The sequence below is a fragment of the Nyctereutes procyonoides genome, unplaced genomic scaffold, assembly GCF_905146905.1.
Source record: "Nyctereutes procyonoides isolate TBG_1078 unplaced genomic scaffold, NYPRO_anot_genome, whole genome shotgun sequence".
Taxonomy (NCBI): Eukaryota; Metazoa; Chordata; class Mammalia; order Carnivora; family Canidae; genus Nyctereutes; species Nyctereutes procyonoides.
The window spans coordinates 212,925-353,272 of NW_026575124.1; the positions used below are offsets into that span (position 1 = coordinate 212,925).

The 140,348-nt window shown below is 47.4% G+C and overlaps 6 protein-coding genes across 15 annotated transcripts in view; 2 read left to right on the forward strand and 4 right to left on the reverse strand.

Moving 5' to 3' along the window:
* Window positions 1-2,879: 2,879 nt before the first annotated feature.
* Window positions 2,880-32,289, reverse strand: CCNT1 (cyclin T1). Its single transcript, XM_055337227.1, has 9 exons — window positions 31,978-32,289; window positions 29,749-29,830; window positions 22,693-22,821; window positions 20,126-20,186; window positions 18,634-18,696; window positions 17,065-17,110; window positions 15,308-15,471; window positions 15,077-15,147; window positions 2,880-4,818 (listed from the first exon to the last, which is right to left on the reverse strand). The coding sequence occupies exons 1-9, from the start codon at window positions 32,136-32,138 to the stop codon at window positions 3,415-3,417; spliced, it is 2,181 nt and encodes a 726-aa protein (XP_055193202.1). The 5' UTR covers window positions 32,139-32,289; the 3' UTR covers window positions 2,880-3,414.
* Window positions 32,290-32,501: 212 nt separating this feature from the next.
* Window positions 32,502-66,280, forward strand: TEX49 (testis expressed 49). Its single transcript, XM_055336911.1, has 5 exons — window positions 32,502-32,631; window positions 41,040-41,226; window positions 62,529-62,651; window positions 65,204-65,348; window positions 65,776-66,280. The coding sequence occupies exons 2-5, from the start codon at window positions 41,082-41,084 to the stop codon at window positions 65,822-65,824; spliced, it is 462 nt and encodes a 153-aa protein (XP_055192886.1). The 5' UTR covers window positions 32,502-32,631; window positions 41,040-41,081; the 3' UTR covers window positions 65,825-66,280.
* A 73-nt stretch (window positions 66,281-66,353) lies between these two features.
* ADCY6 (adenylate cyclase 6) lies at window positions 66,354-87,403 on the reverse strand. Of its 8 annotated transcripts, none has more exons than XM_055336903.1 (22): window positions 87,273-87,403; window positions 80,730-81,588; window positions 77,045-77,194; window positions 76,581-76,702; window positions 76,374-76,485; window positions 76,107-76,234; window positions 75,442-75,600; window positions 75,223-75,364; window positions 74,978-75,106; window positions 74,734-74,759; window positions 74,348-74,495; window positions 74,019-74,116; window positions 73,754-73,841; window positions 73,462-73,578; window positions 73,031-73,189; window positions 72,587-72,765; window positions 71,635-71,670; window positions 71,422-71,551; window positions 70,886-71,149; window positions 69,876-70,080; window positions 68,979-69,103; window positions 66,354-68,791 (listed from the first exon to the last, which is right to left on the reverse strand). In XM_055336903.1, the coding sequence occupies exons 2-22, from the start codon at window positions 81,585-81,587 to the stop codon at window positions 68,666-68,668; spliced, it is 3,501 nt and encodes a 1,166-aa protein (XP_055192878.1). In that variant the 5' UTR covers window position 81,588; window positions 87,273-87,403; the 3' UTR covers window positions 66,354-68,665. The 8 variants fall into 8 exon arrangements, with proteins under 8 accessions (XP_055192878.1, XP_055192879.1, XP_055192885.1 ...); XM_055336904.1 differs by having other exon boundaries at window positions 80,730-81,591; window positions 87,273-87,388; XM_055336910.1 differs by lacking the exon at window positions 87,273-87,403 and adding an exon at window positions 86,197-86,219.
* Window positions 87,404-104,198: 16,795 nt separating this feature from the next.
* CACNB3 (calcium voltage-gated channel auxiliary subunit beta 3) lies at window positions 104,199-116,698 on the forward strand. Of its 3 annotated transcripts, none has more exons than XM_055337193.1 (13): window positions 104,199-104,364; window positions 111,445-111,567; window positions 111,787-111,909; window positions 112,360-112,475; window positions 112,738-112,802; window positions 113,018-113,037; window positions 113,239-113,319; window positions 113,521-113,579; window positions 113,748-113,857; window positions 114,156-114,307; window positions 114,506-114,601; window positions 114,729-114,878; window positions 115,322-116,698. In XM_055337193.1, the coding sequence occupies exons 1-13, from the start codon at window positions 104,323-104,325 to the stop codon at window positions 115,634-115,636; spliced, it is 1,452 nt and encodes a 483-aa protein (XP_055193168.1). In that variant the 5' UTR covers window positions 104,199-104,322; the 3' UTR covers window positions 115,637-116,698. The 3 variants fall into 3 exon arrangements, with proteins under 3 accessions (XP_055193168.1, XP_055193167.1, XP_055193169.1); XM_055337192.1 differs by lacking the exon at window positions 104,199-104,364 and adding an exon at window positions 107,467-107,846; XM_055337194.1 differs by lacking the exon at window positions 104,199-104,364 and adding an exon at window positions 107,467-107,846 and having other exon boundaries at window positions 112,363-112,475.
* Window positions 116,699-117,530: 832 nt separating this feature from the next.
* Window positions 117,531-132,602, reverse strand: DDX23 (DEAD-box helicase 23). Its single transcript, XM_055337228.1, has 17 exons — window positions 132,519-132,602; window positions 127,324-127,532; window positions 126,634-126,744; window positions 125,609-125,702; window positions 125,253-125,318; window positions 124,600-124,738; window positions 124,195-124,328; window positions 123,952-124,064; window positions 123,559-123,702; window positions 123,236-123,461; window positions 122,788-122,933; window positions 121,726-121,903; window positions 120,611-120,853; window positions 120,040-120,191; window positions 119,715-119,823; window positions 118,806-118,980; window positions 117,531-118,456 (listed from the first exon to the last, which is right to left on the reverse strand). The coding sequence occupies exons 2-17, from the start codon at window positions 127,530-127,532 to the stop codon at window positions 118,233-118,235; spliced, it is 2,463 nt and encodes an 820-aa protein (XP_055193203.1). The 5' UTR covers window positions 132,519-132,602; the 3' UTR covers window positions 117,531-118,232.
* A 3,767-nt stretch (window positions 132,603-136,369) lies between these two features.
* Window positions 136,370-140,348, reverse strand: part of RND1 (Rho family GTPase 1) — a 6,875-nt gene continuing 2,896 nt past the window's right edge. Inside the window, exons 3-5 of the mRNA XM_055336874.1 lie at window positions 139,401-139,510; window positions 138,394-138,528; window positions 136,370-137,289 (exon numbers count right to left, since the gene is read on the reverse strand). Coding sequence (XP_055192849.1) covers window positions 137,044-137,289; window positions 138,394-138,528; window positions 139,401-139,510 — 491 coding nt within the window. The 3' untranslated portion in view covers window positions 136,370-137,043. The remainder of the gene's footprint in view (window positions 137,290-138,393; window positions 138,529-139,400; window positions 139,511-140,348) is intronic.

The window sequence follows — 140,348 nt, forward strand, 5'->3', positions numbered from 1 at the left end:
AAAAAAACTCATCTGTCCCCATGTTCCCAGAATTCCTGTGTTTCTGTTGGGAAAGATCTTTAAAATCCTATCATACTGGGCTAAGACTCCTCTAATTGCCTTTGTCCAGAAGCAAAATATGAGGAGTATGCACTTTCAACATGGGGAATTAGGTAGCAGAAGCTTAAGGAAATCCAGCACTGATGTTACCATGATTTTATTTCTATACCCTAATCCATTGCTGTTTCCAACTCAAGATTTGATTTTTTTTCTATCAACACTGGTGAAGCCAATAATACAGAACTATGAAAAAGGATACATTGAATCAAAACACAAAAAAAATCATTTAAAGAAAAAAAAAGAGGAAGCTGAGAGTCTCGCAAACACATTGATTCATGAGTGAGAAGCTTAGACTAATTCCTACATATTTTCTAAACCCAAAAAGCATAACTGATATTCCAGAAGACCAATTTAGCTTTAAATTAATGCTTCACTAGAGTTCAGCCAACAGCAACACAGGTATCTGATTAAAAGCCTTCAGGACATTCCACAGGTGTTTGTTTTTGCCAACGTAAGAGTCAAGCAAGGTTTTAGTAATGAGATTTACAGAACTTGAGGCTCCAGGCCTGCTTACCACCACTTATCCTTAATAGTCTAGGTTAAAAGAAGAAAAAAAGCCATGTTTAACTAGACTAACTTCGGATGTATAAATCCCATTTCTCACCCTTTGAAGGTGTGAGCTTAGAGAAAACACAGAGTTTAGAAACCACACAATCCTTTGAAGCCTAAGTTTATGTAATTTGAACAATAGGCATGCTAGCTGACAGGCACATCTGCTAACCCAAATGCAGCAGCTTCATGCAGAGCACACAGGACGTTCATGACATACACAGAAATCTAAAAAGAGACACTGTAAATATCTTAAAACAGTATCAGGAGGCAATAATATAGAAGTCTTTAAATTGACCTACATCAGCAATGAACTACTAGTGCAAAGGCCAGACTGCAGAGCATAAAGCAGCTCTTAGGCTCTAGTAAGCACTGTCTAGTTCACTCCAGACAGGAGGTCTAAGGAACTAACTATACAGATGCCACGGAGAATTGCTTGAGGCCAGGTGGGTATGTCTGCCTCTGTGGTGAAGGAGTGCATATGATTAGAAAAAATGTGACACTTGATGAGAAAAACTGAATGCTGGAAAAGACATTTTCATAATCATATCAGTGATTGATTCCACAAAGATACAGATCCAAACTAAATAAACTTTTGGTAAGGTCAGGAAGGAAAGTAGACTCCACCAAACAAAATCTAAACAAATAGAAAACCTAGATTTAGTAAACACATCACACATCTACCAATTACCTAGCACAACACAGAAAATATCAGGGAGATAGAGGAAAATGTCGTCTATAAAAATGAAGTAACACTCTAAGTAATACTGGTTTATAAGTCGGCAGAGAGCTCATTTTACACAGCAATGGCAGGCACTCTAGAGAGTTCAAATATGCAGAGATGCAGGACATTAATTCACCTTAAGGTTTACTGTACAAATTCCTTCCTATATTAGGCCAGTGCATCAACAATTCCAACTGCCTCAGTTTTCTCCCCAACCTACTCCTGGCAAGCAGCAGCACATGTACAACTCCTGTCTCCCCATGCCTTCCAATGAAAAATATTCAATTTTTCTATACAGACTATTTGGCGTAAAGGAAGCTGCATTAAAAATAAGGACAAATTCAAACTGCATCATCTTTTCCATAGCCAAAAAGACCATGAAGACCAAAGAATATCACATCAAATGATCTGTGGCTTGGTGGCATTTTCAGTTACACAACCTGGTTTAGAATTCTTTCTAGCCCCTTGACAGATTTCTTGCCTCAACAAAAGTGATGAGTTTTGAGTGCTAGGATCTTGAACACCAATTATCCTGAAATCTGCACCATAATCAAGCACCCATAAGAATAGAACTTCTGATCCATTTTTTTAAAGGACTCTTAGAGTCCTTTCTGAAAAACCTCTGCCTAGAAACTAAAGCCACCAAAGATGGACAATCTGGATCTGTGGACTAGGCTTGCTCACCCTCATGACACCAGTACTGTTAGATTCACAAGCTCCAATCTCTGAATCGTATAGGTTGCAAAAATTAAGGATGCAGCTGTTTCCCTTCAAATATACAGATAAAAAGCAAGTCTTACATTCATAATGCAATTTAAAATACAATATCCTAAAAACACCCAATCACAATTTCATTGTTTTCAGTATCCTCTAGCTCCATGGTTTCTCCCAGAGCTATTCTCATATATGGTCTGGGCTTTCATAGGCAGGATATACAGCACATCCCCCTTCCCTTCAGAGACCCTGAGACTGCTCTCACTTGAACACTTTCCCAAAGCCCAACTTGAAAAAAAGACACACCCAATTCTGTAGGGCAGAAGCCAGCCTTGCTCTCCAATCCTTCTTCCTCAACCCCACCTTTGTTCTGTATCAAAAGGAAAAGGGAGGGTAAAGGGGAAGTTTTTATAATGGAGTCTAGAATCAGGCTATTGGCTGCACTTGCCCAAACTAGAATTTAGAAGGCTACCACTCAATTAAAACATAAAGAAATGGGAAAATACCATGTTAAACACACGCCTCTTCCTTCCTTTATGTTCTAAAGGCCACACTGTGTTCTCTCTAGTAGACTGTTGGGAAGTGAAGATGGTGAGGGACAGGGAGGGAAAGATAAAACATGATTTTTAAACACACACACTTAAAAACACACACCCACACTTACATACACACTTTAAGGTCTCAACACTTCAAGTGGCCGAGCCTATCAGAACTCAAGGCCAAAAGCCTACCCCATCCCCCCTACATACCCCCCACCCTTCAATCCCACCCCCCAGGAATCACTGCTATGTATCTCATACACACAGCAAAATCCCTATCCCCTCCCCGATGATATAAAAAAAACTAAACAGATAACTTACTTTCTTTAAATTATTTTTTTAAAAGTCTCTTAAAAGATTTGACGTTTAAATACTTCCTCTCTTCTGATATATTAAACACCAAAAGGATCCACAACTGTTTGATAAAACAAACCCTCCATATTTCAGTCTTGGCAAGAAGAGGGAAGACATCAACTCTAATCAACCTAATTAGGAGGTGGAGAGGCCAAGAACAGAGAAAGTATTCTTAATCCTTCACAGCTTCAACACATTCTCACCTCTCTAATACCAGTAAAAATTATAATAAAATAGTTAAATTTCTGAGGCAGTAGCTATAATAACCAAGCCCCTCTACCACCCTCCCACTTGAATGTCGACATTAATTTATTCCCTAGTCCAAGAAGGGTGACATATTTCATAAGGGAAGTAAGTTCCTTAGTTCAGAATCAGTAGTTACCAAAAAAAAAAAAAAAGTTGTTTTAAGGAATTTTTTTTCCTCCTCTGTCTCTTTTACTTAGGAAGGGGTGGAAGTGGTGGAGGAGGTTCTGATGGTAGAGGTGGTAGCCGGGGTTTGTCTGTATTGCCAGATCTGGAGGACATTCCCCCAGCCCGTGGATTCAGATATTCACCATAATGAACAAATTCAAATGCAGGGGGCTGAGTGGGCTGAACACCCTGGGCACTGAGAAGGGAGTGAAGCATATTCACAGTATCTTGATAGTCTATTGTCTGGCTTACATTGTGACCATTGGCTCCAGTGGGCCCTTTATCCAGTTTCATATGAGGAACTCGAGTTTTACAGCTAGGCTGTGAAAAGGAAAGGCCACTTGTGTCTGAGCTATGCCCAGGCAACTGGGCCATTGTAGGAAGAGGAGGAAAGGTGAAATTTACAGAAGAGGATTTAGTACTCTTGGCAATCTTGGCTGGATGATCAAACATTGGGCCTCCAGTCTCTTCAGGAGGGCCCCTTTTACGAGTAGAACTGGAAGAGGAGAAAGAACTTGACAAGCTATAGGTTTTGTGTGCTAAGGTGCTTGTCTGGCTACTATGTTTTGGATCACCTGGACGTTTGTTCCCAGTACCAGCTGGAAGCTGTGAGTGAGAGTGCTTGTGTGAGTGATGATTATGATGATGATGATGATTAGATGGGTGAGTCTTGTGCTTTTCTTTGTGCTCTCGGCTCTTTGTGACACTGTCCTCTACAGAATTGTGCTTGTCAGCTGCAGCATGGACTTTAATGCGCATTTTTATCTCCTCTGGTTTTGAAGAGGCAGCTTTATCTCCACTTGCCACTGGGATTCTCATTTTGAGAGCTGCTTTGTCAGTCTTTTCCAGAAAAGGCCGCTCGGGGTTTTCTGAGCCCTCTATGGGCATTTTCAGAATGACTGAAGAATGGCTATCATGGTGAGACAGGAGATTCTGGGCAGCATATGCATATTGTGACTTCACATTGGCCTCCATGTTCTCCAATTGCCTCTTCTGAGCAGCCAACTCTTCTGCATGCTTTGCACGGTATTCTTTCAGTGACACTTTAGCTGATGGCACACTCTTACTACTATTCTGCTTCTGGGAAATAAATGCATTAGAACCATCCTGTTGCAAAGAATGATCAACTCCTATAAGTGCTAAATTCTCACTAGTCCGATGACCCTGAGCAGGTTCCAGTTTAAAAGGAGGTTGGGAGGAAAGCCAACGCTCGCCCTGCAGCATCTCCACATTGCTTAGGTTGCTGGATGACTCTTCAGTAGCTGGAAGGGAAGGCACTGCACTTGTAGAAGAAGTTGACATGCTCATTAAACCTGCAATAGTTGTGTCTGAAGAGCTCTGGGAAATCATATTGAGAATAGTCTGCTCCGAAGTGTTTTCATCTGCTCCTCGATCATCTGCTTTTGTTTTCTTGGCAGCCTGGCATGCCTAGAATGAAGCAAATGACATCTCTTCACCACAGGTAATTTATAAAATGGAAAAAAAAAAAAAAAAAAACAACCCTGGATTGAGGAGACTGTGGTTGCCGCAACACTGGAAGACCTGGATAGCCCACAGGCAGGAGGCTACTCTGGGATCATAACATTAGAAGTAAGATTTTAAAAACCTTAATTCGAAAAAAAAAAATAAAAAATAAAAAATAAAAATAAAAACCTTAAGTCAAGAGTAACACAAACAAGATCTCAAGGAGATCCCTGCACTTGCATGTTCACTGCAGCATTATTCATGCCAAGAGATGGAAGCAACTTATATGTCCATCAATGGGTAAATGGATAAGCAAATGTGGCATATATGTACAATGAAATCATACCTTGCCTTAAAAAAGGATTCTGGGGAAAAGTCAGAGAAGGAAGCACCAGAAATCTGTCTCCCCACCTAGACAATAACTTCACTGGCAGAATTTGTCTGATGTAACTATTTTGGAACTCTGGAGTCTGTTAAAGGCTTGCAACTTGGGCAGCCCAGGTGGCTCCGTAGTTTAGCGCCGCCCTCAGCCCAGGGCCTAACCCTGGGGACCCAGGATCGAGTCCCACATCGGGCTCCCTGCATGGAGCCTGTTTCTCCCTCTGCCTGTGTCTCTGCCTCTCTCTCTGTCTCTCACAAATAAATAAAAAAAAATTTAAATCTTAAAAAAAGGCTTGCAACTTTTGGGTTAAGCCTTGGACAGTAAACTGGAGTTAACTTACATCAACTCTTGCATCTCTCAGCACATTAGTAACTACCCATCTCCTACCCCAGCCACAATGGAGGCAGCTGTGCACCTGTTCCTAGAATAGCTTACACACCCTGGGGGAGCAAGTACTAGCAAAAAGGACTCTATCCTGCAAATATCAGGCTCTGTGCTCTGATCCCTGATTGCAGCTTCTGATCACAGAGGTACAGACCCAAAAGCAGGCAGCCACTGTTGCTGCACTTACCTCTACTGTTACAACCTCCTGCCCCTCTGACTAAAGTGACTTCCAGGGGACTTAAAAGATGGCACCCTTTCTCCCCTTCATTTTTTGTTTTTTTTTTTTTTTCCCCTTTTGGGAGCCAGACATTAAAGAGCAGGATATTAAAAAAAACAACTGCAGGGATGCCTGGGTGGCTCAGCGGCTGAGAATCCGCCTTGGGCTCAGGGTGTCATCCCTTTTTTTTTTTTTTTAATAAATTTATTTTTTATTGGTGTTCAATTTGCCAACATATAGAATAACACCCAGTGCTCATCCTGTCAAGTGCCCACCTCAGTGCCCGTCACCCAGTCACCCCCACCCCCCACCCCTTCCACCACCCCTAGTTCGTTTCCCAGAGTTAGGAGTCTTTCATGTTCTGTCTCCCTTTCTGATATTTCCCACTCATTTTTTCTCCTTTCCTCAGGGTATCATCCTAATCGGGGGATTGAGTCCCACGATGGGCTCCCTGCAAGGAGTCTGCTTCTCCCTCTATGTCTCTGCTTCTCTCTGTGTCTCTCAGGAATAAATAAAATCTTTTTTAAAATAAATAAAAATAAAAACTACATATACAGAGAGAACTAGAAAATTTTGATCACATATTCTCAGGGAAAGGATCAGAAAAGAAGTGAGAATATCTTAGTTTATACCTCAGGGTGATCTTCAGCAAAGACACCACACAAAATCAAATCCACCCCTCCATCCAAAAACAGTAATAAAAAATAGAAAAGCCTGGGAATCTGATGTCCAGAATTACATTATCAGATTCAAATGTCCAGTGTTTAACAAAAAAATCACAAAGCATTTAAAAAAACAAGAAAGTACGACCCATTCAAAAGAAAAAAAATAAACAGAAACTGCCTCTGAAATGGCAGTACTACAACACAAAGGCTTTAAAATAACTCCCTTAAAGATACTCAAATAACTATATAAGGGGAATTGTGGACAAAGCTAATAAAACAATATATGAACAAAATGGAAATATCAATAAAGAGACAGAAAACCTAAAAGAAACCAAAAAGAAATCCTGGAGCTGAGAAATACAATAACTGCAATGAAAAATCCAGAAGGATTCAAAGGCAGATTTGAACAGGCAGAAGAAAGAATCAGCAAACGTTAGGACAGGACAATGAAAATTATAATGAAAAAAGATTGAAGCAAGTGAACAGAGTCTAAGAGACCTATGAGACACCATCGAGTGGACCAACACATGCATCATGAAAATTCCAGAAGGAGAAAAGACAAAAAGGGGCGGAGAGAATATATGGAAAAATAATGGCTGCTAACTTCCCAACTTTGATAAAGACATGAATAGAAACAAAAGCTCAACAAATTCCAAGTGAGATGAACTCAAAGAGGCTCACACAAGACATACTAAACTTCAAAAGCCAAAGACAGAGAATCTTGAAAGCAACAAGAGAGAAGTCAATCAGCAGGTACAAGGGATCCTCAATAAGATCATGAACAAGTATCTCATCAGCAACTTTGGAGGCCAGAAGACAGTGGGCCAATACACTGCAAGTGCTAAAAGAAAAAAACCCTGTGAACCAAGAATCCTATATGCAGCAAAAATGTCCTTTAAAAATGAAGAAGAAATTAAGATCTTTCAAATAGGTAAAAGCTGAGGGAGTTCATGACTACTAGACCAGTCATCCAAGAAGTGCTCAAGGGAGTCCTGCAAAGTATAATGAAAGGAAAACCTAGTATTACTGTAACTTTGGTTTGTAACTCAAATCTTATTTTCTATTTAAGAGCCTACTGCATTTAAAAGGACTATTAGAAAAATAAATAAATAAATAAATAAATAAATAAACTATTAGTTAATGTTCTGGGACATACAGTATATAAAAGATACAACTTTGTGACATCAACAAATAAAAGATATGGAGATGCAGGTAGCAAGAAGAAAAGTTCTGTATGTACTGAAGTTAAACTAGTATAAATTCAAACTATTATATCTTTTATGATGTAATGTAATCTTCAGGGTAACCAAAAAGAAAACAGCAATAGAATATACATAAAATGAGAAAAGAATTTAAAATTTTCACTATGAAAAAATCAACTAAAAGACAGTAATGCAGGAAATGAGGGACAAAAAAAGACAAGGCATATAGAAAACAAACTGCTTAAGCATAATGACATTTTCTATAATTATTTTAAATGTAAATAGGGGGGAGCCCCGGTGGCCAGCAGTTAGCGCCGCCTTCAGCCCAGGGTATGATCCTGGAGACCCGGGATCGGGTCTCACATCAGGCTCCCTGCATGGAGCCTGCTTCTCCCTCTGCCTATGTCTCTGCCCCTCTCTCTCTCTCTCTCTCTCTCTCTCTCTCTATCATGAATAAATAAAATCTTTAAAAAAATGTAAATAGGTTAAACTCTCCAATAATGACTGACTGGGATTGTCAAAATGCATAAAAATATATGATCCAGCTATATGCCATCTACAAGCAACTGAGATCCTAAGACCCAAACAGGCTGAAAATGGAAGGAGGGAAAAACATAAATCATGCAAACAGTAATCAAGAGAGAGCAAGGATGGCTAGACAGATATGCGACAAAATATACTTTAAAACAAAAAAGGTGGGATGCCTGGGTGGCTCAGCGGTTGAGCATTTGACTTCGGCTCAGGGCATGTTCCTGGGGTTCCAGGATTGAGTCCCACATCGGGCTCCTAGTATGGAGCCTGCTTCTCCCTCTGCCTATGTCTCTGCTTCTCTCTGTGTGTCCCTCATGAATAAATAAAAATCTTCTTTAAAAAATTTTTAAAAAAATAAAAAAACAAAAAAGGTTTCAAAAGATACAAAAGGACATTATATATTAATAAAAGACTCAATATAGCAATTATAACAATTATAAACATTTATATACCAATAAAAGACCATCAAAACTGACAGAAGACTTCACTTGGAGACTTCAATACCCACCCACAACACTGGACAGAAAAAACAGACAAAAGATAAGGAAACAGAACTTAAAATATAAACCAACCAGATGTAAAAGACATAAACAGAACATACCCAACAACAGTATAAACCATTCTTCTCAAGTACACATGGGACCTTTACCAGGAGACACCATATATGAAGCCACAAATTGAGTCTAGATTTTTATTTTTTTTATTTTTTTAATGACTTTTATTTTTAAAGATGTTATTTATTTAGTCATAGACACAGAGAGAGAGAGGCAGAGACTCAGGCAGAGGGAGAAGCAGGCTCTACACAGGGAGCCCGATGTGGGACTCGATCCCGGGTCTCCAGGATCACACCCCAGGCTGCAGGCCAAACCACTGTGCCACCAGGGCTGCCCAGTCTAATTTTTAAAAGACAGATATGGGGACGCCTGGGTGGCTCAGAGGTTGAGAATCTGCCTTTGGCTCAGGGTGTGATCCCAGTTCAGGGATGATCAAGGCCCACACTGGGCTCCCTGTGAGGAGCCTGCCTCTCTGTCTCTCATGAATAAATAAAATCTTTAAAAAAAAAAAAAAAGACAAATATGATACAATTAGCTTTTTTGACAAGACAAAGTTAGAAATCAGCAACAAGGTGATTGCTGGGTGGCTCAGTCAGTTAAGCGTCTGCCTTTGGCTCAGGTCATGATCTCTGGGTCCTGGGATCCAGCCAGGGTCAGGCTCCATGTTCAGTGGGAAATCTACTTCTCCCTCTGTCCCTCCCCCTGCTCCCATGTGTGAGCACTCACTCTCAAGGGCTCACACTCTCTTTCCCCCCTCCCCAAAATAAATAAATAAAATCTTTTTTTAAAAAAAATCAGTAACAGGGGCACCTGGGTGGCTCAGTGGTTGAGCATCTCCCTTTGGCTCAGGTTGTGATCCGGGGTTGTGGGATCAACACCCTCATCAGGCTCCCCGTGGGGAGCCTGCTTCTCCCTGGGCCTTTGTCTCTGCCTCTCTCTGTGTGTCTCTTGAATAAATAAAATCTTAAAAAAAAAAAAATCATAAAATCTTAAAAAAAAAAAAAAAAACGGGAATCCCTGGGTGGCTCACCGGTTTAGCGCCTGCCTTTGGCCCAGGGCGCGATCCTGGAGTCCCGGGATCGAGTCCCGCATCAGGCTCCTGGCATGGAGCCTGCTTCTCCCTCTGCCTGTGTCTCTGCCTCTCTCTCTCTCTCTCTCTCTCTCTCTCTATGTCTATCATGAATAAATAAAATCTTTTTAAAAAAATCAGTAACAAAAGGAAAACTGGAAAATTCACAAAACTGTAGAAACTAAACACTTTTATTTATTCATTCATGAAAGACAGAGAGAGAGAGAGAGAGAGAGAGAGAGAGAGGCAGAGACACAGGCAGAGGGAGAAGCAGGCTCCATGCCAGGAGCCTGATGTGGAACTCAATTCTCAGTCTCCAGGATCACGCCCCAGGCCGAAGGCCGCGCTAAGCTGCTGAGCCAAGCTGCTGAGCCACCAGGGCTGCCCCTAAACAACACTATTAAACAACCCTTGGATTAAAGAAATCAAAACGGAAACTAGAAAATACTTAGAAATGAATGAAAACAAAAATGCAACATATCAAAACTTATGGGATACAGAAAAAACAGCACTAAGGGAGAAATTTATAGCTATGAACACTAACATTAAAAAACAATAGAGATCTCAACAAACGCTTGAGGAACTACAAAAAGAACAGCTGGCCAGGGATCCCTGGGTGGCGCAGCGGTTTGGCGCCTGCCTTTGGCCCAGGGCGCGATCCTGGAGACCCGGATCGAATCCCACATCGGGCTCCCTGCATGGAGCCTGCTTCTCCCTCTGCCTGTGTGTCTGCCTCTCTGTGTGTGTGTCTCTCTCATGAATAAATAAATAAAATCTTTAAAAAAAAAAAAAGAACGAAAGCCAAAGCAAGTAGAAGGAAGGAAATAACAATTAGAGCAGAAATAAAATAGAAAATAGAATAGAGAAAAATTAATAAAACTAGAAATTGGCTTTTTGAGAACAAAATTAAGCCTTTAGCTAGATGGGCTAGGAAAAAAACAAGATTCAAACTACTAAAATCAGAAATAAAAGTGGAGACATTGCTATCAATTCTACAGAATAAAAAGGATTATAAAAGTACTCTCAACAATTATATGCCAATAAATTAGATAATGTAGATGAAATGGACAAATTAAATTCCTAGAAATACAAAACCTACTGAGAATAACCCATAAAGAAATAGAAAATCTGAGTAGATTTATAACTAGCAAGGAGATTGAATTAATAATAAAATAATCTCCTAACAAAGAACAGCCCTGGACCTGATGCCTTCATTGGTGAATCTTTTAAAGAAGTAACACCAATCTTTTTAAGCAGCGTATTAAAAGGATTATACACTATGACCAAGTGGGATTTATTCCTGGAATACAAGAATGGTTCAACATACAAAGATCATCCATATAATATGCCATATAAACACAATAAAGGGAAAAAAACCACGATTTTCTAGATATAGAAAGCATTTGACAAAATCCAACACCTTCTCATGATAAAAAAAAAACACGCAACAAACTAGGAATAGAAGGAAACTACCTCAACATAATAAAACCCATATATGAAATACTCATAGCAAATATCACACTCAACAGTGAAAAACAGAAAGGTTTTCTGCTAAGATCTAGAACAAGGGAAGGATGCCCCCTTTCACTTCACATCAGAACAACCAGGCAACAAAAAGCATTCAGGGACACCCAGGTGACTCAGTCAATTAAGCATCTGACTCTTGATTTTTACTCAGGTCATGATGTCAGAGTTGTGAGATGGAGCCCCACACTGGGCTCAGTGTTGAGCATGGAGTCTGCTTAAGATTCTCTCTCTCTCCCTCTGCCCCTCCCCACTCACGTTTTCCCTCTCTCTCCCTCTCTCAAGAAAAGAAAGAACATTCAAATTGGCAAATAAGTAAAATATTTGTCTGCAGATGATATAACCTTATATAGAAATGTCTACATACACAAAAAGTTAGAATTAATACATGAATCCAACAAAGTAATTGGATACAAAGTCAACACATAAAATTCAGCTGCATTTCTATATATGAACAATCTATGAAGTAAATTATGAAAACTATCCTATTTACAACAGTATTAAAAAAAAAAAAAACCACCAAACCTTATAAATTAAATTAACCACGGAGATGAAAGACTTGTACAATTAAAACTGCAAAACACTGCTAAAAGAAATTACATAAGACCTAAATGGAGGGACGCCTGGGTGGCTTAGCAGTTGGGCATCTGCCTTTGGCTCAGGGCGTGATCCCGGATCCCCGGGATCCTTATATGGAGCCTGCTTCTCCCTCTATTTGTGTCTCTGCCTTCCTCTCTCTGTAGCTCTCATGAATAAATAAATAAAATCTTTAAAAAAAAAAAAAAAAAAGACCTAAATGGAAAACTTATGTTCTAGATTCAAAGGCTTAAAATTGTTGAAATGTGAATATTATTACCCTAAGCTTCTACAAAGTCAATGCAGTCCCTATCAAAATCCCAATGATGTTTTTTGCAGAAATAGAAAAGACCACCCTAAAATTCATATGGGATCTCAGAGGACCCCAAATAGCCAAATCAAAGTGAAAATGAAAAACAAAACTGGAGAATTTGTACTTCCTGATTTTAACACTTACTGCAAAGCTAAAATAATCACTGTAAAGTGTGGTACTGGCATAAAGACATACAGATGAATGAAACAGAAGAGAAAACTCAGAAATAAGCCCTTGCATACATGGTCAAATGATTTTCACCAAAGATGCCAAACAGTCAACAGGGAAAGGATAATCTTTTCAATAAATGGTGCTGGGAAAACTGGATATCCACATACAAAAGAATGAAGTTGGACCCTTATCTAGTACTATATACAAAATTAACTCAAAAATGGATAAAGGGCTTAATAAAACTCTTAGAAAAGGAAAAAAGCTTCATAACAGTGGATATGAAATCAACGATACAGGTAACAAAAGGAATGAATTTCTGGATATGATATCAATGGTATAGGTAACAAAAGAAAATGAACAATCTGGACTTCAAAAATTTGTTTTATTTCTCTAGTTAAAAAGTTTTAAAACCACTTCAAAAATTAATATTAAAAACAGAACTACCATATAATCCAGCAATTCCAATTCTGGATATATAACCAGAATAAAAAGCAAGGTCTTAAAGAGATACTTATACACCCATGTTCACAGCAGCTAAAATATGGAAGCAACCTAATTGTTCATTAACAGATGAATGGATAGGCAAAATGTGGTAGATGCATACAATGGAGTATCACTCAGCTTTTAAAATAAACAAAATTTGGGGCAGCCCGGTGGCTCAGTGGTTTAGCGCCGCCTTCAGCCCGGGGTGTGATCCTGGAGACCCGAGATCGAGTCCCATGTGGGGCTCCGGGCATGGAGCCTGCTTCTCCCTCTGCCTGTGTCTCTGCCTCTCTGTGTCTCTCATGAATAAATAAATAAAATCTTTAAAATAAATAAATAAAAATAAACAAAATTCTACAATATGCTACAACATGGATGAAACTTTAGGACATTATGCTAAGTGAAATAAGCCACAAAAAGACAAATACTTAATGATTCCACTTATATGAGGTACTTAAAAGTAGTAAAATCATAAAGTAGAAAGTATAATTGTGGTTGCCAAGGGTTGAGAGGGAGGGAGAGTGGGGACTTATATAATGGGTATAGTTTCAATTTTACAAGATGAAATGAGAGGCACATGGGTGGCACAGTTGACTAAGCATCCAATTCTTGGTGTCAGCTCTTGGGTCATGATCTCAGGGTTATGGGATCAAGCCCCACACTGAACTCAGAACTCAGCAAAAACAAGATGAAATGTATTATGGAGATGAACGGTAATAACGGTTAAACAATATGAATATATTTAATACTACTAAACATTTAAAAATGATTAAGATGGTATCTTTATGCTATATGCATTTTACCATGATTAAAAAAAAGAAAAGAAAAGGATGGAAATCCTGCCACTTGCCACAACATGAATGAAGGCCTTTTGTTGTGAAATAAGCCGGACACAGAAAGACAAAGTATGATCTCACTTATATGAAGAACCTAAGAGAATTAAATTCATTCAGAGTAAAATAGAGAACTGGGGAGTAGGGAAAAACAAGAACCTGTTAGTCAAAGGATACAAAGTCAGTTACAAGGTAAGTCCTAGAGACCTACCGTATAATGCCTATAGTTAACAACACAGTACTGTATACTAAAAAATTGGCTAAAAGAATAAATCTTGTATTAAGTATTCTATCACACCACCAAAAAGTTATAGTAATCTATACCAATGCTACAAGCCAACTAAAAAAATAATTTGTGCATATCTAAAATTTATCCATGTCTTATGACTTATGACAGCAGTTAGTCCAAAAGCAAATTTCAGAAATTTTGGTGAAGTGTCATATGATCACAGTGATGACCTATGTACTGTCATTTCTTTAAAATCTAGGTAAACTCATTTTCTACAACTCACAAACTCGGAAGAATGAGATTAAATTTATCAATCTGAATTTCTGAGATTGCAGGAACATTTTTATCTTTTTATTTTTTTAAGATTTTGTTTATTTATTCATAAAGACACAGAGAGAGAGAGGCAGAGACACAGGCAGAGGGAGAAGCAGGCTCCATACAGGAAGCCCGACGTGGGACTCGATCCTGGGTCTCCAGGATCACACCCCAGGCTGCAGGTGGCGCTAAACCGCTGTACCACCGGGGCTGCCCTGCAGGAATATTTTTTTTTTTTTTTGCAGGAATATATATTTTTTTTGCAGGAATATTTTTAAACAAACTTTCTATCTGATGCCAAGGAAAAAAAAGAATCATCTCATTATAAGTTTTGAAAAATATTTGAAATACAACTTTTGCCTTCCATCTATAAAAACAAAATTCTACAATCCATTTAAAAGCAAATAATGTCAAAGACAGAATGATACCAGCTCTAACCTTGTAACTCTACCTTTCCTCTACCAGAACCCAACACATTAGGACTCAGAGAAGTTACATTTTTTCCCCTAACAGTCTCTACATAGAAAACACTCAACCAATGTTGCTGACTATTATCACAAGAGTTGCACAACACAAAACAAATCCTGCTATCACCTATTACCATTAACTTCCGGGCCAGTATCCAAGCTATGAAGCTGAAGTCATGATTATGACATAACTAAGAAAAAGGGAAATTCCAAACCTGGGTTACATATCCAATTTTGGTATATTTACTGTGCAGTTAAAAGAAAAAAAACTGGTTTTGTACCACAAGCTGACAGCAATAATTCTTACCCTCCAATTCCGAATTCGTTTGAGCCGGTTAGGAGTTTTCTCCAGAATCTGTAGAAATTCATGTGTCAGTTCTACAAATGAAATAGAACATTTAAGAAAAACTCAGAGAAACAGAGTAAAAAACAAGAATAACCTCAACTAACTATTTTCATCTGAATCAAGTCACTTTGGGCCAGATATGTGACAGATGAAGAGCAAGTGCTTTCCAAGGTCCCTTACTCTAAAACTTACCATCTAAAAGTTCCAAGGTCACAGTGGCGTCAACATACTCCCACCAGTGCTTCCCATCAGTTGAGACTGGGATCTCCCAGTTGGACCACTTGCAAGCCAGATGAATGCAGACACAGGCCACCACAGGAGGTGTGTACTGCAGGCTAAATGTGGTCAAATGCAGGCTGACATCAGAGGGAAGGAAACAAGAGAGTGTCATGAGCTCTCAATTCTGAACCCAAAGTTAAAACTCTCCATTATTTAAAAAGAAAAAAAAAAATTAAAACACTGGAGAGTAAGAAGGGTAAGAAATATCCAGTGCTCTGATCCAGCACTCAACATGATTTTCCATTAACCCACCTGCTCAGGTAACATTTCTGAATTTTTTTAGCTAGATTTCATTCAATCTCACCCACTGACGAAAGACCAGGACCAAATAGGGTACTCAGTTTTTTAAAATAAGGATCTATTATCCTGAGAATAACTTAGAACTTAAGGAAAATTATAATATTTTTGGTTGATATATAATCCCTAAATCAAATACTTTAAACTGTCTTAAAATCATCTTATCTTGTGCCAATCACAGGTCTGGTCTATTTAAAATAATGTACAGAGGGGAAATTGGGTGATGGGCATTTAGAAGGGCACTTGATGTAATAAGCACTGTATGTTATATCCAACTGATGAATCACTAAATTCTACCCCTAAAACTAATAATACAGTACATATTAACTAAATTGAATTTAAATAAAAAATAAAAATATAATAAAATAAAATAAAATAATGAACACTCTCTCAATTGTGAATGTGTTTAATTGATGGTTTACTTCAAAACTTTCTTCTATCGGGGTATAAAAATGAACTTCTTAGTCCTGACAGTCAGTAGGAATATCTTTGGTTTTCCATGATTAATCAATTAGAGATGAGACTGAGCAAATAATTTGGCAATACAAGTCATATATTAATAATTTTTGTTTTAAAAAGGTTAGAAGGAAGAAAAAATATTATAACTCTTTACACATATACATGCACATTTATCTAGCAATGGGGGAAGAAAAAGGAAGTCTTTTAATTATTGGGGCACCTGGGTGGCTCATTTGGTTAAGCATCTGACTTTGGCTCAGGTAATGATCTCAGGGTCCTGAGATCAACCTGGGTGTTGGACTCCCCACCCAGGAGGGGGTCTGTTTGTCCCTCTCCCTCTGCCAGTCCCTCTGCTTGTGCTAATAAGTAGATAAAATCTTGAAAATAAGTAAATACCGTAATTATTGCAGAATCCTCCAAATTAGATTCTCAGTCACTATCAACTACAAGTTTACCTAAACTTACAGAATTATGCTCTTGGATTATTTATTTCTTTAGATTTTATTTTTAAGTAATCTCCACACCCAACATGGAACTCAAACTCATGACCCTGAGATCAACAGCCACTCGCTCTTCCAACTGAGCAGCCAGGTGCCCATGCTCTTGGATATTTTAAAGCAATGTAAGACATGCAGAATCAAGTAGGCTTTCAAACAATCAGTACTACATAATTACATCACCTTAGCAAATTAAAAAGCCCCATGGAAATTTAATTTACAATATGAAAACTGTACAGAAAAATCAACATTTACCAGAGAATTGTCTGTAATACACTGTATCAAATATCCATCCTGGGTCTTTGGGTTCTAGTTGACTAAATACTAGACCTGATATATACCCCTCAAAAAGTAAAAATTCTAACCCCAGTAAAGTCCTATCCCAAAAATAGAGGGGAAAAATATTAAAATATAAACCTGTTAGTTGCCATGAAGTAAGAAGTCTGTGCTAAGTCCTTGCTTGCTAAAAAAAAAGGGGGGGGGGGGAGGAAAAAAGTATTAGTTCCATTCATTCTCAACAATTATTTAGTGAGCATTTAATATATCCAAGTAGAGAAACATAATAATGAATAAAGCAGACATGGTCCCTGACCACCCGATGTTTAGTATTCTACCAAAGGAGATAAATTAGCAACTTTTAATTATAATAACTATGCTGCTTCCAGACCTAGGGACTCAAGCTTTACTCTGCACACCAAGTATTTGGGGTACTTGCTTAAAATGCAATTCCTAGATATCCTCTCTACAGTGTGACTCTATTATGTTTGGAGGACACAAACATTTCTAACAAGTAACCCAGAAATTCTGAAGCAAGAGTTCGCTGAAAAGTACTGAACTAAAAGATGAACTAATTTGGACGCAAGATCAGAACCTAGAAGACCCTGATATATTTGAGAAAAGTGATTTGTGCTTAAAATTTTTTTAATTGAGTAGCCTGTCATTCAAACCCCAAATCATCAAATAACAATTATTTGATATAACACAATGAAGGGAAAAACAAAATACAAAACACATTCACCCTTCCCCAAAAAACTGCTCTGAGTAATAAAGTAAACTTTAATTTTCCTTAAAACTTAAGTCTTTTCAATATGGGCATATATCCACCTTTATTTAACCTTATCCTTGCTCAATATAAACTTTCTAATGCTTTGTAAATATAAACAACTTGGGAAAACATTGGGAATTTACAGACAAAGCACACATTAGCAAAATATAAAATGAGGCCAATTATCAGTTTCATCTACAAAATTAAAAGGAACTTCATTGCACCAGTGTCTAGATATTGATATTAACACTTAAAGAAGAAGAACAAGGTTTCATACAATTACAGTTATTAAGGTTAAATTAGGTTAAATTAGAATTTAAAAAATGGGGCAGCCCAGGTGGCTCAGGGGTTTATAGCGCCGCCTTCAGCCTAGGGCGTGATCCTGGAGACCCGGGATCAAGTCCCATGTCAGGCTCCCTGCATGGAGCCTGCTTCTCCCTCTGCCTGTGTCTCTGCCTCTCTCTCTGTGAATAAATAAATAAAATCTTAAATAATAATAATAATAATAATAATAATAATAATAATAATAAATATGTCCTACCAAGGCTTTGTCAATCATGGAAATAAGTCAAATAAATTCTAGATGATCCTCTGAGTGGCCTATAAAAGGCTGCCTAGGACAATCAACCCTAGAATCACATTAAGATCACCACTCCCAAAATATCCTTAAATTGTCATTACATACTAATCATTTGACTTTATAAAATCTGCTCCAGACTCTGACAAATATTCTCAAGAGACTAATTTTCTTTAACTGGAGATCACCTAAAAACTTTAAGAACCCTGCAGAAAAATCCCAAATTAGAAATAATCATTTTGATTTAAGCCAAGTAAATCCTTTCAATTTAACTTCTGGGCAAAGCATCAATGTTATATATTTGTCACAGTAAATAAATCATGGCTATTAAATGGTAAAACAATTTCAAGTTGGGATTCCTTACCTCGAACCAATTGAGTGCACTTTACCACATGTGTATGTGGGTGATCAATTGTTAGTTCAAAGCCTTAAAAAAAAAAAAAAAAAGCTTTAGTTAAAAAGCTAAAGATACTGGAGACATTTTATATTTCTTTTATGTGAGTCATCATCACAGGTCTCCCTCATTGCCCTCTCCCAACACTGCTGTTCAGGGGGTCACACAACACATACAGCATATTCTTCTCTAACACAAATTATCTTCAAAGACAATTATGTTTTTAACTAAATGATAAAGCTAATGCAGTCTCAAGACCCCTGAGGAACCAATAATCTATAAACAGAAAATTATTCTAAGTGGATAAATGATTTATGCAACTTAGATCTTACTGGCTTCCACATTAAAATATTAATAAAAATTTATTTCACCAGAAAAATATCATTGTCCCCTAAAATAGTTACTTTGAAGATAATTTAAAGTAAAAAGCTAATTAACAGAAATTAACTTGAAATAACCTTTTAGTGCTCACTTTGGCAGCACATATGCTAAAAAAAAAAAAAAAAAAAGAGATAAGCCTTGAAGAATTGTGTGTACAGACATGCATTAAAATATAGCCATACCAGTAACTTTCCAACACAACTCACAAACTCCTCCCTTACCCAGAGAAGAGAAAAAGAGGCCAAAAGAACTAGGAAAATCTCTTTTATTTTCCTTATTTGCTAAGCTTTTAAAGGTAGTGTCTCTGATAAAAATAATAATGGAACATCTGGGTTCCCAGCCATTCAACTGCTGGAGCTTGAATTACTCCACCTCCACTCTGCTGTTTTAAAAACTGATTAGAGAGGCATCTGGGGCAGAGTCTGAAAATTCTCTCCCTCTGCCCCTCCCGTCCACATAGGCACACACACATGCACGTTCTTTCTCTCAAATAAATAATCTAAAAACCAAAACTCTATGTGCCCTCTTTAAAAAACATTAGAGAGAGTGACAAAACATGAGAGACTCCTAACTCTGGGAAACGAACAAGGGGTAGTGGAAGTGGAGGTGGGTGGGGGGATGGGGTGACTGGGTGACGAGCACTAAGAAGGGCACTTGACAGGATGAGCACTGGGTTGTTATACTATATGTTGGCAAATTGAACCTTAATAAAAAACAAACCACTGATTACCAATTTTAAAAATAAATACTGTTATCTAAATATAATAAAAAACAGAATAAAAAAAATCCATGAAAGGAGAAAAGTTTTTTAGTGTCTGCATTTATCATAAAGTTAGAAAGTGCCAAACCTTCCAAAGCAAATCATGATCCTAGAATTAAAAAAAACCTGCTAACTGCTATTCCAAAGGACAGCTATATCTACCTTCTCTCTATGGTATAGGTCAGGATTAAACTCTGTACTCCACAACCTCTATAATTTGCAAGAACCTTCACTAGAGATTTTCTTCCTGTTTCCTATTTTGCAAATTTATAACTCTACATTATATACATTTCTTAATGTTTTAAAGAAAAATAAATTTACCTAAAGTCTGCAGAATTATGCTTTCTAGTATCACCAGATCTTGAACTTGTTGCAGGTAAGCCTGCAGATGAGAAGACATAAATTATTCCCCTAGAAGGCACAATATATAAAGTATAAACAATGCTAACAACTCCTTCCAGGGAAACCAAACCAACAAAAGGCAGGGATGTAGAATTAGCAGGCAGCCTAGGAACTGAAATACAATCTTTATCTCTATTTAGCACAAATTCTCCTCTTAGAAGAAGGAAAAAATGGCACATTGAAGTAACACTTTATCCATAATTAGCTACAGAAAAGGCACCAGAGATTTGGTTCATTTTCAAGACTGACATTTTAGGTTTTAAAGTCATGTAATGTAGACAAAGACAACTAAAAATATATATACTTTTTTTTTCAACACCATCAAAATACATTTGTAGACCCTTCCTATAGTACTATAGGCAACCTCAAACATTTGACTCCTGACAAACCTTCACATTTGAGGTAATGCTATATTTCTAAGAATTAGAAGAGTTCAAAGGAAAAGGGAACAAACCAACAAATTCTCTCAGATTTGTACCAGCCAATACTGTAGCCACTATCCACACATGGCTTCTGATCACCTAAAATGTAGCTAGTCTAAACTGAAATGTGCAATATACACCAAATTTTGAGGACTTTTAATTAAAAACTAATAATGTAAATGACCTCATTAATAATGTTTTAATTCTAAAAAAAATAATGTTTTAATATCGATTTATGCTAAAATGATATTTGAGGTTATATAAAAATAATATAAAATATAACAGTTCTTTCACTTCTTTTAAATGAAGATTTTATTTCTAATGAAGATTTTAAATGAAGTTCAATGAAAGTTAAAAATTTTTAATTACACGTGACTCCCTTTGTATTTCTAGTGGGACTGCACTAGTCTAGAACTCTAAGAGAATGAGACTTAGGGCAGGAGTTAGAGCCACATTGCAGTGACCTTTCCACCTAACTTTATGATCTTCAGTGAGTCCAATAAGAACTTAAGCTATGCTAGTACTTCTCTCCATATAATGAAGAAAATATTTTACCGTAAGATTCCCCATCTCACAAGGAATAAAAATTCAGATGAGAAATTTGATAAATATACTTTAGAGGGGAAAAAAGTGAGAATTATTTTTTTGTTTTACTTTGTTAAAACAAATTTTTTTTTCATTTGGTCAGTTCTATGGACCAATGGCATTCGCTAGTCTAATACCTAAATAAAAGTCCAAGGCAGTAATTTTGAACAAGACCTACTGCTATACCCACAACAGAAAAATAAAGCAAGTCAAGACACTGCTATGTGAAACAATTCACATAACTAAGGGCTATTATCGAAGTAAAGGGGTGTCTGGATGGCTCAGTTAAGCATCCAACTTGTGATTTCAGCTCAGGTCAGGATCTCAGGGTTGTGGGAAATCACGCACAGCAGGGAGTCTGCTTGAGATTCCATCCCTCTGCCCCTCCCTGTGCTTTCTCTCCCTCTCAAATAGATAAGAACTGCTTTCTCCAGCATGATCAAAACATGCAAATTTATCTATCTATTTGTTAAAGGATGATGCACGCATCCATCATAAGAGACTTAAATAATCTTAGTAATAGGAATCCACAGTTTATTTTTTGTTTATTTTTTTTTAGGAATCCACAGTTTAAACATTTAAAACATCAGATCTCCAAATTTCTCACAACTCATCACTCCCCAACAACAGACTTCCAAAGCCAGGACAGAGTTTCCCCTCATTAAGAAAGTCAAAGAAGGATGGAAGGAAAAAAGCCTATGTGTACATGCTTAGGATAAAGGTCTGATGGAACATATAGTGGAATTATAATCAGCAGGATCCTACTAGGGAGAGGGGAGAGGAGCTTTAATTTTAAATGATTCTTAAATGTTCAGGTTCCTTTATAACTAACATATATAACTTTTGTAATTTCTTTAAAAGTCAAAAAAAAATGACAGGATCTTTTTTTTTTTTAGAGTCCATAATAAAAATTTATTTATAAAAATATTACTCACGGGGTTCCTGGGTGGGTGGCTCAATCAAAATCTGACTTTGAAAAAAAAAAAAAGAATCTGACTTTGGCTCAGGTCACGATCTCAGGGTCCTGGGGTCAAGCCCCAGTGAGGGCTCCCTGCTCAGCAGGGAGTTTGTCCCCGTGTCCTGCAACCTACTTGTGGGCTCTCTCTTTCTCTCTTTAATAAACAAAATCTTAAAAAATAAAGAAAATGGGAAAATATTTGCAATATAATAGGTGGAAAAGACATACAAGGTACACACGTGTGTAGCTATTCAAAGAAAAGAAGCTAGAAATAATAATGATTCACTTATATAACTGTGGTCCAAATTATATCTAAGTAATACATTTTCTTCTTTTTCTGTATTTTCCAATTTTACTATAATGAATAAACTTTTGCCATAAAGTTTCTGACATTTTTGTAAAGGAAAAAACAAAACCCAAAAGCTTAACTCCCCATTCAGACCTCAGTAAATCAAAGTTACAAAACTAAGTTATCATCAAAATAAATAAAGAAAAATGGATATGTGTAATTAATCCCCTACCTCACTTCTAGTATCAGGAAGTGATTCCTGCGGATGGAGACAAGCATGTGCTACTTTGATGACATGTTCCAATTTTTTTGGTTGCTCCTCTACTTTAGCTGCTAGAAATAAGGCTGCTGGAGCCACAGACTGGAAGGAAAGAAAATAAACCATATTTATTATTTATTCCTAGATCAAGACAGACCTTTAAAAAAATCTAAGTCTCAAACCAAGTTCTTCGCTTGCCTCAACTTCACTTCTTGTTAATGCCTTTTCTTCTCCTTAAAATGTCTTCCCTTCTCTCACCCATTCATTTACATCCACTCCCAAAAACCAATCCTTCAATGAACTCTCATTAAAAGCTATCTTGGAGATAAACTACTAGATGTAAATAGTTGGCTATTTAAAATGAGATTCTTTCTTAAGTTTATATCATAACCCTCTATATACTTTTTTTTTTTTAAAGGAGTAAAATGAAAGTAGATTAGTAGTTGCCAGGGGCTGGAAGAAAATGAAAATGGAAGAGACCACTAATGCATAAGAAGTTTCTTTCTGGGGGAATGTAAATGTTGAGTGATCGTGGCAATGGTTGCACAACCTTATGAATACACTAAAAACCAGTGAATTGGGGCACTTGGATGGCTCACTCAGTTAAGCGTCCAACTCTTGGTTTCTGCTCAGGTCATGATCTCGAGGTCATGGGATGGAGTCCCTTGTCTGGCTCCACACTCAGCACAGAGTCGGCTTGATATTCTTTCCCTCTCCTTCCCCCTCCCCCTCTGCTCCTCCACCTGCTCAAGCACAGCACTCACTCTCTAAAATAAATAAAATCTTAAAAAAAAACAACAACCCAGTGAGTTGTATACTTTAAAAGGATTTTATTGTATGTGAATTATCTCAATTATATCTGAGGGGAACACAAATCTTAAAGAGAATTCAAAAATTATTATATTCAAGATGTTATACAAAGGCATTTTGGGGAAAAAAAATCTCAAGCCAACACACCAGTAAACAACAAATTCAGTCATTAAACAATATAAGAGATTAAAGCAATATGACATAAATGTAGCCTGGTAATGACCTGGGAAACCTCAAGAATTTCTACTGAATCTTAAGAAGAATATTTCAGTGAATCAAAGACAGCAATGGCAAGAACCAGGAGTCAAAAAATATATAATAATTTTATACAATGTAATATGTATTTCACTTTAATAAGTAGAACTAACAAGCATTCTAATATTTATTTGTATCCCTGACACTATCTGCTACTTTGCTGAAACAGATTTTTGTCCACAAATCCAATTCACAGTAACAATTCTCTTCCTTCATATCTATTGCAGTTGTATGCAGCAAGCTCCATATACATTCCTAGACCTTAGGATAAGCAAAGCAGAACCAGAAGATGGGGCATGAAGAAGATGTAAGGAATCAGAGCATGATGCACACTAAATTGAGTAGGTGATATAAATAATGGGATGTGGAACACAAAAGAGCTTTAACAAGAGAGTGACAGTGAAGATTTTAGAAAAAAAAAAAGTTTAAGAAATATTTAGAAAGAAATATCTAGGGGCACCTGGGTGGCTCATTTGGTTGAACATCTGCCTTTGGCTGGGTCATGGTCCAGGAGTCCAGAGACTCACAGCTCAGTGGGGAGTCTGCTTTTCCCTCTGCCCCTCCTCCCAATCATAAATCCACTTTCTCAAATAAATAAAAGGAAAGAATGAAACACATTAAAAGTTAATTTTTAAAAAGAAAAAAAATTAGTAATCCAGGCATTAAGAAATAAAGTTTAGAGTAGGCACTAGCAGTAGAAATAAAGGGGAAAAAAGCCCACAGGCGGGCAGCCCAGGGGGCTCAGTGGTTTAGCGCTGCCTTCGGCCCAGTGTGTGATCCTGGAGACCCGGGATCAAGTCCCACGTGGGGTTCCCAGCATGGAGCCTGCTTCTCCCTCTGCCTGTGTCTCTGCCTCCCTCTCTCTCTCTCTCTCTCTCTCTCTCTCTCTCTCTGTACCTCTCATGAATAAATAAAATCTTAAAAGAAAAAAAAGAAACCCACAGCATGATTTTAGAAAATTAATAGGGCTTCACTAAATGTGTTATGTATTTGCACGTGGAGAAAAAAAAATTCTAAAATGTCAATAGGATTATCTCTGAGCAGTTAGGAACAGGAATATCATCATTTCCTCCTTTATTCTCTGTCTTCTTTTAGTTTTTTTTTTCTTCTTTTAGTTTTATGACAACTACATACAGAAAAAAGTTAACACTCTAAAAATTAACAGGATTTTATAATTAGAAAAAAACAGAAAAGGAAAAGAACTAGCTAAAGACAACACTAAAATTTTAAGCCTACTACTTTGCCTTCAAGGAGCTAAAGATTTATTCAAAAGGCACAAACTAAAATACAGTATACACAAACAATGGCTAAGAAAAGGCAAGCTGGTAACTCATTAAATGAAAGACTGCAAGAGATAAATTTCAGTCTAAATTTTGCAGTCAACCATGTAAATACTCATTGGTCCTTATGGAATCACTTACCAAGCCGGTTTACAACAGCATTTTCCTATCAAAGGCAATTTCTTTTTTTTTTTTTAAAGATTTTATTTATTTATTCATAGAGATGCAGAGAGAGAGAGAGAGAGAGAAGCAGACACAGGCAGAGGGAGAAGCAGGCTCCATGCAGAGAGCCTTAGGTGGGACTCGATCCAGGGTCTCCAGATCATGCCCTGGGCTGCAGGCGGCGCTAAACCGCTGTGCCACGGGGGCTGCCCTCAAAGGCAATTTCTAAGAGGAATTCTTATACCAGATAAGAATATAAGATTTCCTCCATTATTTTAAAAGAATAAAAATGCTACCTGTTACTTGTTACATACAGGCACTCTGTAAATTAATTCATTTAAATCTTATTAACTGGGATCCCTGGGTGGCACAGCAGTTTGGCGCCTGCCTTTGGCCCAGGGCGTGATCCTGGAGATCCGGGATCGAATCCCACGTCGGGCTCCCGGTGCATGGAGCCTGCTTCTCCCTCTGCCTGTGTCTCTGCCTCTCTCTCTATCATAAATAAAAATTTAAAAAATCTTTAAAAAAAAAAATAAATAAATCTTATTAACTACTGGGGCACCCTAGGTGGGTCAGTTGGTTAAGTGTCCAACTCTTGATTTAAGCTCAGGTCATGATCTCAGCATTTCGGGATCTAACCCCGTTTTGGACTCCATGCTGCTTAATGGGGAGTCTGCCTGAGAATCTCTCTCCCTCTGCCCCTCCCTCCACTCACACTCCCTCTCTAATAAATAAACTTATTAACTGCACTGTGAGATAGGCACTATTATTACTGACCCCAAAGAGATGAAAAAACCTAGGCCTATGGTAACTTACCCAGGACATATAACTAGTAAGTAGTGCAAAAAAATCCAAACTTAGACATGTCTGACTCCAGATCTCATCCTCTTAACCACTAAGCTTGACTCCTTAAGGATAATCAGAATATAATACACCCAATCAAATCTGTTAGGCATTAAAATACAACACCTACATTTTATAACATATGAAATATGACATAAATCCACACACCAGGCTGCTCACCATAATTTTACACTCCCTCATTTGAAAATATTTGACAGTACATACAGAAATTCAATTCGCAAGGTTAAATTTCTTCTCAGAGTACTGCAATGCCAGAATTTAAGTGAAAATAAATCAGTCGTTTAATCATGTCCACGAAAGAAATAAAATTTATTTCCATCAAAAGGCAAATTCTTTATCTTCCAGGGTGTAGGAAATATACTTATCTTGATCTGAGTGATGGTTACGTATACATGTGATAATAATAATGCAAAAAGTAATCAAGTTGCACACTTTAAATTTTTATGCTTTACTGTTAAACCTCAACAATAAAAAAAAATTTTAGGACACCTAAGTGGCTCAGTCAGTTAAGCATCTGTCTTCGGCTCAGGTCAAGTCCCACATTGGGCTCCCTGATCAATGGGGAGTCTGCTTCTCTCTCTCCTTCAACCCTTCCCCCTTGCTCATGCTCTCTGTCTCTCTCATGCTTGCTCTCTCGCTCTAATAAACAAAATCTTTTTTTTAAGTTTTAAAAAATAATTTTTTTTTAATTTTAAAAGGCAAAACTTTTTTAGGCTCCAAAACACTATGAACAAAGAGATAAAACAAAATGAGAAAAGTATTCACAACATTTGACACACAGCTCTAATACATGAGAGCTCGTATACATAAGAAAATCAGAAAAGAGGGGCAAAGAGAATCAACAGTCAATTTTTAAGCCAGTTCTTCAATTTCATGAGAACAATGACCAATAATAGGTATAAGGTCAACTTCACTAACTGAAAAAATGTAAATTAATAATTCAGGACACCCTCTATCTTGCTCCCCACTGTATCCCAATATTAGTTAAAACTTAATATTTCCTGATGTAATGTTATTTGTGAGGATACAGAGGACTTTCTCTTATTACAGTGCTGGAAACAATGTATGCTGATATAATCTTTCAGTAAGGCAAACTGACACAATGAAACAATGTATACTGATATAATCTTTCAGAAGGGCAAATTAACACAACAAACCAATGTATACTGATATAATCTTTCAGAAGGGCAAATTGACACAACAAAATTTTTTAAATGCAGCCCTGCGGACATAGTAATTTTACCTACATAGTAATTTTACCTACAGGAATTTATATTAGAAAGGTCATGTAAGTCATACATTATATATGTACCAATTTTATGTAACATTATTTATAGTTACTAAACTAGAAAAACTCAAATATGCACCAATAGGTAGCTAAAATAAATAGGTGAAATAAATTATGGTAACTACACAAAAAAAATATCATGTGGCCAATTAAAATACAGCTGACCCTTTAACAACACTGGTTTGAACTGTGTCAGTCCATGTATGCGCAGATTTTTCCTATAAATACAGTACAGTACTGCAATTGTATTTTCACTTCCTTATGATTTTCATAATATTTTTTTCTCCAGCATACTTTTTTGTGAGGATATGGTATATGATACATATATAAAATATGTGTTAGTTGTATTATTGGTAAGGCTTCTGGTCAAAGTAGGCTATTAGTAGTTAACTTTCTGGGGAGTCAAGAGTTATATGTAGTTTTTCAATGATGTGAAGGTAGGCACCCCTAACCCCACCCTGTTCAAAGGTCAAGATATCCAATATATATTCAACTGATAAAGGCAACTCACATAACAGTAGTATGGTAAGAAGAGATTTTTTATTAGAAATAAATACTAGTATATGCACACAAAAATGTCCAAGGAACTATATGAAAAAAACATTTATTAATGGTTACCTCTGAAGGGTAGGATTACAGAACAGCTTTCACTTTCTACATTATACATTTCTGTATTAATTTTTGCCATACATATTACCCTTGTAATGAGAAAAAAAATAACATGAAAAAATGCGTGGGAGCTTGACAGGATAAATATCAATGCTACAACAATGTATTAAATATTTTCCAATTTGAACTTGGATTTATCATAAGTTAACTCTTTAAGATATTAAAGGGTGATGCTTCTGATCTGTTAATTCCAGATGCCTAAAATTGATTCTCTAGAGAGATCAACAGTCTCAAAATTAAAAAGTCATTGGATTTTGGCAAAGGTCATGTTATCCACTAGAATCTCTCCATATTAAATAATCACTAGATCGTTCATTCATTCAAGTTTACTGACGGTGCTTTGGAGGATACACAGAAAAGTGAGTCTCTGCCCTTGCTAAGCTTAAAACACAGGAAATAAGGAAAAATATAATTTAAAAGATAAAAATAGAAATATATACTATAAACATGCATAAAGTGGACAAGTTGATTTGAGATGTATTACATCCTGGATTTCAAATCTTTACAATAATAAAAGGTAAGACGTAGAAGACATTCAGAACTGGAAAGATGATTATGGACTTCCTCTTCAAATTTCATTCTTTATCTACTACCTTCTATTCTAGAACTATCAGCCTCATTAAATGCTTTTTTCTATCTTAATAAAATTGCTCTTGCAATCAGAGGTAGAACATGGCTGGAGGTAAGAGGTCTACTGGTAAGAGAAAGCCAAGCTGACTGGATAATCAGTAAAAAGTGGGAATACTTAATCCACAGATGCAAATGGTTTCCTATGCAGTTATTCCCAACAGTGAATACACCAATTCCTTACATTACAAGAGCAATATCTAGCTTCATAGATTCTCTTTCCATGGCATTAAAAAAAGAGCTCAAAGTCTAAAAAAAAAAAAAAAAAACAACAACAACAACAAAAAAAGAGCTCAAAGTCTATCATCCTAGGGGTAAGTCTTAAACACTTTTTCTCAAAACATAACCTTTCTCTTAAAAAAAAATTTTTTTTCACTCACAAATCCATATGAAGTATTCATCAGGTTTAGTCCTATTACCTTGTCATTTTATTAAATAAATAAATCTTACCTGCAACTGGGATATCACTATGCACTTGCTTCCAAGTCATTTATAATAATGTTAAATAGGACCATTTCAGGTATCAAAACTGAAAATAGCACTATTTACAATTCTGTCCAGAAAAAAAAAAATCCCTTTATTACTATTATTTTCTTTTTCCTATCTTAAAAGTCACCTCCCAGTCATCACATAATGTGCCTTCCCTCTCCAACCATTGATTGCAATTATATCAAAGGCTTTTAGAAAATCTAAATCACTTACATTCACTTGTCTTCCTCTAGCTATCTTATTATTTACCACTTCAAAAACTACACTTAAATTAAGCAATATCTCCCCTTTAATGCTCCTCTCCCAAACCGAAAATGCCAAGTTTAAGTGTTCAACAATCTATTTCTTTATCAGAGAAGCCATCTATTCTAAGGATGTACTAAATCTACTAAATAACTGCCTGGACAGTTTACAGGAAAACTGGATCCAGTGTGACACATAATGAAAGTGATCAATCCTAAATTCTAAACTTCAAATCCCAGTTCAGCAACAAAGATCAACTCCACCCTCGCCACCCACCCCACACACACAAGAAGTTGTTGCAATTGATCACAAAAAGATTATACCATACAAAAAAATACTTACGTTTCGATGGAACTGTGTAAAGGACTGAATCATGTAGAATCGATGCATGTATACTATAGCAGTGTTGATAGTCAATTGTGAGCTAAAATCCCAAAGTTAAGGCTCCAAAACAGACAGGCAGTACAACCCCCAAATATATAACCTCCCTATCCTCCCAAAAGGACCAAGCAAGACAAACATAGTATGTGCTTCCTTTTTTTTTTGTTTTTTAAGATTTTATTTATTTATTCATGAGACTGGGGGGGGGGGGTGCAGAGACACAGGCAGAGGGAGAAGCAGGCTCCGTGCAAGGAGCCCGACGTAGGACTCGATCCGGGATCTCCAGGATCAGGCCCTGGGCTGAAGGCGGCGCTAAACCGCCGAGCCACCCGGGCTGCCCTAGTATGTGCTTCTAAATGAAAATCATACTTAATTTTCCAAATTAAAGGGCAAATCTGTTTTCTCTCATCAATTATTAAACACCAATTGACACAATATAATGCCCTACACACAACCAGGTTTCAATATGTAAATCTGCTGAATTGATAAGCAAGCTTCTTAACACGTGTGGATCAAGGAATATAAGAAAATTATGTAGACCTAAACCTGTCATTTGCCTCCTGAAAGTCCTGCAGTGGTGATCCATTAGCTCAGGGTTATCTCTTCACATGACTTACAATGCCCTCCCCAATCCAGCCCCTAGGTATGTCTCCACTATCTCCTCACTTTCTAAGCTCCAGAAATGAGCTTTTTCAGTCCCACTTGTCTGTGGCGACTAAGCCTTCCCAGTCGGTGATCCCTGGGAACAGGAACACTGCGGAAAGATTTGATATACTCATTCACTAACAAGAAAAAACTTTAAATGTCTTACTTCTAAAAACCTCAGAAGAGAACGTGGGTTATCAGAAGAGGCCGTGGTCCCCAGATGTCAACAACCTTAATAACAACACACATAGAAAAAAGGGCTAGACATACTGAAGCAATTTCAAACAAAAGCTCAACTCAGTACTAACCGGATGCTTAGGAAACAAACTGGATATCCACAATTAGGAGAACACTTCTTTTGAAGCAAGCAAACACTTTAAGACACAACAAACATTACAGCCAGCGACACACTTAAATAGCTGCACTCAGAAATAATTCCCCACTTCCAGAGCGCAAAGAAGTTTAGAACCATTTAGAACCACATAAGCTTCCTCTGCTAGGAAAGGAGTATATTTTCTGACAAAAATACTTGAAGGGGAAAAAAAAAAATCACTAAATTACTTGATCTTGGGCAGCCCGGGGTGGCTCAGCGGTTTAGCGCCGCCTTCGGCCCAGGGAGTGATCCTGGAGACCCGGGATCGAGTCCCGAATCGGGCTCCCTGCATGGAGCCTGCTTCTCCCTCTGCCTGTGTCTCTGCCTGTGTGTGTGTGTGTCTAATGAATAAATAAATAAAATCTTTAAAAATAAAGTAAATAACTTGATCTTTGGAATATTTAAAAAAAAAACCAAATACACATTAGAACCGAGTAAATTAAAAACTCCACATTCTGTAAATGGTCTTTTAAAACATTAGATCCCTGGATCTATACCCTTACAAATAGAAACTGGCATCCTTCCTTCCTCTGAAATTCTAAAACTTTAACAATAACTACCGTTTGAACACGAGTGCCACACATTTTGTTAGGCATTAAAAACTAGATGCAAGGGGGGCAGGACTCCATTTTACAGACGAGAAAACCAAGAATTCGACAGGTTTCTTGAACAGTTCCTAAGCGGAAAGAACGGATTTTGAATCAAAGCTGGGGCGTTAGTCCTAGGCCACCCTCTCTCTTTCGGAGACTTTCCACGTCTTGAATTTCTCAAAACTCTCTTTACACACTGAAGTTCAAGAGGCGGCCATCCACAGCGAAACCTCCTGCAAACCCCTAGGGCATAGCGGGAAAGTAGAATCTCTTAAGTCACCAGACTAAGAGAACAGAACACAACGAAAGGAAACTACGAAGGGCCGGTTCAAATACAAAGCTGCGAAGGATACGAGTTCCCAGCAAGGCTGGTGGCCCCGGTGAGCGAGCGGGAAATTAACTCCGCCTCGCTTCCCTGGCGCAAACACTGACTTTCAGCCCGCCCCACCGTGGGCTCCTCCACCCAGACATTCAGCCCCCGTCCCCCCTCTTTCCTCTACCGTCTCTGACAAAGCCTGGAGCCTGGACGCCCGAGCAAGGCGGGTCTGACTGCAAGGCCGGAGGCCTAGGCCGCAAGGATACACGTTAAGACGTTGTCCCATGTCCTGGAGCAGATTGGCCGCCTGCTGGCGATAAGAAAGTTCTTTATCTGGGTCCAGGCCAAAACGACGGGATGGGCTATTTTCCAGCTGTTCTCGACTAAAATACCACCGTTTGTTGTTGTTCTTCCTCTCTCCCTCCATAGTGCTTCAACCAGAAGGCAGCGGCGGAGGCTGCAAGCACTTCCCAGCGTCACCGAAGCGGCGACACACATCCGCTGTGCGGGGGCAACTGCGACGTGACGAACTTCCGCTGAAAGGTGGCCGGCTGGGCTGTAACAGGCTTCCGCAAAAGAATGCTAGATAAAGGGGCTACTTCCGGAATGGGCCTCGCGACGGCCTGTAGCCGAGTTAGCCGCCAGTAGGAGACCAGGAAAGACCTCGAGTCGAGGACGCAGGCGCCAGTCACGTGACCCTTAGAGGGTTGGGTGGGGTTAGAAGGTCTCGTTGGAAACCGCGTCTCCTCCCGCGAGAGCTGCGCTGAGTCGTCGCGTGGTGGACGAGGTGGCCAGGCAGCTGTTGTGGCGGGAGGAGGCGCCCGCCCACGCGCCCCTCGGCGGTTCCTCGGAGAACTTCGTTTGTGACGGAGGTGGCGACGTGAGATGGGGGAGGATAGCGAGCTTGACAGAGGGAACAGGTGAGATTGTCCAAAACTGGAAAAGAGTAATCAAAGAGAGTGGCCCTACCGTAGGTATCGTAATATAAAGCAGCTAGAAAGCTCTTAGGTTCTTGGTAGCAGTGTAAACTCTGCGAAGGCGCTTTGCAGCATTATCTAGAGCTTTGAAAAGAATTTCCTGTGCTTCGCCATAGTGACACCACATAACGGAATGCAAATTTAATCAATGGTATTGATTTACGGATTCCCATGCTCCAGACACACTGTTTACTCTTAAATATACTATTTTCATTTAAAAGGCGGCCCAACCCCGGGGAACCTGGGTGGCTCAGGGGTTGAGCATCTGCCTTTAGCTCAGGTTGTGACCCCGGGGTCCCGGGATCGAGTCCTGCATGGGGCTCCCCGGAGGGAGCCTGCTTCTCCCTCTGTGTCTCTCATGAGTAAATAAATAAAAATCAAATAAATAAATAAATAAATAAGTAAATAAATAAATAGCAGGCCCAAACCCCAAGAGGTAAATAAATAAAAATCTAATAAATAAGTAAATAAATAAATAGCAGGCCCAAACCCCAAGAGGTAAATAAATAAAAATCTAATAAATAAATAAATAAGTAAATATCAGGCCCAAACCCCAAGAGATAGTAGTACTATTTCAGTCCCTGTTCTGTGGACGAGTGAACTAAAACTGGCCCTTCGTTGTGGAAAGCTTCCACCTCCACCTTGCACATTTAAGAATTGTCCCCCGTCAAGAAACATCCCCGCTGAACGCCTAAGGCGTGTTTGATCCTGGCCTAGATATCTTAACCTCTTTGTACCTCTTGTATAAATGTAAATGACAACAGTACCTATGTTTTAGGTTGAGAAGGATTAAATGAAGATGGAATTAGTTGAAAGGCTTTATTTTTTTTAAGATATTATTTATTTATTCATGAGAGACACAGAGAGAGAGAGAGAGGCAGAGACACAGGCAGAGGGAGAAGCAGGCCCCTACAGGGAGCCCAATGTGGGACTCGATCCCAGGGCTCCAGGATCAGGCCCTGGGCTGAAAGCGGCACTAAACCACTGAGCCACCCGGGCTGCCCAGTTGAAAGGCTTTATAATAGTACTTGGCACATAGGAAATCTATTGACATTCAGTAGATGTCATCATAGTATTTGTTGTTATATGAAAAGTGAGTTGTATCCATAGCACGTACCTAGTACAGTCCCGGCCCTGGTAGTCAGTACATGTCACATAAATGCACCCTACAATGAAGAAATTTAGGGCTCGGGGAGATTAAGTAGTTTGCCCTACACTACACTGCTATTAAGTGTAGGTGTTTAAGTCAAGTCTAATTCCATTGTTCTTTCCATTTTAACAGACCTCATTCTTGCGTTTCTGAAACCATTTACCTTGATTAAATTGGGAGAGCATTAGAATTTTTTTATGTTTTATAATATTTTGAGTTTTGTCATTTTAGACATGCTGCTGCTGCTCAGTTTGATTCTGATTCACTCTCAGAAGTATTTCCTCCCATTTCAGCCTCTCCTTTGCCATATACTATCTATAATTAGCATTAGCTACATTTTACTCCAGAAAAATTGAGGTTTGGGAAGATTTAAATGACTTATTTCAGGTTATAACATTTAAAAATTTATGATTTCAAACTTCTAACATCACAGACTTGTTTCTTTTAATAGATTAAGCATTTTTTTCAACTATGTAGTCATTATATTGTATTTTTTTTAAGATTTTATTTATTCATGAGAGATAATACAGAGAGAGAGAGGCAGAGACACAAGCAGAGGGAGAGAAGCAGGCTCCATGCAGGGAGCTTGACGTGGGACTCGATCCCGGGTCTCCAGGATTACACTCTGGGTGGAAGGCAGGTGCTAAACGGCTGAGCCACCCAGGGATCCCCTGTATTGTCTTTTAAACAGCCAAAATTATTTCTTCCAGAATCCTCTTGCCCATTTCTGTCCTGTGTTTGGTTCTCCATTATTCTTTTTTTTCTTTAAGATTTTATTTATTTATTCATGAGAGACACAGAGAGAGAAGCTGAGACACAGGCAGGGGGAGAAGCAGGCTCCATGCAAGGAGCCCAACATTGGACCAGATCCCGGGACTCCAGGATCACACCCTGAGCTGAAGGCAGATGCTCAACCCCTGGACGCTCAACCCCTGAGCCACCCAGGCATCCCTGGTTCTCCATTATTAAAAAAATATTTTATTTATTTGAGAGAGTGTGTATGCATGCACGAATGGGGGAGAGACAGATGGAGAGGGAGAAGCAGACTTCCCCACTTAGCAGGGAACTGCCTGGAGGCTCAAGCCCAGGACCCTGCCCACTCAATCCCAGGACTCAAGCCTAGGACCCTGAGAGCACGACCTGAACTGAAGGCAGACACTTAACCCACTGACCCATCCAGGCACAGCTGGTCTTCCATTTAAACTCTTAGATTGAGGATTCCATTTTGCATTTTCTATCCTGGCTGAGTATAACAATTTTCCGAGAAAAAGTTTCAGGGATCTGTTAAGCTAGACAATGCAGGTGGTAATCAGTGGGTTGCTACCCTGCCATACAGAAGACAGGGACCTGTGTGAGTCGGAGAAATTATTCTTTGAGAAGATAAAGACTTGAAAGAAGGAGGCAGGAATAGCCATTGCTAAACATGAGTTTTGAATCAGGCCTGATTCAAATCCCAGCTATTCTTTTTTCTTTTAAACCCTCAACTCTTGTACGTACAGTACCATAGTGTCAGCCATATTCACATTATTATAGAACAACTCTCTACAACTTTTTCATTTTGCAAAACTGAAACTCTTCTGCCTATATGCTTCATTTCCCCCTCCTCCCAGCCCTGACAACCCCCATTCTACTTTGTTTCTACTTTGCTTTAGATCTCTTAAGTAGAATTATACAGTGTTTGTCTCTGTGACTGGCTTGTTTCATTTAATGTAATATCCCTAAAATTCCCAGCTATTCTTTTAACTACCTGTGTGATCTTAGGTGTCATCTCTGGATCCTGATGGGACATCATCTTGGCACACAGTAGGTGTTCAGTACATGTTTGTTGTCAAAATAATGTTAACCTTCAGGTAAATTGTCCTTAAAGAATAATTGACAAAATCTTAAACTAGACGAATTTTCTTTTTTTTTCTTCTTTTAAGTTTAAATTGGACACTGATTCCTGTAAAAGAAACCTATCAAGCTACTTTTCCTAGACTAGATTAATCTTGTTTTGAATACAGGATTATACCATATTTCATGGTTTGATCTTATTTTGTGTTGTGCTTATGAATGTCATGTCGAACATTATCATCTACTACTGTTAAGATCATTTCTTTCCAACATTTATATAGCCTCCAAATTAAAACATGAAAGGTTGGTGTGCCATTTGTAACTCTTCCCAATTCCACATTCAGTTGATGTGATACTGATAGCTTGAAATTGGCCGTGGTGTGTGGATATACTGGTAAATTATTAATAATCAGCTATCCAGAAAATAATTGCATATGTGTGTATACATATGTAAGTTTAAACGTAAACTTACTGATGTAGGGGTGCCTGGGTGGCTCAGTTGGTTAAGTAGCTGCCTTTAGCTTAGGTCATGATCCCAGAGTCCTGGGATCAAGCCCCACATGGGGCTCCCTGCTGAGCAGGGAGCCTGCTTCTCCTTCTCCCATTTCCCCTCCACCGGCTTGTGCGCGCTCTCTCTCTCTCTCTCTCTCTCTCTCTCTCTCTCTCAAATAAATAAAATTTAAAAAAGAAAAAAACCTTACTGATATAAAGGATGCATAGCATGGGGGCATCTGGATGGCCCAGTCCATTAAGCATCTGCCTTCTGCTCAGGTCTTGATGTCAGGGTCCTGGGATCAAGCTCACCAAGGAGTCTCCTTCTCCTTCTCCCTCTATTCACTCCGCCCCCAGGTTCATGCTCTCTCTCTTAAATAAATAAAAATATTTTTTTTTAAAAAAAAGGATGTATAGCACACAATTTATAAAAAATACAATATACAATTTTATTATAAATTTCTTATCACCAATTGTTTCTCACAGAATGCTTTTACTCAGGACGCCTGGGTGGCTCAGTGGTTGAGCATCTGCCTTTGGCAGGTCATGATCCTGGAGTCCCAGGATCAAGTCCTACATCAGGCTCCCTGCATGGAACCTGCTTCTCCTCCCTCTGCCTGTCTCTGCCTCTCTCTCTCTTTCTCTCTCTTGTGAATAAATAAATATTTTTTTAAAAATGCTTTTACTCAGTTTTGCCAACTTCTTGATTCAAGAACCATCCTGTGATTGCATTTGACAAATGAGAATAGGGTTTTTTTCAAAGACTTATACATTTATTTGAGAGAGGGAGAGCATGCACAAGCGAAGGGAGGGTCAGAGGGAGAGAGAGAGAGGTAGAGAATCCCAAGCAGACTCCCTTCTGAGTAGAGAGCCCCACATGGAGCTTGATCTCAAAACTCTGAGATCATGTACCTGAGAGGAAATCAAATTAAAGAGTCAGATGCTTAACTGACTCAGCCACCCAGGAGCCCCAACAAATGAAAAAAGTTTTGACTAGTCATTGACATTTTCATTTGCATTAGTAAAATAAAAGTGAAACAATAAGGGGCACTTGGGTGGCTGAGTCAGGTTAGCATCTGACTCTTGATTTCAGTTCAGGTCATGACCTCAAGATCGTGAGATAAAGCCAAGCAGTAGAGCCTGCTTAAGATTCCGTCTCTCCCTCTCCCATTGTCTCTCCCCCCTCCAAAAAAAAAGGTGAAACTATAAGACTTACGTTGGAACTCACTTATTTAGCAGTGACTTTTTTTTTTTAAGGATTTTATTTATTTATTCATGAGAGACACAGAGAGGCAGAGACACAGGCAGAGGGAGAAGCACCTCCCCACAGGGAGCCTGTCGGAGGACTTGATCCCAGAGCTCTAGGATCAAGCCCTGAGCCCAAGGCAGATGCTCAACCACTGAGTCACACAGGCATCCCTATTTATCAGTGAGTTAAGCAACATCTTTGCTGAACTAGATAGTTTTTGAAAACTGGATGAACCTTTTGATTTTTTGTGCTCTTTGACAATGAATGCTTTTTAAGGTTTTAGTTATTTATTCATGAGAGACAGAGAGAGGCAGAGACATAGTCAGAGGGAGAAGCAGGCTCCTTGCAAGGAATCTGATATGGGACTCAATCCCAGGACCCCAGGATCACAACCTGAGCCAAAGGGAGACACTAAACCACTCAGCCACCCAGGTGCCCCTGTGCTCTTGACAATGTAATGGGCATAGACATGATAATACTTTTAAACTTAATCTACATTATTTACATACTCTATCACTTTCTTAAGTCTAGTCAAAAAGAAATCAAACTTTGAACATTTACCAATTTCTTTGGAATAAATTCTCCCATTATGGGCCAATTTATTTTCTTTTTTTTTAAAGATTTATTTATTTATGAGAGACACTGATAGAGATAGAGACACATGCAGAGGGAGAAGCAGGCACCATGCAGGGAGCCCGATGTGATACTCGATCCAGGGACACCAGGATCAGGCCCTGGGTTGAAGGTGGCACTAAACTGCTGAGCCAGCTGGGCTGTCCATTATGGCCAATTTCAAGCTACCAACATGACATCACTGAGCATGGAATTGGGAAGAGATGAACATACCAACACATAGTATTTCCTTCATATAGATACAATAGATAGGGACTTCTGGTTTCTGTTATGTAAAGAGTTTGGAAGTCATTGCTCCTGTTAAAACAAAAAAAAAAAAAAACCTGAATAAACTGAAAATCAGCAACCCTTGTTTGAGTCTTGGGGGGACATGGCAAACCCCCACCACAAAAACTGGAGAATCGGAAGAGGCAGGGACGCCTGGGTGACTCTGGTTGAGCATCTGCCTTCGGCTCAGGGCGTGATCCTGGAGACCCAGGATTGAGTTCCACATCCGGCTCCCTGCATGGAGCCTGCTTCTCCCTCTGCCTGTGTCTCTGCCTCTCTCTCTCTCTCTGTCTCTCATGAATACATAAATAAAATCTTTAAAAAAAAGAATCAGAAGAGACAGAACAAGACTCATGGCTTATTGGAAGCAGAAACTACTTCTGAAACCAGCAACTGATAGGAATACTAAAAGGACCATTGACTAATTGCTGGAGACTGAACTTGGCATAGAGTGAGAGACCAAAAACAAACACAAAAAAAACTCTTGAGGGCCCCCACAGTTTCATGAGTTTTACTTTCAGGAGCCCTATAGGTCTTACTAAGAAGGTTGGAGAAAAATTTCATTATTGGCAAGGAAAAATTTCATTATTGGCCTACATAGAAATAGACCCAGAGGGCAGCCCAGGTGGCTCAGTGGTTTAGCACCGCCTTCAGCCCAGAGCCTGATCCCAGAGACCTGGGATCGAGTCCCACATTAGGCTCCCTACATGGAGCCTGCTTTTCCTTCTGCCTTTGTCTCTGCCCCTCCCTCTTTCTCTCTCTCTCTCTCTCTCTCTCATGAATAAATAAATAAAATCTTAAAAAAAAAATAAAGAAAAGAAATAGGCCCAGAGCATTCAGTTCTCCTTAACAACGGCCTGTATTCAATGGAAGCTACTTAACAGAGCCTAACCAATGTAGGAAAAGGAAAATAACTCCAGCATTTGTGAAGGTCACAGTTCAGAGAGGACACAAGCTCACTAAAATACTGAGACCTGATAGAATTATAAAGCACTTTCCCCATCTGCCCACCCTTACCAGCATATTGGTAGATGATCTATATAATAACGAGATTACAACAGAAAGAAGGAAAGAACTACAAACTCAGACCCTATTGAAGAAGGAGTCTGTAGGGAAACCCAAAGACAACAGGGGAGACAAAAATCAGGAAATTTTAGCCTCTGAGACCTACAGCCATAACAAACAGGAAACAGCCAAACTCCCAAACAGATAAATGTAAAACATCCATTCCTTTTACCCAATATATCACATTTAACTTTTTACAAAAAAGTTATAAGACATGCTAAAAGGCAAAAAATAGGACAGCCCAAGTGACTCAGTGGTTTAGCGCCACCTTCAGCCCAGGGCATGATCCTGGAGACCCGGGATCAAATCCCACCCATGTCGAGCTCCCTGCATGGAGCCTACTTCTCCCTCTGCCTGTGTCTCTGCCTCTCTCTCTCTCTCTCTCATGAATAAATAAATCTTTTTTAAAAAATAAAAGATAAAAAATACAGTATCAGAACTAGAGTCATATATGGCAGAAGTGTTTGAATTGTCAAGCTAGGAATTTAACTGATTAATAGGCTAAGGACTCTATTGGAAAAAAGTGGACAACAGGCAAGAAAGAATATATGAGTAATGCAAGCAGGGAGATGAATACTAAGAATCAAAAGAAAATGTTAGAAATAGGGTTCCCTGGATGGCGCAGCGGTTTAGCGCCTGCCTTTGGCCCAGGGCGCGATCCTGGAGACCCGGGATCGAGTCCCACGTCGGGATCCCGGTGCATGGAGCCTGCTTCTCCCTCTGCCTGTGTCTCTGCCTCTCTCTCTCTCTCACTGTGTGCCTATCATAAATAAATAAAATAAAATAAAATAATTTTTAAAAATGTTAGAAATAAAAGACACTGTAACAGGGATACCTGGTTGGCTCAGTCAGTAGAGCATGGGACTCTTGATTTTGGGAGTCATGAGTTCAAGCCCCATGTTGGGCCTAGAGCTTACTTTTAAAAAAAACAAACAAAAAACACTGTAAAGGAAATGAATGCCTTTGGTGGGCTTATCAGTGCACTGTACACAACCAAGGAAAGAATCAGAGTTTGAAGATATGTCAACAGAAACTTCCCATCCTGAAAAGCAATGTGAAAAATAATAAAAATAGAATATCCAGATACAATAGATACAAATAACTTCATGAACATATGTAATAGTAAAATATAGTAAAATAATTAGGAAGAGTTGAGTTTTTAGTATTTATTACCTTTTTAATAATTTATTCAATTGTAAATTTAGATAATTTTTAATACTGGCTTTAACCAGCTTGCAAAATTCCTGAAAATTTAACAGGCAGCTCAAAAATCAGTATGGACAGATTCAGCATATCACTGCTTGAAATAAAGACTCATGAGAAGTACCATATTCACATTTGAATACTGTTTGTTTCCATCATATGCTGAACACTATGCTAAGGAAATTTGTATGATCTCATTTAATTCTCATAATTCTATGAAATAGGTACCACTGTGGTTTTTTAAAATAAACAGAGGCTTAACTTATTCAAACTCAGACACTGAGAATATGGTAAAACTAATATTTGAGCCCAGTTCAGTGCTCTAATCCCTGCCTTCAGAAACTTACGGTATAAATAAGACTGGGGCAAGGAAAAGGGTAACTGGCATTTTTTCTGAAGTTATTTAGCCCACTCTCACTCTAGCTCTACTGTGAAACCATAAATCCTGTGTCTCCTTAGACAAAGGGAGCGTCAGTCATAGTAATTCTTCAGGGCATTGCCATGGTTACCAAACACAGAGTCCAGTGCTCCAGCCTGAACATTCCAGAAGAAGACGGAGGAGCTGAGATGGCCTTCTTCAACTTGTATCTGTTGGGGTATCAAAATTCCTTTCGGAACAAGAAAAGGGACACAACTGAAGAAGCAAGTAAGAGGAATATAGGGTAGAGGGTTAGAAGAGCTGTTTCTTGCCATTTCTTTTTCTACCTTGAGTTAGAGCTTTGTCACCCACAATTAACAATTACACCAGTTAAAATTATAAAGTAGGGAGATTATCCATTGAGTTTCCCTCTTCTGTCCTTTAATATCCTTATTAAGACTTTCAATCCAGGGGCACGTGGGTGGGTCAGTCGGTTAGGCATCTGCCTTTAGCTCAGATCATGATCCTAGGGTCCTTGCTCACCAGGGAGTCTGCTTCTCCCTCTCCCTCTGCCACTCCCCCTGCTTGTGTGTGTGCGCGCTCTCAAGCTTTCTCTCAAATAAATAGATTAAAAAGTCTTTTAAAAGAAAAGATATTCAATCTGTTCAACTGAATAAATGTGCATTATTATTCATTTGCTCATTTAGTTAACATTTATCAAGTACGATTTTGTGCCAGGCTTTATGTTGGTGACTGGGGTTACAAAGATGGATAGGATAAAGTCTCTGCTGTAAAGTGGCTATTGAATAAAGATAAATATGCAAACAAAAATTTGCAATATAGTGTATGAATAAATTATGGAATACTGTGGAACCACAAAAGAAGTACTTGATACTGTTGGATTTTAATGAGCACAGGAGAATCCTTTAGAGAAGACTTCATATAGGAAATGCCAGAATTGAGAATAAAAGGATGATGGGAGTTCACCAAGTAGACAGAAAGGGAATATTGCACAGACAAAGGAACAAAGAGTTGAGAGAAAGAGCCATATTCACTGAACCCCAGATAAAGTATAAAGAAGACGGGAAAGTAAGCCTTGAAAGCTTGGCAGGAGCCAGAAAATTTAGGATAGTTAGCCATGCTAAGCATTGTAATTTTGTAGGGAACCATTGAAGGATTTTTAATAGGCAGTGAGTAAATATCTGATTATATTATACCCAGAATGCCTAGCAATGCCTAATACATAATAGAGGCTTAATAAATATTTGTAGTTAAATAAATTAAGTGATACTTGAATGACTAAAACAGGAAGTTACAGGAGGCTTTGGAGGGGATGTGACAATTGGTTAAGATCTTAAAAGATAAATTTAAAGCATAGAAATGCAGGAGAAAGGGTATTTCAGAAAGAATGGAGAACATGTGAAGGAAATTAAGTGTAGACAGATACTAAAAGTTTTATTGGGGTGAAGGGAAGAGTAACTGGTAAGTATAAAGCACAAAGTTAAGATTGAAAGACACTATTGTATAGGGCTCTATTAGACACTCTGTCCTTTTTCTAATGACAACAAAGAAGCTCTGTTTTATATATCCAGCTTTCAGGTAAGATTTGTACAAAGGGTCCCACTGGTGAACCCTAGAAATCCCTTAATAGCCCTACACCAGTCCTCCCCTGCTGGCCCCCACCTGGGTCCCAGCATTATGCCATGGGGCTGCTATTGTCTCCAAATAAGGAGCTCTTCACCCTCTCTCAAAGAAACACACTTTGCCTAACCCATAAATTTTCCTTGTTCCAAGAATAGGCTTTTCCTGGCTGCTCCAACCCTGCCTACCCCTACTAGATGGGACGCTTCATCATGAGAGAACTAAGCACTAAGCCTGGGGTTTCCCTATCCAGTTAGCTACCTAAATTCCAGTAAATAAGAGTACCAATCCAAAGAGGCCTGAGTCTTGTTTCTAATTAGTTTCGTTTTAGGCAAGGCAGAGAGAAAGACTTCACTTTATAAAACCATGGGGTAGAGGCACCTGGGTGGTTCAGTAGGTTAGGTGGCTACCTTTGGTTCAGGTTGTAATCTCAGGGTCCTCGGATTGAGCCCTGCAGCAGGCTCTGCACTCAGCAAGTCTGTTTCTCCCTCTGCCCCTCCCCCCATTTGTGCACGCTCTCTCTCAAATAAAAAAGAAAATCATAAGAGAAAATACATTTACAATACTGTAATTTTCTTTTGTTGTAGTGTATTTATCCAAAAAATCCACATATAAACGAACCAGTGTTCAAGAGTCAGTTGTACAGTAGACTCTTAGACAAATAGTTGGTCAGTTAAAGATTACATTGTAAATTGGGAAATCAAGAAAAGGTACACCTTATATATTTTAGTTTCACTTAATACATGTAATTGTAGATTCACCAATTTTTTTGATATGGTGCCAGTTCCATTTCTTTGAAAATGTGTCTGTTGATGAGTGCCATGCCCTTTTTTTGCACAAATTCATCTGTAATTTCCATTTGAGTCTATTTAAAGTGGAGTCAGACATATGCGAAGCAAACTTAATTTCTTATGATTTTTATTATATTCAAACCTTTTAGGTATCTTCCTCGTGTCTAATCAGAAATACTTAAAAGTTATCTATGTAATTCTTGGGTCGCCTGGGTAACTAACTGGTTATACATCCAACTCTTGATTTTGGCTCAGGTGGTTATCTTGGTGTCATGGGATCAAGCCCCTCATTGGGCTCTGCACTCAGCACAGTTTTCTTGTCTCTTTCACTCCCCTTCTGCCTCTCCCCACGACGTATGCACATGCTTTTCCTCTATTTTTCTAAAATAGAATCTTTTTTAAGAGTTATCTAATTCTTTTTCAAAGTAATATTAAACATAATAGTGCTAAAAAGCTTATAATGAAAAATGAGTCCCGTACCCCAGTCCCCTCACCTCCACTCTCCAGAGACAAATTTTCAGTTCTTCTAGTTGTTTCTTTTGGTACTTAACCTTCCTACTTCTAAAGGAAATCCTCATATCGGGACACCTGGGTGGCTCAGTTGGTTAAGTGGCAGCCTTCAGTTTAGGTCATGATCCTGGAGTCTCAGGATCAAGCCTTGCTTCTTCAGGCTCCCTGCTCAGCAGGGACTCTGCTTCTCCCTCTGCCCCTCTTCCCACTTGTGCACATACACACTCTCTCTCTCTCAAATAAAATCTTTTTATAAAAAAGAAAATGCTCATATGTGTATTGATTAATCCATTTTGGCTGTTATATATTGCCTTCCTGTTATGATGGTTGAGAATTTAGCTTTCTTTTACCATACTGTTTTTCTCCTCTCCCACCCTGGTTTTTCCAGTATAGTTATATCACCAGGTTTATGTTTGTGGAAGGCAAAATTCTAAGAATGACCCTCAATGAACTTTGCCTTTATATAATCCCCTCCCTTTGGAGTGTGGGTGGAATCTCTGAATAGTATGGATAACACTCCTTGATTGTTACTTTATATGGAGAAAGGGAGATTATCTGAGTGGGCCTAATCTAATCACACACGCCCTTTAAAAGCAGAGTGTTTTCTCCAGCCAGCAGCAAAAGAGGAATTCAGAGATTGGAAGCATGAGCGGAATTTGACACATCATTGTTGGCTTTGAAGATGGAGGGGGCCACATGCCAAAGAATGTGAGTGGCATTTAGGAGCTGGGAGTGGCCTGGCTGGCCGCCAGCAAGGGCTCAGCCGTCTAACCAAGAAACTGAATTCTGCCAACAACCTGAATAAGACTGAAGGTGGATTCTTCTTTAGAGCCTCCACAAAAGACCCCAACCCAGTCAATACCTTAATTTCAGCCTTATGAGACTAAGCATAAGATCCAGTCAAGCCTGCCCAGACTTCTGACTTACAGAACTGTGAGGTAATAAAAGAATGATGTTTTAAGCCACCAAGTTTGTGATGCAACAATAAAACATGAATAAAAGTTTCAGTCAAGGTGCTAAATAAAATGGACACCATGAAGAAATCCAATAAGAAACTCTCTGAAATGTCTTTGTAGTCAAAATGGAAAAAGATCACAGTGAAGCCCAAGTGAATAAACTGGTGAGCTGGGTTGCAGAAAGAGGTCCGCAACAGCTTCATGCCAGCAACGACCATAAGGAGAATGTCCCAGTGGGTACCGAGTCTCCGGTAATTGCTTATTGAAAACGCATCAATAGTGAGGGCATTCAAAATTATTGCTGGGTACAAGCGCCACCTTCAGCCCAGGGCACGATTCTGGAGACCTGGGATTAAGTTCCAGGTCAGGCTCCTTGCATGGAGCCTGCTTCTCCCTCTGCCTGTCTCTGCAGCTCTCTCTCTCTCTGTGTGTCTCTTATTAATAAATAAAATATTTTTTTAAAAAAAGTTTCAGTCAAGTCTTGTGATCTTAAAAATGTGTAAAAATTGTTCACTGATGGGTTACCTGGATGGCTCAGTTGGTTAAGGGTCTGATTCTTGGTTTCAGCTCAGGTCATGATCTCAGGGTCATGAGATCAAGCTCCGCATCAGGCTCCACACTCAGTATGGAGTCTGCTTGAGATTGTCTCCTCCCTCTCCCTCTCCCTCTAAAATAAAATCTTTAATAACAATTGTTCACTGCTAGGCCAAATAATATCACTATGATAACTTTCTTTTGTTCAACCTTTTCCTTACCCCTAGAGTTAAGAATTGCCACCATTTTTCATTGGCTTGGTTCTCCATATAACTATTATTTTTCCCCTAATATTTCAGCATCTGTCAAATGTCCAATATATATTTTTTTCAATCACTCAAAACAATAAATCCATTCTGATTTTTTTCCTAACTGCCTCTCTCCTATTCCATCTGGACTGTTCACTCTCTAAACCTGGTGCATAGCTCTTGTCCATACAATTTGCTTTTGCCTCTCTCCCAGGTTTTATTTTTTATTATTTTTTTAAGAATTTATTTATTCATGAGAGACAAAGAGGCAGGGACACAGAGGAAGAAGTAGGCTCCTCGCAGGAAGCCTGTTGCAAGACCCATCCCCAGACCCGGGATCATGCCCTGAGCCAAAGGCAGATGCTCAATCACTGAGCCACCCAGGCATCCCTCTCCCAGGTTTGTTTGTTTTTTTTTAACTTTTTTTTTTAATTTATTTATGATAGTTAGAGAGAGAGAGAGGCAGAGACACTGGCAGAGGGAGAAGCAGGCTCCATGCACCGGGAGCCCGACGTGGGATTCGATCCTGGGTCTCCAGGATCGCGCCCTGGGCCAAAGGCAGGCGCCAAACCGCTGCGCCACCCAGGGATCCCTCTCTCCCAGGTTTTATTCCCTATTTCCTGGATCCCATGTTTTCTTTCTTGGTTTGTCCTTCCCTCCCTTTCCTGGAATATATGCCTGAATAGCTTTCTAAGAATGTGTAGGAGGTATATTTTTGAAGCCAAAATGGTTTTTATTTTACCCTCATACTTGTCAGTTTTTCCAGCTGTGAAATTCTAGGTTGAAATTTTTCATTTTCTGAAAATTTGGAAGTATGCCTTTATTATCTTCCACTTCCAGTTGGATTCTTCTATATGTGACTTATTTCTCTCTGAAGCTTCTAATTTTTTGTTGTTCCTTGGTGTTCTGAAACATTGTAATGATGGAATTTGCTGTAGGGCTTTTTTCATTCATTGCACTAGATACTACACAAACTTTTTGAATCTGGAAATTGTGCCCTTCATTTCTGAGAAATTTCCTTTTATTTATTCTCTATTTTTTCTCTCCTTTTTGGAACTTGTCAGCTATAAAATCTGCTGAGATGATCCTCTAATCTTTCTCTTTATTTTCTTTGGGTTTTTAAAAATACATTCTTCGGGAGATTGCCCAACTTTATCTTCCATTTTCTGTTAATTATCTATGTGTAACAAAGTATCCTAAAACAGAGGCTTAACGAACATTTATCACCTCACAGTTTCTGTGAATCAGGAGCCCAAGGAACAGCTTAGCTAGGTAGTTCTGGCTCAGGGCTTCTTATGTGGTTGAAAACAGGATGTCAGCAGGAGCATCAGTCATCTAATGGTTGGAGGCCTCAGTTCCTCTCTGGCTGTTGACAAGACACCTAAGTTTCACGCCACATGGACCTCTCCATAAGCTGCTTCAGTGTTCTCACATGTTAGCCAACTTCAGAGCAAGTGATCCAGAAAAGAAGGAAGCCACAATGCCTTTTTATGACCACATCTTAGAAGTGACTCTTACTTCCACCTTATTCTGTTAAAAGAGGGTCACTAAATGCAGCCCACACTCAAGGTGAGGTGAAACAAGCTCTACTTCTTCAAGAAGTATGGAAGAAGGGAATCCCTGGGTGGCTCAGTGGTTTAGCACCTGCCTTCGGCCCAGGGTGTGATCCTGGAGCCCCAGGATCAAGTCCCACATCAGTCTCCCTGCATGGAGCCTGCTTCTCCCTCTGCTTGTGTCTCTGTGTGTCTCTCTCCCCTCTGTGTCTTTCATGAATAAATAAAATCTTTTTAAAAGTATGGAAGAAGTTGCAGACATACAGGAACACACCTTGGTATCAGAACTTTGTTTGTTACTATGTTTAAGTTCCAAGGGCCATTTTTGGTCCTCTGACTTTCCTTGTCCATATCGTCTCTCTTTTCTTCACAGATATTCTGCTTTATTTGAGGTTCTGGTCCTGCATTAGCTCTGTCTCCTCTGTGCTCTTTTTCCTATGAGTTTATTTTGTCTCTGTCTTTCTCTGATGACTGTTGTCAAACAACTGGTGATCCGTGGCTTTCCATTATAATTGAAGAGTGAAGAACTAAGAGGATCCCTGCGTGGCTCAGTGGTTTAGTGCCACCTTCGGCCCAGGGCATGATCCTGGAGTCCCAGGATCAAGTCCAACATCGGGCTCCCTACATGGAGCCTGCTTCTCCCTCTGCGTGTCTCTCATGAATAAATAAAATCTTTAAAAAAAAAAAAAAAGGGAGTGATGAACTAAAAGCCTATGTGTGGGGGAGTCCATTGTGGGCTTCACTGGGAGCTTTCCTCTGTATATCTACAATTTTTCCAGGGAAGGATCTGATAATTGTTTCTCTGGGGATTGGTTATGTGCTTGTCTGCCAGCCTACCAGGACCAGGACAGGAGAAAGGGGGTATTAAGAGTCACACATTTGAGGATCTTGATTTTCACATAATCAGATTTTTTAGTCCTGTGCCATATGCCACCCCTCATGGTGAATCTTGGCTAGGAGTGCAATGCCTGTTAGATTCAGTTCCTCCAAAGAAACTTTTTTCAGTTTTATGGATATGTAATTCACATAAAACATGTAAATTTAACATGTTGATTTGATATGCTTATATATTGCAAAATGATTACCACCATAGTACTAGCTAACACTTCCATCTCATCACATAATTATCTTTTTTTTGTGGTAAGAACATTTAAGATCTACTCTCTTAGCACCTTTCAAATATATAAAAACAATATTATTAACTATAATCACTATGCTGTACTTTAGGTCCCCAGAACTTATTCATCTTAAAACTGGAAATGTGTAACTTTTGACCAACATTTCCCCCACCCAATGGCCCTTAGTAACCACCATTCTACTCTCTGTTCCTGGGTTCAGCTTTTTTAGATTCCACATATGAGATCATACAGTATTTGCCTTTCTCTGTTCAACTTACCTGACTTAGCATAATGCCCTCAGGATCTGTTCATGTTATTGCAAATGGCAGGATTTTCTTCTTTCTCGATGGCTAAATAATATTTCACTGTGTATATATACCACATCTTTTTTAGTCATTAATCCATTCACAGACACTTAGATTTCTACATCTTGGCTATTTGTGAATAATGCTGGAATGAAAATGAGAATGAAGGGATCCCTGGGTGGCTCAGCAGTTGGGAGTCTGCCTTTGGCCCAGGGCGTGATCATATAGTCACATGATCGGGTCCCACATTCGGCCCCCTGTGTGGAGCCTGCTTCTCCCTCCGCCTGTGTCTCTGTGTTTCTCATGAACAAATAAATAAAATCTTAAAAAAAAAAAGAAATTGAGAATGAAGATAATTCTTTGAGCTCTTGTTTTCTTTCCCTTTGGATATATACCCAGAAGTGGAATTGCTGGAGAGAAATCTTTCATATCCTTGTTGGGGAAGGTGGTTTGTGTGCTCATGCTGCATGTTCTGTAGACAGTTTCTGTATCCACCTTCCTGTGCTCAGACCTATTTCTTTACTCCTGCCTTCTATGATACCTGTTACAAGATTTGAACCTCTCAGATGGATTAGCCCAATTCTAGTTCTGTCCTCCACTGCAGAAAATTAAGTTAGAACTTTTCCCATTCTGAAAGGTTAGTTACCACCCTTCTGTCCACTTTCTATTTTCTGCAAAAGATACTTCTCCTGAAATGTTTCATCTGCCCTTATATCCTTGCTGTCTCTCTCTTTGCCTTGCAGGTTAATGCCATTGTTATTTTGATGTCATTTTAACAAATTTGAGAGAGAAAGGAAACTTATATGGTCAATTATTTTTAAAAACTTTCCTTGGTAAAAAAAAAAAAAAAAAAAAAAACTTTCCTTGGTGATATAATTCAAAATTATAGAAAAGTTGTAAGATTAGTACAAAGAAATTCCCTACACTGTTTACCCAAATTAGCCAATTATATTTGGCCACATTTGCTTTACTTCTCCCTCTCATACTCTTTCTTTCCAAATATATGACTTATATGTACCAGCTGATATATATTTCTCATCTAGTTGAGAATAAAGTGCTTATATTATATTCTTTTACTACCAAATATTTCAGTTTGTATTTCTTAAGAATAAGAACATTTTCTTAGATAACAACCCACAATACAGGTATTAAACTCATCAAAATTTTTAAAAGATTTTATTTATTCATGAGAGACACACAGAGAGGCAGAGACACAGCGAGAGAAGCAGGTTCCATGCAGGAAGCCCAATGTGGAACTTGATCCTGGGACTCCGGGATCACTCCCTGAGCCAAAGGCAGATGTTCAGCCGCTGAGCCACCCAGACATCCCCTAAACTCATCAAATTTTAACATTGATACAAAACTATTATCTAATTATCTGTAGTCTATATTACAGTTTTGCCAGTTGTCCCATTAATGTCCTTTAGAGCAAAACTTTTCCTTCCAGGATCTGATCAAGGATCAGCATTGCATTTAGTTGGCATGGCTCTTTAGTCTCCTTTAATCTGGAACAATTCCCATGTTCTTTTGTGTTTCATGATATTGACACTTTTTTAATAGTGCATACATTTTATAGAATTTTCTTTAATATGGGTTTGTCTGATGTTTCTCATAGTTACATTGGGTATAAATATTTTCTACAGGGCAGCCCTGGTGGCTCAGCGGTTTGGCACCGCCTTCAGCCCAGGGTGGGATCCTGGAGACCCGGGATCAAGTCCCACATCGGGCTCCCTGCATGGAGCCTGCTTCTCCCTCTGCCTGTGTCTCTGCCTCTCTCTCTCTCTCTCATAAATGAATAAATAAAATCAAATAAATAAATATATATATATATTTTCTACAGGAATAGGCGGCAGCATGTCTTCAGTAGGTCACATCGGGAGGCTCATAATGTCCTTTTGTTTCATTGATAATGTTAAATTTGGCCTTGTCATTAAGATGGTGTTTGCCAGTTTTCTCCACTGTCAAATTATTTTTGTATTGTAATTTACCAAGTTGCTATTTTTGTCTTGTAATTTGTAATAATTTCCAGGAAGATATTTGAAAAACATGTAAATATTCTTCATCAAATTTTTACCCACTAGTTTTTGTTTTTTTATCTGTTGATGGTTCTGAGTGATATTATTTCTATGAGAGCTGCAAAATGGTAATTTTATAACTCAAATCTATTTTAACTCAATGTTTACAGTAATTTGTTTTTATTTTTTCTAATACATTCAACTTAGTTTTTATACAAATCACTGCTCTTTTTTAACACTGCAAAATTATAATTACAAAGTAACCCACCATAAATTGTTTGGGAAACAAAAAAAATCAAACACAACACTACTGACTCTTGGTAACCATGCAGTTTAATTTGTGAGAGCAGAAGTATGCAGATACACTGAAGAGTAGCTCTCTCAGCTGCAACTGAAATGTTGCAGGCATCTTTTAATGTTTTTCAGAGGAAATGAAGAACGTTAATTAACCTAGCAAGCCTATTCAGTGGAGCTTCTACTAGTTATAATATTGAGCTATTCACATTTAATGTCCTAAAATGCATCAAGAAATTAAAGCATCTTAAAGAATTAATTACTAATAGAAACTTAAACTTATCCAAGTTGGAGATTCCTGAATGTTTGCCAAATTCAATATGTGAGTTAGGATGTAGGAGAGGGATAGATTTGAGAGCCCTTTCTAGATGCAATTTAGATTCTTAGAATTCTAAGACATTCTAAGAGATTCTAAGACATATGTGCTGACATATCATCCAAAGATAATGGTTCCTGGCAAAAATTGACAAGATATCCTGAAATTGATATGAAAACGCACCAGACCTAGAATAATCAAAGCAATCTTGAAGAACAACAGTGTTGGAGAACACATTTCCCAATTTCAAATCTTCTACAAAGCTACAGTAATCAAGACAGTGTCGTACTAGCCATAAGGACTGACTTGTATAGATAGATCAATGGAATAGAATTGAGAGTCTAGAAATATACCCTTACCCTTATGGTCGATAGACTTTCAACAAGAATGCAAGACAATTTAATTGAAAAGAATCATTTTTCAACAAACAGTGCTACAAAAACTGGAAATTCACATGCAAAGAATATGAAATTGGACCCCACATCACACCATATACAAAAGTTAACTTAAGATGAATCATAGACACAAGTGTAAGAGCTAAAACTTTGAAACTGTTAGAAGAAAAATCTTCATGACCTTAGATTAGGCAGTGGTTTCTAAGAAATGACACCGAAAGCATAAGTGACAGGCAAATAAATTGGATTTCATCAAAATTACAAACTTTGTGCTTCAAAGGACACCATCAAGAAAGTGAAAGGTTTGTGGAAGTTTTTTTTTTTCTGGAAAACGTTTAGATTATAAGACATTTAAAATAAACAAGTATAGGGGCACCTAGGTGACTCATTCAGTTCAGCGCCTCTTGATTTTGACTCCAGTCATGATATCAGGGTTATGAGATCAAGCCCTGCCTCAAGCCCCACATTGGGCTCTGCACTCAGCAAGGAATCTGCTTGAGATCTGAGATGCTCTCTCTCTTTCTTTCCCTGCCCTCTCCTCTAAAATCAATAAATCTTTTTAAAAAATAAATAAGTATAAACCCAAATTAAATCAATGATCACCAGAGGAAAACTTGCCAAACAGTTGCTTTGAAAAAAGGCTGTGCGTACGATTTTCATAGGGAATTTTTTCAAAATTTTGTTAAGACATAATGTTAAGACATAATTTCATTTTCAAAAGCACAAAAAGCAATGAAAATAATTCTATAATACACAAAACTAATGCCATAAAACATACTATATAGTACAAAAGAGGAACCCATAGATCAATGTAAGTATAAATGGACAAATGGACAAATCCCACTATCAGATCAAATTCAAGAATATAATTAAAGATAATCATCTACTGTCAAGTAGGAATTATTCCAGGAATACCATGATGACTTAATATTAGAAGAGATTAATATGATACATAACACCTATGTCAAATTAAAAAGATGTGTACAACTATCACTAGAAACTAGAAAGGCATTTGGGTTTTAGGGTTGTTTTTTTTTTTTAAGATTTTATTTATTCATGAGAGACACAGAGAGGCAGAGACATAGGCAGAGGGAGAAGCAAGCTCCCTGCAGGGAGCCCAATGCAAGACTCATCCCAGGCCAGGATCATGACTTGAGGACCTGAGCCAAAGGCAGACACTCAACCACTGAGCCACCCAGGCACTCCATGGGGTTCTTTTTAAAGAGAGCACACAAGCCAGGGGGACAGTGGTGGCAGGGACTTGAGCCAACATCAAGAGACAACCAACTGAGTCACCCGGCACCCCTACACTTGCTATTTTTTAAAAACACTTTGAGCATCTGCCTTCAGCTCAGGGCGTGATCTCGGAGTCCCGGGATCGAGTCCCACATTGGGCTCTCTGCATGGAGCCTGCTTTTCCCTCTGCCTAAGTCTCTGCCTCTCTATCTCTCATGAATAAATAAAATCTTTGAAAGAAAAAGAAAACAAACTTTGTAAATTAAGAATAAAATCATAAGGACCTCCCACTTCACATCATACATAAAAATAAATTGCAGATGGATTAAAAAGCTATATATATAAAACAAAGCTATAGAAATAGAGGAAAACAATATTTTTAATCTTAGAGTGGTTTTGGAAAACTTTTTTTATTGGACATAAAACCAGGAAGCCTCAAAAGATGGGCAACTTGTACTAAATAAAAATTGTAAATTGTGTAACAAAAGACATTATAAAGTTGAAAGACAAGAAAGAGACTGATAGAAAATATTAGCCATATATAGATGTGTGTATATTAATACATATATATATAATTATTATATATAATAATATTCAGGATAAAAAGCTCTCCAGTAAGGCAACAGTCCAGACTCCCCTTCTCATCCAACATCAGATATTTATTTATTAGGAACTGATTATGCCAAGTATGTGTTAAGCACTGGAAATAGAGCTGAAGGCAGATGCTTAACCAAATCACCCCGATGCCCCAACTCACCTTTTACTTCATAGTTTTCAATTGTGAAAACAGAAGCAGTTAGAAGATTATTTCTATAACCTCTCGCAAACCACATTTACCCATCTATCTGCATCTTTGCCCACGTGTCCTATTAAATGAACAGTCCAAACAGCTATTAAAACCAACCCCTCCAACTCTGCATCAGGTCCCATCTTTTTGTTTATTCAAGGACACTACAATGGTTTTTTTTTTGTTGTTTTTTTTTAAAGATTTTACTTATTTATTCATGAGAGACAGAGGCAGAGAAATAGGCAGATGGGAGAAGCAGGCTCCTCGAAGGGAGCCCAATGTGGGACTCGATCCTGGACCCTGGGATCACACCTTGAGCCAAAAGTAGATGCTCAACCGCTGAGCCACCCAGGCATCCCCACACTACTCCAATGTTATTTTGCACTCCATTGCATCAAGTTTTCCATCTCTGACCATTCCTGTCTGGACACATACATGCTACAATTTCTTCCATCTTAAAGCCCTCTATTTCCTATTTCTTTGCCCCCACATACAGAAAAATTCCTCAAAAGACAAAGTTGTTGTCTCCATTTCTTCTCCTTCAGTCTCATGAACTTATTCCTGTCAGGCTCTTGCCCCAGTCACTCCACTGAAACTACTTATATCTAGGCGCCATTGCTCACATCCACTTACCATGTTGCTAAACTCTTTGCTCTCATCTTGTTCAGCAGATCAACAGAGCTCAGATTGTTCTCACTCCTGGTACTGCTGAGGTTGCTTGCAATAAATGGTCAGCTAGGAGAGTCTTGGGCCTGTGGACCACCATAATGGGGAACTTGCCTCAGACATTTCTATTATTTCAGAACTGGTTTGGGAAATTAACAGGGGGGGGGGAAGAAGTATGGGTAAAATACAGCATTCTGTATGGCTCCTAGCAAGCCCATATCCGCCTTGCTTGGCTGAGTCTTCCTAATCCCAACTGCTACATCCATTAATTCAAGGAACCTACAGTTCTGACTCAACTCACGTTAGTCCCACAATCCAAATCTTGCAGGACTCTGATTTGTAATCCACACTTGTCTTGAGAATGATTCTCTGGCTGATTTCACCTCATCAACACATTCCCTCAAATGGTTTGATCCTTTTCTGTCCATCTGCACTAGCACTTCAGCCTGTTCTCCATGCTCAAGTTAGCCACTCTTAACCTCACCCTTCAGCTAGGGCTTTAACAGCAACCATAAAAATGAACCTATTACTATTAACACGTTTTCATCCTTAACATTCTTACTATAATGATATTTTTAAGTCATTCAGAATTTTCCTTTGAAGAAAGATAGGGCTTTTTTTTTTTTCTCCTAGTAGGTGTGAGTGTATTAACATTCTACTCAAAAGGGCCCACTCAAGGTTTCCTTATTATCATCATAATGAAAACTCATAGAGGTGAGTCAACACATGTAACCAAATATTCTGCAAGTCTATGCCTCCTTCCTTTCTTTTCCTCCTGATAAAGAACCCAAATAGAAAAACCAAAGAGGAAAACAGGTGTGGAGAGCATACTTTGGTCTATTCTTGACTTCATAAATTCAGTTTTATCAAGTACCCGAAGTTGTTCAGATTCAGGGGGCTAACTCACACTAAGCAAATTCAGGGTACCTCAGTCTCCTTGCCTGTAAATGGAGATAATAATGCCTTATAGGTTTGTTGTGGAGATTAAGTGAAATTATGTACGTAATACACCTAAGATAGCACATAAAACTGCACAATAAGATAACTGCAGGAAATTTATAAACCATAACATATAAGTTACTATATACATGTGGAATCTATACCTTTACTATGACTGAAATATCATTGACATGTTTCAAAGACATACATGCCAGGATAGGATACCTGGAAAGCAATATTTTTAACTATTAAGTTTCCCTGGGAAGCAAAACAAACAAACAAAAAACCTGCCTAACTTCAAAGGACTTTTCATCGTTACAGCTATCCACAAAAAAGCACCTCTGACCAGTGACCAGAACTCACATGTCCACCAATCATAGATTCCTGCCTTCCCAGACTCACCCTTCCTGATCTTAATACTGATGGCCCCTGCAGGTTCAACCCAGCTTCCAGAGTCCGTTCACCTTTTGCCCTGGTCTCTTGAATGCCTAAGCTTTCCCTTCCCTGTCCTCCCCTGGGGAACTTGGCCCTATATCGGTCCTTTCCTTTGCAGACTCTGTCTTACCACCTGTTCTGAACTCTGCTTTCCTGTCTAAGCTTCATACCTAGGCAGTCTTCTTAGTCCAGAGTGTCATGGTCTTAATTTCAGACAAATTAACTCTTATTTGGCCCTCTGCTGAGACAACACCGTTGCCCTGTTATATGAAAACCATAGGTCAGACTAAACCTCATCATAACACAAATAAACACTCAGGACATTTCCCACTGATAGGAATCTCAGAGGCAAGTTGATGGGGGTGGTGGTGAGAAGAGATTATGCTTGTTTTTGTCTCGAGACAAATGACGTTTCCCTGCCAGACTCTTTAGCAACTGCCCTCTAGTCACAGACACAATGACGTCCAAGCTCCACACATCTTCTTCCACTGCTACTTTTATCGTTCCTCTTCCCAGAGGAATTCACTGAGTCCTCAGAGTTGCTCTTCCAGTTCTAAATGAAGGTCCTCAAGAAAGACTAAGTCTCGAGTATATGGTATTGTGGTAAAAGCTGAGCATGTCTCACTTGGTCCTCATTTTCTGGATCCTGTCAGACGATATAATAGATGGCTTTTCCCACCCTGACTGGAATGTTCTTTGCTCAATCTTCTAGGTCTTCTGATCTCTCCAAACTGCCTGTTTGGTGACCCACCTGTTAGGAGACAGCTGGGGAGGCCCTTCTTAGGCTCCAGCAGAGGGCACTGTAGTTCTGGCTTTTCAAACAGGAGAACGAATGGCACAATTCAGCCAAGAATGAACTGGCCAAAGCCTCTAAACCCCTCTGCCTTTCCAAATAAATACTGAAATTGTAAAAATGTATCTTGGAAACAACCCATATATGTCTTGTAGCTGCTACAGACCATCATTCCCTGTCCCCTGAAACTAGAGGAGAGAAGATACTCCAGCTACTCATAGCTTCAGTCTGCCAAAGTCTAAGGAGTGGGCACCTCCAAGGTGGGTGACTATGTCTGTATAGCAGCAGATAAGCCACTTTTTCTAAGGCGGCTCAGCCTTTCCCCACTAGTTTTCCCCACTGGGACTAGCCCAGTCTACTGCAGAGTGGCCCACTGCAGTTCAGTCTTCTCTGTTCCCCCAATGCTGGACATAGGAATGATACTCCACATTTCAGTGGAGTATCAGGGATCTGCCTCTGGAACAAGGTATAGATATCATGTGCCCCACCCAACTCAGGGCTGCTTCCAGGATGAGCAGACACCTTTGACAGGACCCCCCCACACACACACTGAGCTGTACTCAAAGGATTTCAGCAAGAGGCTAGTTGTATCAGTTTTTGTTTTCCCACAGTCCTTTGTCCTGCCTGGAAGCCCTATGAGATGACTTTAAGAACAGGTGTGTAACAGTGTGGTAGTTAAGAGCATGAGCTTTGGAGCCAAATGACTTGAGTTAAATTCATGCCTCTGCCATGTGCTAGTTTAGTGAACTTGGGCAAATTACTAAACTTCTCTGAGACTCTGTTTCCTTATTTGTAAAATAAGATAATAATAGTACCTAACTTTTATAGTTGAGTGCATTCACTAAATATTAGCTTGGTTTATCATTATCATCTCTAGAAGATCCATGTAGTCTGTTTTACATCAGCAGTCTGCAGCCAGCACTAAGCCTCTGTTATCCCATGTCCCATCTACTTCCCGTGTTCAGAATCCTGAACAAGTATTCCACTTGGAGAAGCATATTTTTTGACATGGAGATCAAGAAACTGTCCCCATAGGTAAAATGTGCCCTAGTTCCCTGGGCTCATGGTCCTGTCCACTTCCTCCCAATGCACTGACAAGTCCCTTGTATCAGGGAAGACAATATGTGCAAGATAGCCTTCCAAACACATTTCAGTCAATTTCACACTATGTTATCGCTCCAGCCAACGTCAAGGGATTAATGCCCGGCATCTGAGAGGAAATCCTAGATAGGAATCATTTTTTATGTACAATACACCACATTTTCTCTCAAACTGATCTTGTGTGAATCTTTAGTCAGGGTAGTATTACTCTGCTTGCAGCAACACCAGCTCGCAAGTAATGTGTTTTAGATATTATCACCACTACGTACTAAGCATTTGAAACAAGCAAGTGTCCTAACCTAGAAGTCAGAATTCTGGGACCCAATCTAAAAATTCTTCGACCTGAAAACATTGTGGCCAATCCGTCCCACTTGGAACTAATCAGAGGCAGTAGGCAAGTAGTGGGTAAGATTTTGTGACCACTCAGAGGCCTAGGAAGCCTGTAGTATTGAAAAAATCTGCAACATTAATTTGAGTAAAGGAAGATTTACCCAAATACTTTTGCACCACCCAAAAGTCCTTCATAGTATATTCAAAGTATTAGATATAGTGTTCTGGCAACTCTCAATTTATGGCCCAATTCTAAAAGAAACCCGTCAGGGCCCTTCGTATCTACTTACCACCAAAAACTATATGGAGCATAGTATTAACTGGGCAGATAAAGAACCTCTGTTACACTATCTACCAATAAAACGATGAGTTCAGGGATCTCTGGGTGGCACAGCAGTTTGGCGCCTGCCTTTGGCCCAGAGCGCGATCCTGGAGACCCGGGATCGAATCCCACGTCAGGCTCCCGGTGCATGGAGCCTGCTTCTCCCTCTGCCTATGTCTCTGCCTCTCTCTTTCTCTCTGTATGACTATCATAAGTAAATAAAAAATTGATGAGTTCAGGAATGCCTGGGTGGCTCAGTGGTTGAGCTGCGGCTGCCTTTGGCCCAGGGTATGATCCCGGAGGCCTGGGATCGAGTCCCACATCGGGCTCCCTGCAGGGAGCCTGCTTCTCCTTCTGTCTATGTCTCTGCCTCTCTGTGTGTCTCTCAAATAAATAAAAATAAAATCTTTGAAAAGAAATGATGAGTTCATCTATCTTGCCACAGTGTAGTTTGCTTATAAAGAGCTCATTGGCTCTCCCTACCCATAACCTGCCCATTCACAGTAGCTATAGCATGATTTTTACCTACAGCTCACCGCCCTTCACCCTAGGTGGCTTCAAAAACTTGGCAGCTGTGGGAAACTATGGGTTACCAAAAATATCTTCCAGCTTGCCAGAAATCAAAGAGTATGCCAACTGGTGCTTGATTCAGGAGGAAGGCATCCAAATGGGTGATACTGTCCAGCACACCTCCAAGTACACAGTAGCCTTTTATATGGGAAGCTGGGAACCTACTACTTAGAAACTGAGATAATAGAGAACATCACCTGGCTATACCCTTACGGACAATCTGTCTGAGGTCTCAGGACCAGACAAAGAGCTCATACAATTACCTGCACCCAAACCAGTAATTACTCGCAGTCAAGGTCCCATTGTCCACTAGGAGTATACTCTTACTCTTTCTCCTCAGAACATATCTACTTGGCCACAGACATTCTGGCACCCCCACCTTGCCCAAACTCAAATGACACTGCTTCGAGGAACTGGCTTCTCATTACCGTAACCTGTGATGAAGTCCAAATCAGCTCCCTTGTTCAGTTCAGGCTTCCAGAATTCTATATTGTCACCTATCCAAATCCTCTACTGTCAAAGGAGGGGTTTCAAACAGTGCTCCACTTTGGCGGATCATTCTCAAAAGAGTGTGAAAGGAGATTTCCACTAGAGTGCAAAAGTGGGGAAGGAGGGACAGAAATGAATGAGTGGGGTCAAACCACAATGAAGGGGAAAAGCAGGAGCTAAGGGAAAACCGCAGAGAAGTGGCATCCCCATTCTCCACCAGAGGTGAGTCAGAGATTGCAACAATTTCCAGAGAGATTGGCAAACTTTGATCCAGTTCCTGACAAGCTCAGGTTTCTGAGATGCAAGCCAAACCTAGCCTATTTAAGCAGAACATGAGTTTATTAAAAGAATATTGATGAGATAACATCAAACTAAACAACTTCACGGCAAAGGAAACCATCAACAAAATGAAAAGAGCCTACAGAATGGGAGAAAATTGTTGCAGACCATATATTTGATAAAGGGCTAACAGCCAAAATACATGAGAAACTCATATAACTTGATAGAAAAGTTGGCATAAGATGAGTAGACATTTCTCCAAAGACGACACACACATATATAATGGCCAACAGGTGTATTAAAAGATGCTCAATATCACCAATCTTCAGGGAAATTAAAACCACAATGAGATATCACCTCATACCTGTAAAAGTGGCTATTGTATATTTAAAAAGATAACATGGGATCCCTGGGTGGCGCAGTGGTTTAGCGCCGGTCTTTGGCCCAGGGCGCGATCCTGGAGACCCGGGAATCCCACGTCAGGCTCCCGGTGCATGGAGCCTGCTTCTCCCTCTGCCTGTGTCTCTGCCTCTCTCTCTCTCTCTCTCTGTGACTGTCATAAATTAATTAATTAATTAATTAATTAATTAATTTAAAAAATCCCTTTAAAAAGATAACATGTTGGTGAGGATGGGGAGAAAAGGGAAAACCTTTGTATACTACTAATGGAAAAGTAAATTGGTGCAGCCATGATGGAAAACAGTATGGAAGTTCCTCAAAAAAGTAAAATTAAATCCTATTTCTGGGTATGTACCCAAAGGAATTGAAATTGGGATCTCGGGACACCTGGGTGGCTCAGCAGTTGAGTGTCTGCCTTCAGCTCAGGGCGTGATCCCGGGATCCAGGATCGAGTCCCACATCGGGCTCTCTGCAGGGAGCCTGCTTCTCCCTCTGCCTATGTGTGTGTGTGTGTCTGTGTGTCTGTGTGTGTCTGTGTGTGTGTGTCTCATGGATAAATAATCTTTCAAAAAAAAAGAAATTAGGATCTCAAAGACATATCTACGCTTCTGTGTTCATTGTGGCATTATTCACAATAGCCACGACATGAAAGCAACATAAATGTCCATCAATGCACAAATGGATAAAGAAAATACAGTACACACACACACACACACACACAACAGAATATTGTTCATCCTCAAAATTAAGAAGTCTTACCATTTTCCATTTGGTGAACCTGGAAGACCTGCTAGGTGAAATAAGCCAGACAAAGACAAATACTATATGAAGAATCTAAAATAAACTTGTAGAAACAGAGAATAGAATGGTAGTTGCCAGAGGCTAGAGGGAAGGAGAAATGGAGAGACAGTAGTCAAAGGGTACAAAGTCTCAGCTATATTAGATTAATAAATCCTAGAGATCTGTACATCATAGAACCTGTAGTTAATACCATATTATATACTTTAAAATTTCCTATGAGCATAGCTCTTTTGTTTGTTCTTATCACAGAATAACAATAAATAGGGTAAATAGTGTAGGAGGAAATTTTTGGAGGGGACGGATATGTTTACGGCATACATTGTGGTGATGGTTTCAGTTGTATACTTACCTCCAAACTCATTAAGCTGTACATATTAAATACATCCAACTACTTGTATGTCAATTTTACATACAACTTTTTAAAAATAATATTGGGAAGTATGTAAAAGCTGTAAAAGGAATAGAAAACCAAGTTTGGTGGATAACAACCAGAATCATGCTGGGCACAGACACTGCTGCGTTCAGTACTGTTGCAGGCACTGTTGGTACCAAGGACCCTGGGCTCTGGACATGCTACTAGAAGATGCAGCTGCACTGCTGCAACTTCCCATTAGTAGAAAAAGACTACATAGCATAGACTCTACCCCCTGCTTCTTTGCAACCTTCCTCTGTGATTCAGAATCTGAAGCAGATGTGTTTGGCCTAGCCAAAACTCTTTGCCCGTGCCCTAGCTGCAAGAGAGTCTGGCATCTTAGTACACTTGGGCTGCTGTCACAGAATGCCATCGACTGGGTAGCTTATAAGCAACAGAAATTTACTTCTCACAGTCCTGGAGGCTGGAAGTGTGACATGAGCATGCCAGTGTGGTCAGATAAGGGCCCTCTTTTAGTTTGCACTTTTCATTGTGCCCTCATGTGGTGGAAAGGGTGAGGGAGCTCTCTGAAGCCTCTTTTATAAGGGCACTAATTCTATTCATAAGAGCCCTACCCTTATGACCCAATCACCCCCTAAAGGCCCCACCTCCAAATACTACCATGTTAGAATTGAATTTTCAACATATGAATTCAGACATTCAGACCTGGGCAAAGATGCTCTGGTCTTTTCGGCCCCCGTGGTGAGATTCCAGTTTTGCTTCAGAAGGGATTCCCAGACCCCCATAAGAATGCTAGGTCTACACTGCTCTACTCTACCCTACCTTACCTTACCCTACTCTACATTACTTTTCCAGCGCATTCCCTCCCCTTTCCACTTTACCTAGCACTAATCAGGCTCCAAATCATTAACAAGCTGAAACCTCTCTAATGCTTCCATCTTCTACGCACTTGCTATCCTGTTGCCTGAAAGGCTCTTCCTGATACCACTATGTCCCATGGACTCCTTCTTATCCTCCAAGACTTAGCTCAAACATAATTTCCTCTATTAGACCAATTAAAGTTCTGCAAACATGCCAATCCCAGGTAGTAAGCGTCCCTTCAGATAAAGAGCCTTTTTCACCGGCACTAAGTATCTGTCAATATCCTGATTCTAGCAGGAGACCACTCAAAACCCAGGAGTCAGAGAGGAGCAAGAGAATGGTGAGGGATCACTGGGGTTCTCCCTCCCTCCCTCCTGACACAGGCATTATAATTTGACATCTGAGACCCTGAGATCAGATTTGAGTGGTTAGGAGACATCCCTGCCATGTGCCTGGTTGGCATGGAGACCAGAAACTCAGAAAATCAAATAGCCCCATTTCCTAAATACTTATAACAAGTCTGCTCATTTCAGACCAGAAGGAACCAGTGCCCACTAGGCTTCCACCTATTATCTCAGAAGATGGGAATTATTCCGTGCACCAGAATAGCCACACAAAGTACCATGAAGCTGTAAAGAAGGTGCTGTTAAAGACGTGTAAGTATTGGGGCACCTGGGTGGCTCAGTTGGTTAAGCTTCTGCCTTTGGCCCAGGGTTGGGCTACTTTTCTCAGAGGCAAGTGCGGGGGGGGGGGGGGGAGTGCTCTCTTGCTCTTTCTCAAATAAATGAAATCTTGAAAAAAAAAAAACCCACAAAGACATGAAATTATCTTAGAGTGGGCCCCATGCTAGAGGCTGAATAGATATGCCTGAGTTTGTAAAGAATGTCTGGGCTGTGGTGGGGCATGGTTATAGAACAGGGAGAAAAAAAAAACAAACAGCAAAGAAGGGAAACTGAGAAAAGGGGGCAGAAAGTAGACTTGAATGGTGGAATGAGCAAGATAAAACAAAAATTGAATCAGACTTGGAAGCAGAAGCTCCATGTTGGCATCTCCTAGTTCTGCTTCTTTTAAGTGTCTTACTTTGGGTACCCACTTATCTTCTATTAATATGCTTTCTCACTAAGAAAAAGAAAAGAAAATGCCTGCTCTATCAATCTTACAGAATTGTTGTGAAGATCACAACAAAATGAGACAGTTTAGGAGAGTACTTTGTATATTATGTGCTATGCCTGTGAGGTGTGGTAGATCAAACTTTGGCTTTGGAATTTGAACTGAGTTTAAACTCCAAACAAGTTGTATGACCTTGGGCAAGTTCCTTTAACCACTTAACCTCTCTGACCCATCTGAAGATGGGAATCATATTCTAGCATTGTTGTGAAAGTTAGAGAAAATGTACATTTAAAAAAGTTTCTAGGGGCACCTGGGTCGAACGGTGGTTGAGAATCTGCCTTGGGTTCAGGTAGGCTCAGGTCATGATCCCAGGATCCTGGGATCAAGTCCCGCATCAGGCTCCCCATAGGGAGCCTGCTTCTCCCTCTGCCTATGTCCCTGCCTCTGTCTCTCTTGCTCTCTCATGAATAAATAAAATCTTTTTAAAAAGTAAATAAAAATTCTTTAAAAGCTTCTAGGGGTGTGCCTGGGTGGCTCAGCCAGTTAAGTGCCCGCCTTCAGCTCAGGTCATGATCCCAGGGTCCTGGGATGGAGCCCTGCATCTGGCTCCCTGCTCAGTGGGGAGTCTGCTTCTCCCTCCCAGCTCTTGCTCTCTTGCTATCTCTGTCTCTCTCTCTCTCAAATAAAATCTTAAAAAAAAAAAAAAAGAATTTAAAAATAAAAAAGCATCTAGGACAAACTAGTGATACATGCGAGAACTTCTAGGATTCTTCGGGGAGTTATGCTATATAAAGGAAGCCAGCCCCCAAAAGATCACATATTGTCAGTGATGCCAAACATTGCCAAGAATGTTTATATAACATTCTTAAAATGACAAAATTACAGAAATGAAGAACACCAAGGGGGCTAGGAGGACATGGCTATAAAAGGGTAACTCCCTTTCCCCATTGGGGGAAACTGGGTAAAGGGTATACAGGATCCGTGTGTATTATTTCTTACAACTATATGTGAATCCATAATTATCTCAAAATTACAGTTTAATTTAAAAAACTAAGATACTTTCAGAAATTTAAAAAGAGATATACATGGAGTATCTAAGAGTTATTCCTAGTAGCAAATTCTTTTTTTTTTTTTTAAGATTTTATTTATTTATTCATGAGACACAAAGACAGCAGCAGAGACATAGGCAGAGGGAGAAGCAGGCTCCATGCAGGGAGCCTGACATGGGACTTGATCCCGAATCTCCAGGACCACACCCTGGGCCGAAGGTGGCGCTAAGCCACTGAGCCACCCGGGCTGCGTGCAAATTCTTTTAAGAGTTTATAATCAGGGATGCCTGAGTGGCTTAGCAGTTGAGCGTCTGCCTTTGGCTCAGGGCGTGATCCCAGATCAAGTCCCACATCAGGCTCCCTGCATGGAGCCTGCTTCTCCCTCTGCCTATGTCTCTGGCTCTTTCTGTGGCTCTCATGAATAAACAAAATCTTAAAAAAAAAAAATAAAGAATGTACAAATTTTGTACAGTGGTAGAATTAGATTTATCCACATAATGGATAAAACTATTAAAAAGAACTAGGTAAGTCTGATACTATTTGAAAATCTTAAGAACAATACACCTAGAACATGATAGGCACTTGACAAAAGAATCTACTAGCAGTATCTAAACATGAGATGGTATCATTATTTAGTTTCAGAGAATTACCTGGAATGAGCAAAGGAAGGAATTTTTTCAAAGAGGAGGGAAGGGAAAGAGGATGATTAAGCCAGGGGACAGAAGTGGAGTGAGGGGAGCCAGGAGACCCATCTTGCACATTTCCCAAGTGAGCTGACCTCGTGTTTTTCCACCGTCTTAGCATTTTGGGGAAAGCTCTCTTGGAGATGGGCTTAGTGGCAACAGGAAAAACCAAGACCGATTCAACTGACCACGAAGGGTGTGAGATGCTGGAATCCGGAAATGAAGCTGGGTGTGGTGGCCAGATTCCCAGGACTTTTCAGCACCTGGTCAGGCCCATTTGCTAGGCTGTGCTTGTGCTGCCATGAAGCACAACAGGAAGAGAGAACTTGAAGACACTGGGTAACCTGCCCTTCCCCAACTATTCAGTTCCCAATCAGGTCTTCAGAGTCCCCTTAACGGATGCTCAGAACTTCAGCTTCTGGCGGTCCCATGATCCAGGAGTGCGTCCAGAGGAAACCATGCCATGGATCCGAAGCCCCCGCCACTGTCTCATTAAAAGCCCAATGACCAGGTTAGGCTGGGATGGAGGAGGGTAGGAAGAATAAGGGAAGTACTCCCTCCCTTGACTTAATTCCTTAGAGGCATTTCATCTTTTCTCAGGGAATAGAAGACAAAGTTGTTTTACCAGGGAGAGCTGGCCCTAGAATCTGGCATTTAAAAGAGTTAAAGATGTGTTTGAATCTTTGTGTTTTGTCTTGTGGATAGGACTGGACAGGCACAAGACAAGTGCCTAGCTTTCCTAGGGGAGTCCAGGGACGGTTTTGTTTCCTTCATTGCTGCTTCCCATCCTCCAACCACCATTAACTGGCCGTAGCCATATTTCCTCATTACTGCCCCTGCCCTTTCTACCCTGAGGCAGTCGGGAGACATTTAAAGACACTGCCACACACACACCAGGCCGGTCTGGCTGAATCTGAGACCTTCTCTCTCTTTTCCAGGTTTATGGATCACTCTGTTCTTAGTGACAGGCACTTCAGTCTGTACTGAGCAGGATGTGTTTGCAGAAGGGCAAGATGGACTGTGGAAGCAGGGCAAAGAAGGAGAAAGTGGGAGAAGGTGTCCTGGTTCCACTGAACGACTAATGGGAGGAGGGGATCCCAAAAGCAGAGTAAACAGATTGGACTAGAAGTCACTTGTGTGTACCGGAAGGAGGGGAGATTATTCTAATGCCCAAATTCCTGTGAGATCAGATGTGTGTGGGCCAGAATTTGGTGTTTGGTGTGGGAAGGGCCAGGGTACAGGGAAGACTGCCAAAGGCCTTGACCTCACGAATGGCAGGTGTCAGAGTAACAAGTCTGGGAAGACACACACTGGTCCTCATGAGGCTGAAGGGCCTAGAGTAGTCATGATCTCTGAAGACACTGCAGCTTCACCTTGGCAGCAAAACAGCCGGAGGAAGCCCATTAAGCACAGAGGAAAGAGGTTCACAGCACTCTGGCAGGAAGCTGCCTCCTATGCCAAGCTCTGCCACTGCTGACCCAACCCAGGGCCCAGAACATCTTCAGAGAGCTGGGAATTTTACAAAGAATTTGATTTTATTGATATTTAAATATATTAAATATTTCACTGAAATACATGATACACCACCCTCCCCCCCACAGTGGTTACATTATAAAACCAAAGTCCATGGGCCTCCCATCCACTGACTCCCCCATCACCTGGTGAGAGAGGGGGCAATGGGAGCCCAGGAGAAGGGCATGGCTGGCACTGTGGTATGGGGAGTCAGGGTGTGGACAGGACCCTCCCGCTTGGCAAGAAGCAAAGACAAGTTACCCAAGACTGAGGTCTTTCCCCTCTGGTCTCCTTACATCCTCACTCCCACCCAAGGGCTCCAAGCAGTCCTTTCCTATCCAGGGATATGGCTGGGGAAAGGAAGCTGATTTTCTGTCTGGACCAATTAGTCTTTTCCCCTCCTCCTGCCATGTCTAATGAAGTGCCTGATAGCCCATTTGGTTGATGCATGAAGATCCCCCAAGGGAGGCAATATGAGCCAGAACCAGGCCTCCGCAAGGGGTCCCAGCAACTCTGGGACCCTCTCTCCTCGGTCTTTCTAATCACCTCCAAGACAAAATGATCTTCAAGCAAAATTCAGGCTAATGCCTCTGACTCTAGATACAGAGAAACCAAGGCACCAATTAATTCAGGCCTGAAGCAAGGAGGTTGCAGAGAAAGCGGTGAAAGGAAGGCAGAGATAGGAAGGGTATCTAGAGTCCAACCTCCCAACCCTTCTAGTCCTTGCAGGCTTCATGGGGATTGAAGAGCCAGGAACATGCTAAACTGAGACTGAAGGCTGAAGAACGCCAAGTTTCAGGTTCCCTTGCCCCATCCCCTAAGTACCAGTATCTGGGTCTTCAGAGAGATCCCATGCTACCCCAGTCCCAAAGTATACCACCAGCTGGGGAACCCAGGAAGTTCCTGAGCCTCTGGCCACCAAACCCCAGACGGTTCAAGTGCCTGGAGCACTGAGGCTCAAGTAGGCACCTGGGTTCCTGCCCCAGGCAGGGACACAGTCATGCTACGCACACAGCCCCCAAATGGCACTTAGGGATTTGGCACAAAAAGGACTCTTCTCCCCAGGGCACCCTCCTCTTACTACCATACCCCATGCCACTCCTGTGCAACCGAGGCATCTTTCTCCATCCCTTGAAATCCGACACCCTGCCTTATTCCCAGAAGACAGAGGCCCACAGGAGAGAGGCAGCCCCAGGTAGGGAGCTGAGGAGGAGCACAAGGACACACACAAACCTGGGAAACAGATACACACACCAAAGCCAACATGCACACACATGACACAGACACACAGGCCCTCCCCAGTGCCAAAGACTTGGGAGGACAGGTTTGGACCAGGGTCATCCTCCTCCATGCCCTGACCCTTTTCTATTTGGCAACAGAGGGGGTAGAGATGCTCTGTGCCCCTTTGCCGGCAGACAGCAAGATAGCATGGGGGCAGAGTGACCTGATCCCGACCCCAGTGGGGCCCTCAGATCAAGAGTCTGGTACCACCCCACTCCCTGGCCGGCCTGCTCACTTTGGCACCTGCAGGTGTACTTCCAGCTCCTGATCTTCTGACATCCCCACATACATGCTTGCTCTCTGGCTGGCCATTTTCACAGTACCAATGAGGCCAGATGCCCCTTTCCCTGGAGTTGTGCAGGAACTGGGGCTAAATCTGAGCTGTCAAAAGTCCCTTTGTTCCCCTTTGGGGACAGATCATGGGACTAGGATTTGGCAAATGGAAATACTCCCCTGAAATATGGACAGAGCTGGGTCCCCAGAGTGTCTCCCTCCTCTGCCCTGTGCCTAGAAGGGAGACCAGACTGGGGTGGGGTACCCAAGGCCAGTGCTGGGGACGCAGGCATAGCAGAGGCAAGCACGGAATAGGTACTCCTCATGCCCGCCCCAGTCTTTGTACAAAATATTCCCAGGAAAAAGAGGGAAAGGAAGGGCCCAGCCCCAAGTCTGTTGCCCAGACAGACAGGGGAAAGGGTAGGCATGGCAAGCTGCCATTTTAAACCCTCAGGCAGGAGGGCTCCTGCTGCCTCTGCTGCTGCTGCCTCCCCTGCTCCCAAAAGCTGGAAGAAAGAGGGAACAGCCAGCCCTACCCCAATTAGAAAAGTAAAAGTCACTTGCATAATCCTCTTGGTATCCCTTGTTCACCAGCCTGAGGGCAGACGAGCATGGTCCAAGCACAGCCTGCTGAGGTGTTCCCTTTTGTGGTCAGCAGGGTCTGGAGGCTTGGTGCCCCCGGCCACAGCTCCATCCAGCGAGCACAGAGTCCACTTAAATGCCCACCTTGGTCCTGACAGCTGAACTTGTAGCTGGGCCCTGCTAACTGGGGGGGCCCCCATTGAGGAAGTAGGTGGTCATCTCCCCCTTGCCCTTCACCTTGACCACCCCTCGACACTCCAGCTGGTAGCCTTTGGCAGCTAGAACCTGGTACAAGTCCGTGGTCACCTGGGGGATGGGAGGGGAACCCACTTAGCCTGGGATCCTTCCTGCTGCATTTGCAGGGGTCCAGGGGTTCTCTAATCATGCTAGCCCCCCCCCCGCCCCCCCAACCACAGAACACTGCCACCCTACCCCTGTCCTAGCTGACTGCAGAGAGAGACCCGCAGAAGCCCTCTGGACCCATTCTCCTCACCTGGATTCGGTCAGGAACCCCTGTGCTGTCCATACGGCTAGAGACATTCACCGTGTTCCCCCAGATGTCATACTGTGGCTTCCGAGCCCCAATGACGCCTGCCACAACTGGGCCCATGTTCAGCCCTGCAATGGTGACAGCAGCAAAAAACTGAGACAGGTGGACATGCCAGGGTCAGCCCAGGGAGTCATCCCCCCTCCTGGAACCTTTAGAAGGACCCAGAGGAGAAAGTAGCAAAGTGACAAGTGTCTTGGTTGTAAAGAATGGAAGATCTAGGCCTGTGGAGCTCCCCGGAGTTAAGGCAACTGTTGCCCTAACACTGGCTAACCCCCTGAATGCTCACTCTGTGCAACCCCTCTCATAAGCAGTTAGCGTTCCATCATTTCATCCCCTCAGCGGCCCTAAAAGGGATCATCCCCATTTCGCAGATAACCTCGGGGAGCTGAGAGGAGTTGGGTGATGTGCTAAATAAGCCAGTGAGTGGAACACCCAGAATTCAAACCAGAGTGACTCCAGAACCCCTAACATTAGCCACCCCTCCCGCTCACCAGCTCATCGGACTGGCCTCAGAGGACAATGGGTCCTGGAGCTTCAATAACCCTGGTTTTGAATCCCAGTCCAGCCACCTCCTGGCTGTTTGACCTCGGCCAAGTTCTTTAATCTGAGAGTCAGTCTCTCTCTGTAGAAGGGGATGATGATGTGAAGACTAAAACGTCCAGGACAGCGCCCGGCACACAGCAGGCCCTCGGTCAATGACCTCTGTTCTTAATAGGAGACGAGGTAGGAGGCGGGAGAAAGGACATCCCAGAGGATTCCTGATGGGGAACCCCTAACCTGCCTCCTTGCCTCACCCAGAAACAGCCTAGGAAAAGCTGCCAGGCGACCAGGCCATCTCACCAATCTTCATCTGGAAGTTGTTGAAGGAGTGCTCGTTGATGTGTTTCATCTGCTCCATGAGCCGCATGGCATAGTCGGCCAGAGCAGTGATGTGGGAGCGGCCGGCCTGATCGTAGGTGCTGGCGTTCAGCCCCGACGCAGCCATGTACGTGCTACCGATCGTCTTGATTTTCTCCAGCTGCCGGAACCGCTCCTCGCTGATGATCTGGACGGCACAGGGAGACCTGGCTGTCAAGGCGGAGAGGCCGAACGCGCCCTGCCCAGTGCTCACTCTGGCCAGGCCTCGGCCTCTTCCCCCTTCCCTGTTGCAACAGCTCCCCTCCTTTTAGTGAGCGAGCCCCGCCTTCCAGCCGTTGTTCTCAAGGCGGGACTGAGGAGCCAGGAAAAAAGGCCGCCTTCACCAGGCAGGCATCAGAGCCCCAGGCCAGAACTTTGGCACACAGCTTCAGGGCAACTTCAAATGCTCCCTCACAGAATCCAAACCACACAAGGGATATTAGCCATCAATTATTCTAACCATCACTTTTTGGGAAACCGAGTGCCAGAATGAAGGAGGGACTTGGCTCCAAGACCGTAAATGGCCCATTCCTGAGCTGGATATTCTGGACACTTCCTCGTGTTTGCTTCCATTTTCTCTATTCAGGAGCCCATCTTGCTTACTTGGGCTCATGGGGTTCCGTCCACAGATTACTGCCGCCTTTTTCAGGAACATCCACCTGGTACCCATCCTGTCCTCTCCACAGATCCTCATGTCCTTTGCTCCCCAGCAGTGATGACCCTGCCCCACTGGGGCTGACCACCCTGCTGCCTCAGACACCACAGTGGGTCCTTGGTCTTGCCCCCACTGTACCTACCCTGACTACTACCCCAATATCTCTGGGTCCCATCAAGCCTTCCTTCCCCCTCCCAATCCAGCCAGCCCCCCAATCCTGGCCTTCCCACCCAAAGTTCTTCCCGCTGCCCTCGTCCCCCCCAGGTGCTCTGCCAGCAGCAGCCAAACAGACAAGTACCTCATCAAAGTCAGCGATGATTTCGTTGAGCAGCCGCAGGCACTCGACACCCTCATTGTTTGCCTCCAGCTCCACATAGAACTCAGAAAAGTTGGCAATGGAGGCAAACATGACGGCCACACACTCACACGACTGGTAGTAGAGCTCATCGTTCCGGCGCTCCCGGGCCAGGAAGTGGGCAGCCACGTCCTTAGGCAGAATGTTATGCAGGAGCCTTCGGTTGTAGGCCTGGAGCTCCTCCATCTCCTCCTTCTCCCCCGTTGCCTGTGGACACCACACCCATCACCCACTGCCCAACATTCACAAGAAGTGGGAGCCAGTGCCTGGAGACAGGCATCAGAGGGAACCACGGGGAAGAAGAAAGGCATGGACAGCAGAGACCCAAAGGGATGAGAGGGGCAGGGACAAGATGAAGCAGGGGTTAGGAGACGGGCACAGAGCAGGTTGGAGCCAGAGTGGGCTTGAGCGGCCCAAGCCTTGGCCAGCCAACAAGGTGCATTTCTGGTTTGTCCCAGGTTCTGTCCCCACTCAGTCACCTGCAGTTTCCAGAGGAAGTCCAGACGTGCAGTTGATTCCACCTGCTGGGCGTGCAGATACAACGCCAGGGCAAACACCAGCAGAATCACAGGGGTCATGTATTTCAGTGCCACCCTCCCCGCAGCTGGGCTGAAGGTAAGCAGAGGCAAGCTCAGTGCTTGAAAGAGGCATGTGGCAGCCCTACCCTTCCCTGCCCCGGAGCCCTCACTCACCAGTCCAGCCCATCAAAGGTGTCATTGGAAGAAGCCCTGGCAGGAAAATACAAGAGACAAAGTCATCGGTTCTTCTTAAGTTGCTGAGTCGGGGCAGGGAAGGGGAGACAGAAACTGCATTTACCAAGCACATAGCACAAAATCAGGCACAGGGCCAGGGCTTGTGCTTACAGTAACTCAGTAAGAGCAGAGGTTGAGAGAAGGTTTCACTCTTAGCTCTTCTACTTACCTGTCCCGAGACTCGGAACAAGTTACTTAAGTCTAGGCCTGTTTCCTCATCAGTAAAAGAGGGACGAGATCTAAATAACACATGCAAACGGTCTAGCACGGCCCCTGGCGTGCAGTAAGGCTTCGACAAACGTTAGTGACCATAGTCTTTACAATCACCTATGATACAGGTGCCACTGCCATTTTACAGATGAGGAAACTGAGGCTCAGAGAAGTTAACTCACCTGTCCAAGGTCACACAGCTAATGAGCAGCAGAGCGGGATTCAAACCCAAGTGGACTCCAGAGGCTTTTCCTACCACACCAACCTATGGCCCCGTATCACAAGGGATGGGGTTTGCAGAGGGAAAGCCAGTGTGGTGTCCCAGGCCAAGCCCCTAAGTAGGAGTCAGAAGTTTTGGTTCCTAGCCAGGGCTCTGCTGCCAAGCAGCTGTGTGACCTACAGGTGGTTAAGAGAATGGGTATGAAAGAACCATGTGAACAAGAAAGGGAATTTTTTAAATGCCTGGCCTGAAGACACAGGGACTTCCCAGGACTGGGGTTTCCTTGGGGTGACTGTGGAGTCCTATGCTGGGAGCTCCTCCCACTGCCTCCTTTCCCCCCACAGGTGAGGGGTGAGTGATGGCATTACAAGGGCACAAGAGGCCTGAGCACCAGAGAGGCTCACAGTGACCAGCAGGGTCAGGAAGCGTTTTGGGGGTTAAAAGGGCTGAGGATAAACTCACAAGCCATGGACACCAAGCAGCAGGTCATAGTTGTCAAAGATGGTGGCTGGGGGGCCCAGCAGAAGCAGCACCAAATAGATGAGCCCCAGGACAAAGATCATGGCCAACTTCCCGATGCTACTGATGTGCAGGAAGACAGAGCTGGCCAAGAGACTCAGCAGCATGTTCCCAACGAAGTACTGGGGGGTGATGGCAGAGGTGGTGTTAGACGAAGGCAGGAGCCATGGCACCCCCTACCCCATGAAGGAGGAGCCCTGCACACCCCTCCTCAACCTCAAACCCAAATGTCCTTCAGCCTCCACACGTCGCCCCACACCACACTAGAGCCCCCGGCTGCTCCTCTGGCAGGGACTCTGGTGCCCATCACCAGGCCTGACACAGAGGGGTCAACAGGTAGGACTGACCGGGACAGCCCCCCATCCCGCCTGAGCACGGCTTGGACACCTCAGGGAAGCTGCAAGTGGGTGCGGTGCCCTCACACAGCGGAGCATCCAGGCCCAGAGAGTAATTGAGCTGCTGCAGGTGGCAGGCGGTGATGTCAGCGGGTGTTACATTCAGCATCCGGGCTGCACAGGTCCGGATGGGGGTGTGGTTACAGGTGAACTGCAAAAGTTGGGGGAGACATATCAGGGTCAGCACGCAAGAGAGTGTTGCAACAGCCATGCCCCGTGCCTCATACCCTGGGGGTCAAAGTGCTCACTGAAGGATGACAGGAGGTAGGGGGAGCAAGGAGAAAAGAGTTAACCTAACCCCCTCCTTTGAGATAACACGCTCTCGGAGGGCAGGAAATGGGTCTTATTCCTCTACCTACCCCCAGGGCCCAGAGCAGTGCTTGGCACAGACAAAGGGTAGAAGAATCCCCACTGGGCCTTTACCATGTTGGCGATGGCGGAGGTGAACACTAGCAAGACTGAAAAAATGCCAACCACAGTGCTGTGCGCCCGAGAGCGGACGATGCTGCGGGAAAGACGTCGCAGGGCCTTGGGGAAGAGCTGCAGACAGGCGAGAGACCAAGAATTAGAGACCGTGTCAGCCAAGGGTAAGGCCAACCAGGGATGGGGCCCCAGGCAGGAGGCCTGGCCTTCTCCTCCCTCTCCCCGTGCGACCTCTCACCATGGTGGCCCGGCCTGCCCTTCCCAACCAGCCCCCGAAGAACCGCCGACGTACAGAGCCACAGGAGTACACGGCACAGGTCAGCACGGTGATCAGCAGCAGCACAAAGATACTGGCGTAGATCCCAAGCATCACGGTTGAGCTGGGGCACAAAAGGGCCAGGGAAGATGTTACTCTGGAATGTCTGGGCATCCTCATCCCACTCCCCAGGTGGGCAGGGCGCAGGGTCCAGAGACCGTGAGCTTGCACGGGTGTCTGGGAAGGTTCTGGGAAGTGGTGGAGGGAAGAGGAGCAGAGGGAGGAGGGGCAGGGCTCTCACTGTGGGAAGACGAGGAGCTGGATAAAGCAGATGAAGCAGAAGACCAACAGCGCACAGGCCACATAGGCTCCAAAGCGGGGGTCCACCTTCCTCGAGTACTGAGGGAGAGGAGGCTGAGCTGGGTGCTGGGCTCTGGCCTTGGGGAGGCAGGGCCCTACCAGGGCCTCAGAGAGGAGCAGCAATGGCCCCGTGGATAGGGATCCCCACTGCGCCCTGTAGTCGCCCCCTCGCCATTCCCGAAATAACCTCTCCTGTTCCCTCAGTTGTGCTCAGCCTTCCCAGCCCCTCCTCATCCAGCCCTCATCCCTCTGCCCTCAAATCCCCCAAACCTTCTTTTCAAGATCCTCTCTCTGGAAGGTAAGCAGGAAGCGGCGCACGTGGTCCTTCCGTAGCTGATCGATGCTGCGGGCATCGATGGCACGGCCCAGGAACTCATCGACCTCATCTTCGGGGTTCAGGGCATCTTGGGCACCCCGGCTGAGGGCAAGGGGACATGGCTTTACCGGGGGCATGAGCATTGCCGCAGGAGAGACAATGAGAAGGGGAGGGCACGGGCGGCACCCAAAGGACAGAGTGAGCTGGCTGTGTGGCACCTGCTCCCACATGACACACCTAAGGTCCAGGAAAGGGGGGGGTCTCGGCTCCCCGCAGTCCTGTCCCAGGGTGCAAGTGCCTCCTCCCTCCCTCTTCCTCCCTCCTCAATAACCTGACTTACTTGTCTTTGCTGGAATCATCAATGCCCTGGAGAAAGGGACAAAGTGTGCAAGTGAGGGGAAGGACGAACCGCCTTCACCCCCATGACCCCCTCCCCGTCCCCAGCACTGCTGACCTGGCGAGGCTTGGGACCCTGGGGGTGAAGTCAACCCTCCGGCCCCACCCTACCACAAGGCAGAAGAGGGAAGGGCGCACAGAGTGTCAGGACAATGAGGCCTCGGGTCCCCGTGCTGTGGGCCCCTCACCATCTGGCGGAAAGCCTTGGAGTCCTTGGTCCGGGAGAAGGCGCGGTCGGGCACCCAGCGTGGCATCAGGCCTTCCATGGAGTTGGCCCGCGTCCGCTGCAGCTTGGCCAGCATGGCCTTCTCCTCTTTCTGTGGAGGCAGCAGGGGTACGGGATCAGAAAAGGGGCCCAGAGAAGATTCTCTGCTGCCCACATCTGCCCTTCCGTGGCCCTGCACCCCCCACCCCCCACCCCCGCCGGCCTGACCCGTTTCTGGCTGGCTCCCAGGATGAGGAAGGTCTCGATGTGCTGCTCCTTGAGGTACGCGTTCCGCTCACCACCACGGCCCGGCTCCACCTCGTAGTCCCCGTTCAGGTACTGCAGCGTGGCCCGGGTGATGTGGATGCGGCTGTGAGCCGACAGGAGGGTGAGACCTGGCCTCGCCCACCTCGCTCCCACCCCTCACCTGCTGCACCCCACACTCACCCGGCCCGGCCCCCCGCCTCCATGTGGTTGGCCAGAGTCACGTCATTGGACCACACATCGAACTGCCATTTCCGCAGGCCAAGGACGCCACAGTGCACACGCCCGCTGTGGATGCCCACGCGCATGTTCACGTTCACACCTGTCACCTCACGCACCAGCCTGGGAAGAGGCGGCTCTGGCTCGGCTCCCGGCACAACCTTCCCCGCTCCCAGCCCCGAGCTCGGGCCCTTCACTCCCCCTCGGAGCCAAGTAGACAGGGACAGAGCCAGACGCAGGCCACAGCAGCACAGCCCTGGCTGGACACGGGCAAAAGGCTGCATGGGTCCCACGGACAAACGTTTGTGAAGCGAGTTCACAGAGGTGGCCCTGCGGCATCTGGTGGAACGGAGCTACGAAGGGAGGGGTCACTGCTCGCCCCGCAGGCCTGCGCATCCTCGCCAGCCCCGATTCCCTCACCCGGGGCTCCCCCCCGGGACCCCCCTCCCCGGGGGCCTGTTGGCTGGGGTCTAAGGTGCAGAGGCTGAAGAGAGATCCTTTCCCTCCCCCGCAATGGATCTCCAAGACAGAGGATTAGCCAAAAGGAGACAATTCCTGAGGACAAAGCCAAGGGCAGAGGCCGGCGGGGGCACCCTCAGTTCCAGGGACCTAGGAGGGGCACCGCTTACGAGATGGCCTCGATCATGTCCACCCCCATCTCCACACAGCAGTGGGCATGGTCTGCCCGGGCCTCCGGCAGCCCCGACACACAGTAGTAACAGTCCCCTAAGATCTTGATCCTCAGGCAGTGATTTTCCTAAAGGGGAGATTTGGGGAGAGTCGCTCTCACTCTCCTGCCCTCCCAGCACCCTCACCGAGTCGCCATCTGTCCCCACCGTGCCAGGCCGCCCCAGTTTAAAGCTATGCTCACGCCACGTGTGGCCCAGCCCCCTCACCGCAGCCAGCTTGTCAAACCGGGCAAAGAGCTCGTTCAGGGTCATGACCAGCTCCTGCGCGGTGCACTGGGACGCCAGGCTGGTGAAGCCTTCAATGTCTGCAAACAGGATGCTGTGGACAACGGCAGAAGATGGAAGGACCCCATGGCCCTCAGGGACTCCCAGGGCCCCCATCCCTCCGGGTACCCTCCCACCCCCCCGCCCTACCTGACATTGTCATGCTTCTGGATGTAGATCTTGTGGAACATCATGTCTTCTTTCTTTGTGTTGATATCTTCTTTCATCTCCATGGCAACATGCTGGGGCAACACGGACAGCAGCAGCCGTTCCTAGACCAGTGGTTGCAACAGGGCACCACTATCTTCTCAGCCTCACGCTGAGGCTCCTGATCCCTCCTGATGCCTCCACCACCCCAGAGCCCTCCCAGGCCCCTCTGGAGACCTGAGCTTCCCTTTCGGACCTCCCCCCCCCCACGCAACCCCTCACTTGCGCTCCCATCTATCCTCTCCCACCCTCAGACAGGACAGGAACCCCAGTGTCACAGGGCCTGTGTGCTGCCGGGGAACACTCAGGGGGACCACCCACACTTACTCCATGGAGTGCTATAAGGCGGTGGAAGCAGTTTGCTGGTTATGGGGGCGGGGGGGCTTGGACAGGGAGGGCAGCCCCACCTGCTGCCGGTTCTCGTGCTGCAGGTGCAGCCGGGCCTGAATGTAACCGCGGGTCTCCTGAAAGGCCTGGCGCTGAGAGACCTCAGCTGGGTAGTGTGTGCAGATGCCAATGACGTTGGTGCAGAGGAACAGCAGCATGTTGGCACCGAGCTGCAAGAGGGTGGCAGAGGCAGACTGGTGACACACCCCCCCCCCACAACGCACAGGTGCAACTTGCTAGGCTCTCTGTGGGGAGAAAGCCAGGATCCTGTGCCCTGTCTGTCCCCACCCCTGTAATACAGCTCCCTCTCCTCCCACAGGACTCCGGCCCCCTGCCTGGATCGCTCCACAGCTAGAAATGGGACCTTTTCACGACTCCTGGGAGCAGAGGCACCAACCAGGGCAAGGCGGGTCATGGGGCCTGCGCCCAGCCCACTATGATTTCCTGCCCCACAATCAGCCCAAATAAAGACAAATGCTGCTCCTTCTGCATGTGGTTCTCCTCACAGGACAACACCCAGGAGACTTGAGCTCTATATCCTCCTGTGAATGCCTACGGACAAATCATCTCGTTTCTCTGGGCCTCTGTAGGCTCACCTAGAACCTGGAGAGGGACAAGATTTCTAAGGTCCCTCCCTGCTCTGACATAATGTGACATGATAATTATCATTATTATTATTATTGGAGCTAATCTGTTGGCTGCCTGTTTAATATGTGTGGCTCCATAGCTGCTTCCTATACAGTAACTAGCGGATCTCTTATTCTCTATGAAACAGGTAACAGTATCTCCTTTTAAAGGTGAAGCACTCAAACACAGAGAAGCTAAGTCACTTGCCCAAGATCACACAGCTAATAGTGGCTGGTGTGGGACTTGAATCCAGGACAGTCTCCAAAGCCTGTGTCCAAACCCTACTGCGTGGTGCGTTCCAGATTTCCAAGATTCCTACTCCCTCCACTTACACATGCTCTTGAGGCCCAGCCTCAGAGCCCAGGCTTGGGAGTCATCAATTCTACTAACATGGGACCTTCTCTTCCACCACGCCCAGGTGCGGCCAGTACTTGGCACAGCCAGGCCCCATGCCCGAGGACCCCGATCTCAGGGTGGCCAGCCCTCCTCAGCATCAGTAGCACTCACTGGACGGCAAGTCTAAGGAGAACTGGCCTCAGTGTTTCCAGAAGTTCAGGGGTTAACCTGGCACTTGTGGATCCACCCCAGAGTTGGCTGGGGCGGGGCTCCGGTTTGGGGAGAAGGGAGGGAAAGAGCACCAACTGGAAGCCAGGAGTTCTGGGCTTTGCCCAGAACCAGAACTAGTCCTGCAAACCTGGGCAGGTCACTTAATCTCTGGGACCTCAGTTTCATTTTTGTTAGGTAAAGCAGAGGGGTAGGCTCAGCAAACCCCCAAGTCATTTCCAGCTCTGACCCTCAAGGACTGGCCGCCTAGCTTTCCTTCCCAGTCCAGTTCACAAGGCCCCCCTCCCAGCAGCAGGGGTGAAGAGGGGGGCACACTATCTCCCTGAGGGGTTTCTAAGAATAGCCCCCAGTGGGGGAGAAGGAGGAGGGGTTAACCAGGCAACTTCCCTTCCTGGCCCCAGGAGCCTAAGAGGAAAAAGTGAGTCATGGTGGAGGGAAGGGGACCGGGGAACAAGAGACTGAAATAGATCAGGATCAGTACCGGACCCCTATCCGACTGTGAGAAAAAATGGATGTCGGGGCGCTCCAGGAGACTCCAGGCGGGGCCCGGGTCACTGGGTGAATGAGTGGGTCAGGGAGGAGTGAAGGCTCCTTCCCACGAGTGTGAGCAGGCCTAGGTCTGGTCAGGGACTGTCCAAGGAGCCTGGAAAGGAGGCCACAGCCCCACGCCACCCCGGCATCATAGGCCAACTGGACACAGGGAATCAATCCTTCTCGGTTCGGAGAAGGGGTCCAGGTATGAGCAACCCTGGCTGCATAGACAGGCGCAGGGGCAGGGGTGACTTCCTCTCCTCACCCTAAGAATGTGCCCGCTGAGACCTACAGAGGATAAGGCTGCAGCTGGGTGCCCCTGGGGAGGCAGGAGGCTGCAAAGTCCCAGTCTCCATGGGGCTGTGCCTCCCCAATCAGGCCCTGGGCCTGGTTCTGGGCACCATGCCAGCTGAGAGCAAAGAAGAGACAGCCACCTACCCCTGGCCAGCCGAGAGGAGGTAGAGGAAGGGAGGCACCACCTCCAAGCTCCTCCTTTCCCAGGAGGGCAGTCCAACTCCAAAGCCCAGGGCAGCAGCCACCCCAGGGAGAAGTGGGGGGCTAGCAGAGGCAGAAAGACCCTGGCCCTTTAAGAGGTCTGACTGCCCTGTGGGTGCTGCTCCACAAACAAATGGGCTATAAAGTTTCTTTTAAAAAGGTACATTCTGTTCTGGAGCACAAGCTGGGCGGAGAAGGGCATCATGCCAGAGCACCCAGCTTCTCACCCTGGGAGCCCCGGGCAACTTCCTCTTTGCAGGCAGGGTAGGGTGGGCTACACCGACCACGGGCCCTCAGCAAAGCAGAGGCTGAGTCCCTCAAAACTGGAGCAAGACAGAGGGCAGCACCCTCGAAATCCGAGTGCTGACAGAGGGATCCTGAGGTATGTTGGTTAGGGGCTGTGTCCTGAAGGATCAGCCAGGCAAGATGGCCCGGTCTCTGCTCCCCGGTCAGGGGGGTGACCTGAGACGGTGGCGGCCACATGGAGCCGAAGGGGACTTCCGGGAAGGCCCTTCCCTGGGTCCTATCCCCTCCGGCACTCCCACACCTCCCTGCCCCCAGGTGAGAACCCTGCCCTGTTGGCTTCTACTCCCCTCTGGGAGGGTGGGGCCCTAACAGCAACCTCTCCTATGAGGTAGATACTATTTTTATCCCAGTTTTACAGACTGGGAAATCAAGGCTGGGCGAAGGGAGGTCAGTCAGTTGTCTAGGATCTAACAGAGAAGAACACAGCCCATCGGACAAGCAGCCAAGCCTTCATTTCTCACTCAGCATGGTGCTGTCGCACCCCACCCCACAAGCCACACCGAACCCGGACACACTGGCTGGCGTGGGCCCAGAACCCCCGGCAGGGCTGCCGGACCCCTGGTGCTCAGTGGGAAGACGGGGGGAGAGAGATCCGACCCTGAGGCCCCTCTTTTCCACATCCAACTCCACTCAAACAGCTCCCAGCCCCAGGGAATACTGATCCCACTCATCCCCCTCCCCGTCCTCTCAGAGATGGCCTTGGTCCAGGAGAGAAGCAAGTCCTCCCTTGCGAAGTCCATCCAAACCCTGCTTGATCCCTCCAGGTCACCACCTGGAGCTGCTTTCCAGGGAAGGCAACTTGAGGCCAGAGCTGCCCCCCCCCCCCGCCCTCCCCCGCCCCGGGGTGAACCGTCAGGTTCCCACCTCCAGGGCTACCTCACATCTACCAGCCTTGCTGTTCAAGGGCCTCGGGCCAAAGAGCTGCGGCGGGTGGCCCAGGCGGGTGGCCCATGCGAACAGAGCACAGGCTTGGGTCCTGGGGCGCTACCTCTCCGGGCCAGTGCCCTCTGCTCCAGATCCAGGATGGAGCGGACCCTGAAACTTGGCCTCCCATTATTTGCCCCCCGCCCGGCCAGGACACAGCCAGACATCCCTACGCGCAGTATCCACCCACCCTCCCATCACTAAACCCCTCCTCATTCCCGGCCTGGCACCCCAAAGCCTACCTCCCTGACATCCCACCTGCTTCCAGAGGAAGGCGTCACCGCGGTTGAGTTGCCAGGCCAAGATCAAATGCAGGGTGGACAGGCCCAGGCCACTGAAGACAGCTGCCCGCATGCGGATGGGTAGGAGCGTGTAGGTGATGTAGACAAAAAACACAGGGCACCAGAGGCCCACAGAGGGGCTGCGGGGGTTGGCTGCCAGGGCACCCCCAACCTGAACGGCTGCCAGGATGCCCAGCACCACGTAGCTCACCACCCACATGGAGTCCTGGCGAAAGCTGTGCCGGTTACACACCACCATGAGCGCCACGAAGAGGGTGGCGGCACAGGCCAGCAGGGCCACGTAGGCAGGCTGAGGGCGGGCAGGCGCAGCATGGAAGGCGAGCAGCACCGCTGTCAGCAGCACCAGCACCGCCATCAGCAGCGTCAGGCTGCTCTGGTTCATCTGAAAGAAGTACCGCTGGTACAGGCGCTCCAGCTTGGCCGAGCGGAACTGCTTCGACTGGAACACCTGGGCCAGACGGCGCCAGCAGGATCGCCTACTCCCGGGGGTCACGTCAGGGGCCACCTCAGCTGCCCCAGCCGCTGACATGGCCTCAGTGTCCTCGAAGCCCAGGGCCACCGCCCGCAGCCCCAGCTCCGTGCCCTTGCCCGGGCCGCCTCTCCGGATGAAGGCCTCATCCTGCCAGGGGCACCGAGGCGGAGCCGCAGGGGTGGGACTGGGGGGCTGCGCATCCCGGAGGCAGCTCATATAGCGGGGCGTGCAGAAGCCACTGGTCCGAGTCCCGCGGCGTGGACGCTTCTGCCCATTGCGTTCACCCCAGGCTGTCTTCCGTTCGTCCACTTTGGGGACCAGGAGGCCACTAAACCACGACATGCTGCTGAGAGAAAGGGAGGAGTTGGTTTTAACACCATGACAGCCGACCGCCCCGGGAGCTATCATCATAGACAGCACCTCCCGGCCAAGCGAAGCCCTTCAGACGCCTCACCCCCCCCAAAATCCTGGAGGAAGGCAATGGTATCCCCCTTCCATAGGCAACAGGCGAGGGACTGGAGGCAGAGGGAGGGAGGTAACTGCCCTGCCCTAGCTCAAGTAGCCCCAGAGGTGCAGGAACCAGGATTTGACCCCTGATCCGCCTGACTCCAAAGCAGCACACTTACACACACGTTCACCTCTTCCCTAAACAGCACTGATTTGTTGGTGGTGACAAACTCAAGTGCCTGTGTCAATGAGCAAAGGCACCCATGGCTTAGGGGATCTGGGAGGAACTAAAGAGAGTGCACCCCCTGAGCTCAGCAGGGGCACGTACCACCCCACACCAGTAGGTAGCTGCCACTGGCATCCCAGGGGAGCCTGATCGGATTTTTCAACAGCTGCTGAAAAAAATGTACATTTTAATGTGACAGCTCCTGATTTTTAAATGTTGGCAAGTAATTCACATTTTTCAACACTGCAAGCCAAATAAATCACATCTATGGAATGAATTCAGCCTGTGAGCTGCCAATCGGTGACCTCTATACAAAAGGGAATCTCCTTCCACGTTGTTCCCCATCACACTCACACCACGCACACTTCGCCGAGTCAGGCTCAACTTCTCCCCCGGGTCACAGCTTAGATGGAACTTCCTCAGGGAAGGTGTCCCAGCTCCCCCACGCAGACTGCAAACTGCGTTTGGTCTCCTTTACCTCCCTGGCAAGTACGTTTCCTCTCAAGTACTTGCCACAATTATAGCTAAGTTGCCCTGGGCAGCCCGGGTGGCTCAGCGGTTCAGCGCTGCCTTCAGCCCCGGGGCGTGATCCTGGAGGTCCAGGATCAAATCCCAGTCGGGCTCCCTGCATGGGGCCTGCTTCTCCCTCTACCTGTGTCTCTGCCCCTCTCTCTGTCTCTCATGGTTAAATAAATAAAAATCTTTAAGATAAAAAAATAATTTAAAAAAATAAATTGCCCCTTGTCTCACCATCCCGCTGACTGTAAATTTTGGGGAGGGATTATAACTATTTTGCTCAGCCCTTTGTCCCTCAGCACCAAGTACTGAGCCCAGCACATGGTAAGGACTCAAGAAATACGTTGAAAAGACAAAAAGAGAGCTCAGGACGGGGTGCCTGGGAGGCTCAGTCAGTTAAGTGTCTGACGCTTGGTTTCGGCTCAGGTCATGATCTCGGGGTTGGGAGATCGAGTCCCCCTGTTAGCTCCACCCTCAGCACAGTGTCTGCTTGGGATTTTCTCCCTTTCCCTCTCTCCCCTTCCTCCTCCCCACCCCAAGCACACGCTCTCTTTCTTTCTCTAAAATAAATAAATAAAATCTTTTTAAAAAATTTTAAAAGAAAATTAGCTCAAGGGCATTGGCACTGAGCAGCTAATGTGAAATAACAACAAATAGTGATAATCCCGTGACTGTCCCTCTCTCTCACTGCACCCGGTCCTATGAGCCTCCTTGCTGTTCCCCAACACACCGTGCACTGGCCGGCCTGGGACTGCGGTGCCCGCTGTGTCCTCTGCCTGCGACAAGAGCTCGTCCTGGTCACAGCTCAAATGTCCCCTTATCAGTGAGTCTCTCCCTGACCGTTCTATTAAAATAGCAACCCCCTTTCCTGGAGCTCCCTATCTCTCTTCCCAGCTTTATGCTTTATTTTTCTCTATTGCTCTTTATCAGCAACTGCCATTCTATATATTTGCCTTATTTGCTCATTGTGTCTCCTCCCCAGAATGTCAGCTCCATGAAGGCAGGGATTTGGGCCCATTCTGCTCACCGCCCTACCTGCCACACCTAGTAGAGACTACATAAATGCTCCTAGAATGGCTGGGCATGACATGCTTTCTCTGTGCTGTACCTTTCCGGGGTCCTTTCGCATGCCCAATCCCACCTGATCTTCACCAAAACCCTGTGGAGCTGCTCCTGTGGCCACCTGGAGCACAGATTTGACAGGAAAAGAAAGGAAGACCAGGTCCACCCACGGCACTTTTATCTGGCTGGTTACAGAGATCCTGCCTGGGCCACCAAGTCAGCTCCAGATCTCGGGTCTCCCGGAGGGTAGTGCCTTGAAGCAGGGTAGGGAGGACTCCAGGACAACACCCTCCGGGTGCCTCCTAGCCGAGCTGGGCTCAAGAGAAAGTGAGGATGACAGCACAGTTATCCTTGGATGCCTGTGCCATATACTCCTCCCTGCCCACAGGGCACCCCGGGGCTCCTTGTACTTAGGCAAAGCTAGCAGCCTTGACATTTGTACTCGCTGGGGGACACCGTGGGGGCGGGGGGGGGGTGCCCAGCACTTGCCCCAGGCGGCCTCAGGATCAGGCGCTCTAGACAGACAAGCAGCACTTCAGACACCCAGAGGCCCACAAAACAGAAGGCAGACCGGGGACCACTCTGCAGGCAGGACCCCCATCCCTACTTCACCCTCGGCCAACTCCTCTCAGCATCCCTTCTCCCTCGTCCCACTGAGCAGCTTGCCCTTCAACCCTCTACCACCACCAACAGCACCCTCTGGAGGGACAGATGGGAAATCCAAGAGTTTGGGGAAAAGTTACCAAAGGAAGCCTGGCTCCCCAAGATACTTCATTAGAAGCAGGAGCTTTGGAGCAGGACCAGGCCTCAGACCTGAGAGTAACCGTGCGCTAGCTGCGCAGCCTTGAACAAGTTACTACCTCCCTGCATCCGTTTTTTCATCTGTAAAATGGGAATAGTAACAGTCGTGAGGAGAGAATCCAAGACTATCTGCCACGGAGTCCACACCTGATAAGCATCTCTCCCCACCCCATGCCACCCTAAGCCCCAAACTCTGCCACTGTCAAAGAAATGAAAAGACAGAAAAGCCATTAGCAAGAACACACACCTCCCCAGCCCATCAGACGTCTGGTTCCATCAGACCTTGTGCCCTTGGCTGTGAGTCCCCAGAGCTGCTGGAGACAAGAGCCCAGAGCAAGCAGGTTTCCCACCACCCCTACCGTGACATTGTGCTTCATTCAGCCTCCTCCCGCTTGCTTGTCCCCTGCCCTATATTTACGGCCCTCCCCCCTCCCCGAAATGGCCAGATCTCTGTTCCCAAAGGACCTGTTTCTGGCTGTGTTCCCAGCCTCCTGGAAGCACATCCTAGCATCTGGCTCATACCCACAGAGGAAGGGGCAGACACCGTCCAGGAGAACGCATGACCGTCCCCAGAACACTCTGAGCACCACCCCCCTCCGCCAAGGGGATGGCTTCGGAGCTGTGTAGTTGTCCAACTAACTGCACCCATCCCACCTGCGGCTTCCCTCCAGGCATTGCCCACCCTGGAGAACTCACCAGGCTCCCAGCGCTCCTGGCACCCCAGACTAGGCTGGTACGACAAGGAACAGGGGAGGGCACTGTTCAAAGCCACAGGACTTCCCTATATGGTCCCCCAACCCTCACTGTCCAGAAACAGCGCATCACTCGGAACCACAGACCACCTCCCTCTTCCCCAGAGACAGGCTCCTGAGCCTGTGCCTCTGACCTTCTCCTCCCCGGGGTCCTGGTCCCTTGCTCTCTCTCACAGATGGGCTGCTCCAGGCACCACTGGCTCCCACAGCCGGAGCCATACTCATTCAGCCTGGCAGCTGGAGGCCCAGTGCCTCCCAGACCTCAAGTCCCACCCAGTCCGGATTCTCCAGCCTGAGACCCAGAGTCTGAAGCAGGCCAAGGCCCAGCCCCAAGGATAGCTCTGCCCACTGCTTCTCCCTGCCCAAACTCTCTCCCTGGCCACCCCGATCTGCCCCTGCCCCTGCCCTCCTTGGCAGAAGGAGGCTCCGGGGGGGTTTAAGACGACTTCAGAAAGTTCGTGGTAGAAGGCGCTGCCCAGGCAGGGCCCTTCAGTGCCAGCACCGCCCACCATGCTGGGAAGTGGGCCTCAATTCCAGGCCTTTCCAGATGTAGAGGAGCCTCCCCCAGGGCCTGTATCTGAAAGTCCAGGACTGCCTTCTCCCTGCTTCCCCAATCTCTGGTCTCCCCGAAGACTGCAGGCGGCTCCCACTTCCACGCTCAGCCACACAAGCCCCACCAGGTTTTTCCACCTCACGGGGGGGTTCTGGTAAAGGGAGGGTGCGGGGAGCCGGTCCCCACCGCAGGCTTCCACGTCTAGGTTTGCAGCCAGGCCTCGTTTGCAATACAGCCGGCTCCCCCCGTGGCCCCCTGCCGCGGGCCCACAGCACCGCTTGCACTGCCGCGGTCGGGGCGGGGGAGTGGAGGGCACCCCTGCAGGCAGAGGGCATCCCCCCTCGATCACAGTCACCCTCCACCCCAGAAACCGCAGCCAGCCCCTCCCCTAGGAGCAGCCGGTCCCCGGGCCCGCCGGCCGGGCGCTCGCCTCGGCTGGAGGGAGGGGGCGAGGATGGGAGCCCGGAGCCCCCCGCTCCCCCCGGTGCCCTCCCTCCAGCCCCCCCCGACGCGCGCTTCCGCGCCCCCAGCCGACCCCCGGGAGCCGCGCGGGGGCCCCACGCCCCCCGACCCCGAGCGCCCGGCGCCGCTCACCTGCCGGCCCGGCTCCGCGCCGCCCCGGGCCCCCGCCCCGCCGCCCCCGCGGGCTCCGGCCGGCCGGCCGGCCGCCCCGCGCCCCCCGCCGCCCGCGCCCCGGCGAGCCTCCGCCGCCCGCAGCCCGCCCGGCCCGCGCCCCCTCCCTGCCGGCCAGCGCAGCCGCCCTCTACCCCGGATCCAGAAGTCCCCTCCCCGCCGGCTCCCGGACTCCCCGCCTTAAAGGCACAAGCGCCCATTGTCTGGCGCCCCCTCCCCCCTCCCCCTCCGCCCGCCGCGCCCCGCGCGGGGCCCACTGCCCCCCGGAGCCGCGCAGGGGTGCGGGAGCCCGGGCGCCCCCCCCGCGCGCCCCCTCCCCCGTCCTGGGCAAACAAGCGGCCTCTGTTCTGGGAGCCGGACCCCGGGGAGCGGCCCGTCCCGCGCGCCCCTTCCCTCCAGCCCTTCCCTCCACCCCCCCCCCCCGGCCGCCTCCCGCCGCGCCCTCCGCCCGCCCCCGGCCGGGGGTCCCCGCGCGCCCGCGCCCGCGCCCGCACTCGGGGCCGGCGCCTCGCCCCCGCCCGGAGCAGCGGGGGGCGGCTTCCCTCCGGCCGGGGTCCCCCGGGGCGACCCGGCGCCCCGCGCCCCCCTCCTCCCTCCGCCTCCCCCCTGCCCCCCCCCCGCGGTTCCCGCCCCGCCGCCGCGGCCCCGCGCCCTCCCGCGGGAACTCAGTTTAATAATTAATTAAGGTTTCGTTCCACCGGGCGCCAGGTGTGCGGCCTGCGTCCCCGCTCGCCGCGGGTTTCCTCCTCCCCAGCCCCCCGGGGCACCGGCCCGACGCGAACCTGCAGCGCCCCGAGCCCCGCGGGGGCCTGAAGCGAGGGGCGCCCTCCGCCCGCGCCCCCGGCCCCGCTGCCTCCCGCGGCCCCTCCCCGCACCTGCCGCCGTGCAGAGCCCCCCCCCGGGGCACCTTTCACCCAAAGGGTTGCGCTTCCCCGTTGAGGGTGGGGGCGAAGGGGTGCCTTGCCAGCTGCCCCTACTGAAATGGTTTGGGACTTTACTTCCCACGTTTTCTCGCACAAAGCAGCGCTCGGAGTTACCTGGGTGATGGGAAAATCACGTGGAAGCTGCTTTAACCCTTTAAGGGTTTGGAACATGCTGCAGGCGGACAGGGAGAGGGTCGGCTCCCAGAAGGCGGGGAGTCGGACCTGGGGCGAGGGCGCCGCTCCAGAGCGCGGCCTCCCCAGGCCCCGCCGCCTTCCCGCCGCCACACCTGTGGCTCCTCCTTCCCCGGCAGCCTCTTCCGCACGCCGGGGCCCACCTGGCGCCTCCTGCCTTCCAGCCCCTCGCAGCCCAAGCCTCGGCCACGCCAAATCCCCACTTGGCTTCCTAAACCCAGGACAGAGCTTGAGGCAAGGAGGAGAGGGGAGGAATCAGGAAAGTCGGTTTCCATCACTTATCAGCCATATCCGATTGCAAACTATATACTTTAGTAAATCATTACTCTCTTGGAGCCTCATTTATAAAATGGCAATTTTTTTAAGTGTTTTGTTTTTTTTGTTTTTTTAAGGGGCACCTGGGTGGCTCAGTTCGTTAAGCGTGTGCCTTTGGCCCAGGTCCTGATCAGGGACTTGAGCCCGGTGTTTGGGTCCCTGTTCAGCGGGGAGTCTGCTGCTTTCTCTCCCTCTGGCCCTCCCCACCCACCTTCCATCTTGTGCTGGTGCTCACTTGCCCACTCTCTCTCTCACTCTCAAATAAATAAAATCTTAAAAAAAAAAAAAAAAAGGTGAGGAGGTTGAAGGTTTACTTATCTGGAAGAGAGCACACCCTTGGGTGGGCCAGTGAGGGAGGGGCAGAAGGAGAGAGAATCTTCAAGTGGAGCCCATGTGGGGCTCTATCCCAGGACACTGAGATCATGAGCTTAACCCAAATCAAGCTGGCTGCTCAACCACTGAGCCAGCCAGGGGCCCCTTTAAGATTTTATTCTTTAGGGACCCCTGGGTGGCTCAGCCATTGAGCAGCTGGCTTTGGCTCAGGGAGTGACCCCGGAGTCTCAAGAGTCTCAGGATGGCACACTGGGCTTCCCACAGGGAGCCTGCTTCTTCCTCTGCCAGTGTCTCTGCCTCTCTCTGTGTCTCTCATGAATAGATAAATAAAATCTTTAAAAAAAAATTATTCTTTAAGTAATCTCTACACCCAAAGTGGGTCTTGAACCCACAACCCTGAGATCAAGAATTGCCCTCCCTACCCACTGAGCCAGCCAGGTGCCCCCAAAATGGGAATGTTAAAAGACTGTACTAAAATAAAATTAAAATATAAAAAATAAAATGAAATAGGGATAAAATGATCTGCTTTCCCTTTCTTACAGGATTTTAAGGCTTAGATAGAAAAATCTTCAACAATGGGAAATAATTGTAGCTTATTCTGCTATGTACAATTTTCGGTTATGCCAGCCTGGCCTATTATTTGACCTTTGGGGGCTCTTCACCTGACTTCTCCCATCAAGTTGCCAGTGTTCTCACTGCTGTCAAAATTTCCTCTCCAACCTAAAGCCAGGATCTGCCACTTAACTATTAGGATAATGTGCTCATGGGCCAAGGGGGGAAATACAAAACACAACTGAGAAAAAGAGATTAGGGCAGCCTGGGTGGCTCAGGGGTTTGGCGCCGCCTTCAGCCCAGGTCCTGATCCTAGGTCCTGGGATCGAGTCCTGCATCGGGCTCCCTCCGTGGAGCCTGCTTGTGTCTCTTTCTCTCTCATGAATAAACAAATAAAATCTTAAAAAAAAGAGAGATTGGGATCCCTGGGTGGCGCAGCGGTTTAGCGCCTGCCTTTGGCCCAGGGCGCGATCCTGGAGACCCGGGATCGAATCCCACGTCGGGCTCCCGGTGCATGGAGCCTGCTTCTCCCTCTGCCTGTGTCTCTGCCTCTCTCTCTCTCTCTGTGACTATCATAAATAAAAAAAAAATAAAAAAAAAAGAGAGATTATAAAATTTTGAATTTTTTTAAAAAAATTAAAAATAAATAAATGTTGAAATTTGTACGCATGTGTGTGCATTATAAATTTTCATATTTTGTCCTTCGTTTTATTTTGAAATGAAAACAAACTTGGACACCAACCAAGTACGCTGGAGAGATACTCTAAGGCTCCATGTCTGGGTGCATTCAGTCCTGCAGGCTTCCTCCACCCTCAAGTATGGCCTTTGTGTTAGTCTGAGCTCCTGAATTCCAGTCCCTTGGTGGAAGGCAGAGCCACCATCAGCCCCCACCCTTTTTTTTTTTTTTTTTTTTTTTGTTCCTCAACATCAGCACCTTACACAAAACATCTCTTCTAGCCCTAGAGACTGTTTTGTTCTTTTTTTTTTTTTAAGATTTTATTTATTTATTCATGAGAGACACAGAGAGAGAGAGGCTGAGACACAGGCAGAGGGAGAAGCAGGCTCCCAGCAGGAACTCGATCCCAGGACTCCAGGATCATGCCCTGGGCTGAAGGCAGAGGCTCAACCGATGAGCCACCCAGACATCCCCAAGACTGTTTGGTTCTTAAAAATGATTCCAGTCTCTTATCATTAGGAAACACGAGCTACTGCTAAGCACATGGAAAATAATCACTGAATTTTTAAACTTTTAAGAGAGTAGGAAGGGGTCATAAAGATGATCTAAGTCAGCTGCTACCCTTTTAGTAATTTTAACAGCAGGCATTTATACAGCACTTACTATGTGCCAAGTTCTCTTCAAAGCCCTTACCATAAAATAACTCATCAATCCTCATAAACCTCCCTGATGCTATTATTATCATGCTCACCTTAGACGTGGGAAAAATCGAGGCACAGAGAGGTCCAGTAATGGAGTCTCCAAGACAGTGGTTCTCAGACTTACTCCAAGCCCCTAGAAGAAAGAATACTCTTAGCACCAGCACGTACTAAAATAACTACACAATTTGTGCTCTGACAGATCTGATAGTCTAGAATCGCAGGCACCAAAGATTGAGGGGAAAAACCCTTAACAGTGAGAAAATCCTACCAATGTATTTTTCTTTGAACTGGGACAAGACGGCTATTACTGAACTTTCACGACAGAACACCTTGATCCAACTTGCAGAGCACCAGCCCTGTTGAGCCTCGTTTCTACAATAAGGAAAATATTCAGAAAGGACCTCCCTGTGATGAGAGCCGAGCCAGGCAGCTGGCATGCACTGTTTCTGTTTCTCCAAGTCTAGCTCTGTCTCAATGACCTTGGTTTTTCTTTCTTCTTTCTTTCTTTTTTAGGATTTTATTTATTTATTCATGAGAGACACAGAGAGGATAGGCAGAGGGAGAGGCAGGATCCCTGCAGGGAGCCTGATCCAGGACTTCTGGGACTTGATCCCAGGATCCCAGGACCCTGGGATCATGACTTGAGCCAAAGGCAGATGCTAAACCACTGAGCCACTCAGGCGCCCCGACCTTGGTTTTTCTAATACAGACCACAGTCACAGTGGTGTGGCAACCTCTCATTTTCAGGAAGAAGAAATTCCTACAAGGAGAGTGTATTACATGTAAATGCAAGTTTCATATAGCCATAAGTGTATCTGGACGACACTCTATAAATAGCCAGTGTTGCAAACACCCTATAACAAAACTAATGGATGGGCTTGAGTACCCTGAGCCTTCCCTGGGCTATTTGGGGAACAGCTAAGCGAGCCTCCACCTACTCCCTTTTACAAAGCATGGATTCCCTCTAGAGTGCAAGTAACCATTCCCTGACTTCTCTGTCTTAAAGCTCAGATTTCTGCACGTTACATTTTCCGAAAGTAAGAAAAATGTGTAAAGAAAGCCCCCGTTCATTCAACTCAGTAAATATACTCGCCCACTTCACCACCCCTAGAATGACTGCTGCTACCACTAGCACCCTAAAGACTTAGCCTTCCTCTGGGTCTCACGGTTGGAGGAGGCCTTGGCCACCACCAGTTCCACAACCGTGAACACCCACAGGAATAAAATGATTGTAGACTCCAGAGGGATACAGACTTCCCTAGCCCGTCCCTTGGCTCCCCACCATTCGTTCATTCGGAACATTCTTTGTGCAAATATTTACTGAGTGCCTACTCTGGCCAGGTCCCACTCTAGCAGTAGGTGCTGGGGATACAGTTAGTCAACTGGCTCCCAATTCTCACAGAGTTGCCTTCTTGTGGGAGGAAACCAATGAGCAGATGAAAAGGTCTTTGAAGGTGATAAGTGCCATGATAACAATTAGGAATGGGGATGGGTGGGAAGTGACTGGAGGAGAAATATAGGCTGGATTGTCAGGGGCCTCTCTGATGAAGTGACATTCGCAGGGGGACCTGAACGACAAGGAATCAGCCTTGCCGAGAATCTGAGTGAAGAGCATTCCAGGCAGAGGGACCTCATGCGAGAGTCCTAAGGCAATAGCAAGCTCACCATATGGAAGGCCAGTATGCTGGAGGAAGAGAGTACAAGATGAGGTCAGAGAGGGAGGCGGGCCCTGGCTAGGGAAGCTCACAGGCCAGCGTAAGGGGTTTGGATTTCATTCTAAGTGTAATGAGAAGCCTTTGGAAGATCGTTAAACTCGGAAATGGCATGATCCCATTTACGGTTTTCAGAGATTGTTGGCTGCTGGGTACAGAATAAATCAAGGGAAGGGAAACCACTTAAGAAGCTATCACAGCCGTATGGGAGAAAGAGCAGTGGCTTGGACAAGGATGGCAATAGTGGGCTGTTGAGAAGCTAAAGGACTCAGGAGACGTTTTGGAGTTGCAGTACCCTCATAGCCTGCCTTGGTTCCCTCTGCATGGTTCATTCATACCAAATAATTATCAAGACCAACAAATGTTTATGGAGCACCTATTGCATGCCAGGCACGGTGCTAGCAACTGGAAGTTACAGTCCAGAGAAGACTAACCCACCTCCTCCTGCCCTATTGCCATAGAAAGCTCTAGGTTGGGGAAGCTACACCCATCCCAACCCTGCCCCATTTTCAGGGCCAGAGGCACACCCCTCACCCCACCCCTGCACTCAACTCCAACGCTGAGCTGGGGTTAATGAGGTGGGGGGGAGTGTTTACGGTTGGAGAATTGATGCCATAAAAAAAGAGTCCAAAGTTCTACCAAGATCTCAGAGCAAAGACCAGGGGAGCCCAAAGCCCCAACAATGGGGAGAGGGTGCAGCCAGGGCCACGAGGGCAAGAGAAACCTACTGGCGCCCACAGCACTTCTCCTCCTTCTCTGGGCCCCCAGAGCCCAGCCTGCAGGGAGCCCCAGTCCAGGCTGGCTTCCTCAGCCTTCCCCACCATTCCATAAGATTCTGCCGCCCCAGTAACCTCAGGCTCCCTTGCTAGATTTCCAAGTCTCCAGTTCCCTCTGGTGGCAGATTTCTGACACTGAAGCCCATAGTTCCTCTTCTCAGTTTTTCACTACTCCATCTGCAGTCTTCCCTGGTTACCTGCTCCCTGGGGAGCAGTATGGGAAATTCGGAAATCCTGGGAAGGGCTGGGAATGTCATTGCATTAAAGCACAGGGTCATACCAGTTTCTGAGCCTCAGAGGCATGAACCAGCCTTTCATCCAGGGCCAGATTTGTCTTTTGTTTATAAGCTGAATGAACTATTTTTGACTCCCTACAGTGAGCTGATCCCAGGCAGGAACATGTGCAAAGCTGACCCCAGCTCAAAGGATCAGGCATTTCCACTAAGGACTTTGAGTCTGGAGCTGGTGATGTGAAGAGGCTAGAGCAGTTTAAAATTTATTCTGCTGTCCAGTGACAGTGGCAAGAGCCTCCCAAACCAGATCCTTCCATGATTCCTGCTGCCTAGTTTCCCTTTGTTACTGCCTGGGGCTTTTTTTTTTTTTAAGATTTTATTTATTTATTCATGAGAGACACACAGAAAGAGGCAGAGACACAGGCAGAGGGAGAAGCAGGCTCCCTGAGGGGAGCCCAATGTGGGAACTCGATCCCATGACCCTGGGATCACGACCTGAGCCAAAGGCAGATGCTCAACCACTGAGCCACCCAGGTGCCCGGTTCCTGTTTGTTTTTAAAGCCTGGCTAGTATTCTGACTTTTCCATCAAATCTGTGAGCAAGTTATTCCCTTCTAATAAATGTCTTTTCTGCTCACATTACTTGGAGTCTGTTTCTGTCTTTGCAACCAAGAAGATGACTGGTGCTTTAGACAATCCTTTCTGAGCCTCAGTAAAAAGAGATGATAACAATGACTTCCATATGTAAGGCTATTTTATTAAATTAGTGTATTAGTTACCTATTGCTACATAACAAATTACCATGCATCTGGCTCCTTAAAACGACACACATTTATTATCTCCTGGTTTCCACAGATCAGGAGTCTGGGCATGGCTTAGCTGGATGCTCTAGGCTTCAGGATTCTCACAAAGATGCAGTCAAAGTGTCAGCCAGGAGCTGCAGTCTCATCTGAGACTCGAGCGAGAAAGAATCCAACTCCAGTTCAGATGGTCTGTTGACAGGACTCAGTTCTTTCAGGTTGTTGGATGGGCCACAAAGCCTCTCCGACGTGACAGCTTGCTTCATCAGAGCCAGCAAAGTTGAGCCTGCTAGCAAGATGGAAGTTATAACCTCTGGTAGCCTAATCACAGAGGTGCTATCCCATCACTTTTGCTGTGTTCTACAAACTAAAAGCAAATCACTAGGCCGGCTCACACCCAAGGGGAGGGGATTACCAAAGGACATAACTACCAGAAGATGGGGATCGTTTGAGGGGCCACCTTGGAGTTGTCCTGCCACAATGGGTAGCTGTTGGTCATCATTCAAGGCCTTGCTCAAAATCCCACTTCCTTCTCGGGGGCTTTTCAAGACCCTCCACAGCCCAAACTCACCACAGATGAATCCAAACACTCCTATTACAAATGGAGAAGCTTGAAGGTATACCAGGTATTTGATGGAATTATTTTTAATTGTGTTAGGAGGGATAATGTGATTTTGGTGCTGGTGTAAGAAAAATGTTCTTCTTGAGAAAGACTGCTAAAGTATTTGGAAATAGCATATCATAATGCCCACGCTTTTCCTTAAGAAAATTTAGAGTAGTAAGGAGAGAGTCAGAAGGTCATTCTTCCTTTGTTTCCCAATCTCCCTGACTAAGCAGTTACCATGGAAAAAGCTGCTTTACTCATGCCAAAAATGGTCCGCCCGGGAAGCCAGTTTTCTATGTGTGTGTAAGAGGTGAGAAGATATTTAGTAACACAGGCTTTTAAAGGAATACTATCAAACTTGCTCATCTCACAAGCCCCAAAGGGCTCTCATGTTAGGACAGTGAATATACACTCCTACATAGATAATATAGATATAGATATAGATATATAAACTCACTAAAATTCTTCCATCATCTTGAACAAAAGAATGCGGAGTGGAGATGCTTGACATTGATATTGTCAATAGATATTTTCATCAATTAAAAAGCTGTATTCAGCTTACGGAACTTGGCCTTCTGCTTTGCTCCTGATCCATCACATTGGGAAGAGAAAGCCTCCTGGAGAAAGCCCAGGGTGGAGAACCAGCTCCCAGGAGTTAGTTATCACCTTGCTCGTTGCCAGCACCATCACACAGATATGGAAGGCAGACACTCAGGACTCTCTTGATTAGGTTTTGACCCAGTGGATCTCAGCCCTTAGCTCAGGGGAAGGGAGGGAAGGAAGATGCTGTCTGGCTCGGCCTGGATCCTTGGCTCACAACCTCTGCAACAGGGAGTAGCAAGCAGCTCGTCACTTGATGCAGCCTCGTCCCCAGGGCAAAATGATGAATAACCATGGCCCTTCGTTTTCAGGTCTCTTTTCCGGTCTCCTTCCCCTCATTTCTCTCCTCCTCTCTAAGGGAACATCCTCCCTGAGTAAGAAAAATGCCACGGACACCACCTTAACCCAGTGATCAAATTTAACACGGCCGAAAATGGGACAAACTGACATTATATGCTCCCAGTGGGATGTGCTGGGGAGGGACACTATGTCACCCAATGTAGTATTCTTGCCAAAAATGTTTAAACTGAATCTGACCACAAGGAACAAACTGAGGTATAGTTCTAAAACAACTGGCCTGTTCTACTCAAAAATATCAATGTTATAGAAGAAAAAAACCCAGCTGGGAAACTGCTCCAGTTTCAAGGAAACTAGAGAGACATAACTAACCTGGATCCCAGATTTTTTTTTTTTTTAATCATCAGAAAGTTGTTGGGACAACTGGGAAAATTTGAAATGGACTCTATACTAGATAATACCGTAACAATGTTCAATTTCCTGAGTGTGATAATGTTTGGTTATGTAGAAATGTCTGTTCCTGGTAAGCACATGATGAAGTATTTAGGAATGAAGTTGATGTCTGCAATCAACTTTTTTTTTTTTTTAAGATTGCAATCAACTTTCAAATTGTTCAGCAAAAACACCTCACAAATATGGGAAAGTATTAACAACCAGTGAATCTAGGTGTTAATTGGACTACTCTTGCAACTTTAAACCTACAGGAAGGTTAAAAAAATTTTCAAGATAACAATTTAGGGAAGGGCACCTGGCTGGCTCAGTCAGAAGAGCATACTACTCTTGGTCTTGGGGTCATGAGTTTGAGCCTCACATTGGTTATAAAGATTACTTAAATAAATAAAACTTTAAAAATAAAATAACCATTTGGGAAAATCCCAGTTCAGAGTTTTAATGCCAGCAGGAAAATACTCCAAATGAGGAAAGTGACAATGTACCGTGGTTCCTCTAAATTTCATGTTTCCCACAGAGGTGGGGTGAGGGGGTGTGCAACAGTGAGTATTCACTCAAGAGGCTCACTGAATGCTAGGTGCGGCCCAGCATACGCACTGAAAAATATTTATTTAGAAATAATTTGAGGGGCAACAGGGTGGCTCAGTCAGGTAAGAGGCCAATTCTTGATTTCGGCTCAGGTTATGATCTCAGGGTCCTGGGATCCAGGCCCCCCCCCCCCCCAACACACACACCATGAATCAGGCTTCCTGCTCAACAGGGATCCTGCTTCTCCCTCCCCCTCTACCCCTCCCACTGCTTGTGCTCTCTCTCTCTCTCTCTTTCTCTCATAAATAAATAAAATAAAAAAAGAAAGAATTTGATATTTGTCATTTTCCTCTACACATGAGATTTGTCATGGAAATTTTCAGAATTTTGTCAGACTTAAATTTTGTTACAGTTGAATTGTTTCTCACTGCACAAGGATCGTCATAATCTTTTTCATGCGTAGGGCATCTTAATGCCCACACACCCACCAAGGCAAACAGCCTGGGAGCTGGGAGGCAGGGGAACCAGGAAGGCAGGCAGGCATTCAAGGGGACTGAAAAATTGTAGAAAGCCCTTTGGAGCTGGGTAGCAAGGTGGGCAGAGAGCCCGAGTCCGGGAATCCGGGGATAAAGCTAGCTGCAATGGGAATGGAAACTTTATACTCCAGTCTACCCCGGACTGTTTTATGGTTCATGCATTGTCATTGTTTATTTTCTTTTTGTTCTTCCTTAACATTAGGTAAAGGTTTTTGTTTGCTTAAAACCAATGTGAGCCTCTCTCAACCATGTTGAGAAGATCCAGGACAAGGAATTATGCTCCCTCTGGGGGCAAAGCTCTGAGGGGAAAAGAGAGCCTTCCTGAGCTGCCCCCTTAGCCAGTGTGTTTTGTCAAAAATTTGTCCACATCCTCCTCTCTTCCCTTCGCTCCTCCTGGCCTTTCCCTTCTCTGTCTCACCCCACCACCACCTTTTTCCTTCCCGGTGTGGTGGATTGCGTGAAGCCAGAGACCTGGATGCCAATAGCTTAGAATGTGACTTGGCCAAATCTCAAGACATACTCTTCCTTTCCACAAATGTTCATTAATGCCTAGTTGGCATTAATGGCACGTTTATAGGGACTGAGGATACATTAGTAAGTTAAGAAGACAGACGAGAGGGGCACCTGGGTGTGGCTCAGTGGTTGAGCGTCTGCCTTCGGCTAAGGGCCTGATCCAGGGGTCCTGGGACCGAGTCCCGCATCGGGCTCCCCGTGTGAAACCTGCTTCTCCCTTTGCCTGTGTCTCTGTCTCTCTCTGTATTTCTCATGAATAAATAAATAAAATATTTTTTAAAAAAAGAATGTCCATAGCAATTTTATTCATTGCAGACAAAATTGGATTCATCCTAAATGTCCACCAACAGGGATCCCTGGGTGGCGCAGTGGTTTGGCGCCTGCCTTTGGCCCAGGGCACGATCCTGGAGACCCGGGATCGAATCCCACGTCGGGCTCCCGGTGCATGGAGCCTGCTTCTCCCTCTGCCTATGTCTCTGCCTCTCTCTCTCACTGTGTGCCTATCATAAATAAATAAAAATTTAAAAAAAAAATAAAAAAATAAATGTCCACCAACAGGAGAATGGATAAATTATGATATAATCTAACCATGGAATACTACACAGCAATAAAAAAGGGCAAACTGCTGATAAAGGCAACAAGGATGAATCTCAAAAACATAATGTTGTGGGCAAGAAGCCAGATACAAAAGAGTACACACTGTATGATCCTTTTTTTTTTATTTTTTATTTATTTATTTATTTTATTTACTTATGATAGTCACAGAGAGAGAGAGAGAGGCAGAGACACAGGCAGAGGGAGAAGCAGGCTTCATGCACCGGGAGCCTGACGTGGGATTCGATCCCGGATCTCCGGGATCGCGCCCTGGGCCAAAGGCAGGCACCAAACCGCTGCGCCACCCAGGGATCCCTGTATGATCCTTTTGATATGAAATTCAAGAACAGGCAAATCCAATCTATGGTGATAAGAGACTGAATAGTCATTGCCACTGGAGGCTGGATACTATGATAGGGCCTGAGGAAAACCCCTGGGGTGGGTATGACGTCATAAACCTTGACTTGAATGTGCTTACACAGATATACATAGGCCAAAAATATCATTGAGTTATCATTTAATACTTGTGCATTTTACACAACTGTTATATCTCAATTAAAAAAAATTTAAAGAGGGGCATCTGGGGGGCTCAGTGGTTGAGCATCTGCCTTTGGCTCAAGGGTCCTGGGATCCCTTCCCACATCGGGCTCCCTGCAGGGAGCCTGCTTCTCCCTCTGCCTATGTCTCTGCTTCTCTCTCTCTCTCTGTCTGTCTCTCTTTGTCTCTCATGAATAAATAAACAAAATCTTTTTTAAATTTTTAAGAAAAAAAATCCAGAAGGATTCCATAAAAAGTATTCATGGTGGTAATTTCTAGGTGGGAGGAATAGTGTTTGGATTTATTTTATCTTGTTGTTCCTCTGTAATTTTATTTTCTTTTTCTTTTTTTTTTTAATTTATTTTCAGATCCCTGGGTGGCGCAGAGGTTTAGCGCCTGCCTTTGGCCCAGGGCGTGATCCTGGAGACCCGGAATCGAATCCCACGTTGGGCTCTCGGTGCATGGAGCCTCCTTCTGTCTCTGCTTCTCTCTCTCTCTCTCTGTGTGACTATCATAAAAAAAAAACAACACAGAACAAAAAAAAATTATTTTTTATAACATAAGAACTCCTTCTGTAATACTATTTCTTAAACTGCATTCCAAATAGACGATAATATTATTCATGCTATCTGGTGAGGAGGTTGGGGGGGGTCATGAGATGTACTGGCTGCATTATTCCTAAAGGAGAGAGGGGTGTGGCCACACAATTTACAAAGGAATGAAGTCCTAATCACTGTGGCATCCAGGCGGGGGGGGGGGGGGGGGACACGACTGCTCAGGGGAAGCCCGCAGCGCTGAGCCAGGGACAGTTCAGAGTGGAACCAAGCATCCAACCCACACAGTGTAACGGAAAGAACCCAGGATGTAGAATCTGAAAGATCTGGGTCTGAATCTCACTCAACCGTGGACTGATTGTAACCTCTGGGAAGTCATTGGCCCTCAGAAGTGGAAAAGCTAAGAGTGGATCACAGGGCATGGACCAAAACCCAGGCCATGACTCTGTACGCGTTCTGTCCATCGCCTGACAAGAACAACTAACATTTTTTTAAAAAGATTTTATTTATTTATTCATGAGAGACACACACACAGAGAGAGAGGCAGAGACACAGGCAGAGGGAGAAGCAGGCTCCATGCAGGAGCCCGACGTAGGACTCGAACCAGGATCCTGGGATCATGCCCGGGCCCAAGGCAGACGCTCAACCGCTGAGCCACCCAGGCGCCCCACAGCTAACATTTATGTAGCAATTTTCATTTATGAAACAGTTGTTCCTGTCGATTCTCCCAGCACCCCAGGTTAAGTGAGCGCTGTCCTTTCCCCGCTGTAGAGGTAGAAAACAAAAAACAAAAAACAAAGCCCCCTCCCTCTGTTTCAGAGATAAGTGGCTCGCCCACAACTAGTGAGGGACAGAATTAGGATGTCCCTCTGGTTTTCAGACTCTAAGTCCCATGCTCTTCGCAGGGCATGAGCCCGACCACCCCGACCCAGCACCTGACCCCCCACAGCTCTGGATTCTCCATTCTCAGCAGATGTCACTTCCCAGGGAGGGACGGAGGGCTGGGCCCCAGCATTCCCCAGTGACCCAATACCCTCACCGGTGCTGACTCCAGGTCAAAGAAGGCCCCAGACTCCCTCTGGCTCGGGGTTACCCAGATGCACTCCTGCCCTCCAACGCCTGCCCGCCTGCCCGCAGTCGCTTGGGGGAACAGTCTCCCAGTGTCACTTCCCAAGCCAGCCCCAGGTGGCCGTCCCTCCTCGCTCTGCCCACCCGATTTCTGGCGGATCAGGCCACAGCTCTTGGCCGGCCACCTCCCCCCTGCCCAGGGGCTTCTCCCCGGAGCCTGAGTCCCCAGGCCTTGCTCTCCTCCCGCCAGTCCCTGCCTCTCCCTGAGCCCCTTCCGCAGCCCCCAGCCGTGAAGCAGCAGGGAGGAGCCGGCAGAGGCCACGGTGGGCGCGGGCAGCAGCTGCGCACAGCTCACTCGGCGGCGGCTCTCGTCAATAATTCATTCCCGGGGCGGCTGCAGGCACCAGGCCCTGCTTCGGGGTGGCCACGGCTGCCCGGCTCAGATGCTTAAACCGGGTAAGCAGGAGGCTACCTGCAGAGCCCTCCCCAGGCCTCTCGCCAGCAGCCCCACCTCCTAAAGGGCGCCCCGAGTCCCCTTTGTCCCAGACTTTTGGAAGCCCTGGGAGGTTTCAGCTGCCCCTGCTTGGGGACTCCTCCCCAGTCTCCCCCACCCGCCCCAGCAAAGAGCCCTGACCACTTAGGCCAGAAATCTGACTCAAACATCTCGGAACACCTCCCAGGGATTCCCACCCCCAGCCAGCTCCCTTCAGCCCCAGCTTCCCTGGCCAACCTCTGATGTTTACAAAGCTTGTAAACACATGGGAGTGAAGGAAGGACTTGCGCTGGCCCCTTGAGCAGTGCTGTGATTCAGAGTCCTAAAGTATTTAGGGTTTGGCAAGAGAAGGAGAGAAGGCCGGTGTAGTGGAGGCCAGGCCCCCCCTTTCCAGGCCACCCTAGGGATCCTGCTGCTAATACCCTTCCTCCACCTGGGGCAGCCCTACAGTTCTGCTCCTGTCCCCACCTCTTCCCCACTCCGGTTCATCCTGGGAAATTGGAATCACCAATCACATGCAGTGTGAGGGGAAACTGAGACCGAAGACTAAAATAAACACATATCAAGCACCTACTACGTGCCAGACTGAGCCTGGGCAGCAAGAGAATGAGAGCCCAGCTTCTCTGCGCTCTCACCTTCCCTCCTTCCCGGGTGCCAGAAGGAACCCCCAAATGCCCAGAGCAGTCACACTGCCTGTGCCAGAGCTGGCAAGAGTTGGGTCTTTAAGCCATAGCTGAGAGCTCGGTCCCTCCAGAGAGGCCCAGTGTGGGAAAGAAGGTGCAATCTTGCCGGGCACTGTCAGCAAGAAACTCTTGAGACATATTTATAGCAAATGCTGCGTCAGGGGCTGGAGACTAGAAGTGCCTAGACGCATCAAATATCACCATGGACCTAGAGATGGAACCCAGAAAAGAAGACAGAGGTTGCAGCAAAAGGGATTGAGGTTGCATGTTGGAAGAACTTCCCCAGAGTAATACACAGAGTTGGCAGTGGGGATTCCCTGTGGCAGCTACCTCCACAGAGCTTTCTCAGAAGAGCGGGGGAGACCTTTTTTGGTCTCAATAGAATAGATATAAAGGGATGGAGATGGTGATATTTGTTCGCTATCCCCATGATACACAGATTTTCAAATGCCAGGGCCACCAAGTCTAGTTGTGCAGGTTATGCCTTGCTGGGGAGGCAAGCGGTAACTGAAATCCAACTCTAGATCAGGAGGGCGAGCCCCTGGCACAGAAGGTATCTGCACAAAAACTAGCCAAAAGGGTTAATGGAGGGGATCCCTGAGTGGCTCAGTGGTTTACCGCCTGCCTTTAGCCCAGGACATGATCCTGGAGTCCCGGGATTGAGTCCTGCATTGGGCTCCCTGCAGGGAGCCTGCTTCTCCCTCTGCCTGTGTCTCTGCCTCTCTCTCTGTATCTCTCATGAATAAATAAATAAATCTTTAAAAAAAAAATGTTAATGGAGGCCCTGCCAGGTATCTTGAGGTCCTGAGGCCCTGGGAGTCTGGAGTTCACAGAATACGGTGAGCTAAGCCCAGAGAGAAGAGGTCAAGGCTGCCTGTGAAGCCCCGAGGGGCCGTATGTGGGATCTGAGGACCTGAAGGGCCCAACTCAGGAGTTGCTCCCAGAAGTGCATCCGGTCTAGGGTCCCCCTTTAGCAAGGGGGGGGACCTCCCCTCACGCTGTGAGGTCAGAGCCAGAGTTGGGGGACCCAAGGCCGGCAGAGCTAGGAGCAAGAGGCTGTGCGGCCAGGCCAGTACGGGCCCAAAGCACGCACGATGATCCTGCTAGTCATCTCATACAGACAGGTGGGGAGAGGACAGTTCTGGGGGCCCCGCAGGCTGAGCTCCCAGCTCTAGCTCTGAGGTTCCTACCTTCTCCCTGTGACAGAAGGGAGAGGGGTGTGGTCGGGCAGCTGGAATGAAAACAAGAAAAAGTGAAGAGTGCAGAGCTGGCCCGATGCACCCCAGATTCCCTCTGATAGGCTCAGAGAGAAGCCATTGATATTTCTATTTTAAAATAAGGGGTGGAGAGAGAGATGGTGTTCTAGGCAGTAGGTTCTGGGAGGGTGGAGGGGGGGGAATGGGGAAGCCAGGGACAATTGCTTGCCTTGGCCAGCACCCCCACCCCTCCTCCCCATATGGAAACTTAAGATGCCCCAAGGCCCAGAGGAGCCAGTCCATTAGCTGTGGTCAGCAGGGGTGTGTGTGTGCTGGGGGCTCGCTCTCCCTCCAGGTCTCACTGCCAAATGAAAAGCAAAGCTCTCTGCTCCCTCTATTAAAGCCCCCAAACAAAACCTATAAAAACCTCCATGCACATTTTAATAACACACACACACAACCTCTTTATCTCCTCTGAATAGCTGAAGCTGAGTAACTTGGGGGTAGGTGGGGGGTCCGAGATCCTTGCACCCACTGGACTAGACCACAGAGGGAGGGGAGGCGGCGCCCTGCAAAGCACTTTCCAGGTTAAGTCCAGCCTGAGGAGGAGCTAGGGGCGGAGAGAGGAGAAATTGGTTCTCCCCAGTTTAGCTCCCTCTGGAATGGGGGCAGGTGGACGGTCAGCTGAACAGAGAGGGAAGGAACTCTTCCAAGATCCCTGGGGGGATGGGAGGATTGGGGGAGGGCTTCCAGGAGCCCCCAGGGGAAGAGAGTCAAAGGAAGGGCTGAGGAGGAAGGTAGAGCGCCCTCCATCCCAAGGGGACGAGTTCTAACTGGTGTGAGGGGAAGTTAGGGACGCCCGCCACTCCGCATCAGGGTGCGTGGGTCTTCTCCAGGGGTTCGCCGCCCCCTCCCCTTTCGAGCCGGTCTTTGGTACAGAAGAGTCCAGCCTGGGGGCATTGGGGGTGTGGAGGGACCAATGAGAGGCTGATCCGCTTAGACGGGTGCAGGGAGAGAGCTGGCTGGGGACTACACCCCCGCTCCCCCTTCCCCCGCCAGAACTTGGGCCTGTCCTGTTTGACGTGCCCGCCCAAGGGGACGGAGGGGGTACCGACCGGAGCAGCTGTACTCCCCGCGGCCCAGGCCAGGCTCGCCGGGGGCGCCCCTGGAGACCCGCATGGAGGTAGGAGCTAAGGCCCCAGGGGAGCCGAGTGTCTCAAAGGAACCCCAAGGGGTGGAGACCGAGCCCAGGCTGGAGCCCCGCACGGCGGGGCGGAGGGGGGACCGCAGTGCTGGGCCAGGAGAGCAGCGGGGTTCGCCCCCGCGTCCGTGGGGGGCTGGCTCCCCGCGGCGCCCCGCGGCTCCGGCCAGGGCAGCGCCTCCTGCTGGCCGCCCGGCCCCGGCCCCGGCCCCGGCCCCAGCCCCAGCCCGCCCCCGGCCCCGGCCCGGACCCCCGCGGGCGCCGCCGCCTGGAGGGAGCCTAGGGGGCGCTGCAGCCGGTCGGACCCCGCGGCGCCACAGCCCGGACGGAGGAGACACCGAGGAGGCGCCGGCGCGGGCGCGCGCGCTGCGGCCACGGGGCCCGGGTGGGGGTCGGCGGCCGCGCGGCTTCCCCGGGACGGAGGGGGCGCCTCGCCGCGGGGGCTGGCGAGCCGCGCACGGGCGCTGCTCCCCCGGATCCTTCTCCCTGCGGGGCTCGGGGTCGAGCGCGGCCGCCCGGCTCCCGGGGCGCACGGCGCAGGGGCCCGCGCGGACCAGAGCCTCCGCCTAGAGCCCGAGCCGGGGCGGCCCTCGTGGCCGCGGCGGTGGGAGCTCGGGGTCCCCGCCTCGTCGGGGGGGGCTTGAGGAGGGAGGGGAGGCGAGACGTGCGGATGGAAGGACAGTGGGGGGCGCGCAGACAGACAGAGGACGCGGACCTGGACAGGAGGAAGAAGAGGCGGAAACCGAGAGCGGGGCTGAAAGGCGACGGGAGAGGCAGTGACAGAGGCGGCGGGGCGGGGAGGGAGAGGGAGGGAGAGGGAGGGAAGGAGGAGGGAAGGAGGAGGGAAGGGGGAGGGAAGGGGGAGGGAGCCCGGGAGAGGGACGCGAGCCGGCGGCGAGCCGGGCGGGCGTGGGGCGAGGCCGGGCGCGCAGGCGGGAGCCGGCGTGCGGAGCGGCGGCCGGTCCTGCTCCCCCTCGGAGCCCCGGGCCCGGGGGAGGGGGGCCGGCCGCCAGCCCGGTCTATGTCTTTTTCTGACTCCAGTGCAACCTTCCTGCTGAATGAGGTAAACGCGGGGGGACCCCTCCCCAGTGGGTGGGAGGGGAGCCCCGCTCCAAGCTAGGAAGAGGGCCCGCATCTGGGGGAGACTGCAGTGATGGGGAGGGGGGAAGATGCAGGAGGTGAGGCCGAGGGTGGACGGGGTGGGCAAGAAGGGAGGGAGCGACCAGAGCTGGCGGCTTCGGAGCACTGGGATTGGGAGGGGAGGGGGCGGGAGGGGACGGGAGGGGAGGACAGCCTGGGGAGCCAGGTAAGGGGCTTAGATGAAAAGAGGAGAGGAGAGGCCTCCACTAACCCCCTGGTGCTCCTCTCTAGGCTCCCTGAGGGCAGCCTAGCAGCTGGAGTGCTGCCGGTGGTTGGCCTGGTGCTGATCTTAAAGGCTGCTGGGGAAAAGGACTTCCCAGGACTGGCTCCTGACTCAGTTTCCCCATTCACTGTAGAGGGATTAGGATCTGTCCAGCTTCCTGTGCACTTCTAGGAGAAGCTGGAATGTCTTCTGGAGGTTCCCAAGAACTCCAACTCCCAAACCTGGTTGGTTATTCAGGCTCCCCCCCCCACCGCGCCCCCCATGTCCTGCTTCCATGCCTTGGGTACCGGCCAGCTGCCAGTCTAACACCCAGAACGAGGAGAGCAGGAATCCTCTCCTCGAATCCTTTTTGTGCCCTCGCTCTCTCACCTTATGCTCAGCCATGGAAAAGAAAAGGGGTTGGGGCCGCACGGATGTTGCCGGGCATGTGGCTGGTTTCAGGACAGGAAGTTGGCAGGGGAACTGGAGCAGGCAGGTGTGGGTGAGATGAGAAATGGAAGGGGGCACTGAGTAGCGACACTGAGATAAGGGAAAGACAGCAGCTCTGAGGCTCCTGCGAGACCCAAGGGATGGATCCGGGGTTGAAAAACTTGAACCCATCCTCTGGGGGCGGTTTTCATGGCAACTCAGGCTTCAGAAGCAGACTAGGACACTACTGTCCCAGACGGGACAAAGACAACAAGGTGTGTGAGGAAGGAGTGAAGCTGATGGCAGAGCCACCGTGTCGCTACCATCTTAGGCCGCCCGCGGTGGTGGAAAGAGTCCCCAAAGGAGAGACCAGGAGAGTAGATCCAGGGATGGGAAGAGAAGCAGATGCCTCGGCAGCTGTCTTCCCTGGAATCATCTTCCAGGAGAGAGCGCCCTGAAGGCCTTATTCTTTCACACCTCATGCCTCTTTTCTGCACTTCTGGAAAAACAGAAGGACCCGAAGTGGCAGGGAATAACAGAGGAGGATCGGAGGAATTTTAAGGAACTGGAAGAGGGCACGAAAGTGAAGAGAACAGTGTCTGGGAGCCAAGGCTACCGAGGAGGCCAGTGTGTAACCACTCCCCAAATGGTGCCGGACTCAGGAGAGGGCACCGTGAAAGCCGACCGCCTCCCTCGGCCCTGCTTGCCAGGCGCTTGCCAGGCGCCTGCCTGGCCTAGGGCTCCCACAAAGTTGTGCCAAATGCAGCAGGAGGAAGATGATAAGCAGAGCTGGGCTGCACCACTCACAGGGGTAGACAGACTAAAGCCGGTCTTAAGGTTAGGCCCCTTCTCTCCTTCTCTCTTGTCAGTGGAACATGAACAAGTGACAGGAAGGGGGAAGCCAGCTGGGTTGGGTGGTCTTCCTCTCTCCCGAGCGCTGGGCTTCTCCCATAGAGCTCCTCCAACCGCGTGCACGTTGGTCTTCTGACTCCCCCCTGTAGCTCAGGAAGGTAAAGCGATGAGGAGCAGATTCCGGATTCACTCTCCTGGGTGTGAGAAACTGGGAGTGGAGAAGGCCTGAGCTCAGAGGGGCTCCAAGTGGAACCCTCTTTCTGTCTCACCTCCTCCTCTGGCGGGGGAGTGCGGCAGGTGGGTAATCAACATTCAAAGGAACAGTGTTGCTCAGGAGATGGAAGAAAGGAGGGAGCTCAAATGGGTGGATCTTTGGGGAAGTTTATTCCAGATAAGGGCTGCTGCTCGGTCTCTAACCCCACATCTCAGTGCTCCCTGGAAGGAGACTGCCTGGTACAGCGCCGTACTGAGGCTCCAACCAGGATCCGGGCACCCCACCCCCATCCTTTTTCTTTTTTTTTTTTTAATTTTTTTTATTTATTTATGATAGTCACAGAGAGAGAGAGAGGCAGAGACACAGGCAGAGGGAGAAGCAGGCTCCATGCACCGGAAGCCCGATGTGGGATTCGATCCAGGGTCTCCAGGATCGCGCCCTGGGCCAAAGGCAGGCGCCAAACCGCTGCGCCACCCAGGGATCCCCGGGCACCCCACCCCCATCCTTTTTCTAAGGAGGGAATCTGGCCTGACACTAGTGATTGGGTCATCTTGCCCTTCCTTCCCCCTCTCAAGCCCAAGGCGGCCGGGGTCCCACCTTCTGTCACTGCTCCCACAGTCCCCCTACCTCCACCCTCCGGGTTCTTCCCTCCTCCCTTCAGGCTCCCCTAAAACAGCCCCTCCCCCAGTTCCCACGGATGCCTTGGCAATGCCTGGCACCGTCCTTGGCGAGGAAGGGAGGAAGGGAACCCCCATCCTGGCCAGACCAGGAGGGAATCTGCTCGCGCAACAGGTGTGGGGCGGCCGGACCCAAAGCCTCGCCCTTTGCGCGGGGTGGGCGACCTGGTCCTTGGCTGCAGGGTCCCAGCAAGGAGGGGGCCGAGGCCACTTTCACGGCAGTGGCCTGGGGTCGCCAAGCCCGTCCCTCCCCAGTGCCATCGCGGGGTGTGCCCTCGGAGTCTCGGGGCCGCCGGGGCCCAGGCCGGCCGGCGGGTCACCTGGGGCCCCTCCCCCGTCCGCCGCCCGTCCCCCGCCCCCGCGCCGCCTCCCCGCGCTCCCCCGGTCTCCCCAGTTTCCTGTCTCCCCCCTCCCTCGCCCGGCCTCGACCCCTCCTCCTCCGCCCGCCGCCTCCCGCCACCTGCGCCCCCCGCGTCCCCGGCGCGGGCGCCCCCTCCCCTGCTCCCCTCCCCCGCGCCAGCCCTTTGTTTCCCGGCGGAGTATTTCCTGGGTTGCCGAGCGTCCCTGTCTCCGCATCCCTCCTCGCCCCGCCTCCTCCGAGCCTGGGTCCGCCCCGCCCGCAGTCTCTCCTCCCCTTCCTCCCCGCCGCCCCGGTGCCCCGTAGGTGCCCGGGGACCCACCTTCCCCGGCCGCCGCCCGCCCCCGCGCCCCGCCGCCGCGCGCTCCGGGGAGGGGTCAGGTGGGCGGGCACTATTGTTGTGGGAGCCGGCGCCAGATTCCTCAGCCGCGCTCGGGGTGGGACCGGCGGGGCTCGGGGGGTGGGGAGGGGAGCGGCGAGCGCAGCTCCGAGCAGCTGGTCTTCGCGGCTCGCTCCCTCCTCGCGCTCGCGCTCCGCCGCCGCCCGCAGGGCTGCGGGGCTCGGTGGCACCTCGGGCGCGGCCCGCTGTCCTCGCCCCTGCTCGGGCTCCCCCCGCCCGGACTCCCCCATGTATGACGACTCCTACGTGCCCGGGTTTGAGGACTCGGAGGCGGTGAGTGCCCACGGTCGGGGGGGGGAGTTGGGGTGACTCCTCTTCTGCCTCGGACCCTTCCCCCGTCAGGACTTCGGAAAACGCCCCAGGGCAGGGGCAGGGCGTGCAGGGGGGCGCTCCTGGAGAGTGGGGGGACGATCTTGCTGCCGAGGGCTTGCCGGGGCCCCAGTCCGAGAGCAAGGGGCACGGGGTGTGTGCCCGGCGGGGGGAGCGAGGGGGGCCAGGCGCAAGCAGGTGGCTCGGGCGCCCAGGACTGAGGGCGGGAGGCCGCGGCGAGGCCGGCGCAGCGCCCGGAGGTCCCCAAGGGGGCTGGCCGGGCCGAACCCAGCAGCTACCGAGAGGCCGGGCTCTGTCTCTCTCTAGGGGGGCGACAGCTCAGACCTCCTGTGCTTCAAGTAAAGGACAATTCAGAGAGTCAGGAACCAGCCCCAGGAGGATCATAAACTTGGGGACCTCCATTATTCCCTCGCTTGCCCGCGAGCACCGCCTTGCCTCCTGGCCCTGCCTGGCCCAGCTCCTCTGGCAGGCTGGCGGCTAGGCACCCGCACACGGGTGGGCCAGCTGACTAAGCCCCATGCGTTCCACGCCTCCTGCCGAGGCGTCCTCAGAGCAGTGGGCTGCGAGCTCCTGCTCAGCGTGGAGGGCCTGGGGCTGAGGCCAGAGGGCCCAGGGCCTGGGGATGGAGAGGAAGCGCTGCCTCCCAGAACCAGGCAACTGATAAATATTTAATTCTCCTCTTTGCTTTTATCTCCTGACCCACTGAGACAAATCAGCTCATTAGGCAGTGATTCCCGGAGCTCAGAGAGCAGGGAAAGTGCCTGGAAAGATGGGGCAAGGATGGGGAGCAGCTTCTCGGTCCCTTGTCTCAAACATCCTGCATGAAGGCCTCCTCTGGAGAGGACCACTAGGTGGCCTGGAAGGCTCCCTGATAGGTGTGGAGGGTAGAGCGCTCTGGTCAAAAGGGGAGTCTTTGCGTTTTCTTCAGACTCTTGCCAAGCCCAGGGTACAGGAGTTCTGGGGTTCCGAGTGGGCAGCTCTCCGTCCTTTTCTGGGACTGGGCTCCTGCTGGGCCCAATTCCCCATTGGGCCTCTGGGGCTAATTACATTGCAGCTAGAGCAGATGATTTGCAAGGCTCTGGTGGACACCTCTTTCTGACAGTTGAAGGGACAGCTGGCACGGCCCAGGGTGCCAAGGTGAGCTTGAGAATGAGCCTCTCTGAGGGGATGGGAGGGCCCTAGAATGTTCTTCCCATCCCCGGTGAGAAGGCAAGGGCTGTTGCAAGGTAAAGACTGACATGGGGATGGTGCCGGGGCAGCCTGCTGCCCCCTCCTCGGCTCCGACCCCTCACTGGTTCCTGGATCACCCTCCCCCCACTTCCCTTTCTCTTGCCTGGCTCCTTGCTCTCCCTGAGGCCCCCTCTGAAGCAGTAGGAGGGAGATCAGGCTCTAAATAAATCCACCGGCTCATCTCCCTCCTCTCCTTCCCCCGTGCCAGGCAAGAGTGGAGCTGCAGCCTGCCCACACACTCACCAGGCAAGGGGGGCACCACCAGGGCACTGTGCCAACTCCTGGCAGCTCCAGAAGTACTGAGCCTCTGGCTGTTTTGGCATAACAGGGGGTGAGGGAGGCAAGACCCCAGAGCGCACTTGGCAGGGCAGCCCTGGCCTCCCAGGTGATACCAGAGCATGAGAGATGGCTGAGCTCTGGGGACTTGGGGATAATGGAGAGGGGGTTCCATTCCGAGCACAACCCATTAAACCTTTAGGGGGAGATCCTGTCATTTCCGTCCTGAGGTGAGAGGCCAGGTGACCCAGACGCCCCAGGCAGGGAGATTAAGATTACTAAATTAGACGGAGAGCCCCTGGAGCAGAGGGTAAAGGTCAGACCCCTCCTCAGGCATAGGCCTGGACATCTAGGAGGCATCTGGTAGGTATTTATCAACGTGAGTGGTCATCCCGCCTTCTCTTGCCTCCTTCCCCTTGGCCCCTGTTCACTTCAGACAGCCATCTGCCATGGCTCCGACCCCTGAAAGGAGGTCCCCGCTCCACCGACAGTCCAGAGGTCCTTCCCGGGGCTCAGCGGCTCTTGACCCTGCTGTCAAGCCAGCCTTATTTTGTTCTCAGGAGAGATGGGGACCAGCGGGCTGACTACTCCTCTGTAAAACGGAAGACTTTCCCCCCTTTGTGCTACCTTCATGCCTTCCATCTACCACAGACATTGTCTTTAGCTTAGGCTGCAGGCCCCAGGGTTAACATCAAGCTGACCAGCGCTCCTGCTGACGGGGGGCTGGGGCAGAGGGCCTGGGATACGTGAGCTTGTGTTCCCTACTGCGAGTCTGGCTTCAGCTGCCTTCTGTGAGTGGTCATGCACGGTGAGCTGGAAGGAATGTTCCTCAGTCGGAGGATATTCTAAAACCCCTTCCCTACACATGCACAACACACTCCCCCGTGGACCCCTCATCTAGACTCCGATCTTCTCTCTGCCTCCTGCACCTCAGAACTGATGGAGGTACCTCTTCAGGCTTCTGATCATAAAGGGAGAAACTGAGGCAGAAAACAAAAGATTCCCTTTCCCCAAGGCATCCTGACTTCTACCCTCCCGTCCTGAGGTCCAGCTTCCCTTGCTCATTTGTGCGTCTCCCGCAGGGTCTCCCTCACGGTGAGCTCCGCAGCCCTCCAAATGTCCCCCCCTGCCCAAAGACCCGTCCTGTGGGCAGGACTCGGAGGCTCTCCTGGCTCAGGTTGCCAAAGACCCTGTCCCTACATCCCCAGGGTCCTCGGCTGGGTTGCCTTGAACTGACAGGTCCTTTCTCTAGGGCTGATATCCCTTTGGGGAAGGGCTGGGGAGATGTAGGCCAGATGGTAGGCGTGGCCGAGCCTCACTGGGGCCCAGGGAGACTGCTTTGTGTTGCCTTCTCAGTCTGTGTCTTGTTTGCTGCCCACACCTGGCCAGTTGCCCCAGCAGGTGTGAGAGCAAAGAAAGTGGGGGTGGGGAGAGTGGAGAGGAAGTGACTTCCAGGAGTTGGCAGCTCTCTGTCCTCCTCTTCACCCTGCAAGGGTAGGCACTGGGGGAGATGAGATCTAAGGGGGTGGATGGCTCTATCCTGACACCCAGGACCAGTGCCATGCCAACCAGCGTCTCTTGACTGTTCCCAGCTGACTGTACTCCTGCCACGCATCTTAAAGGGATAAGGACCAGGCTGCTTTGCAGGCTGATGGGAACAAGAGGGCTGGGTCTTTTAGATTCAGAATCATCTCCAATATATCATCTTCAGCACATCTCCCTTCACTCTGCCCCAGAGGCCAGGGTAGAGGGGAGGAAAGGAAGGAGGAAAGTGAAAGCTCTATTCAAAGCCGCAGTATTAATAGGCTTGGGGGGAGGGCTCCCAGATCCTAGCACATATGGATTGGGCCGGCTTTCCTGCAGCCCCAGAGGCACTGGGCCCTTCTCAGGGAGATGGAAGGGACCACTGGGGCCCAGACGCCCATGTGGACGTGGACAGGCTAGGGTTAGTGGAGGCACGGCTGTCGGAGGTATGGGGTCTCTGTGGTGCCCCTCACACCTGAGCCCAGGGGTCACAGCCTCTCCCGCATGCCAGGGTTCAGCCGACTCCTATACCAGCCGCCCATCTCTGGACTCAGACGTCTCCCTGGAGGAGGACCGGGAGAGTGCCCGGCGGGAAGTGGAGAGCCAGGCTCAGCAGCAGCTTGAAAGGGCCAAGGTATCAACTTGGGTGGCCAGGCCAAGGCCAAGCTGGGGTGGAAACTTGTGGTCGGTCCTAAGTCCCCAAGGGGTCAGTGGGCAGGATGCTCATGAGTGTGCAAGAGTATGTGTGTCCTGGGCGTTCCGTTGGGGCCTTCGCCCTCTACTAATGGGGCACTGAAGTCAGAAGGGATGCTGGGAGGCCCCCCTCATTTGTGCTGACGGCCAAATTCCCTAGCACAAACCTGTGGCATTTGCTGTGAGGACCAATGTCAGCTACTGTGGCGTACTGGACGAGGAGTGCCCAGTCCAGGGATCTGGAGTCAACTTTGAGGCCAAAGATTTTCTGCACATTAAAGAGGTGACCAACCCCAACCCCAAAGAGGAGCTACCGATATCCCTGCCCTAATGCTCCTGCCCGAGCTCACATGCCTCTTTCTCTTGTTAGTCTATAAACAAGTCCCCAGACTCCTCAGCTCTTACCCAGAACACATACCCGTACACCCCTTATCTAAAACCCGATCGGCAGGGCCTCCATCCTTCTGAGACCTGGCTTGGGCCTCAGTCTCCATATGCGTCAAGTGAGCAGTCAGATGAGTTGCCTCTTAGGTTCCCCGTGACAATAGTGATGCCTCACACTGAAATCTTGGGTGGCTCCGCCCTGACTGCCCTTCCCGCTGGCGCCTTCTCCTGCCCCCTTCCTTTTGTGCTCCCTTCCTCAGACCAGGTCTCTGAATGCCTCCCTGGCTCCTTCACATTGAGGAGCCGGGATTGAGGCCTGGGCGCCTCCTCTTACCACCCCTTCCCCCAGAAGTACAGCAATGACTGGTGGATCGGGAGGCTAGTGAAAGAGGGTGGGGACATCGCCTTCATCCCCAGCCCCCAGCGCCTGGAGAGCATCCGGCTCAAGCAGGAGCAGAAGGCCAGGTGAGAGCAGGGTTTGTGACACAGTAAACATACCCCCCAAACACGTGCACTTCACCCTGAGTACACGTCACCACAAGCACACTCAGACCCAGCCGCACACATTAGCGCCGTGCAAACACGGGAGCCAGCACACACAAGTACATGTATGTCACACACACCCCTCCCTCACTAGCTAAGATGTAAGGAAACATCTACGACTATCAAATGGTGTGCAGGATGTGCACACACACAGAAGCCGACTGACCTCCCTTTCTGCCCTCAGGAGATCTGGGAACCCCTCCAGCCTGACTGACATTGGCAACCGCCGCTCCCCCCCTCCATCACTAGGTAGCCTCCCCCCGCCCCGCCCTTCTTGGGGAGGTGGGTAACTAAGACACGGGGCGAGGGCTTGTTCCCGTGAGGTGAGCCGTGTGGGAAGGGGTTGGCGGAGGGACCAAAAGAGCTCCGAGAAACCCAGTGTCTCCCCTGGGGAAGGGAATACCGTGTGCCCAGGGCTTTTCCCCCTTCACCAACTTTAATCTTTTATTTCCTTTTCCAAAAAGCCAAGCAGAAGCAAAAGCAGGTGAGTCAAGGAAGGGACCTGGGCTGGGGGGGGCTCATGGCTCACTGCTGTGGGGACAGGCTTCTGGGCCGTCACTGTTGGAAAGGCAGGAGAACAGAGAAGGGAGGGAGCCCAGAACTTCTGAATCTGCCCCACACCAGTCAGGCATAGGACAGGTGACAGGGCCCCATGGCTTTGCCTGACCTCAGGTCAATTCTGCAGGCAGAGCATGTTCCCCCCTATGATGTGGTGCCCTCCATGCGGCCTGTGGTGCTGGTGGGACCCTCTCTGAAAGGTTACGAGGTGAGAGAAGGTCCCTGACCTCAAAGAGTTGCTTCTAACTGGGGCAGGGGCAGTGGGAGGGGGTGTCCCCCCACAGGGGTTCTGGGCGCGGAGGGGGCAGGCTTCAGGGCCGTGCCTAGGGATGCTGCCTCCCTCCATGAGGACGCTTGGTCAGTCCCATGCCTTAGCCCTAACCCGCCCTCCTCCCCTCCACCTCCCCAGGTCACAGACATGATGCAGAAGGCTCTCTTCGACTTCCTCAAACATAGGTTTGATGGCAGGTAAGCGGCTCTGGCCCCAGGTGGCATGAGAACCAGGGAGAAGATCACCATCTCCCTCCAGATGCCTGTAGCGAGGACTTTTCCAAAGAGAAAGCTAGTGGGACCTGGGTAAGGAGAGGCCTAAGTCTTGAAATTTAGAGGTGGGCTGTGATTCCCGCCCCTACCCAGGATCTCCATCACCCGAGTCACCGCTGACCTCTCGTTGGCAAAGCGATCTGTGCTCAACAACCCCGGCAAGAGGACCATCATTGAGCGCTCCTCCGCTCGCTCCAGCATTGGTGAGAAGTCCCGGTCTCCTGCTTCTAGTCCCACTCAAGCGTTAGTGAGACCCTTCCTCCTACATTTCTCTTCCCTGGCACCTTGCAGTCCTGTCCAGCTCCTCTACCTGCCCCAGCACCGGCAAGAACCACCGCAGCCACCCCGGCTCCCGGTCTCTCTGCTTGCCCGGGCCTTGAGGAATACCCTCTCCCTCCAATTCCTTCCCATCTACCATCTGGGAGTGCCCACAGCCCCGCTGGAGTAAGAAGTAGGAGGAGCCCCAAGGTGAGCATCACTGCTCGCTTGCCCCCTCCACAGCGGAAGTACAGAGTGAGATTGAGCGCATATTCGAGCTGGCCAAATCCCTGCAGCTGGTAGTGCTAGATGCTGACACCATCAACCACCCGGCACAGCTGGCCAAGACCTCGCTGGCCCCCATCATCGTCTTTGTCAAAGTATCCTCACCAAAGGTACATCAACGGTGGTGGCGGAGGCCCACAGGGCTGCCCTCCCACGAGGCAGTACAACTCTACTTGGTCCCTGCCCCAGGGCTCCCGAGTTCCCCTTTCCTGCTGCCCCTCTGTCATCCTCACTGGCTACTGACACCATATCCCAAGCGGGGGACATGCCCGGTTCTTTCTAGGCCCAGCTCTGCCCTTTCCCCTCAGGTCCTCCAGCGCCTCATCCGCTCCCGGGGGAAGTCACAGATGAAGCACCTGACTGTACAGATGATGGCATATGATAAGCTGGTTCAGTGCCCACCGGTGAGTGCCTGGATCAGCTACTGCTGTGCCCGCTCTTGCTTTTCCAGGGCTGGGGGAGTGATGGAGATGGAGGGGGGTGCTGCTACTGAGAGGAAGCCAATCTTTCCCCTTTTCCTTTCCTCCCTAGGAGTCATTTGATGTGATTCTGGATGAGAATCAGCTGGAGGATGCCTGTGAGCACCTGGCTGAGTACCTAGAGGTTTACTGGAGGGCCACCCACCACCCAGCCCCTGGCCCTGGACTTCTGGGCCCTCCCAGCGCCATCCCAGGACTTCAGGTACCCATCTCCAGTTCTCAGGCTAAGCCAGCCAAAGCACTGCCCCCTCCTGGCCCAGGGGACTGCCCTTGGCCTCCGGCTCGAAGGCCGAAGGATTGCAGATCTCAGCTGTGCTGTACAGAGCTAGGGCAGATGGGCATAGAACTTCCTGATGAGAGGGGAGGAAATCAATGAGATGGGTAATCTCAGGTTACTTTTCTGGGCTCACTCTTTCTTTTAGTCTGTCTTGAAGGCAGAGCCTGAATTTTGCAGGAGTCCAAAGCTCCAGTTTTCCATGTCTCAAGTGAAAGATTCCTCTCCCTCCTTGCACCATCTCCTGTATCCAGGAACTGAGAGATGAGGGAGGAAGAATTGCCCCCACCCCAACACACAAACACCAGAGAGGGGAGGGAGGCCAAGGCGAGGTTGGCCCTGTCTACTTAGAGCTGTTGTGTTGTCCCCAGAACCAGCAGCTGCTAGGGGAACGTGGCGAGGAGCACTCACCCCTGGAGCGGGACAGCCTGATGCCCTCAGATGAGGCCAGCGAGAGCTCCCGCCAAGCCTGGACAGGGTCTTCACAGCGTAGCTCCTGCCACCTGGAGGAGGACTATGCAGACGCCTACCAGGATCTGTACCAGCCTCACCGCCAACACACCTCGGGGCTGCCTAGTGCTAACGGGCACGACCCCCAAGACCGGCTCCTAGCCCAGGACTCGGAGCACAACCACAATGACCGGAACTGGCAGCGCAACCGGCCCTGGCCCAAGGATAGCTACTGACGGCCTCCTGCTGCCCTACCCTGGCAGGCGCAGGCACAGCTGGCTGGGGTGCCCACTCCAGGCAGGTTGGAGTTAGACTGGCATTAGGCTGGCACTAGGCTCAGCCCCCACAACCCCTGCCCAGCCCCAGCTCCAGGGCTGCCTGTGGTCCCAAGGTTCTGGGAGAAGCAGGGAGCCCCCTTACCTCCTGGGCAGTGACCCCCCTAGGCTCCCATTCCAGGTACTAGCTGTGTGTGCTGCACCCCTGGCACCTTCCTCTCCTGCACAAGAAGCTGCCCCACCAGGCAGTGCCCTCAGGCCAGGAACCCCTTTGCCAGGGGCCTTCCCACCAGACTCAGGGAAGGGATGCCCCCTCAGAGTGACAAGAGGGTGGGGGTGCGGGCAGCATGGCACGAGGAAGAAGCAAGGTCCCGGAGCAGGCACCAGTCCTAACAGTCAAGGGACTTGGGGGTTGTGCTTTGGGGTTCGAGGTCCGCCACTCACCTCACTGCCACACGTTAGAAACGAGACAATCAAAGCCCAACAGGGTGACACTCCTGTCCATCAGCTGGGGTGGGGCATCCGCACACGAGGCTGGAGCAGCAGGCAGGCTAGGCTGGGGCCAAAGGCCTCACAGCTGAAGCTCCCAAACGGTTCTCTTCACCTACTGGGGAAGCTTCTTAACACCTGACAGCGCCAGAGACAGGAGCATGGTCAAGCCAAACGGCAGACAGGAGCCAACCTGGATTGGGGGTTTGGGAAGGGAGGGCGTGTATAGCAGAGAACATATGGAACAGCTTCGGGGGCCTCCTTGCCCCCCTCATTCTTTCGCTCTTGCATCCGGTCATATCTGTTCTTGGCCCTCATGCCTCCCGGGCACATGGGCCCAACTTTATTCGCTGATTCATAAACTGCTGCTTGTTAAGTTAGGGTTAGATGGGGAGAGAGAGGACGCAGTGGACAGCCCCCAGAGGCCCTGTCTACCCGACTACCCTTGCCTTATGGCTCTAGTGTGTGACCTACAGAGCATGTTCCACAAGACCCCCACCTCACTGTCATCACTAATAAACACCATGCACAGTCCTGCAGGCTCCTGTTCTGTGTGTGCTGGCTCAGGTGGCCAAGTGTGTCACCGGGCAGTCCAAGCCTGAAGGAAACAAGTATCCTGGCCCTCTCTCTCATGGAGGAGTCACTGACTGGGATGGGAACAAGGACAGAGCTGGGGGACAGAGCTGGCACTATGCTCCCAGGTGCTTCCTCCCACCCAGGTGCCGGAAGACATTCAGCATCTCAGAAAGGACCTGCTCTGAAGGTGGGGAGGAAGAGGCTGAGGCACAGCCTTACACTGTCCCTGCCTCGGGACAAAAAAGCCCAAGAGTCTGCCCAAGAGTTCTTGTAACTTCAACTCCACATACTTGCCGGCTCTGCGGGCTTCTCCCCACAACCGAGCTCAGCAGGCCCCAGCTCACCACTCCTTAAAGTTCCCGGTCCCCAGCTCTGCCCCTCCCGTGAGCAGTGGGCTGAGCCATCAGGGAGCCACAAGCAAAGGTACCGAGGTCTGGGCATTCGGCACACTCCAGCGGGCTCCACCGATGCCTCACATGCCGGTTTCACAGCTGCTCTCCATTCCCACCCGTGTGCAAAGAGAGGGTGCCCCGGCAGGCAGAGCTACAAGTTAGGTGAGGCTAGGGCAGGCAGGGAGGGTGCATTCTGATCCTGCGGCCAGTGGCTTTTCCATCTGCCCTCAAGTGGCCTCCTATCGATTCAGACCATCAACTGACGCCCTAGGCTCTTTTCTGGACTTGGTTTTCTTTCATCTCCTAAGTCAACTCGCCGAGGCAAGGGCCGTCCTCCTATCTCCTGTGGCAGCGGGGAGAACCTGGGAGATGGAGTGTAGCTAGAATTCAACACGGCCTTCATCTTCATGTGTTTATTCGCAGAACATACAAACTCATCTTCTCAGAGAATAAAAAACAGAAATTTCACTCAGTGACTTCAAGATGGGCACAGCCAGCTCACCCTGTCCCCACATCTACTAAAAAAAATTCCCTGGGTGAGGGATGCCTAGAGTGCACAGCACCCCCTGGCACAGGGGCCGTGCAAGCTCTAAACAAGGCTCTCAACTTGTTTTTTTTATAATCCGAAAGGACAGAGAGCTGTCGAAATGACATAGTCCGAGGTTCCTAACGCTCACGGTGCTGGACGCCCCACCCCCCACCCCGGGGTCACCGAGGGCAACGACACTGCTGCCACTTCTGCAGTCATGTCCGTGCCCAAGAGGTACCAGCCTGGCAGCCAGGTTTTTGTTCAAATCTGTGAGGCAATGCCACCTGGCGGCTCCCATGACTGGCAAGAGCTGATGGTCCAATGTAATCCCAAGGCCCTCAGGAGGGGCAGAGCTGGGCCAGAACCTGTGCTGCTTCATTCTCCCTGCCCCTCCAGCAGTTTCCTCTCTTTCTGCTGCCCCATGCTCAGGCCTTTAGACCTGAGGGTGTAGGCCAAGGTATCTGATTGTTTCCTAAGGCCCCGAAAGAGTGAGGACCTGGAAAGAGAGATGTGAGGGTCCTGAAGAATGGGCTTCAGCACATGCCCTTAAACTGATGGGAAGAGTGCTGTGTCAAGCAAAGATAGTTTCTTCCCGGCGCTTCTTGGTGAGGATGGTGCCTGGCTTGTGCTGGGCATCTGGGTGGTTGGCTAGCTCTGGGGGGCAGGAGGACACTGGGCTCTCCAGGATGGCTTGCTTCAGCTCATAGAACACAGCAGAATCCTCTTTGGTGAGGAAGGTGATGGCCACACCACTCTTGCCAGCTCGGCCCGTGCGGCCAATGCGGTGGATGTAATCTGGGGAGGGGGAGGAATGCCACTGAGGCTACCAGGCCTCCCTTCTAAAGGCATCACCCACCCACCCCACACCACCCCGGGGTTGATACCACTTGTGCCACCTGACCCTGCAGCACCCACAGTGCTCTCCCCACCACCGAAGGCACTTGTCCCACCACACCCAGGCTGAGAGCAGCCCCCCGCCTCCAGGACAGACCTGTCCCAGGTACTGGGACAACAAACCCATGAGACCTAGAGAGCAGAGCTTGTCTCACTGGAACAAGCAATCCCAGGCTCGGAGCTGTGAGGAATGAGCACCTGACAAGTAGCCTCCCTTTACCCGGATGGAAGCTGCTTCCCCTGCACTGACCTTCAATGTTTTTGGCCATATCATAGTTGACGACCATAGACACATCTTGGATGTCAATACCACGACCTGCCACGTCCGTAGCCACCAAAATATCCTTGGCCCCGGCCTTGAGGTTGGACAGTGCAAACTCTCGCTGCTCCTGGCCTTTTCCACCATGCAGCGTGCAAGCGTTGTACTGTTGGAAGAAGGGGGAGGTGAGGAAAGAGCAGAGGGCTCACAGAAAGACACAGAAATTAAGGGAGTGAAGACACAGAGGGAGGGTTACAGAGCAGTAGGGTAGAAGGGGAAGGAAGGAGAGAGAATGAGGGCAACGGAAAGCAAGAGGATAGGTAGGCTGGGGGAAGGGAAGGGGGACGACGGGGTGTGGGGTGACAGGAGCAGACAGTCAGCTCAAAGGTAAAGCAGCTTGTGGGGCGGGTGGAGGTAGAGCCAGAGAGATGGGCAGTCATCAAAGAGAGAATGAGGCTGAGGGTGGCAAGCGGGGACCAAGACACTTAAGAAGACACACCCTTCCCTTCAGATACCAGCGGCAGGAGTAAAGGACACCGATCACCCACATCTCCCTCCTGACCATGCCACCCCCTTTCCCAAACACAGATCAACACAAAGAACTTTGATCCACTATTCCACAGCCTCAGGATGTGTGGCTCAAAACCTGTCCCTGGCTCGGCCCCGTTGGAGGAAGACCCAAGACAGCTCTGACTGGCACTGCTGGTCCAGACAGGGAATCACAGCAACAGACCCCATCCCTCATCCCCATCAAACTGCCCTTTTCTCTCTGGCCCTGACTTGAATATTAAAGAGGTCAAAGAGTGGGACAGAACTGAAAGGAAGAGGCTTCGAGGGCCCCTCTATCTTTAGAATGCCCCACCAAAGAGAGCAGATTTGGTTCTCCCCTGCCAGACACACCCCCATCTTCTCCAGGGATTTAGCCAAAACATCACAGCCTTTCTTCTGGTTGACAAAAATGATAATGGGTGGATCAAAGCCTTGTTCCAAGATTGCCAGCAGCTTTTTCCTGGGGAGAAGAGTAAGAGGAGAAACATTAGAGGCGTACCTCTGAGTGGGATGCCCACCCAGATCTACCAACACCAATTCCAGGACCTTCAAGCCCATGGCACCCCGAACAAGAAAACAGCCGTTCTCCAACACAACAGAACATTTACCCTCCATCCCCCGTACTGAAAAAAGCTCCTTCTCCATCACATTTTTCCTGGTTCAGCTGCCCCCGTACCTCTTTTCTGACTCTGACATGAGGAAGACCTTCTGTTCCACACGTTCGTGGGGCTTGCCCGCAGAGCCAATGTACACCACAGCCGGTCGCCGAAGATAGCTCCGGGCCAGACGCTCCACCGCCGGGGGCATGGTGGCCGTGAACATGACGGTCTATGAAAACAGGAAGCTCAGCCCTGGGCCCCGGCGGACACCACCACATATCCCCCATCAGCACAGGCAGCGTAGCCTGGGCTAAAGAACCTACAGTGAGCCATTGAGTAGGCTTTGACAACCCCACCGTAGGAAACGGTGTCCTCTGCCTTCCCCCTTCTTTCCTCAGTACCTGTTCACCAAGGTCCTTTACATCCTATGATGACAGGAAGGGCTGAGAGCATCTGCTGGCGCCCGTGGTAAGGAGCAGCATAATGCCTTGGAATGATTTTCTAGGGCACAGCCCATGGCTACACAGCTAGGAGTGTCGGAGGACTGACATGCTGGTAAATGTACTCTGGGCCCATCCAGGGCAAGAAGGGCCTCAGAGCAGGTTTGGCAACTCGCCCCCATTTCCCAGCCTAGGGAAGCAGCCTTACTTGGCGGTACTTATGTTTTCCCGACTCAAAGTTGGCCAACATCTTCTCAGGGTCCTCAGCCTCATCTGTGTCTGGCTTCTGGTTGCTGACAGGCATGTGCTCCAGGATCTTCTGGACATCTGGCTCAAAGCCCATGTCAATCATCCTATCTGCCTCATCCAGAACCACATAGGTACAGCGGCTCAGTACAAGGTAACGGTTCTCCAGCACATCAATCAAACGTCCTGGGGTAGCGATGACAATCTGGAGGGTACAGTGGAAACACATGCAGCCCTAGCATGTATCTCTTTCTCCTCCCTCCTGTGAACTATCCGTCCCCTTGGGCAACAGTCCTCCAATGCTAAGGAACTTGGACCCCAACCTCCAGTTAGGATTGGCAGCAAAGGTTCATAAGAACTGGGATGAAATCCCTTGTTGTTACCTTGGATTTTTTTTAGGGATAAATAGGTTTTCTGAGTAAGGTTCAGAAGGTTAAACAGAAGAGCAAAATCAGAAGGAACTTTTTTACAAAGAGGAACCAAGGGCAACTACAGAGAAGGTTACATAAAGGGATTACACCAAAAAGTCTGCAAAGACTCAATTCCTGCATCAGAATTCTTATAAAAAGTTATCTTCTGGGATCCCTGGGTGGCACAGCGGTTTAGCGCCTGCCTTTGGCCCAGGGCGCGATCCTGGAGACCCGGGATCGAATCCCACGTCAGGCTCCCGGTGCATGGAGCCTGCTTCTCCCTCTGCCTGTGTCTCTGCCTCTCTCTCTCTCACTGTGTGCCTATCATAAATAAATAAAAATTTAAAAAAAAAAGTTATCTTCCCCTCACCCTGAGAAGGCATGATCTGGTGGGCTTTGGATATGGATCTCAGCTCTTCTCCTCGCCAGCTGTGACCTGAGCCTCAGCCTCATCTGTACGATGGAGGTAACCTACCTATTCTCATACGGTCGCTGGTAGAATTAATGTGCACGTTACCTATCTGTGCATAAGTTCTAAGTAACAGCACATACATATAAGCCAGTCCTTTTCTTCATTATACTGCCCATCCGTGGCAGAAACTAGAAACACAGCCCCCAAAGTCAGAGCCCTCACACAGCAGGCTGGCTGCCGGCTAGGTGAACGAACCTCACAGCCCATGCGCAGCCTGAAGCCCTGGTCTTCTCTGGAGATGCCGCCAATGACGGCCACAGTGCGGATGCCCAGTGGCTTCCCAAACTTGATGGTCTCTTCCTCAATCTGCTGAGCCAACTCACGAGTGGGGGCCAGAATGATGGCGTAAGGGCCCTGGTCTGACTCTTCGATCCTGTGGTAAATGGGGCAGCCCATAGTTCCATGAGCTTTGGTTCTCATCCAACCACAAACAGGAGCAAAACAAAGTCAACTCTTAAGGGTAGCTATGGAGATGGGGAAGGTGGTGGGAAAAGGATGCAAAGATCTCACTTAAAAGTCACAGACTCCAGGACAGCCAAGTTCTTCAGGGAGTGGTCCTTGCCAACCAAATCACACACTTCTTTGATACCATGATCCAATTATTCCCTAATATCTGACCCAGACTAAAGAACCGGGATTCTGATTATAACTTAAAAAGCAAAATAAATGGGGCCACCAGGTTAGCTCAGTTGGAAGAGCATGTGACTCCGGACTGTGGAGTTGTGAGCTCAAGCCCCACACTGAGTGTAGAGATTACTTAAAAATAGGGGCATCTGGGTGGCTTACTCGGTTAAGCATCTAACTCTTGATTTCAGCTCAGGTCTTAATCTCAGAGTTGTGAGTTCAAGCCCCATGCTGGGCTCCATGCTGGGCTCCATGCTGGACATGGAGCCTACTTAAAATAAATAAATACAGAGGTAGATAAAACGAAAGAAAGGAAGGAAGGAAAGGAAGGAAAGGAAGGAAGGAAGGAAGGGAAGGAAAGGAAAGGAAGGAAGAAAGAAAAAGAAAAAGAAAAAGAAAAAGAAAAGAAAGAAAGAAAAAGAAATAAAAAAGGAAGGAAGGAAGGAAAAGAAAGAGAAAGAGAAGAGAGAAGAAAGAAAAATAAAGAGAAAGAGCAAGAGAAAGAGAAAGAAAAAGAAAAAGAAAGAGAAAAAGAAAAAGAAAGGAAGAAAGAAAGAAAACCCAATGCTTATTTGCCACTGTGACCTTTCCCACCCAGCCAAATCTACTCCAGCTGGTGCCAGCTGACCTCACCTGTCGATTTTGGGGAGAGTGGTGATCCAGACCAGCAGTGGGATGAGGAAGGCTGCTGTCTTGCCGCTGCCAGTCTCAGCTACACCAATGATGTCGCGATTTTGTAGCCCAATGGGGATTGCCTGACGCTGGATAGGTGTTGGTTCCTGCAGTGACCCAGAGGGAATAATAGGTACAGATGGAGTTCTGCTACCCAAGCTACTGCTGACTTCTGTCCCTGGGCACATGTGCCAGCACAGAAGGAGGACACCAGTTCACAGCAAGGAAACACAGTCAACAAAGGCTAATACTCCCACCAGAAAGTGACAGCATCACGTTAGTGCTCCCCGGCAGAGAAGGCACAGAACAGAGGAACAAAGGAACAGAGCTTCCTGTTCCCAAAGTAAGTGTGATTCCCCTAGAATATAGGAACAAGTCAGATCTTCTGGGCCAGTCTGCCTCTCTTTACCTTGTATCCACACTTATCGATGACCTCCAAGATGTGCGGGGGCAGAGAAGAGTCTTTCCAGGACCGGATGGGATTGGGGATCTTGCCACCTTTGGTGGTGATGCTGTAGTCCTCTCTGAAGATCCGCCAGTCCCTGTCCGTCATCTCATCTAACTTCTTCTGGGACCAGTGCCGATCATCCCAGCGCTGCTTTGCTTCCTTCTTACGGAGCTTGCGGAGTCTGGCCCTGGAGCAGGACGTGAGGAGCAAGTGGGATCAGTAACCTCCAGCTCCTTTTTGTAGGCTCTGGGCTCTGCCCAACCGCCCCTAGCCCTCCCACTCACTCCTCCTGCTCCTTTTCTTCCAGTGTCCGCCTCTTCTCCATTAGGTCTCCATAGAAACGAGACTGCTCTCGTTTCTGCTGCTTCAGGTCAATGCCTGCAATGAAGCCTCGCCCCAACAACTGCACCTGGTGTCGTTCTTTGTATCTGAGATGGAGACAGAGGAAGAAAAAAAAAGAGAGAAGCTGTTGGGGCAGCAGGAGGGAAGGGCGGACTACTGACAGGTGCCGATACGAACACCTTTCCAGCCAGTCTTCCCTCGCCTGGAGAGCTGGCTGGCTACGCGCCTACCATTGTCCCCGTCCCAGAATCTTCTCTTTCTGTGGTCACCAGTTAGTTCTCTCCGGGAACCGCCTAGTGTAAAAGACTTAGCACTCAGGCCCCAAAGCCACTCACAGGGGGTTGTAGTCGATGGATGTGTCCTCGGATGCATCCCACTCGAAGACAAACTTGCGGTCATTGAGATGCCTCGTTCGGCGCCGCTTCTTTATGCCACCCAGGTAACGCTCCTGCCCAGGGACAGAAGGCAAAGCTGGAGGCCCACCCCGACCTCACATGCAGAGAGCAGAATGGCCAAATAACGAGACCAAACTTCTGTGTGCGTAGCGCGGGAAGTGAATACCGAAGCAAGGCCCGCACCTTGATGGCATGCAGTTCCTTGCTCTTATCCTTCTCCTCCCGGATCTTCTGCCGCCCTTCCTCATCCTCATTTCCATTGGTTTCCCGCTCCATCCTCTCCCTGCGTTCCCGACGCTCCCGTTCCTGAGGGTCTTCTGCAGATCAAGGAAAGCAAAGCTGCGGAAGAGCTCAGTGCAAGAAAAGAGAGGGCATGGAGAGGATCCAGACAATAGACACCAAACGAGAAGTGGGAGATTTACAATACAAGGGAAATGGAGACCTGACACAAAGGTCTTTTTCTCATCAACTCCCACATCCCTCCCTTTTCCAAACTCCAGAGCAAACTGGTTTCTGGCTCTCAAGAATGACAATCCCCTCCCACCCTCTCCTAACCCATCCAAGGGCTACACGGGGAGGAAAACGAACCCAACATTTTCCTGCCCAAGTCTTGGAATTGTTTCCTTTTCTTCCGCTCTTCTTCGAGCATCCTCTGCCGCTCCTCCACCTCCTGCTGCCGTCGCTTTAGGGCTTCAGCCTCTCGTTCTGCTTTGGAGAGGAACTTGGGCTACAAAATAGATTGGAACTGTAAACAAAGGACACAGGAGCAGGGTATAATCGCACCACTGTTGCGGAACTGGCAGGGAGCCCAACAATATCTGCTCAGGCATTACACCTGTTATGGAAAACACACCTAGGTCTAGGACCCCACTATGGCCTGAACTGTCCCCTTCAAAATTTGTATGTCAAAACCCTAACCCCTAGGACCTTAGAATATTACTATATTTGGAGACAGAACCTTTAAGAAGTGCTTAAGGTAAAAGGAGGCTCTTCAGGTGGACCCTAAACCAATGTGACGGGTGTCCTCCTAAGTGGACAGAGACACTGGGGGCACGCCCACACGGAGGGAAAATCATGTGAGGGCAGAGAAGACATCCACCTACAAGCCAAGGAGAGAGGCCTCGAAGAAACAACCCTACGGATACCATGATCTCAGCTTCTAGCCTCTGGAACTGTTTATGTGCCTCAGTCTGTGATGCTTTAGCAGCTCTGCCAACTAACAGAGATCTCCACATTCTCACCTTTGCCTCAGCTTCTTCCTCAGCCTTTTTCTTGGCCAGAAGTTCTTCCAGGGATAACGGCTGAGCCTGAAGATGAAAAACAGGACATCAGTACATAAAGGATCAGTAATGGAGAACAAACTGAAGAGGAAGAGGAGAGAAATCTTTCCTCTCCTTTACCTTAGGATTTTCTTTTTTTTTTTTAAAGATTTTTTTTATTTATTCATGAGAGACAGAGAGAGGGGCAGAGACACAGGCAGAAGGAGAAGCAGGCTCCATGCAGCGAGCCCGACGTGGGACTCGATCCCGGGTCTCCAGGATCACACCCTGGGCCGAAGACGGCGCTAAACCGCTGAGCCACCCGGGCTGCCCATTACCTTAGGCTTCTTATCACCATGTTCATCATCTTCATCCTTCTTAGAGTCTCTGTCTTTCCGAGATTTAAAATCTTTTCCTCGCCCAGGAGATAAACTTTAAAGAAAAGGAAGAGGAGAGGTCCATATCACTGTCTTACCCCCGCTCCTTGAAGAGGGTCAGGCTGAGCCCCAAAGAGGATGAAGTTTTTCCATGACTCAACAAGACTGGCCCATGGCCACCCATCATGCCCTGAAGCTCCCTTTGCAGGCATGGTCACGGTCACTCTGTCTGCTCTGAAATCTAATGATGGCCTTGCTTGGCCCCATTCTACTGAATCTCCTTTTCCAAGACTAATCTCTTCTCACAAGTGGGTCTTCACTACTGATGGCAAAAATCTCTCTTCCAAATAGCACATACACATTGAAAAAAAAAATCTTGCTCAACTTTATAATACACAATAAATTTAGTCTACAAGGTCCCCTCCAACCATCTACCCTTCCCCAATACTGCTCTGTAGGTTCCCTCCCCATGCTCCCTTCCTACCAGTCCCAGAGATCCTTCCCCCACAACTGCTACAAGCCCCATCTACAAGAGATCTTCAACAAGCCCCTGTATTTGTTATGGGAATTGTGTCCTATGCCCTGAATTCTAACTTACGCACTCAGAGCCTAATAAAAACTTTGCATACAAAGTTTCCAAGGGAAACAGATCAAGGTATTGGGGCATTATGCTATCCTAACAAATATATGCTGTCTATCTTGTATAGAAACCTGAATGGTCCAATGGAGCTAAGAGAATGTTTCGTAGGCTGGTAAGCCTCTTCAACTAATTTCTAACCTTTAAGAACAAGGTGACCCTCAAATAGTTGTGACTTCAGTAACTGGTTATAGCATCGAAGGATACATGCCTTCTAAAAAAGCCAGCTGTTATCACTACCGGTAGGAGTCACTAAGAACTTTCTTTCCTATGACACTGAGCCAGCTCCAAGGCAGAGAGGAAGAGATGGGAGCATTCTCCTAAAGCCTACTCCCATTCCCTCAGGTACCTGGATCGTTTACGGTCCTTGTCCCGTCTATGCCCATCCTTGTCCCGGTCTCGGTCCTTCTTATTCCGATCACGCTCCTTATCCCGTTCTCGTTCTTTATGCCTTCGCTCTCTAAAGACAGCAAGTTTAAGAAATCATGTGTTATTTTACAAGTATCCATCTTCACTGCAACCCTAAAGAGATTCTCATGCTCTTTTCTACACAAAGTAATATTTTACAAATTGGGGTGTGTCCAGGAGAAGCTATGAGGGAATTCGAAGAAAGTCTTCTAGATCAGGGTTGTACTGCTAAGCATTAATGGTAACGATAGGCCATCACCCATGTGAAGAGAGGAACAATCTTCCTCGACCACCTGGACCTTCATCTTACAAGTTTCCTCTTACCATTTTTTTAAAGATTTTATTTATTCATGAGAGACACCCAGAGAGAGGCAGAGACACAGGTAGAGAGAGAAGTGGGCTCCCTACAAGAAGCCCGATGCAGCACCCATGATCTAAACCAAAGGCAGACACTCAACCACTGGGCCACCCAGGAGCCCCTCCCTCTTAACTTTTAAGAGCTACTAGATCACTAGAGGTAGAGAAATATGAAAGACTAACATCCTAATACTGGAGGCATCAGAAGAACCAAGAATGAAGACGTTTGAAATGTACTCTCCCATCCCATATAAGACAGACAAAGTTACTTTACCTTTCCGTAGACTTGGAACGGGAACGGGAGCGAGAACGGCTGCCTCCTCGACGCCTATCCCTTGAACGATGCCGCTTCCTGTCTTTAGATGGGGAAGACTTCCGGTCCCGGTCTCTATCTCGCTCTCTCTCAGGAGTCCGAGATCGCTTCCTTTCCTCCTTGGAAGGTGATGCATCCCGGTCCTTTTTGTCAGCCAGCTCTCCTGCCATCTGTCATGGATAAGAGGAATACTTACTGTGTACTAGGTACTATTCTAAACTGTGTATGTATAATCTTTTTTTTTTTTTAAGATTTTATTTGAGAGAGAGAGAGAGCGAGAGAATGCTAGGTGGTCTGGCTTCAGAGACTCATTCATTATACTACACTGTCCCTCTGTGATTCCTTTTTGTATATATTCATGTCTGGTTTTCTTCTTAAAGATTTATTTATTTGAAAGAGCGAGAGTATGCATATGCCAGCGTGGGGGGATGGGCAAAGGGAGAAGGAGAGGAAGAAACTTCAGCAAACTTTGTGCTCAGCAGGGAGCCTGATGTAAGGCTCGATCTCACGACTCTGATATCAGGACCTGAACTGAAAGCAAGAATCAGATGCTTAACAGACTGCACCACCCAGGCATCCCCCTATATATTCATTTTTAAAGGTATACTGGGGCTCAATTGATTAAGTGTCTGCCTTCGGCACAGGTCATTGTCCCAGGTCCTGGGTTTGAACCCCACACTGGGCTCCCTGCTCAGAGGGGAGCCTGCTTCTCCCTCTGCCGCTACTCCTGCTGCTCCTCCTGCTTGTGATCTCTCGCGCTGTCAAGTAAATAACCAAAATCTTTAACATAAATAAAAATTAAACGTAAATATACAATGAATATATCTTATTTTTATAATCAGACGGCAAGAGCATTAAAAGAAATGCTAGTGAATGAACAGTATACCAGCTACCTCTAGAAGCATCCCATTTTGCTTCTAGAGTCTAGTCTTTGCTTGAGGAGTCTAGTCGGTCTGCCAGCCCACTGGGATCAGTCAACACATACACGACTAAGGGAGGTAAGTTCTCTTGAGCTCATAAAGAAAGCTCAAAAGAGAAAAAAAAGAGTTTAGCTTTGAGATTTGGGGTTATCATCAGCACCTCAAAGAATACCTAAATTTAAATGGAGATACAGGGGAAGCCCTGGTGGCGCAGCAGTTTAACGCCACCTGCAGCCCAGGGCCTGATCCTGGAGACCCCAGATCGAGTCCCACATCGGGCTTCCTGCATGGAGCCTGCTTCTCCCTTTGCCTGTGTCTCTGCCTCTCTATCTCTCTCTCTGAATGAATAAATAAATCTTTAAAATAAATAAATAAATAAATAAAATAAATGGAGATACAAACTTACTTTCACCCAGATTAATGAGAAATGTACTTCTCATTACGCAACGGGAAAACTTTGTGAAGGGTATGGATTTTTTTTTTTTTTGCAACTTACTGTGAATCTTTATTTCTTTTTCTTTTTTTTTTTTTTTTTTTTTAATTTATTTATGATAGGCACACAGTGAGAGAGAGAAAGGCAGAGACACAGGCAGAGGGAGAAGCAGGTTCCATGCACCGGGAGCCCGACGTGGGATTCGATTCCCGGGTCTCCAGGATCGCGCCCTGGGCCAAAGGCAGGCGCCAAACCGCTGCGCCACCCAGGGATCCCCCCCCCCTTTTTTGAATCTTTATTTCAGAATAGAAAGAAAAAAAGGTACCAAAAACTAAAGGTCACAAACATCCTGACAGTCTACGCAGATTCTCACAGCCTTGACCATTACCCCGTCCCATGAAAGATTTCAGCAGGAATTTGTTCTGTTCCCCTCCTGCCTGGGGGACACTGAACATCATGTCCCACTGTCACTTGTCCTTCAGACTACAAAATCCGCTTCAGCCAGGAGAGAAAATGACACCAAGTCTGAATCTACCTCTACTTCATCACCATCACCACCATCCCTAAGACTCAGGATACATTTCCCAGAACTTATTTTATCTTCTAGCGGTTCAGTTGGAATATCAGCTCCCTAGGTTTTTGCTTACAATCTCCCTTCCTCATTTAATTTCCTGCCACATACCTTTAAGAAAGGATAACGTATAAAGAAGAGAAAAGTGAACAAGTAGTACTTTCAAAAGGTGAAGATAGGGATCCCTGGGCGGCGCAGCGGTTTGGCGCCTGCCTTTGGCTCAGGGCGCGATCCTGGAGACCCGGGATCGAATCCCACGTCGGGCTACCGGTGCATGGAGCCTGCTTCTCCCTCTGCCTGTGTCTCTGCCTCTCTCTCTCTGTGTGTGTGTGTGTGTGTGTGTGTGTGTGTGACTATCGTAGATAAATAAAAATAAAAAAAATATTTAAAAAAAAAAAACAAAAAAAAAACAAAAGGTGAAGATAATCCATTTTGTTTCACAATTGTCTGAGAAACGACTGAGTGTTCTAGAGCAGTACATCATGCAATTATACTTATATCTCTTCTACTTAGAACCCTAAGAAAACAATTCAGAAGAAAGGTCTCTTCTCTATAAAGCATCCTGGACATCACTCACTCTTCCAACAAATATTCACTGAGCACCTGGTAGGCACCAGAAACTGTTCTACCTACTGGAGATATGGCAGTAAATAATCTCTAATCTCATAACGCTTAAATTCCAATGAAGCAGATAACAAGCAGAATAAGAGAATTTCAAATAGTAATGACAGTTAATAAACAGAACAAAACAGGGTGGATATGATGGGGCAAAGTAGGAATGAGCGAGGGCTCAGGAAAGAATTTTTTAGATGACGTGTAAACTGAGATTTGAATGATGGAAAAGAGACTATGAAGATTAGGGAAAAGATCTTGTTGGGTAGAAGAGACAGCAAGTATTAAGACACTGGGGCAAGAACTAGCTCAGCATGTTTGCCTTAAAAATTGTGTGGTTGAGTGACAGTGAACCAAGGGGAAGATGATTCAACATGAGTTTAGGGAAACAGTCCAGAGTCAGATCATGGAAATGTGTTTTAGGCCAGGGGGAAGGAACTCGAATTTCAATCTAACAGCAATGGGAACCCTAAAGGGTGTTCAACAGGAAGTGATGTGATCTAATTTTACACTTTTAAAGAATTTGGTGACTGGCAAGAAAGTACAGAATAGTGAGGCAAGAGTAGAAACAAAACCACTGAGAATGCCATTTAGTAGTCTAGGCAAGAGGTGACAGTAGCTTGTTCTAGGAAAGTGGCAACGGAGACGGGAAGAAGTAGAGAGCTTCAGGAAATACTTGGAAACAGAGCTAATAGGACTTACCGATGAAGGGAGAAAGGGAAAGAGGAGACACAGAAATATGTCCCAAATTTACAGCTTGACCAAACTAACGGTTCACGGAGTCATTAATGACCAGAAATAACTGGAGAAGGAACAGATTTAGGAGGAAATCAAAAGTTTCACTTTGAAAATGCAATTCTAGAACTCAGGAGAACCTGGAGACAAAAATTTGAGTCATCGATAGATAGATAACTTCTCAAAGCCATGGAACACTAAATAACATTACCAGAGTAGACAGTCCAGTTAAAGGAAGGAAACAGGAGAGAACCAGGATTAAGCTCTGGAACACTATAACATTTAGAGGTCAGGCAAAGGAGGAACCAGAAAAAAAAGACTGTAAAGAAGCAAGAGCCAGAGCAGCCTGGGTGGCTCAGCGGTTTAGCGCCGCCTTCAGCCCAGGCCTGATCCTGGAGACCTGGGATCGAGTCCCACGTCGGGCTCCCTGCATGCAGCCTGCTTCTCCCTCTGCCTGTGTCTCTACCGCCCCCCCCCCATCTCATGAATAAATAAATAAATAATCTTTCTCTCTTTTTTTTTAATTTTTATTTATTTATGATAGTCACAGAGAGAGAAAGAGAGAGAGGCAGAGACATAGGCAGAGGGAGAAGCAGGCTCCATGCACCGGGAGCCCGATGTGGGATTCGATCCCGGGTCTCCAGGATCACGCCCTGGGCCAAAGGCAGGCGCCAAACCGCTGCGCCACCCAGGGATCCCTGAATAAATAAATAAATAATCTTAAAAAGAAGAAGAAGAAGAAGAAGAAGAAGAAGAAGAAGAAGAAGAAGAAGAAGAAGCAGCAGCAGCAGCAGCAAAAGCTGTTAAGAAAGCAGAAAAAAAAGTAAGTGTTGACATCACAGAAGCCAAAAGTGTGTTGGGGGGGTGGGGGAGAGTGATCAACTTTTTCAAGCAGAAAAAGACTAGGAGATAGAGGACTGACCCCTGCATTTGGAAAAATTAAGATTGTTGGTGACCTTGACGAGAGCTGTTTTGATGGCCTGGAGAAAGTAGAAGCCTGAGTGCAGTGAGTTTAGAAGAGAATGAGAAGTGAGAATAAAAGAAACAGTAAATACAGGCAACTTTTATTATAGGTTACACTTCTCACAAGGGCCTGATAAGCAGGCCCGCCGGGGTCATCCCTTCCCAGCAGCCTTCCTTGCAAACCTCCCGGTCTCTGGGTTCCTCAGGTCTTGTAGGATAAGGGGGGCAGATTCTTTCTCTTACCTAATTAGGTAGTTAACAAGCATCTACTATATGCAAGGCACTGTGCTGGATGTCGTGTTGAGTTACAAAAGGAAATAAATCAGGAAGATCCCGTCCACAGGAAGGTTACAGAACAATAGAGGGTACCAGGTACTTACCAAGACGAAGGCTCAGATGGAGGGTTATAGGAATTCAAAGAAGTTTCCTTTCATTTACAAAAGGGGATTTGGAAAGATCTGTGGAGGAAGTGGCTCTTGAGCATTTCAGTGCAGGTAGAATTGGAAGATGTGTAATTGAGGGCGCGGAAAAGTCATTCCCAGCAAAAGAAATAATACGGAAGCGCAGAGGCGGGAAAGCATGACTGATTCTGGGAGAAAAGCCAAAGTTCCGGTCTGGCTGGAGCAAGGGCTACTCGAAACATGAAGGATAAGCTCGGATAGAGGGTATCATAGGGGCCGCGCTCATGGGCAGAGGTCTGGCCCGTAACATCGTCCAGGGACCCGGCCTGTGTCCCCAGGAGCCAATACTCCGCCCCGGGGCCCGCGCCCCTTCGCTCCAGCCCGCCAGAGCTCTCCGGGCTCGCGCCTCTACCCTGAAGCGTCCTTCCCCGCCTCGTCCCGGAGGCAGGGGCCACCGCCGTGCCCCCACTCTCGCCCTCTCTGCAAGCTCGTGGGGACCGCCTCCAACGCTCGGGACTCACCACTCTTGAGTCTGAACCGCCCAACGCGGCCTCAACGTCGCCGAGCAGCCGCCATCTTTCCCGTTTCCTGGTCGCCGAGCTGCATCCCCGGCCGCGCGCGGCAAGCTGGGAAGGCGAGTTCCTGGTGCGACACGGCGGGCCGACATCGAAGGCCTGAGGACTACGAATACCATAATGCACCGCGCGAGCGCCGGCCCCGGGACGAGGGGTCTGCTGGGCAATGTGGTCCGCCAAACATCTGAGCCTGAGGGACTCGGTTTTCTGGGGGTGTGCTTCCAAGCCCAAGGTGCTCTCGCCGCGCGGTGCTCCTAGAAGGAATTCGGGGGCTTCCTTAGATAGCGAGAGCGCTTAATTGTAACTAACGACTGCAATAACAACACATACTGTGCCGTTTGTGGAAAAGGACTTTTGCAAAAAAAAAAAAAAAAAAAAATCCGAGATAGATTTAAGTCCATTTTACAGGTAGGCAAACTAAAGGCTCGGTTACAGGAGTAGCCTAGTATTTCACAATGAGGGTGGGACAATGGATTGCGTGGGACTATCCCAGATTCAGGAGGACGTTTTAGCAACGTTGGTCCCGCAGGAACAACCCCCAGCTACTGTGCCAACTCAAAATGAGCCCATACGCGGATTACGGAGTTCTTCCTGCAAGGATGGTATCACCTGGGCTGTGGCACCTGTTTTCTCGACATTCCAAATAGGATCCTGGCTTCCTTATTTTCTTGCCCTTGGGATTTTGGCCAGGTATTGGGCTGCCTTCCTAATTTTGCTTCTTTCCTCCTCCTAGTCACCCCCCCAAACTCCTTGTCATCCACTGAGCCTTCTCTACCCCAAATTGTATGTTTACTTGGTTTCTCTTTGATCTTATGGTTCATCATTCACCAGCCCCACCCCAGACCCCAAAAAACCCCAGACCTTGGGCAGCCCCGGTGGCTCAGCGGTTTAGCGCCACTTTGCAGCCCAGGGTGTGATCCTGGAGGCCCAGGATGGAGTCCCACATGGGGCTCCCTGCATGGAACCTGCTTCTCCCCCTGCCTGTGTCTCTGCCTGTGTCTCTGCCTCTGTGTGTGTGTCTCATAAATAAATAAAATCTTAACAAACAAACAAACCCTAAACTTTGCAAGGTTTAGGTAGATACCAGGAAGTGTCTAAACGCCCTCTCCCTTATCATCTTCCCATTGGCAGCTTTTGGGTTTCAATACCACGTGGCTGTAGGGCTGGCTTCTCCCTCTGATTGTATGTTCAGTTCTCTTCAAACAGAGCCTGAGGATAGACCCAAATAATCCTGAACATCACACACAATAGCCCAAAGTAACCCCAGGAGAGATGGGCTTCTGCTCTTAGAACACTACAGACTTCGACTTGCCCACATTTACCCTAGATAGCTCCAATTAGAATTTCTATCTCCTATACTTTTATGATTTAACTAAATGTTTTATTTTATTAGAAAGATCTGAAGGGGAAGGAGGTCTGAGATCTACGAGATGTAACTCACGCAGTGAACACTAGAGGGCGCTGCACTCACAGAATGGAACTTCAAGGATCAGACCAAAGGCGTACACATGAAGAGCAGCCGCTGTGGTATTTACTGAGAATCCAAGCGCCCAACTCTGTGCTGAACATTTAACTTGTATTACTTACTTGTTTCTTTTTTAAAAGATAATATTTATGCATTCATGAGAGACACAAAGAGAAAGAGGCAGAGACATAGGCAGAGAGAGAAGCAGGTTCCATGCAAGGAGCCGGACGTGGGACTCGATCCCAGGACTCCAGGATCACACCCTGGACTGAAGGCAGGTGCTCAGTCGCTGAGCCACCCAGGCATCCCTACTTACTTCTTTCTTTCTTTCTTTTTTTTTAAGATTTTAATTACTTGTTATTTACTTATTCATGAGAGAGAGAGAGAGAGAGAGACAGGCAGAGGGAGAAGCAGGCTCCATGCAGGGAGCCCCACGTGGGACTCGATCCCAGGACTCCAGGACCATGGCCTGGGCTGAAGGCAGGCACCAAACCGCTGAGCCACCCAGGGATCCCCTACTTACTTATTTCTTATAACACTCAAATGAGGTGGGTATTATCACCGTTTTATTGATTATGCCTCCAATGGCAATATAGTTAAAAGGATGAAACCAGAATTCAACTCTAGGTTCATTTAAATTGGGCATCCATGCTTTCCCCCTATTTCCAGGCTACAATTCTTCTTTACAGATAAGTCCATTGAGACCCAGGAAGGTGATGCAGTTTGTTCAAGTTCACAGTGGTAGACACCCCTACTCTTTGTGCACAGCTTTCTCACGACACACATAAGACGCTGTGCTTAAAGGACACTCATACACTTTGTCCTGCCCTGCGAGTTCTTTCACAAACATGCATCTCTGGAGATGGAGACAGAGGAACTACATTCTAGTAAGGACTGTAGGTAGAGTCTCCTATTCAGCTTTTACAACATGGCTAACAACATTGAGACCAGACCCAGTTGAACTATGACTCCATTACTTACTAGCAGTATGATCTTGGGCAAGTTATACAGCATCTCTGACTTCTCTATTTCTTCATTTATAAAATAGGGATAATGACATTTCTTGCCTCACAGAATAGGAGAGCAATACAAAAAAAAAAGTGCATATTCTGGAGTCTGCCTGGTGGATTTGTCTCCAGGTTCTATCACTTTCTAATTGTGTGGCCTTGGGCACATTAACTAACTTCTCTGAACCTCAGTTTCCTTGTCTGTAAAAGGAGGTAAAGTACCTCATAGGGTTATCACAGGATTAAGTAATATAGAAAGAACTCATAAGTGCCCCCTGACCCATACATAGTAAACATATAACAAATGTTAGCTATTATAAGGTTAAATATGAGAATGTAGGGAAAGCTCTCAACAAGGGGCTGAGCACACAGTAAGTGCTCAATACATACAAAGTAACTTTATTTCCAGCACACTATGAAACTCGGAAAAAAAGAGCTGTAAGTCACTGAAAGGAAGGGATGTTAAGGCCCCTGAGCTGCCATCAACAGGCAATGGAACTGGCGGCTGGGAGGGGCATCAAGAAAGTGAAAGACCTTACCTCTCCTTGAAGTCAGAGGAAACCAGAACCCAGGGAACCTCCCCCCAACCTTGGCTTCAGTCTATCCCACCTTCTGCAGGGTTTAGAATCTCAGTGGCTTGGATCCTCTACTGATGATTTCGCCAAACCTTGTCTCTCTCACTCCTCTAGACTATCTAGGGCAATGGTTCTCAACTAAGAGTGATTTTGCCCCTGAGGACATTTAGCAATATCTGGAGACATTTTGGTTGTGAGAACAGGGAGGGAGGTGGGAGGCTACTGTCATCTAGCAGGTGGAGGTCAAGAGTGTTCCTAAACATCCTCCAATGCACAAGATAGCCCCAGCAACAAAGCATTATCTAGTGTAAAATGCCATTAGTTCCAAGGTTGAAGAACCCTGCCCTGGGGCTAACGAGCTCTTCATTGGCTTTTGGACTTGGGTAGGATTTGGGGGATGTAGTAGGTCGGGGGAAAGGGAGACCCTTGTTAGAAACGTGAGGAAACAGTGGAGGCGGCCACTCTGCAACCCACAGAAAGGGCCCCAGGATAGCTTCTTCCTCATTATCAAAGACCAGACAAAGGAAATCAAGAAAGAAACTAAGAAAACAGAGCCAACTCCTTTATATGTGTTATATTTTTCATTAATAAATAGGTTTTTCTTCTTTAAACACAGAACATATAACAGATTGAAACGCTCCCCCCCTCCCCCCAATTCCAAAGACAAGAGTCTATAAAACAAATGCCAGCTATACTGCCCTAAGGGCAGAAAAAGTCTGGTGACCCCCACCCAGCCCTGCCCCCTGCAGCACCACCACCCCCACACTGCAAGAGAAGGGGGTCTGGAGGCTTCTCCCTCGGACCCTGGGGACTTAGGTGAGAAGCATATGGATGTATGATGTCACCTCTCCATGAGGCATGGGCTATGCGAAGATGAGGTTTCCTTCTCATGGGCTCTGACCAGCTCCTGCCCTTCTGATTTCAGTTATGAAGCACCTGGGCTCTGCTCCCAAGGGAGCTGCCTCTTGGCTTCCCCACTCCACTGCTCTGCGGCTTCCTCAGAGGGGAAGGGAAGGGCTCGGGGACCCCTCCCATCCCCTGGCCCACATGGAAGCGCTGTGTGGAAGAGGCATGATGCTGAAGGTGAGGCTCCCGTAGGCCCCCAAGCCCATGAGGCCAGCATGCCCCCCACGCCCCCACACCTTTCCTTCCTCTGGAGCGGGGGCGGGGGGGGAGACACTGGGGCAGCCGCCCCCACCACAACCTAGTGCCTGGCTTGGGGTGTGATGGTTCTTTCTCAGTGTCAGGTCCTCAAGCCGGGCCTGGCTCTTTCCTCGTCCCATTCCTGTCTCCTTCCAAGCCCTCACCATGGCCATCTGAAAAACACATGTCCAGTGTCCTAAATTGTCCCATCCTCCCTCTCCCTGTGCCTCTGCAACCCAAGGGAGGAAGTGGGAGGTTGCCTCCCTTCTCTAACCCCCACTTCACATAATGGAACAGCTTTTGGCCTTTTCCTTCTTGAAGGTAGAAGAGATGAGTTCGGAGCGACTGGGGAGGTGAAGCAATCGCTTGGAGAGGCTTCGGACAGGGCTCTTTGGGGGCACTGGGCTGGGTTTGTTCAGACACACCATTGATGCCGTCCGGAAGATGCTGTGGATACTCTTTTCTGAGGTGAAAGCCGAGCCTTCCAGGTAGATTTCTGCACCCAGCTGCTTGGCTATGGCACAACCCTGCAGAGGGAGTGAAGTCATCAATGTGGTTGTCCCCGGTGGCTCTGAGACACTGCCTTCTATGCCCAGTGGCACTCCCCAGGGCTACTCCAGATGGGACCCGTGGCCCAGTCTCCCACCACCCCCTCTGCTGACAATTTGCTGAAGGTGAAGCCCACATGCACCTTAGTATCACCTGTAGCACTTTTTTTTAAAATTTTTTTTTTATTTATTTATGATAGTCACACACAGAGAGAGAGGCAGAGACACAGGCAGAGGGAGAAGCAGGCTCCATGCACCGGGAGCCCGACGTGGGATTCGATCCCGGGTCTCCAGGATCGCGCCCTGGGCCAAAGGCAGGTGCCAAACCGCTGCGCCACCCAGGGATCCCACCTGTAGCACTTTTAAAACAATACTGATGCCAGACCAAGTAAATCAGCCTTTCTGTGGGGAGGCATTCATATTTTTAAGAGCTACTTGGGTGCTTCTAACATGAACCACCGGCTTAAAAGAAATGACCCATACAGGATGCCTGGGGGCCTCAGTGGTTGAGCATCTGCCTCCGGCTCAGAGTGTGATCCTGGAGTTCTGGGATTGAGTCCCACATCAGGCTCTCTGCATGGAGCCTGCTTCTCTCTCTGCCTGTGTCCCTGCCTCTCTCTCTGTATCTCTCATGAATAAATAAATAAAATCTTAAAAAAAAATCCATACGTTCCCATGTGCAAAAGAGATTATCCCAGAATTTCATTAAAAACACAATTTCTGTATTTTTCTCCCAAGTGACTCTCTAGGTATGGAGTCAGGAATTCTAACAAGTACCTCTAGTGATTCTAATGCCAGTGGTCAACAAAAAACAATCTGAGAAATCCTGGTGCACACAGGAATGGCTCACCTGCCAACCTACAGCATAAACTGGGTAAACAGTTGCCTCCCGCCCCTATCGAGATGCCTGGTTTGCTGATTAGAGATAGCCCCCCAGAATACCAATTCTCCCTTGCCATAGTGAGAGTTTGAGCAAGGGCCACATGTCCAGTCCTTTGTCTATACCGTTCCCCACCCTACCCTTAATACACATATGTGTGTCTACACACACACACACACACACACACACACACACACACACACCTGCTCATAGGAGATAGGTGCCTGTTTCTGGTGGGACAGCTCCATTAGCGTGCTCAGGTCTGTCCGCAGGTCTGTCTTACAGCCAATAAGCAAAACACGTGTGCTAGGACAATAATCTAGGATTTCTGTCCTCCACTGCAGAGCCATGTAAAAGGGAAGGAAGAAGGAAGAAGAGTCAGTGGCTAACAGGTACCTGGAGAAGCCCAGCTGGCAACATCATACACGCCATCCAGCTTATCACAAGCCCAGCCCTCCCTGAGTCACATGGCGTCACCGACGCATGAATTACATCATCTTCCTGCCCATGAGGCCTTTGGGGCCACAGGAGTACTGACCTGAGAGCCTGTCCCCTTATTCAACAGCCCAGTTGACCAAAGGAAGCCCAGGAGCAAAATCTCCTCCCCTCTCTCTGCCAAGCATGTGGGACGTGGATCTGCCCCCTCCACCCAGTGAAAAGGCTTCCAGGAAGCCAGGAGGAATAGGGAGGAAGCCAACCAGTCTCTTCCCAAGAAAATGAGATAATCCCAAAGTATTCTAGGAAACTACTTCCACAAGGTATTCTGAGACTCTTCAGTACGGGCAGACTTTGCCACCCAAACCAGGCATTTGCTCTCAGCATTTCTGCAAGGGTCTGCCTGGCTTGCCCAGTCCTGATGGGCCTGTGATCAAGTTCCAGAGAAGCTGCCTTCACAAGACCCCATCTCCAACCTTCAGACTCTGTCACTGAAAGGTTCTCCCTCTCGATCCTTCACTTCCTGAGTCTTCAATACCACCCTTCCTTGCTGGGCCTCTGGCAGAGCAGGATAGGGAGAGGGCAAGAGGCATGGGGGGCACGATCTGGGTTCTCGTCCCAGAGCTGTAGCTAACAGTATGGTCTCAGGCAAATCTCTTCCTTCCCTGGCCTCAGTTTCCTCATGTTACAGATGAGGGGATTAGGCAACAAGGCCCCTGAGATTCCTTTTTTGGTCTCAAGCTGAGCTAGAGATGGCACAGTTATCCACACTGACCTTCTTGAGTGCACTATCCACGGTCTCCGGTCGGCTGATATCAAAGCATAGCAATACTGCATCTGAGTCGCTGTAGCAGAGTGGACGGACATTGTCATAGTAGGGAGATCCTGGTATGTGGGAGAAAGAGCTGATGGTGAGTCATGGCATTTGCCCTTCGCCATGGGCCTAAGCCCACAGAGCCCTGGGAATACCACTCTCGGTCCTTAGGTGAGTTGGCCGCACCCATCTCCCAGGGGAACATGCTGCAGCCTAGAAGCTTGGGACCTGACCACTTTCCAGAAAGCAGTACAAAAATACCATCTTCCTTAGTCCTGAAAAAGGGAAAGGGGAAATAAAAGGTGGGGGAGGGGGAGGAGTAGAATATCATTTGGCCCTGTCTGGGTCTCCTACGGTGCACTTAATTTAAGGTCTACCAGTTTTCTGAGTCCCAGAGGAGGAAACTCCCACCCCTGCAGAGAGACCAGGGCTTGTTTCAGGTCTCTTTTCTAGAGTCTGCCTGCTGCCCAACCTCTGCTCCCTGCTTCTGCTCCAGGGTCTCTCCAAGAAGAAACAAACCTGCCTGTTACATAACTGGCTGCCCTGCTTCTTTGCCATGGGGTCAGAACTCTAGGAGGCTGGCGGAGGGGAGGAGGAACATCACGGATCCAGTGCCTTACTCTTTCTCCCCACAAAAAGCTGCAGCCCCTATCCCCCAAGATCTCAGGGAGGCAGTTTCAAAGAGAGCAGCACCAATAGCTAGGGATTTGGAGGCTCGGGCAAGGGTCCTTCCACTGGGAGGGCAGCAGGCAATGCAGACCCAGGTGGTCCAGTATGGGAGAATGCTAGGGGCTCAGCCTCCCCCCCTCCACCCTGGGGAAGGAACAGTAGCAGATTTGGAACCCAGACAATCCGTGCTCAGAATAGCAAGCAGCCCCTCTCCCTGCACCGCAATCGCCATGGAAACTG

What these genes read in the sequence shown, in the direction of transcription:
- DDX23 (XM_055337228.1), bottom strand. Translation starts at nt 127,532, where the DNA reads ATGGCAGGAGAGCTGGCTGACAAAAAGGACCGGGATGCATCACCTTCC. An exon ending in AAGGACCGTAAACGATCCAG is followed by an intron (nt 125,703 to 126,633) that starts GTACCTGAGGGA and finishes TTTTCTTTAAAG; the next exon opens with TTTATCTCCTGGGCGAGGAA. An exon ending in TATGGCCAAAAACATTGAAG is followed by an intron (nt 118,457 to 118,805) that starts GTCAGTGCAGGG and finishes CCCCCTCCCCAG; the next exon opens with ATTACATCCACCGCATTGGC.
- CACNB3 (XM_055337192.1), top strand. Translation starts at nt 107,802, where the DNA reads ATGTATGACGACTCCTACGTGCCCGGGTTTGAGGACTCGGAGGCG. An exon ending in GGTTTGAGGACTCGGAGGCG is followed by an intron (nt 107,847 to 111,444) that starts GTGAGTGCCCAC and finishes CCCGCATGCCAG; the next exon opens with GGTTCAGCCGACTCCTATAC. An exon ending in CTCCGCTCGCTCCAGCATTG is followed by an intron (nt 113,858 to 114,155) that starts GTGAGAAGTCCC and finishes CCCCCTCCACAG; the next exon opens with CGGAAGTACAGAGTGAGATT.
- TEX49 (XM_055336911.1), top strand. Translation starts at nt 41,082, where the DNA reads ATGGTTACCAAACACAGAGTCCAGTGCTCCAGCCTGAACATTCCAGAA. An exon ending in GGACACAACTGAAGAAGCAA is followed by an intron (nt 41,227 to 62,528) that starts GTAAGAGGAATA and finishes TGCTCATTTCAG; the next exon opens with ACCAGAAGGAACCAGTGCCC. An exon ending in GAAGGTGCTGTTAAAGACGT is followed by an intron (nt 62,652 to 65,203) that starts GTAAGTATTGGG and finishes CCAACTATTCAG; the next exon opens with TTCCCAATCAGGTCTTCAGA.
- ADCY6 (XM_055336902.1), bottom strand. Translation starts at nt 81,656, where the DNA reads ATGATGATAGCTCCCGGGGCGGTCGGCTGTCATGGTGTTAAAACCAAC. An exon ending in GACATGATCGAGGCCATCTC is followed by an intron (nt 75,601 to 76,106) that starts GTAAGCGGTGCC and finishes GCCTCTTCCCAG; the next exon opens with GCTGGTGCGTGAGGTGACAG. An exon ending in CTGCTTGGTGTCCATGGCTT is followed by an intron (nt 71,671 to 72,586) that starts GTGAGTTTATCC and finishes TTTTCCTGCCAG; the next exon opens with GGCTTCTTCCAATGACACCT.
- CCNT1 (XM_055337227.1), bottom strand. Translation starts at nt 32,138, where the DNA reads ATGGAGGGAGAGAGGAAGAACAACAACAAACGGTGGTATTTTAGTCGA. An exon ending in ATGGGACAACGTCTTAACGT is followed by an intron (nt 29,831 to 31,977) that starts GTATCCTTGCGG and finishes TTGGGATTTTAG; the next exon opens with CTCACAATTGACTATCAACA. An exon ending in TTCCTGATACTAGAAGTGAG is followed by an intron (nt 20,187 to 22,692) that starts GTAGGGGATTAA and finishes TCTCATCTGCAG; the next exon opens with GCTTACCTGCAACAAGTTCA.